At 50.0% G+C, this 121,896-nt stretch overlaps 7 protein-coding genes and 2 pseudogenes across 11 annotated transcripts; 5 read left to right on the forward strand and 4 right to left on the reverse strand.

Moving 5' to 3' along the window:
- The first annotated feature begins 15,189 nt into the window (after positions 1-15,189).
- TENT5B (terminal nucleotidyltransferase 5B) lies at positions 15,190-22,176 on the forward strand. The gene is made up of 2 exons (XM_033840185.2): positions 15,190-15,623; positions 20,283-22,176. The coding sequence occupies exons 1-2, from the start codon at positions 15,360-15,362 to the stop codon at positions 21,303-21,305; spliced, it is 1,287 nt and encodes a 428-aa protein (XP_033696076.1). The 5' UTR covers positions 15,190-15,359; the 3' UTR covers positions 21,306-22,176.
- A 3,085-nt stretch (positions 22,177-25,261) lies between these two features.
- Positions 25,262-31,551, reverse strand: TRNP1 (TMF1 regulated nuclear protein 1). The gene is made up of 2 exons (XM_019938379.2): positions 30,554-31,551; positions 25,262-26,003 (listed from the first exon to the last, which is right to left on the reverse strand). Exon 1 carries the CDS (start codon positions 31,427-31,429, stop codon positions 30,725-30,727), a length of 705 nt encoding a protein of 234 aa, XP_019793938.2. The 5' UTR covers positions 31,430-31,551; the 3' UTR covers positions 25,262-26,003; positions 30,554-30,724.
- Positions 31,552-43,839: 12,288 nt separating this feature from the next.
- On the reverse strand, positions 43,840-55,531 carry LOC109550432 (protein CEBPZOS-like; annotated as a pseudogene).
- A 44-nt stretch (positions 55,532-55,575) lies between these two features.
- Positions 55,576-63,482, forward strand: KDF1 (keratinocyte differentiation factor 1). Of its 3 annotated transcripts, none has more exons than XM_033840202.2 (4): positions 55,576-55,662; positions 60,563-61,633; positions 62,193-62,267; positions 62,824-63,482. In XM_033840202.2, the coding sequence occupies exons 2-4, from the start codon at positions 60,595-60,597 to the stop codon at positions 62,904-62,906; spliced, it is 1,197 nt and encodes a 398-aa protein (XP_033696093.1). In that variant the 5' UTR covers positions 55,576-55,662; positions 60,563-60,594; the 3' UTR covers positions 62,907-63,482. The 3 variants fall into 3 exon arrangements, with proteins under 3 accessions (XP_033696093.1, XP_033696108.1, XP_033696102.1); XM_033840217.2 differs by lacking the exon at positions 55,576-55,662 and adding an exon at positions 55,999-56,994; XM_033840211.2 differs by lacking the exon at positions 55,576-55,662 and having other exon boundaries at positions 57,037-61,633.
- A 2,354-nt stretch (positions 63,483-65,836) lies between these two features.
- Positions 65,837-79,738, reverse strand: NUDC (nuclear distribution C, dynein complex regulator). 2 transcript variants are annotated; one of them, XM_004318386.4, is made up of 9 exons: positions 79,538-79,737; positions 76,656-76,733; positions 69,396-69,599; positions 69,239-69,304; positions 68,316-68,435; positions 68,048-68,242; positions 66,746-66,829; positions 66,533-66,651; positions 65,837-66,099 (listed from the first exon to the last, which is right to left on the reverse strand). In XM_004318386.4, exons 1-9 carry the CDS (start codon positions 79,616-79,618, stop codon positions 66,048-66,050), a joined length of 999 nt encoding a protein of 332 aa, XP_004318434.2. In that variant the 5' UTR covers positions 79,619-79,737; the 3' UTR covers positions 65,837-66,047. The 2 variants fall into 2 exon arrangements, with proteins under 2 accessions (XP_004318434.2, XP_073649772.1); XM_073793671.1 differs by lacking the exon at positions 68,048-68,242 and having other exon boundaries at positions 79,538-79,738.
- Positions 76,746-78,298, reverse strand: LOC109550354 (cytochrome c oxidase subunit 5B, mitochondrial pseudogene; annotated as a pseudogene).
- Positions 79,739-90,129: 10,391 nt separating the features above from the next.
- Positions 90,130-92,290, forward strand: NR0B2 (nuclear receptor subfamily 0 group B member 2). Its single transcript, XM_019937731.2, has 2 exons — positions 90,130-90,736; positions 91,707-92,290. Exons 1-2 carry the CDS (start codon positions 90,196-90,198, stop codon positions 91,946-91,948), a joined length of 783 nt encoding a protein of 260 aa, XP_019793290.1. The 5' UTR covers positions 90,130-90,195; the 3' UTR covers positions 91,949-92,290.
- A 9,132-nt stretch (positions 92,291-101,422) lies between these two features.
- On the forward strand, positions 101,423-107,923 carry GPATCH3 (G-patch domain containing 3). The gene is made up of 7 exons (XM_004318385.4): positions 101,423-101,926; positions 103,199-103,617; positions 105,142-105,316; positions 105,656-105,715; positions 106,319-106,440; positions 106,549-106,676; positions 107,178-107,923. Exons 1-7 carry the CDS (start codon positions 101,491-101,493, stop codon positions 107,413-107,415), a joined length of 1,578 nt encoding a protein of 525 aa, XP_004318433.3. The 5' UTR covers positions 101,423-101,490; the 3' UTR covers positions 107,416-107,923.
- Positions 107,924-108,022: 99 nt separating this feature from the next.
- GPN2 (GPN-loop GTPase 2) lies at positions 108,023-120,804 on the forward strand. 2 transcript variants are annotated; one of them, XM_019938388.3, is made up of 5 exons: positions 108,023-108,742; positions 109,324-109,480; positions 112,213-112,373; positions 116,897-117,027; positions 118,507-120,804. In XM_019938388.3, exons 1-5 carry the CDS (start codon positions 108,332-108,334, stop codon positions 118,577-118,579), a joined length of 933 nt encoding a protein of 310 aa, XP_019793947.1. In that variant the 5' UTR covers positions 108,023-108,331; the 3' UTR covers positions 118,580-120,804. The 2 variants fall into 2 exon arrangements, with proteins under 2 accessions (XP_019793947.1, XP_073649805.1); XM_073793704.1 differs by having other exon boundaries at positions 108,023-108,673.
- Positions 120,805-121,896: the final 1,092 nt, after the last annotated feature.

Consider the following 121,896-nt stretch of genomic DNA (forward strand, 5'->3'; position numbering starts at 1 on the left):
AGGAGATGCTGCCTTCTTTATTAAAACCAAACCCAGGTCAGTGGCATCTGGACCTTTCAACACTGGTCAGACCCAAAGCCCCTTGCAATCACCTACCAACTTCTGATGCCATCACCACAAGTGCCCTGCACTCCGGCCAAGTACAGTTGGGACATTGCCCCTTCCATTTATAGCCCAGCACAGAGCAGAAACCAGGCCTGGACATTCAAACAAGATGCTAGCAATGACCCAGGGAGAACAAAGAGGGAAGAAACACAGACATCTATTCATTTATTCCATTTCCTTTTATTGGGCACAGACCAGGTACCAGATACAGCAGAGAATGAGGTCCCTGCACCGTGGAGCTTACAATCTAATGAGGAAGACAGTCGAATCCGTAACACATAAGTAGACAAGAACACTGCAGGGCAGGAAACACAAGGAGGATGAGATGGAGAGGAACTGGGGGAGCCCCTTAAGAGGGGGAGGTCAGGGAAGGACTCTGAGCTGAAGCTGAAGCTGTTGTGCAGAGATCTGGGGCGACTGTGGACTCCGAGACCCTGAGGCCGGAACAAACTTCCTGTGCTTGTGGAAGAGAAAGGTGGCCCGAGTAGCTGGAACACAGGAAGCCAGGGTGGGAAGAGGTGAGGTTAAAGTCAGCCGGGGAGGGACTTCCCTGGCGGTCCAGTGGTTGAGACTCCGCACTTCCACTGCAGGGGGCATGGGTTCGATCCCAGGTCGGGGAACTAAGATCCCGCATGCCATGTGGCAGGACCAAAACTATAAATAAATGAATAAGGTAAAATAAAATCAGCCAGGGAAAGAAGTGGGATTTTTATTCCCATCAATGGGAAGCCACTAAGCGCCATCCTTCGATAAGAGGAGGGCCTCATTCTCAGGAATGAGTAGGGAAGGAGAAGATGGGCCGAGTGCAGGGAGGGGTATAGGGTCAGTAGAGGTAAGGGCTGGGCTTCCCATACATTGGGCTCCTGTTTCCTCAGTGAGGTATGAGGCTAGGTCATCGACGCACAGGGGAAGTAGGAGATGGCAGGACATCTGTCCATAAGGCCACATCAGGCTTCCAGTGTCCTGGAAAGAGCCATGATACAGCCCTGGGAAGGACCTAGTCGGCCATCGCACTCCTGGGCACACACCTCCTGGCAGCTTCCCTCGGGGGACAGAGGCACGTCCTTGACTGAGGTCAGTGGTAGCAAAGTGAAGCCTCAACCATCACAATCACAACGTCAGTCACGATCATAATCACCGTGACCTTCACACCAACAGGCACAAGGACAGGACAGGAAACCCTCGAGGGCACCCTGCCCCTGTGAGCTAGTGGGACCCGAGCCCCTACCTGCCCTGTGGACGGCAGTGGGACTGTCCTGGGACAGAGCCAGCGGTGTGCTGGAGCTGGCTCCTACCTGCTTGCAAGAGCTGATTCTGTGAGTCTCTTCCCAACTCTACATGCAGTGACATCGCACGGGTGGCTTGAAATCAGCCACAGTGGAGGGATTTTGGTTCTTTTTCCCAGCTAGCCAATTCATCAGCTTGCCTCTGGACAGAGCCCTGAGGACAGTTAGGGACCATGATCCACACCACTCGCCTCTGTAAACTTCAGAGCCTGGAGCAGGACCAGCAGAGAGAGTCCAGAGTCCTGGTGGGCAGGTTGTCTGGTTGGAGGATGTTGGGTGGAGGTGGGAGGTCACCTCTCCTTAAGACACACCTGATGGTAGACCAGAGAGCCTGGGCATCACCTTCACCAGAGCCTCTGCTCCAGTCCAGGAGCCTAAAGGAAGGCCAGTGGCCTCCCAGCCGGACTGCCTGACCCACCCTCCTGGGCTGAGTCTGCCCTGGGAGGGACCAAGGGCTGCTTCTCCTTGCTCCCTGCTCCTTGCTCCCAGGATGAGCCCTGACCTTGGTCATAAACTGGACCTGAGCCCAGTGACGAAGATCTCCACCCAGGCCCAAACAGAACCTCACCCTTATTCTGGGTTGGGCTATGATCGGGCCACAGAAAACACACTCCCATTTCCATCTGTGCCTGACACAGGCTCACCACTGAAATCACGTCAAAGCCGGGGCCTTGAGCCCAAAGGGGGGGAGACCTGGCCAGGGGTTGTCTGAGCACCGGCCACCTCTGCAGTCACGGCTTGAGCGCCTGCCTGGGAAGCAAACAGTGAAATTAAAACCCACCACCATCTCCTCCTTGCTTTAGTGACACATCTTCATCTTAGGAAATAAAGCCTAAAGGCAAAGCATATTTTCTAAGGCCTAAGCCCTCCCCATTCCTGTCAGGCTCCCTCTTTGATTTGGAGGATTCTTGCACTAAACCCTCCCTCCCCACTGTGCCCAGACACAGGCCTCCAGATCACTAGGAGGAGAGGGAGCTGAAAAAGCCCCAGGAACTTCATCTGAGAACCTAGGGGTGGAGGCCAGGACCTTACCTAGCAAATGGGCAAGACCCTTCCTCTCTACAGCCTCAGTTTCCCCACCTGTACAGTGAGATTTAGCCTTCCAGCTCTAATATCCAAAGTTAATGATCCTGGTGGAAATTTAGGGCCCCATGTTCAAGGGTTGTACTTCACGGACAATTCAGACCCAGGAGATTCAGGAAACTTTCCCAAAACCATGTATGGGATACTGGGTTTAAGTCCTGGGATGTCTTCTTAGCTCTGAGACCTTGTGCTAGTGACTTGACTTCTCTGGGCCTCAGTTTTCTCATCTGTCAAATGGCACTAACGCCAAGTTTGTGAGGATCAAATGAGATGGTAGCAAGAAAACAGCTTTGTAAGCTGTGGAGCACAGTCCTCGTGGGAGGGAGGGGCATCTGTTATTCCTGTTGTCATTTGTTATTCCTGCTGTCATGGGTTAATGTTTTGCCTTCCAGCAGAGCCCAGAAAGTAGAACAGTCTGGCCTAGCTCTCGGGTGGGAGACCGCCTCAGAGTCTCCCCAGAACCCACTCCCCCTGCCCAGAGCCAGTTCCAGCCCTGCATAAGCCTGCTGCCTGGCCTCCCCACCTCAGAGGTGATAAATCCTCCTCATTGGTCACCAAGGGACCGCAGGCTTTAGAGCTAGACTGGCCTTGGGGATCCCCAGATCCCATCCCTTTATGGTGGCCCAGACAGGAAAAGGGCTTTCCCCAGAAGGCACACAGTATGTCAGCGGCACAGCTGGGCCTCAAACACAGTTTCTCTTTCCTCTACCCTAGCCCGTAAAATGGGGTCCTCTGGAATCTTCACAGCAGCAATGCCCCTGCTGGTGCCCCAAATCAGTAGGCCCTGTCCAGGCGGGGACTCTGGGAGAGGGGGCTGTCTAAGGCATCCCTCCACAGCCTTCACGCCCTGCTGGGCTCCTGCTGCCTCCAGGAAGCCTTCTCTGATTGGCACCCAAAAGGTTGGAAATGAGTTCCCTTCCACATACCTCCTTTGACAGAATACCTGCTTAAAGGTGAAAGGTGTCTGTTTGCCTGTCTGCTGGCCTCCAGCCTGAAAGTTTCTCGGGATAGGGAACGGCTAGATTAATCTGGGCTCCCCATTACAGGGGCCTAGGCCAGACTGAGGGCAAAGGGAATGAGGGAGAAGTGGGAGACAGGGGGATGGGAGGGCACTCAGGGCAAGAAAACAATGCACTGGGATTTAGTGGCCCAAGCAGCAGTGGGGCAGGGACACAAAGCCCTCACCCCTTCAGACGTTGATTCCCAGGGCTTCCCTCCCTCCCCAGTGGCCCATACCCCAGGGCAGGCTCCTCCTGTGGGAACTGCTGTCTCGGCAGCGGGCACCCAGCCACATGGGTGTTGGGAATGAGGCTTGGCAGCAGGGCGGGCGCTTTCCTGGGCAGTGTTTGTTCTGGGCCGTCCCGACAGGGCTGCCCCTTGCTTGGGCCTGGGGAGGGGATGGCCCTGGGCAGAGGTCCTGCTGGGAAGGCAGAGTGGTGCGTGGGCCCAGGGAACGGGAAGCATCCTTCTCCCGCCAGCGCCAGTGGAGCAGCTGCTGGGCAACACTGGGGAGCTGGTTAGAGATGCAGGTTGTCAGGTCCTTCCCCAGACCTACTGTTCAGAATCTCCACTTTAACAAGATCCCCAGGTAACTCCTATGCACATTTCAATTTGACAAGCCCTGTTTTGCAAGTGTCTGCCTGTGTATTTACACAGCAAATAAATAAATAAATAAATATCTACAAATTCCCAGTTAAGATAAATAAATCATGGGTGTCCTGCATGGTGACTGAAGTTAATAATACTGCATCATAATTCAGAAGTCGCTAAGAGAGTAAATCTTTAATATTTATTTTATTTATTTATTTGGCCGCACTGCGGGCTCTTCGTTGCCGCCTGTGGGATCTTTGGCTGTGGTGGGTGCGGAGTCCCAGCCACCGGACTGCCGCCAGGGAAGTCCCAAGAGAGTAGATCTTAAAAGTTCTCATCACAAGAAAAAAATTGTAACTACCTGTGGTGATAGATGTTAGCTAGACATTGTGGTGATCATTTCACAATGTATACAAATATCAAACCATGTCACACACCTGAAACTTAAGTAATGTTTTATAATTATATATCAATTAAAAATTAAATCATGAAAAAAACAGATTACCTTCCTTTCATTTCTTCTCTACATTTCAGTTAGGGCATTACCTTGATTTTTTAAAATTATTATTATTATTATTTTTTTTTTTTGCGGTACGCGGGCCTCTCACTGTTGTGGCCTCTCCCGTTGTGGAGCACAGGCTCCGGACGCGCAGGCTCAGCGGCCGTGGCTCACGGGCCCAGCCGCTTCGCGGCATGTGGGATCTTCCCGGACCGGGGCACGAACTTGTGTCCCCCGCATCAGCAGGCGGACTCTCAACCACTGTGCCACCAGGGAAGCCCTGATTTTTTTTTTTTCCAAAATTTTGAGTGTGTGAATAGGATATTTTATCTGTGAATCTCATTCCATTACAGGAAAGAGATATTGCAAGAAATTTATTATAAAAGAGGGTGTGCGGTCTGCTGGGGCTGGAAACCCACTGATGAATACCCACCCCTGTTTTCAGTTGGCAGCGTCAGCCCTGAGGAGACAGAAATGGAAGTGGGCAACCCTTGAACCTGAGGAGCTCACCTTTAGCAAGGGAGATGAGACAGAGATGCATATTGCCACCTCCTGAGCCTCAGTTTCCTCACCCACGAAATGGGTGTAATCAGTCATCAGTCATGTCCGCCTGCCTCCCCAAGGGGCTGGACGGGCGCAAATGAGTTTGGTCGGGTGGGGCTTTATGAGCATAGGTGAGTGAAGTGAGATCTGAGAGTGCCCTGCTCACAGCTCTGTCTTCTGGTGTCTCTCCCTGTCCTTTAGGGTCTAGCCCTCAGCCTCCTCTTTCTCTCCCAGAGCCTCATCTGCCGCTATGGTCTCACTCTCTCTTCCTCCTTCCTCCCCCGCCCCCCGCAAAAACCCCACACCTATCTGAACCTTGCTGCAAATTAGCAAATTAGCTCTGCTTCTGGGGAGAGCAAGCATGCACTGAGTGTTGACTACATGCCAGGACCCCTCATGCACTGGGTCTTTTATGCCAGCCCTGAGACTAGGTCATAATACCCCAATGAGCAGATGAGAAAACCCAGGCTCAGTGAAAGGGAGTGATTGCACCCAGTTGCACACAGCCAACAAGAGGCCAAGCTGGAACAGGAACTCAAGCTTTTGGCTCCTACTTCACCAGGCTTCCTTGGCTGGAAACAGGAACCAAATTTCCATGACCTTGAGGAGGACTCCGTTCAAGTCCCTCCTCAGAGATCTGTCTCTAGCTGTACTGCACCACTCCCTGCAAGATCAGGTTCTGGAAGAGTGCTCCTTCCTCCTTCCCTCAAGCGTCCCTTCACTCGTCCCATGAATATTTATAGACTCCAGGAGCTGGGATACACAGAAAACAAAAACAGACAAAATCTCTGCCCTCCTGGAGCTTCTGTTCCAACAGACAAACAGGCAATAAATAGGTATGATGTGTAGCATGATGTGTAGATGGTGCTGGGTGCTATGGAAACAATAAAGCAGAGGAGAGGGTGGGGAGGGGAGACTGCCATTCTAATTGGGTAGTTAGGGCTCACTGAGAAAAGGACACACTGAGAAAAAGACCTGGAGGAACTGGGCAGAAGCCATGTGGCCAAGAGGGGATGAGTGTATCAGGCAGATGAAAGCAATTTGCAAAGGCTCTGAGGTGGGAGAGGAGCATCAAGAAGGCCAGTGTACCCGCAGCAGATGAGCGAGGGGAGAGTGGGAGGAGATGGGGGTGGGGTGTCCCATGGAGCCTTGTGGTGAGTGGAGGACTTTGGCTTTTACTCCAAGTGAGATGGAGGCATTAAAATGACATGATCTGACTTGTGTTTTAAAAGGATCGCTCTGGCTGCCGGGTTGAAACCACACTGTGGGAGACAAGTGCAATAGCAACGGGGCCAGCAGGGAGGCTCCAATAATCCAGGGGAGGGGGTGATGCCCACGGAGGTGGCAGCAAGCTGGGTGGAGGGCAAGATGGGGTCAGAGTCTGCCTGTATTCTGAAGGTAGAGCCAACAAGACTTGCGGACAAATTGGATGTGGGATGTGAGAGGAAAAAGGAATAAAAAATGGCTTCATGTGTTCAGCCCAAGAACTGGAAGTTGCCATTTGCTGTGGGAGGAGCAATTCAGTTCAAGAATTCAGTTTTGGGGGCTTCCCTGGTGGCGCAGTAGTTAAGAATCCGCCTGCCAATGCAGGGGACACAGGTTCGAGCCCTGGTCCGGGAAGATCCCACATGCCGCAGAACAACTAAACCCGTGCGCCACAACTACTGAGCCTGTGCTCTAGAGCCCACAAGCCACAACTACTGAGTCCACGTGCTGCATCTACTGAAGCCCGCGCGCTCTAGAGCCTGTGCTCTGCAACAAGAGAAGCCACTGCAATGAGAAGCCAGCGCAGTGCCACGAAGAGTAGCCCCTGCTCACTGCAACTAGAGAAAGCTCGCACGCAGCAACAAAGACCCAACACAGCCAAAAATAATAAATAAATATTTTTCAAAATTAAAAAAAAAAGAATTCAGCTTTTGAAGTGCAAAGTTTGAGGAGACCATAAAGATACATGTAGAGGTGTTGTGTAAAATTAAATAAACGATCCTGGAGTTCAGGAGAGAGCTCTGGGCTGGAATATATAAATCTGGGATTTGCAAGCACAGAGATGGCATTTAAAGCTTGAAACTGGATGAGATCACCAAGGGAGTGAGTGTAGACAGAAAAGAGAAGAGGGGCTTCCCTGGTGGCGCAGTGGTTGAGAGTCCGCCTGCCGATGCAGGGGACACGGGTTCGTGCCCTGGTCCGGGAAGATCCCACATGCCGCGGAGCGGCTGGGCCCGTGAGCCATGGCCGCTGAGCATGCGCGTCTGGAGCCTGTGCTCCACAACGGGAGAGGCCACAACAGTGAGAGGCCCGCGTACCGCAAAAAGAAAAAAAAGAAAGAAAAAGCAAAGAGAAGAGGACCAGGGAGTGAGGCCTGGGCACTTCACTGTTCGGCAGTTGAGGGGATGAGGAGGAAACCACAAAACAGTAGTCAGTGAAATAGGAGAAAAATCAGGATAGTAAGATATCTTAAAAGCGAAGTGAAGAAAGTATTTCAAAGAGGAGGGAATGATCAGCTGTGTCACATGCAATTTATAGATCTAGGAAAATATGAGGATTAAGAATGGACAATTAGAATGGAAGAAAATTTTGCAAATCGTATATCTGATAAGGGACTTGTATCTAGAATATATAAAGAACCCTCAGAACTCAACAATTTTTTTAAAGATAATTTTTTAAAGTATTTATTTATTTATTTGGTTGCACCGGGTCTTAGTTGTGGCAGGTGGCTCCTTAGTTTCGGCATGCGAACTCAAGTTACGGCATGCATGTGGAATCTAGTTCCCTGACCAGGGATGGAATCTGGGCCCCCTGCACTGGGAGCACAGGGTCTTAACCACTGCACCACCAGGGAAGTCCCAACAATAACTTTTTAAAATAATGCAATTTAGGGGACTTCCCTGGCGGTCCAGTGTTTGGGACTCTGTGCTTCCACTGCAGGGGGCCCGGGTTCCATCCCTGGTAGGGGAACTAAGATCCCACATGTTGCATGGCACAGTCAAAAAAAAGCAACTTAAAATGGGTACAGGATTTGAATAGACATTCCTCCAAAGATACAGATGGCCAATAAGCACATGAAAAGAAATTCAACATCATTAGCGATGAGAGACATCCAAATCAAAACCACAATGAGATACTACTTCTAAGATGGCTATAAACAAAAAGACATTGGGGCTTCCCTGGTGGCGCAGTGGTTGAGAGTTCGCCTGCCAATGCAGGGAACACGGGTTCGTGCCCCGGTCCGGGAGGATCCCACATGCCGCGGAGCGGCTGGGCCCGTGAGCCACGGCCGCTGAGCCTGCGCGTCCGGAGCCTGTGCTCCGCAACAGGAGAGGCCACAACAGTGAGAGGCCCACATACCACAAAAGAAAACAAACAAAAAAGACATATAATAACAAGTGTTGACAAGGATATGGAGAAATTGTAACCCTTATACACCACTGGTGAGAAATGTAAAATTGTGCAGCTGCTCTGGAAACCAGTCTGGCAGTTCCTCAAATGGGTAAACATAAAGTTACCTTATTACCTATGACCAGTAATTCCACTTCTAGATATTTACCCAAGAGAAATGAAAACACATGTCCACATAAAAACTTGTATGTGTACAACACCAAGAGTGGACCCTCATGTAAACTTTGAGTGATGATGATGTGTGAATGTAAGTTCATCAGTTGTAACAAATGTACCACTCTGGTGGGATTTTGTTGATAATGGAGGAGACTATGCATATGTGGGGGCAGAGTCTATACAGGAAATCTCTGTACCTTCCTCTCAATTTTGCTGTGAATTTAAAACTACTCTTTAAAAAGAAAAAAAAAGTAAAAAAAAAACTTGTACATGAATATTCATAGCAGTATTCATAATAGCCAAAAGTAGAAACAACTCAAATGTTTATGAGTGGATAAATAAAATGTGGTATATCCATATATCCATGGTATATTATTTGTCAATAAAGAAAAAGTGAAATACTAATACATGCTATAACATAAGTGAACCTTGAAAACATTATGCTAAGTAAAAGAAACCAGTCACAAGAGACCACATATTGTATGATACCATTTATATGAAACGCCCAGAATAGGGCAATCTATACAGAGGCAGAAAGTAGATTAGTGGTTGTCTGTGAGTTGAAGGGGTTGGGGGAAAATGTGGAGTGACTGCTAAAGGGCACAGGGTTTCTTTGGGGGGTGACGAAAATGTTCTAAAATTGATTATGGTGCTGGCTGAACAGCTCTGTCAGTATACCAAGCACCACTGAACTGTACACTTTATATGGGTGAAGTATACGTTAGCCATCATATACTTCACCCACATAATTCATTAGCTAAATTTTATCTCAATAAACCTATTTCCAAAAAAAAATGTGATGGGGAGTTCGCTGGCGGTTCAGTGGTTAAGACTGGGCACTTTCACTGCTGTGGCCCAGGTCCAATCCCTGGGGGAGGAACTAAGATCCTGCAAGCTGCACGGTGGGGCCAAAACCCCTTGAGGATTGGATTAAGCAACGTGAAGGTCACAGGTGACCTCGACAAAAAGCAGTCTTGGTCTAGTGGTGGGGACAAAAGCCTTATTAAAGTGTGTTCAAGTGAGAAGAGAACAAGCGAAGGCAGCAAACATTTTCAAAGAGTTCTGCTATACAGATGGTGCCCAACTTGCTGTGGTTCAACTTACAATGGTTCTACTTACAATTTTTCGACTTTACAATGGTGCACAGGCAATACTCATTCAGTAGAAAATGTACTTTTTTGAATTTTAATCTTCTCCTGGGCTAGCGATATTGGGTCTGATACTCGTGATGCTGTGCAGTGGCCGCGAGCTGCAGCTCCCATTGAACCATATGACCACATCACATCAAGGGGAAACAACCGACACATTTACACCCATTCTGCCTTTCCCTTTCAATACAGTATTCAATAAATTAGATGAGATAATCAACATTTAATTATAAAATAGGCTTTGTATTAAGTGATTTTGCCCAACATCAGGCTAACGTTAGTGTACTGAGCACGTTTAAGGTAGGCTAGGCTAAACCTAGTTAACAGTAGGTTACATGTATTAAATGCATTTTCAATTTAGGATATTTTCAGCTTACCATGGGTTTATCAGGATGTAACCCCACCCTAAGTCAAGGAAGATCTATATAGAGAAACGGGGTAGAGGGGATGCAGATGTGAGGTCAAGAGAGGTTTCTTGGTTTTGTTGTGGTTTTTTCTGAGATGCAAAAAAATTATGTCTCAACACTGATTGGAATGAACCAGTAGAGAAGGGGAAATGGCCCAAGTGAAGTCCTTGAGCAGGTGAGAGGCAGGAGATCTGGTGTATGAGTGGAAGGGAAGCACAGAGAGGAGCAAATGGGGTTCATCCAAGGTAGCAGGAGGGAGGGTAAAAATGAGGCACAGACCCAGGGATTGGGTAGAGGAGGTGTTGAGAGTCTGCAGAAATTCTCTTTTGATCACTTCTATCTTCTCAGTGAGGTAGGAAGGGAGGTCAACAGCTGAGGGAGCGTTGGGGGAGGAGCTTTCAGGGATCGAGGAGAGAGGAGAAGGTAAGAAGTTGTCTATAGGACTATGGGAGAGTGACAGGACTGGCTCATATGGTAGGATCCTGAGACAGTGCAAAGGGTCCCCTGGAGGAGGGTGGGTGTGACATTAAAGTGAGACCAGTCAGCAGGGCTGTGTGTCTTCCTCCAGCTTCTGCCAACTGTGTGGGTGCAAGTGCAGAGTTGGATTAACCAGGGTGTGGTTCTGCCAGGTGAGTGCAATTTAACAAGAAAGGCGCAAGGGGGTTGAGGGCGTATGCAAGGAAGTAATTATAATTATGGTCCACAGAATCTAAGCTGGTTAAGGAGGAAAGTCAGGACATGAGGGAGGCGAGAAACAGTAGGGGAAAAGGTGGGAAGATCAGTGGATTGAAGTCCTGGTAGATCCGGAACTGATGGAGTCAGGGTTCTAGAGGGAGTGGGCAGAAGAGACAGGAGGTGGTGTCAGGAGGATGGAGTACTTGATATTGAAATTACTCAGGGTAGGGGCATAATTGTTGGTAATGACAAGGTCTAGGAAATCACCTTGGCCATGAGGGACTGAGGCAGGGTGGAGGACAAGAACCATGGGAGGAGGGAATGGGTGTTCTCCATAGGGGAGGATTATCTGTGTGTAATTGAACAAACCAAGTCATCCTCAGGGGCAGGACCCTGGGTAGGGCATGGGCCTGGGATTCAGCCAGACCTGGATATGAAGCGCCACTCACCAACTCATGCTCAAATTAATTAGTTTCTCTGAGCCTCAGTTTTCTCTCGTGCAAAGTGAAAGATGACTCCTATGTCAAAAGATTATGTTCTGAAAATTGAATGAGAAACTGTGTGGAAACTGCCTGGTGTGGGTCTAGGAACAATGCACTCAGTAATGTGGGCTGATCCCAGGATGCTCCTGCCTTGGGTCCCAGAGCTGAGGGGCCAATGTAGGGACCAAGGCTCTCCTGGGACCTCTTCTCCCTTCCCACCACCTTAAATCATAGAAGGTGTGAATGGAAGAGCCTGACTCCTATTTCTCTCCCATTTTACAGAATAGGAAACTGAGGCCCAGATAGGGAAAGTGTGTCACTATGAGTCAATTATTATACAGAGTAAGTTCCCTTTTAAAATCAGTTGGAGTCAGAATTAAGACGGGAAATTTGTACAGGGGGGAAAAGGCTCATATATAAAATTTGAAAGCCAGTTGGACTCTTCAGGATGTACTTCAGCTGTCACTATCCCCTCCATTCACTGGAACAATTAAAAGTTGGTCTTGGTGAAAATGAAAAACCCTATGAGTTTACCCCTGCTCTTGTCTTCTCTCTCCTCTTCCTACACCCCCAAGTCACACACACTCCCCAACACTAAAGTTCAGGTCCTGTGATTGGTCAAACATTGGACCAATTAGCTTTGGAAATAGAAGTGTCAACAGAAGGGTGATTCACAGTGCATGAATTTACTAATTGCTCTTCCTAGCCCAGGCAGAAGGAAGGGGAGAGGAAAAGAGATCTCTAAGCTTCCTTCCTTAGAGAACTTAATTCAAGTGTATGGGGTGGGCACAGCACCAGCCCACACCACAAGGCGCTGCCCCTGTGTAGTTCCAGCCCTAGCCAGTCTCCTTGGGGTAAATCCCTTCTGCTTTCTGGACCCCAGTTTCCCCATCTACAAAGTGGGAAGAGAGTAAACAAAATGATTGCCAAAGGGCCTCTCAGCTAAAGCCTTCAGAGTTCTAGGAATATGTAGCTTGGCACCTTCTCTGCTGCTCTGGCTGTCCAGGGACAAGCATGGGGAGATAGGGCAGAAGTGGATCCAGCAGACACAATGGAAATGTCACCTCCTTAGGGAGGACTTCCATGATTACACCATCTAATGATGTACATTGATCTCTCTAGTTCTCTTCCCCTCTCTTGCTATATATTTTTCACACTCACCTACACCTGTGGCTGCTCTCTCTTCCATTTCCCTGTTTTTTAAAATTATTTACTTATTATTTATTTATTTAGGCTGTGCCAGGTCTTAGTTGCGGCATGCAGGATCTTTAGTTGTGGCATGCGAACTCTTAGTTGTGGCATGAATGCAGGATCTAGCTCCCCAACCAGGGATCAAACCCAGGCCCCCTGCATTGGGAGGGCACAGTCTTACCCACTGGACCACCAGGGAAGTCCCTGTTTTATTTTCTTTTTAGCACTATTCAAAATGTCTTATTTATTTACTTACTTGACTATTGTCTTACTACACTTGAATGTCAGTTCGAGAAGGGCAGGGACCTTGCCTATCATATCCCAGGGCCTAGCCCAGCCCCTGGTACACAGTAGGTACTTAGTATATCTGTGTTGGTTGATGAATGAATACATGAATGGATGAATGGATCTTGTGGGTCCATTCATCCAGGGTTATGCCAAGCATGACTCTGTGATCTGTGCCAAGTCTTTTAAGAAGAGGAGGGAATTAGGGCTCTGGAGTCAGGAGACCTGGGTTCAAGTCTCCCACTGCCAATTAGTAGTTGTATGACCTTAGGCATGTCACTTGACCTCTCTAAACCTTAGGTTCTTCATCTGTAAGTTGAGTATAATGATGCCACTTCTTGAGATGTATTTTTAGGAATTAGAGATCACGTATATAAAGTATCTGGTGCATAGTAGGTTAGCCAGTAAATGTTAGTTTCCTTTCTTTTCCTTCCTCTGCTGGGGCATGGAAGTGATAGGTCACGGGTTTGGAGACTCTGGGTTTGGTTGAAGTATATTTCTTATCTATTTCTTATCTTTCAAGAGATAGTAAAACAAAATAGCAAGCAACTGCGCTGAGGACAGTGCAAGAGACTTGCCCGAAGTCACAAAGCCAAGCAGTGGAGCAAATAGCAGGTCCCCACCCTGGAGGCCAGAGGAAGTCCCTGACCCCAGATAAGATGGAGGGAGGGAGGAAGGGGACGAGGGCAGGATCTTGCTTGGGCTGGCCTCCAGACAGAGGAAGCAGCTGCTCTAGTCTGAGAGTCAGGCTCCTGGGATCTAGTCCTAGGTCTGTCTGAGACAACCTGGTGACCATGGAATGTAGTTTACCATTTCTAGGTTTTGGTTTCTCTGTCTGTACATTGGACACATTGCTCCTTGCCCAGCCTACCTTATGGAATGGGGGTGTTAGGAGAATGATATTTAATTAATTGTTAGAAGAATGATGTTTAATTTAAAAGTGAATATTGCAGAGATGAATCAGGCTCAATTTCTAAAATTTTGCCACAAGCACATATATTTAAAATAAGAAAAAAAGATTAAAAGTAACAACAATAATAAGCCTCATCCCACTAGGCTCTGTAAAGTGCGAGAGAAAAACACGGAAACGTATTATTTCAATAGAACATATGAAAATGTTTTGCCAACTATAAATAATCAAGTCAAATTTTTAAAAAAAATTATTGAGCCCCTTCTCTGGAGCAGATGAGGAAACTGGCTTAGAGAGGTTAAGTGACTTGCCCAAGGTCACACAGGACCTGAGAAAGGTAAGAGGCTGGCAGGAAAGACTTCCACCAGCTACCCAGGAAGCTCCTGCCAGAAGACCAACACCCCAGTTCCAGCTTCCCTCCAACCTCCAGCCCCGTGAAGGCCCTAGGTCTCTCAAGTGTAGTGGAAAGAGCATGCGCCCACTGATTCTATAGCGCAGATTCAGCACCAGGGCCCCGTCTCACCTGCTGTGTGACCTTGAGAGAGTCAGGCCCCGTCTCTGAGCAGGTTTCCTCACCCCTAAACCAAAACATTAACGCTGGCCAGGCAGTGATGTACTCAAAAGAGAGTACAGTTTAAAACTATTATGCTTCCCTGGTGGCGCAGTGGTTAAGAATCCGCCTGCCAGTGCAGGGGACATCCCACATGTCGTGGGGCAACTAAGCCCGTGCGCCACAACTACTGAGCCTGCGCTCTAGACCCCGCGAGCCACAACTACTGAAGCCACTGCAATGAGAAGCCCGCGCACCGCAACGAAGACCTACACAGCCAAAAATAAATAAAAAATTTTTTAAAGACCCTATTTCCAAATAAGTCACATTAAAAAAAAACTATCTTCCACGGTATACAAGCTTGTTACCTTTTCTCAACTCTGGAAGATTGACGGAGAGCAGGAGGAGCACTGTGTGGAGTTGAACAAGTGGCACAATCTCTCTGGCCTTCTGAAAATAGCGTATGACCAGCACCAGGCCGGGTGATTTCGAAATTCCTTCCAGCGGGGGTGGGGGTGGGGTGGGGGGGGATCTTGGTGGTCCGACTCCGCTACAAACTCCACAGGTCACTTCCCTAACGTCTGCCCCTGGAGGGCGCAGTCCCTTTAAATCCAGGCGCTGCCTTCCGCCCGGGCCAATCACGGAGAAGAGAAGTTCTTTAAGGACCAAAGGAGGGAATTCTGCCGGAGAAGGAGGGGCGGGGCAGGGGCGTGCCTTCCAGCCAATCGGAATCTTCCTGGCGACCAGTGGCTCACGTGCAAAGCTCTGCTGACCAATGGTAGGAGCGTCGAGAGGCGGGGCGGTTCCCGCTGTGTGACAGCAGCCGGGACCAATGGGCGTGTCGCCCGCGGCCTATAAGAGTCGGCTGGGCCCCAGGCCACAAGCTTTAGAGTCTGTTGGTCCTTGCCGTTGGAGGTGTGCCCTGGGTTTGCCTCACTGTCGCTGCCGTCCGGCCCCGCGCCCTCCGCGTTGGCCCCGGCCCAGCCGCTCTCCCTGCCCTCTTCCCTTTAATCGCCCTCCGGTTTCTGCCGTCGGGGCCCCGGGGCCGGGCCAATGATGCCTTCGGAAAGCGGAGCGGAGAGCCCAGACCGAGCGGTTGCACAGGTGGAGACCGCTGCGGCCTCGGCGGTGGCTACGGCCGCCCCTGCAGGCGGCGGCCCCGACCCGGAGGCTGCATCGGCCTCCCTCGGACGGCACCTGAGTGGGCTGACTTGGCCGCAGGTGAAGCGGCTGGATGCGCTCCTGAGCGAACCGATTCCCATTCATGGGCGCGGCAACTTCCCCACGCTGAGCGTGCAGCCCCGGCAGATCGTGCAGGTGAGAGGCGCTGGGCGGGGATATGGGGCTGAGGCTCTCGTGGCTGGGAGGCTCCCGGAGTCTGTTCGATTTGCTGGAAAGCTAAGAAAACAAGGCTCAGAGAAGGACAGGGGCTGTAACAAAATCGCACGACATTGATGGTAGTCCATACCCTCCTCCCCCTGCACCTCATACTCTCTCCCCACTTGACTTTCCCGTCCCCCGCCCCTTAAGGAGCCCCAATTCCGCTCGGACCATTCACCTAGGCCCTGGCTGGGAGAGGGGTGGGAAATAGGGAGGGACCTGGCCGTGAAGGAAGAACAACCCTGCCTGCAGGGACAACAGATGCCAGGCAGCCCTGGGTGGGTAGATGTACATGCTTGAGTCCAAAATAGTTCTTTTCATCTCTAAATCGTCATCCCCGGGTCTCACTCTCTACCTCTTCCCTCTCTCAAGGTTCTAGGAGCAGACTCTGTCCTGTGTTCCCACAGCGCATGGCTCCAGAGCCCCCTCGCTAGGTGGGAAAGCTGAGAAATTCCAGCAAGCACTCCCTCTCAAGTAGGGTTGTGGCAGGAGGAGATTAAGCACCAGTCCAGACCTGATGCCTGCATGCTGGAGGGCAACATCAGGTGTCCAATTTAGGTGTTTCTCTCCCTCCCCAAGATTGGAAATGAGGGCCGAGTCTCTGGCCCCAAGCCCCACCTCTCTCCTGAGGAGCAGAAGAGAATTCTCTCCTCTTCCACAGACTCCCTCTTCCCTTTACCTGACTCTCAACAACCCTAAAATTGCTCTTTCACCTGTTAGCCCAGGCACCGTCATGCCCTGAAATACCAGAAGATGGTCATTATTGTATGCACTTTATAGCTGGGGAAGCTGAGGCCCCAAGAGGGGCAGCGAGCTGCCTAAGATTACCTAGAGGGGAAAATCAAACCCAGAGAATCTTGGGTCTTCCCAGGAGCCGGTTACTGCAGGTTCAAGGTTTTCCCACCTCTTCCGCAGTTCCCAAGACTCAACTTCTAGGTGTTAGCAGATAGAAGGAACCAGAAAATCTAGCCACAATTCCTGCATATTCCTGCCAGCAGATGAACTTTCTGGGGAAGTGAACCATGCAAGCCAGGTGAAGCAGGCCACCACCCTGCTCCTTCTGCCTTAGCTTCCACGGAGGGGGAGTGGTGCTTGCTGGGGGATTACCTCGCCCTCCCTCCCAAGGAATGGGAGGGGGTGGGGACAGATTCCCCAGGGCTGACTCATCAGTGGTGCTCACTGAGGCATTTCTTGGCTGCCCCACTGTCATGGGGTAATTAGGAAACCAGTTGAGGCTTTTCTCCCCTTGACAGTCAGGTCAACCTTGGGGCCCCAAATGCTGTATCTCTAGGACTATTGTCTCAGGCATGAGCCCAGTGCGGCAATTCACCTCTGCACCATGCACTGCCCTGGAGGGGAAGTCCCTGCCCCTATCAGTATGGTCCAAACTGCCTTTACTGGTGTCTGCTCTGTGCCAGGCCCTGTTCAGGACACTAGGGGCATAGATGTGACTGGGACCCAGCCTCCCTGCCTTCCAGCCAGGTGGGGGAGACTGCCGGTCAATAGGAGCTGACTCTACAATGTGGTAATAGTACAATGTACTACTGTCCTAGACTAGGGTCAGAAATATCACAAAACAGGGAGCAGCCGGATGTGGTGGGGAGGGGGAAGTGGCGACTTCAGAGTTGGACTGGGAGGTTGGACATCTGGCTTCAGGGCCTGGACAGTTGTCAATTCCCTTTGCTGGGCCCAGTGTCCCTATTTGTTCAATGGGGATGGGTTGAACTGCTCTCCAACGCCCCTTCTGCTTCCAGAATCCAAAGGAAACAGGTGCCTTCACCTGGTGTGAAGAAAGTCCATCTCCTGGCAGGAACCTGCAGCTGGCAGCTTCACAAACTATTGGGATGTGTGTGTGTGTGTGTGTGTGTGTGTGTGTGTGTGTGTGGCGGGGGGTGGAGGTACTGGTTGTGTGTGTGTGTGTGTGGCGGGGGGTGGAGGTACTGGTTGTGTGTGTATGTGTGTGTGTATGTGGCGGGGGGTGGAGGTACTGGTTGTGTGTGTGTGTGTGTGTGTGTGTGGCGGGGGGTGGAGGTACTGGTTGTGTGTGTGTGTGTGTGTGGCGGGGGGTGGAGGTACTGGTTTTGTGTGTGTGTGTGGTGGGAGGTGCTGGTTGTTGATTTTGGGCTTCTCACTAGTGCTGAGTTGTCCGATGGTTCAAGAATTGGAACCTTTCTACCTCTCTACCCCCACGAGATTTTCCTACAGCAGTGATCTGGGCGGTTAGAGATGCTATTCTTGCTTGTCCCTGGGCTAGAGGGACCCACTCTCCTGTAGGAGGCCCCCTGCTCCTGGACTGGTTTTAATTAAGTTTAGCCACTTATTGGCTGTGTGACCCTAAACAAGTCCTTTGCCCTGTCTGGGTCCAGAGGATTGAATTAGACTCTGATGTCTCCAGCTGCAGCTAGAGAGTGGCTCTGGATTCAAGTTTCGTAAGCCTGCTGGCTGACAGCACCTATGGTCTCCCTGCAGGTCTCAGCAGCAGCCTGGGAGCAGAGTGGTTTGGGGGAGGGCCTTGGTACAGAAGAAAGGAAGGTGCAGCCACTGCCCCCTCCATGGCTGGAAAGTCTGATTCAGGAGGCTCCAAGCTGCCCTGCAGCCCTTGGGTGTGGTGGTATCTATCTGGGGACTGCCTGCCAAGCTGGCTGTAGTCGCACCTGGGAAAGAGACAACAGCCGCTGGCTGGCTGGCTGACATGGCCGGCCCCACGGCCTGACACAGGCGATTTAACAAGGGTACTCCTACCTACTCACCAGGCCAGATGCCATGCCCTAGGGTGGGCATCAGCCTGGGGGCAGGAGCTGGCACTGAGTAAGGCCCAGTCAGCTCTAATGGGACTTGGAGAGGGGGCTGGTCTACTTTGCAGGTCTGCCAGGGTCCTTAGGACAAAGTCTTTGGCCCAGTTCTCCCCTTGGCATACATGGGCACAGCTGCCAGCTGCCAGAGTGTGGGTTAGAAGTCCCACAGGCTGGACTGCAACAACTGGCCCCTTATTTCCAGCCTCCCCCGTCTGCCTGGCCAGGCTTCCCCAACCCCTGCCCTCCTGCTCCGTAGCTACTCTGGCCCTGGGCTTCCGTGATTGGAGGGTTGCCCTCATTTTGAAACTTTGAAAGGGAGAGAGGATTAGAACCCTGCTTTCTGGCCTCTGCTCCTTCCAAACCCTGGGTTGGTAATGTGGTAGAAAGAAGATAGACTTTGGAGTCAGCCATACCTGGATCACCTCTGGGTGATCTTGGGCAGGTAACTTCCCTCCTCAGTTTCCCCATCTATAACTGGGAGATTTTAAAGCTCTATTCCCCATAGATTCTGGTAAGAAGGTCCAATGCCTGGCACCCAGTAGGTGCCGAGCCAATATTCCTCTTCCCCTGCCCCAGCTGCCTGGCCCTGCAGGTCCCTGAGGGCCAGATGCTTCCACCCCCATAGCCATGATAATACCTTCGCCTAGTCAGGGTCCTCCTCCTGGAAGCTTTCTGGAGGGAGCCGCCCGCCTCAGATTGCCCCACTGCAGCTTGCCTTCTCAGCACTGACGTGCATTCTTTGTAGTAACTCCCTGGGAGGCCTGAAGAGCAGCCGGGTCTGGAGCTGACTTGGCAGCAAGGCGGGGTTGCAGAATCGCTCAGGGTAAGAATGCTGCCTGGTCACTTTCGGTGTGTGAAGTACTCTGGGCTGCTGAGAACACTGAATGTCCGGGTCCAGGGATTTTGACCCATCCCCTCACCCAAGAGCAGAAAGAGTTTGGGTTTCAGCTTCCAGCCCTGCCATTTCTGAATGGCTTCCTCTCTGAGCCTTAAGTGTTTTACCACTATAAGCCTCGGTTTCCTCATCTGTAAAATTAGTCTAATATTTGCTTCACTGTGTCCTTGTAAAGATAGATGAATGAGTCATAGTCAAAAGAGCACGCATGGACTTGAGAATCCAACTGTCCTGGGTTCTAGTCTCAGCCCGACTACTCTCTGACTTTGGACATGACCTCTCTGTGCCTCAGGTCCCCCATCTGTAAATTGGAGTAATAATACTCAAACAGGATTATTGTGAGCATTAATGTAGTAATGCACGTGAACGGCCAGTTACATTCCCAACACATTTGAGCAGTTTGCATCATGTCTGGCACAAAACGAAGTGTTTTACTTGAAGTTTTAGAGAGGTGGAATTGCATACTGGTTAAGACATGAACTCTGAGTTTAATTCCCAGCTCTGCATTCACCAGCTGTGTGACTTTGGGCAAGTTACTTGGCCCCTCTGTGCTTCCATTTCTCCATCTGTAGAGTGGGAGTAATAATACCCACCTCATAGAGTCACTGTAAGATTTACGTGAGTTTATATCCTAATGTATAAAGTGCTTAGATCAGGACCTGGCATTTAGTAAATTCTACGCACGTCTGTGTTATCATTATTGCTGAGTCATTCCTCCAAAGGGGCCACTCTCTAGATTAGGAAATAGAGGCTTAGGCTAAGAGAATTAAATGATTTTCCAAAGGCACAACAGCTGATAAGTGGTCAACAGCGGTTGATGTCACTGTGATTATTACGTGGAAGTCCACAGCGGACCCCAGGGGCCCAGGTCGCTGATACCTCTCCCTCCTGCCATCCCCTCTGCAGGTTGTCCGCAGCAGCCTGGAGGAGCAGGGACTGCGCGTGCACGGTGTGCGGCTGCACGGCTCGGCCGCCAGCCACGTGCTGCACCCCGAGAGTGGCCTGGGCTACAAGGACCTGGACCTGGTGTTCCGCGTGGACCTGCGCAGCGAGGCGTCTTTCCAGCTGACCAAAGAGGTGGTGCTGGCCTGCCTGCTGGACTTCCTGCCGGCCGGCGTGAGCCGGGCCAAGATCACACCCCTGACACTCAAGGAGGCTTATGTGCAGAAGCTGGTGAAAGTGTGCACAGACACGGACCGCTGGAGCCTCATCTCGTTGTCCAACAAGAGCGGTAAGAACGTGGAGCTCAAGTTCGTGGATTCGGTCAGGCGCCAATTCGAGTTTAGCATAGACTCCTTCCAGATCCTCCTGGACTCCCTGCTGCTCTTCAGCCAGTGCTCCTCCACACCCATGTCCGAGGCCTTCCACCCCACGGTGACAGGCGAGAGCCTGTACGGGGACTTCGCAGAGGCCCTGGACCACCTGCGGCACCGCATCATCGCCACACGCAGTCCCGAAGAGATCCGAGGGGGCGGCCTCCTCAAGTACTGCCACCTGCTGGTGCGGGGCTTACGGCCGCGGCCCAGCACCGACGTGAGCGCCCTGCAGCGCTACATGTGCTCCCGCTTCTTCATCGACTTCCCGGACCTGGCTGAACAGCAGCGCATGCTGGAGCGCTACCTCGAGGCCCACTTCAGCGGGGCCGACTCGGCGCGCCGCTACGCCTGCCTGGTGACGCTGCACCGGGTGGTCAACGAGAGCACAGTGTGCCTCATGAGCCACGAGCGCCGCCAGACACTGGCCCTCATCGCCACGCTGGCGCTCCAGGCGCTGGCCGAGCAGGGCCCGGCGGCCATGGCCTCCCTGGCCTGGCGCTCCCCAGTCCCTGATGGGGTCGTGCCCACCACTGTCAATTACTATGTGACCCCCGTGCAGCCTCTGCTGTCCCGGGCCCACGCCTCCTATCCCACCTGGCTGCCTTGTAACTGACTCAGACCCTGGCCAGAAAGGACTAGACCTCTGCAGATGGAGTGGGGCCTCCAGAAGTGCATGGAGAACATGACCAGAGACAGGCAGCCTGTACCAGGTAGCCCAGCACTGCTGCAGGGTTGGGCCTTAAACTGAACAGACCAGACTCCTCCCCCGAGTGAAGCCCCTGTGGGCTGAAGGCCAAGCTTAGATTCTTGGTAAATGGACCTTTTGGTTATTTGCACTACACTTTTGGACCAGCATGATTGTGGGGTGCAGGGGAAATTCGTCTTGGGGGTCAACTGCCTTCAGGAGACAAAGAATGTTTGGGATGGTAGCTTCAATGCCTGTCATCTCAGGTTGATTTCTGTGGCCTAGAAGGGGCCTTTTTTGGGTAGGGCCAGCCCACAGTGGAACCAGCAGCCTCCGAGGGCCTGCAGCCCACACAGTGGCTAAAATATGGTATGTTATGGGAACTACTCACTTTGGGTTGGGCTGGGCCACTAACTAGGAGGAGGGAAACTGAGGCGTGAGGCAGATAGGTTTGGAAAGGGATAGGTTTAGCTCAGTCCCCTAACACCTCTACCCCAAGCTGTCGGTTGAGGTGTGCGGTGGACAGGAACTAAGCAGCCTGGGGTGGGACACAGCCCATGCCCCTGCCGGGGTACAGCTCCCTTCCCCCATGTCCTGAGGAGCCCTCCTGCCTGGGAGCTTGTTCTCCAGAGGGTGCTGGGTCCAAAGTAGCCACAGTCAAGTGCTCCCACCCCCCTGGCCTGGTTACAGGGTCCTTACGAGGGGGAGGAGAGCCACGTCCCACTTCCCTTCCCATCCCTCTGTACTTGCTACTATTTAGCACTCTTAACACCTGCCAATAAAGATTGTCTACACTGAACCTAGTACCATGCTTTCTCCTGGGAGAAGGACCTTCCACAGTCTGTGGGGTCTGTGGCTGCTTCCCCCAGCCTGAGTCTGGCTTGTATTATAGGAGGGGACATGTGGCGAGAGGAGACATTTGGAGGGCAGGGTCTGAGTCCTGGGCTGTAGCTGGGGAATGCTCCTCCTTCCCCCAGCACCAGCCCAGCTTGGCAACTGTCCTAGGAGCCCCTGTCCACACAGGTGTGACTTGCCCCTGGACATCACCTCAGCAAGTCTCTTGCTAAAGAGCAAATATTTCAAAGTTTCCTACCTGGAGTCCTAATGACCCTGGACCTGGCCTCACACTCCAGTGCTCAGGGCTGCTTGACCCCAGCCCTGCTCACCACCCTTCCCTAACCCTTCCCAGGAAGCAGGTGGAGAACAAGCAGGGTGAGTCTGGACTGGAGACCCACCCCCTAGTGGTGGCAGCTGGGACTGGGAGGCTTCTAGGACCCTCAGAGCCAGAGCCGAGGCTTGGCCTCCTTGCTGGGAAAGGTTCCCTCAATCCTCCAGCTTCCTCTCTCACCCCCTACTGCTGATGGACATACTCTGGCTTGCCCTAAGCAGGTCCCCTGGAGGGGTAGGGACTCTCCTTTCCAAACGCATCTGGGGCCTGTCTGGGAGTGAGTGCCAGCTACCAGCCATAAGCTCTCAAGCAGGCTGATGCCTCAGGGCATCAGCCGCATGCTGCCCACTGTTTACCCAGCCTCTTTGATCCAAGGGTTGCAAAGTCCTTAACATATTCAGCCTCATTAGTGGCCTCTGAAGTGCTGGCTTTGATGGTTCCAGCCAGGGTGGAAAAAACAAGGCCGCAGAGGAGGCCCCTGGTCAGCTGGGTGAGTCCAGCCATCTCACCTGCTCACTGGGTCCCTGCTGGGCTCAGAATGGCTGGAAGGATGAGTGGAAAGGCTTGCTTTGCTTGGTGACCGAAAGCAGCCTCCCACCCCACGCTGGCCGTGCCTACCCAACTAGGGTCCTGGGATGGGGGGACTAAATTGGTCCCAGCTCCTGCTTTGGGCGTGAGGGGAATGCTCCCAATGTAAGCACACAGGCTTAGCTTGTTGGGGTGGGGAGTGGGGTTCGCCTGGACGTGCTCGTTTCAGAGGGGAGAGAGCCAGAAAGCCACGGCACACGCATGTGTGCACTGGATTCAGCCCACGTGTGCCAGCCACCCCTCCAGGGGTGGGAACACATCAGCAAACAAAGGACCAAGATCCCTACCCTTGTGAGGATTACATTCTAATGGGGTAGAAAGAAAATAAACTAAATTATATAGTCTTAGAAGGTCAGCAATGGCTAAAAATATACATAGCAAGGTAAGGGATTGGAAGTGCTGGGTTTGCAATTTTAAAAAGGGTGAACCTCCTTTAAAGGGTGACATTTGATTGGACAAAGCCTTAAAGACAGTGTGAAGCAAGCCATGCGGGTGTCTGGGGAAAGAGCATTCTGGGCGGAGGGGACTTGCCAATGTACAGAGGCTCCCGGCAGGTGTGTCTGGGGAAGGGCGCGCGCGCCTGATGGTGTCCTGCTGGCCTTGTGCAGGCGCGGGCGTTCCCCGTGAGGCTTGGGAGACAGGAGTTTGCCACTAACAACTATCACTTTGCTAAGTTCTCCCCAACCACACCCTCTCGGTGCACCCTCCCAACAGCTCCACGAGAGAAGAGCAAGAATTTCCATTTTACAGACAAGGAAACTGATGCCAGAGAGGTCAGAGGTTTGTCTGCCCCCAGAGCCGTTGCTGTTAACCCCTGCCCCATCCTACACTCTGATTTCACGTGGATGAGCGTGACAGTATGTCTCCTGTAGATACATGTGACAGAAAAAGAGTTTGCATTACTGTTTGCCAAGTTTGTACATTTTCTTAATGCAACTGTGACACCAGCCATGGCTTGTGGTGGCTATGTCAGAGGCCCATGTGGCAGCAGGTGTGCCCGGGGGTGTGTTTGGGAGAGGTGTAGTGTTTCCGGGTGTGAAAAAAAACACTGACTCAGTGGTTGGCATTGTTCTCTCATGGACAGTTCCTGCAGCCATCTAAGATGCCGGGACAGGAAGGAATCAAGAACTGGGAATCAGAGCCAGAGAGGGGAAGGCTGAGGGAGTAAATACCCATCCCCCATCCCCAACCCCACAGTGCTCTCCAAGCAACAGTCCACTCTCCCGCTGTGACCCATGGTGGGTGGGGGGAGCTCCAGAGGGAGAAAAAGCCTTGCAGTGAACGTTAGGGAATGGAAGATAATGCCCTCAGGCAGTTGCATATGTCGGCCCTTCCAGTCCCACTCTCCGCCCTTCTTCAGGCTCTGTGCCCTTGGGAGGCTGACCTCTACGGACTGTGCATCAATGGCCCCCTTGTTCCCTACCTCTCTGTTGGGTTCAGCCAATGAGAGTCCCCAGCAGGAGATACTGGAGGGAGGAGAAGAATAAGGTGTTTATTCCCCCTGCTCCCTTCCCATCAGGTCACCGTGGTTGCCTACATCTCTCAACCAGAGACCACTGCTCCCTTCAGGGGCCCTCTCCACACAGCTGCACTCTCCGGGTCCGTGTGCCCTCCCCTCCCCTCCCCTCTCCTCTCTTACCCCTTCAGGCCCAGGAGTTGTAATGGCTTCTCCCTGTTGCTAGCCCTGGAGAGCTGCATAAACCTTGTTAGTTTCTTAAGCCCAGCCCCCATCTTTGGAAATAGTCCCTTTTTAAGTCTCTGCCCAGTTTGAGGGTGCTGTGTCTCCTGCTGGGAGCCTGAGTGACAGACAGGTCCATCCATTCACCAGCACGGTCACACACAATCCTCCACGGATCACCATGCTGCCGTGTTATGGCAAACGCGCTCGCACCCCTTTGTGTGTAGTTTCCTCAACACATCCTTATTTGGGGAAGACTCCATAAAGAGGGTCAACTTTGAGCCAGGTCAAGGGAGAAGTCAGCCTACAAATCAGTAAGCAGGCCCAGATTGCCAAACGAAACTAAACAGAAGCTGCTCACGGAACTGCCAGCTTAAAGAGCCGTGACAGACACACAAAAAGGAAAGGCGGCAACGCCACTCACAGAGTAAACCTCAAAACCACGCGTGCTTGTCTCACATCGCTGAGATTTATTCTTCCTGAATGTATACATCAAGGAACTGACCCTATATGCGTTCATTTTGCGGAACTCTACAAGTTCTGGGTTCTGTGTGAGTCAGCGTGGCCCCCTTCCCTCTACCATCAGGATATTTGAATAAATGTGCTCCCTTTTTTCATTTAAAACTTAGAATTATGTTGCCAACGCCTCTTCCTGAGAAACAGGTGTGTCCCCCGGGAGCCAGCAGCCCATTACCTTTCTGAGGGGCCGCAGGCACGTGCCCACCTGGAGAGGGCAAGGACGGTGAATGAGGGGGACTGAGGGATTGCTCACAGCAATGTTTCCCCTCAAACAGGCCTCCTGGTGCTGTTAGACTGAGAAGCAACAGCATCTACCAAAATGGGGACCCCAGCTGCACTGTGACTTGTTAAAGAATGATGACATTTCTAAAAGAGATCCTTTTCCCTTTCACATTGGAAAGCTTTGCTGCACTCTTAAACGATCTGACTGCGTCTCAAGGACTTGTCGTAACATCTTCAGTTGTACAGTGTAAGCCAAAGTCAAATGCAGCATATATAGAGAAGTTCATAGTATCGGCAACTTCCCCAGAATCCAGCCCCTTGCCACTGTGAAGCGAGGAGAGTGCCATGCTTGTGTAGGGTCAATGAGAGGAGTCTTCCTGAAGGAGGTGCCCAGGGAAGGCGCAGAATCCAGGAGTCAGATCGAGTCGAGGCTCTGAGGAGCTGGGAGGAGCTGGAAAGAATAATTTCAAGAGCTTTAACTGTCTCTCCCATAGCCACCCAGCCCCACCCAAACCCTTCGACATCTACTTCCTTTAGAGGGGCCATTGTGGAGAGAAGGTGCAGGGGCAATATTTTGGAATCAGGCTCCACCCGCTCCTACCCTGGAAGGGGTGGGGGCTCCTGGGGTGAGCTCCCTCGGGCCTCTGTCCTTGGCTGGGATCCCCACTGGTCTGAGCAGCTGGAATGGAATGTTCCTGGGATAAAAAGCCTGCCCCCTCCTCCACCTCTTCCCTTATGGAGCTCCTCAGGGACTGTCATGGGGGGGAGAAGGGGGACTGTTCCAGGGATGCCTGATATGGCGATGCTCTGGAGAAGCAAAGGCCCACACTGCCTGGGGGCTCTGTCCTGGCAGCTCCTCCTGGGCTAGGTAGGTTGGCTCCACCGAACATTTACAGACCTCCTCTATGTGCTAGGCACTTAGTGTGACCTCTCATTTAATACTCAGAAATAATCTCTTCCCTAACTCCCCATAAAACACACACACACAGACACAGACACACACAGACACACACACACACACACAGACACAGACACACACACACACACACACACACACACACACACGAAACTGGCTCAGGGAAGGGAAGTCATTTGCCCAAGGTCTCCCAGCTGAGAAGCTCCAGGTCAGGACTAAATCCCAGGTCTGTCTAGTTCTAAGACGGGACACTTTCTGCCCCACCATGGAGACTGTCACCCTCTTCCTCTGCCATCCCAGGCTCTTTGCTCTCCTTGGCACCAAACATGCCAGCCCACGTATGCAGGGAGAGGAGGCAGCCTCCAAGGCAAGCCCAGGCCCTGAGCATCCTTGGCCTGCCCTTGCCTGAAGCCCCGTGTGCTGACTCAGCCTGACTTACCCCCAAAGCCCAGACAACCAAGCAGGGGAGCCAGCCTCTGGGGGTGTGCCCAGACCTTGGAGGGGTGGCATAAGCCACCCCTCCAATGTCTGATCACATCCCTCCCCAGAACCAAGGACCAGGGTTCACTGTACCCAGACTCAAAGGGTGAGAGTTCAGAAACCCTCATTAGCCTGATAAATGAAAAGCCACATAGCCTAATGTTTAAGGTGTCCCCCACTCAGAGGTTCTATGTCCTTGGGCAAGCCACCTGCCCCCCCGACCCTCAGTTTCCTCATCTGTGGAAACGGGGCTAACTCCTACTTTGCAGAGTAGCTGGGAGGACTGAAAGAGATAATGGGTGTAAAGTGCTTAGCACAGTGCCTGGCATAGAGGCGGTGGTTAATATATTATGCCACAAGCAAGGAGTCCCTTCCCCCATCACTCCTAGCCAGCGTGCGGTCAAGGTCTAATGTGGGAAGAAATAGGCTGGGGATCTCCCAGCTTTCCCAAATACCTCCTCCCATGCTGGCTGTAAAGCATGGGAGGAGGTAAAGGCTCTGCTTCTCCTTCAGCTCGGAGAAGACTGGGACCCTGGGTTTTTCTCCAGGGACCTGGCTGTTAGGCGAAGGGAACCTCCTAGAGACTGCCCACTGCAGGCCTGGAGCACTTTAGCTGTGAACTGTTGCTTCAGCCTAATCTCTAGGAAGCCACCTTGATTCCCAGGTGGCGGCGGGGGCGGCGGCAGGATGGGGTGTTCTGATCAATTATCAGGGTAACAAATCTGGGAGGAGTGAAACTACTCTGGGCTTTTACTCAGACGGTGACAGCCAACAGGGGCAACCTCTCTCTCCAAGAAAGTCTTTCCTGATGGTCCTTCCCTCTGAGGTCAGAGGCCCGCCCCTTCTCTAAGTGACCACCAGTACCCACACATTCTGCCAGACCTTTAAAGCTCAAAGCCTGAGAAGCCTGGGCAACAAGGGAAGAGGCTGGCTGGAGGCGGGGACACTGTGGGTTCCCACCCTGCTCCAGGCCTTGCCCGCACGCCCGGAGAAGCAGCCCACACTGCCCTCTGGTGGCGCCGCCCAGAGGTGCCTCACTTGTCAGGGACCAGCCAAGAGAGCGAAAGGGCTCATCCACGGGAGGGGCAGGGCCTGACTAAAACCCTGAATTGGTCTTCCAGCCCCTCACTTCCCTCAGCTGACATTCCAGATGCACTGGTGGCAATCAATGTCCTCAGGGCACAGATCCCCCAGGATCCCCTGTACTCAGCCCAGTCCCCAGGGCTAGAATGCTGGGCCATCTAGAAAGTGTTCAGGAAGCCATGCAGGGTGGGGATGCAGTATATAACCAGGGGCTATAGTTACTTGTGAAGGCCTAAAAACAGCCCTCCAACATGGCCAGGGCAGGCTGCCTAGAAGAGGGCTGAGAGACACGAGTCCTCGGAAACAGAGACCCTCTGATTCAGGGCTACTTCTTGAGCCCCGGGACTGAGCAGAGATCAATGTTTGTTGATTGAGGAGAATATGAAGCCTTCTAGAGGGGCCCTGGGTGGGCCAGACAGTGGTGGGAGGGTGACTTTTATTAACTGGCTGAGGAGTAGTGGAGAGAGCACTGAACCAAGAGCTGGGGTTCAAGTCACTGAACACTGTGTGCCCTGGCCGAGGCCCTTAGTGAGAAGCGTGGGACATCTGGAAGTGGAGGGAGGGGACAGAGCTGCCTGTGACACTAGGACCAATCTCCATTTCCTACATATACCACTATCTCCAGCAAGAGCCATCTCTAATTCCCTACCCACCCCGCCCCCCCACACCAAAATCAGGACAAAGCTGATTACCAATAAATCCCGGAGAAAGGCAAAATTGTGGTGACACAGAGCACTTTACACCATTAGCTAAAAGCTTCTCTGGACCAAGTGTCCCTCTCCCATGCAACCCAGAAAACAATCAGTCCTGGCTGCAGCCCAGCACTGAAGCCTGAGCTCCTCACTGTGTCACCTCCAGGGAGTCCTTGTCCTTTCTGGGCCTCTAGATCCCAAATGACCCAAGTAGCTTTGGAAGGTCCTCTCTCTCTGGGGAGGCCAGAGGATGCCAGGGCCCCTCACTGCTCTCCCAGTCCACAAGCTCTCAGAGTCTGTGAGACCTCCTCCTGGACTTCCCTTCCCCAGCTAAGAATGGGTTCAGGAAGTCCTGGCTGTTAGCTGAGAAACCAGGCAAAAACTTTGGTCTGGGGAGAGGAAGAGTTAGCTGGGAGAAGGACAGGTGAGGGCCCCTGGGTCTCTGCCTTTCAGAGCAGTACACCTGACCCTGAGGACTCTGGGATTACACCAGAATCCTGTGACTCTTAATTATCTCATTCTACACTCTTCTCGCCATTCCTAAGCCCTGACATGAGGAGGGACAGCTACATTCAGAGAAGGACTGAGGAAACTGGCCCAAAGACAGGGCAGAGTTGTTCTAGGTCACACGGCAGACAAGCTGACACCAGTTCTATCTAGCCCCTGCCCCTGGACAGCAGACAGAAACTGCGAGAAGGACACACACAGGCCTAGGACCTAGTTCTGTCCCTAGCTGACCTTGCCACTCCGTAAAATGAGGACTTTAAATCAGCTCCTAGGCTCCGTCAGCAAAAGCAGTGCCTGTTTCTAGGTGTGATATAAGAGAATAAAACATTCTTCCATGATTTATGGAAAAAGATAGACCTCTGCCCTGTGTTAACCTCACTACAACCCTTCCAAGAGGTGAAGATACCCACATCACAGACTGATAAGTGAGGCTGCAGTCAACTCAGCCAGTGAGCAGCAAAGCAGCAGCCAGGCCATTCACAGCTGAGTGGGGCAGGGGAACGGGGGGCCTGAAGGGCGTGTGGAAAGGAAGAGAAGCAGATCTCATTTCGGGTCTGGCCCTTTAAGGCCCCACTTTCTAGAATCTAGAAGCCAATGACATACCTGCCCCCCTGGGGCCTGTTAGAGGATGTCACCTGGCTCCATCCCTGGCAGAGCCATCTTAGTGACAGGTTGGGAGGGAGCCCCTAGGAGAGCCGGCAAAGCTTCAGGCAGTCACCAAACACCCCACCCTGGTCATCTGAGTCAGACTGTACTCTTAGCGAAGCTGCATGAGGGCCTGAGAAAAGACCTGTCTCCTAGAAGTGGAAGGTCCTAAGTATAAGTATGATGGGAGCAAATCCATAGCCTCTCTGGGATTCCATCTCCCCGAATGGGAAACAGGGGCTTAGGAGAAGAGAACTCAGAGGTACATCGCTGTGCCAGCCCCCACCCGATCCCGGGGCCTCATTATTCTGGGCTCCCGGAGGGTAGTGCCAGAAAGCAGCAGCCTCAAGGGCAAGACTCTTCTTACAGCCCCAAGGGACCCAGGAAATGCAGCGCTGGTGGAAGGTGAGGGTGGGGTGCTGCGTCAGTGCAGGAGGCTCCAACAGGTAAAAGTTTGCTGGCAAACCCCTTCTGGGATCTGAGCAGCCTCCATTTGTCCAACTCTATAATGGGGACTTGGTGCTACTACCTCATTCCGCCGGAGGTCTGGGAGTGGCGGCAACAGAAAGCGGACAGCTTTATTAAGGACCCAGCGGACTCCAGAAGCCCTAAGGTCTGGAGCCTTGCACCGCCCCGCCCCGCCCCGCCCCACGGATACACCAGCCGCTAAGACCGCACCTCAGTTTAGCCTTCTTTACTGGGCCCTCGGCCCCCCGACTGTCTCCTCCTGGGGTCGGGCAATCTGTCCATCCGCGTCGGTGACGCCGTCCATCCAGCCGGCGTCCACAATCCGTCGGTCGGCACCTCGGCGATGGCCTGTCGGGGTGGCCAGAGGTCCCGGCGCGGAGGTCAGCGCTGGGGGGAGGCGGGGCCGCGGGGCGGGCTCCGGCGGAAGGGCGAATCGGGCTCGGGGCAGTGGCCCCGCCGCAGGCGCCCGGCGCCCCAGGGCACGCAGCCGCCCAGACCGAGCGCAGAGGCAAGCAGCGCGGGCGGGCGGCCGCGACGGCCGCGGCGCGAGCCCTTCTTGAGGCGTGACCCGTGCGCCGCCAGATAGAGCTCGGCCTGCGCCACGCCGCCGCCCAGGCGGCCCAGGCTCTCGGCGCGGTGCGCCAGGCGCAGCTCGGCCGCCAGGAAGACGCAGTGCAGCTGCAGCACGCGGCTCTCCAGCTCCGACACCAGGCGCCGGCGGCCCTCCACCTCCAGCAGTCGCCGCCGCGCTTCGGCCAGCTCAAGCGCACGGCCCCCTGCCGCCGCCGCCGCCGCCGCCGCCGCGACCGGGCCGCCGCCCGCGCCCCCTGCCGGCCCGGTGCGCCCCGCGCCCCCGCTAGCGCCCTGGCGCCAGCGCTGCAGCTCCTGCCCCTCGGCCGAGCCCGCCGACTCCTGGGCCACTTCGGGCTGCGGTGAGGCCTGAGCCGGGGTCGGGGTCAAGGTCGGAGTTGGGGACGGGGGCTGAGGGGAGAATAGGCGCTCCCCGGGCGGCGGCGATGGGGACCCCGGTTCCGCCGACCCTTCCTGGGCCCCCGGGCCGCAGGCGCTGATGCGGCAGCCCGGCATCCCCCGCCCCCCGGCGGTCCGCAGCAGTAGGTCCGCGGGTCTGGCCGGCTGTCCCCCACGCTGGGAAGGATGGAGGCCTCAAAACAGAGAGAGACGCGGCCGTAGCCCCCACACTAGCGCCAAGGCAGCCGCGGGTGCGTCTTATAGACCATGGGGCGGAGCGAAGGGCAGCACAGCCAATCAAAGACTAGCATGCCCTGAACCCTCCTCCCCTGCCCCGCCCCGTCAGGACACTGCCCAAACCCTTTAGCTCCCTGGTCCTTCGACCCAGGCTGCTCTGCTAGGGCATCCAGTCCCTATCCACCTCCTCCAAATTTTGGGTGGAAAGGGGACCGCATCTTCTCTAGCCTGGCCCCTGAGTCATAAGCTCTAGTAGCTAGTGCTTATAAATCATGGACTCCAGTCCCCACCTGTGGTAGGCTTTTGCCTGAAGCCACACTATGTGACAGTGAAAGCCTGAGACACAACTCAGGAGGCTTGTCTCCTTGCACATACCAAACGCTGCCCCTTGGCTGAATCGGCTCTACCTGGTCTCCTGGGCCGCAAACTTCACCAGGACCACCTTCTCCAATCTCCCTGCGGCCATGGAGAGGTTAACACAGAGGGGCGACTGGCCTCCTGGTGGGGATCTGGCAGTGTTGGTTCCTCACCAGGCAAGCCCTTCACTTGCAGAACAAACCTCAGCACTGCTGCTGAGCTTGGCACGGCTTTCGCAAATCTCGGTGGCCCCCCAGGGGAGCCCCACCCCGCAGTGGGCACAATTCTTTCCAAGCCCCTGCTCCTGTCTGCTCCTCCCAGTAGGTGTCCCCACACCTAACACACAGCGGGAAACAGACCCAGAAGGTGTAGTGGAGCCTTGCCCAAGGTCCGTGGCTCAATCTGGACCGCCGAAAGGGACAAGCTCATCCATGCATGCCCTCCGGGAACTCAGATACCTGGGTCTCCTCACTGTCATTGAGGGGACGCTGCTTAACTGGGACTTTAGTCATACTGGCAAAACGATAGAACTCAGCTCTAGCCATTTTTCCCACAGCGGAAGTGATCTTGCCATACCCCCTCCAAACATTGACCCAGACAACATGACACTGCCATCCACTTGAAAGTGCCATCAGAAATGAAAGGGCTCTGTGTTGGGCGGTGGCAGGGGCTGGAGGGCCAGCAACCAGCTGAGACCAATTGGGAAGAACTGCAGCAGACCGTGGGCTCAGGGGACCTGCCGAAAGTGTGGCCAGTGTGATTACCGCCCCAGGCTGAAGAGGAGGCTGATGGGGGCGCTGCACTGGCTTGATGTGGAGGAGAAGGAGGACGTTGGAGCACACCCCACCCCCACACCACCCCGCCCCACCCCCGCATCATGTTCTCTAAGTGCTTTTAAGTGCCTTAGATTGAGTGATTGGGATTCGTGGGCGAGACAGCTCGGCTCCTGAGAGGCAGCTCAGAAGGGGCTCAGAGAGGACGGTGAGGTCCATGAGGGGGCGTCAAGCTCAGTGAAGGGTAAGGGAGGAGGACTTTGAAGGAGGGAGTGAGGGGGAGGGTGTTCAGTGACGGGAGTAGCGGAGGCTCAGGGCAGGGCGAGGGGAGGGGCTCAGTGAGGGAGGGGCTCAGTGAATGTGATGGGCTCAGTGAGGGGAGAGGGGTTTAGTGGGTGCATTGGTGCTAGAGGCTCACAGAGGGAGAAGAAGGGAAATTCAGTGAGGAGGATGAGGTTCAGGGAGTCAGAGGGGCTCAATGGGGACGACGGAATGCCCTGCTGAATGGTTCATCCCTTTGAATGATCTCCTTTGTGTCATCAAACTTTGTGTCTTTCTCTGTGCAGAAGATCCCTCCCCCATCACCGTGGGGAGATCTACAGGTGTTTTGCCTGCATCAGGCAGATCACCGCTCCCAACTTCTGGGGATGAACCAAGAGGAACAAGACTAGGACTTACCCCCACCTCCCACCATCAGCCAGATCCAGAGAACCAGTCAGATCTGAGTTCAAATCCCACACACACTGCCCATCTGGGTTACCTTGGGCAAGTTGTTTCTCTGAATAGAAGGAGATACTCAACCTATATTTGTTGAATAGATGAACATTCTCTCTCCACAGTACCCCTAAAGGAGGGGCATCAGCAGCCTTTGTTCCTGATGAGAAACCAAAGCCCAGAGAAGTGAAGAGACTCGCTCAAGGTCACACAGCAGATAAGTGGCCAAAGATTCAAACACAGATGTGACCCACCCCAAAGTCATAGCTCACCTCCCTGCTGTTCTCTGATATGTCCCCTGTTCCTATCCTCTATGGCATTTCCCACTAGTCATATATAAGTATGTATTTATTTATAGTTTAGTTACTTAACAGTCTCTCCTTAGACTGGTTTTGCTTAGCATGAGATTCCCTGAAGTTAGGTAGAGTGCCTGGCCCCATAAGGCCACTCAAATGATATTTGTTTGAATTGAAAAATAATACAAGTGTAGACAGAGCTAGTTGAGAATAGAGACGTCCCCTTGTTCATTCATTCATTTATCCATTCAGTCTTTATTTCACTCATTCAACAAACTTGATCATTACCTTCTCTGTTGAGCTGGCTGCTGAAGGTACAGCAGTGGTCAGATGGGGCCCTGCCCTCAGAGAGCACACAGCCTAGGGAGGACACAGGTGACTGCAGTTCAGTGAGGTATCTCCTGGGATAGGAGAAACACAGTGGCTGTGCGAACGCAGAGCAGACACTGAGCTGGGTGGGGAGGGGATCAGAGAGAGTTCCCTGCAGAAGATGATATTTAAACTGAGACCTGAAGGATGAATCAAAGTGTGAGATGGATGCACAGATGGCGGAGGGACAGGAAGGGAGAAGGATTCAGGGTAGGAACAGCACGTGTACAGGATCAGAGGTTAGAGAGCTTTGGCATCTGCCAGCTTCCTTCCCAGCTTCCTTAATTGCCCTGAGCTCCACGCTCCCAAGAATGGGCAGGGGACACAGCCAACCACCTCTTAGGGCACAACCAGCCTGGCAAACACAACATTAGGAATTAGAAAATACACTTTTATTTATTATTTTTTTTTAATTTATTTATTTTTGGTTGCATTGGGTCTTCATTGCTGCACGCGGGCTTTCTCTAGTTGCGGCGAGCAGGGGCTACTCTTCGTTGCAGTGCGCAGGCTTCTCATTGCAGTGGCTTCTCTTGTTGCAGAGCACGGGCTCTAGGTGTGCGGGCTTCAGTAGTTGTGGCACGCGGGCTCAGTAATTGTGGCTCGCAGGCTCTAGAGCGCAGGCTCAGTAGTTGTGGCACACGGGCTTAGTTGCTCCATGGCACGTGGGATCTTCGCGGACCAGGGCTCGAACTCGTGTCCCCTGCATTGGCAGGTGGATTCTTAACCACTGTGCCACCAGGGAAGCCCTAGAAAATACACTTTTAAATTATAATGATTATTCTTTTTTTCTGATCTTCATCAAAGTTATGCATTCCTTTTGTAGGAAAGATAGGAAATAGAGAAAATACTAAAATATAAAAAAAAGAATAGAGAGGAAAGGCATCTGGAATTGGAGAGACTTGAATTTGAATTGAAGCTCAGTTCTTTCCTAGCTGCACAACCCTGAGAAATGCACTTTTTCTCTGTGAACTTCAGGGCCTGAGGCATGGAACCACTAATACTTATGGCACAAAGACATACAAAGATCAAGGATTTGTCCAAGGTCTCACAGCGAGTCATGTCTCTCTGTGGTCTGAGTCAGAGACCTTGAAAGAGAAGAGGCAGCCCAGGGGGGACCTGGTTTCAGAGTCCTGTCCATTATACACACTCTCCTTCCAGGACAGCAGCCAGCGGAGACAGAACCTTACGGAGGGCATGGCAAGTGCAGCTGTGGCCCAAAGCAGGATCCACTCCATCAGCTGAGAGTGGGGTGGGGCAGGAGGTTAAGGCTTGAAAAGTCGACTTCTATCCCAGCCTAGAAGATTCAAGGCCTCTGCTCAGAGATCCAACCCCTCCCTTTCAGTCTCTTCCTGGCAACCTGGGCTGGCACCCTCTAGGATGTGATATCAGTTTAATAATTTAGCAGATGCAGACAAAGATAGCAGCTCTGAAAATAACCCAGCTAGGCCCCAGCCTCCATCTCCTCTTTCCTCAGCAGACTCCCCTGCCCTCCCCCCAAGGACTCTGGTTGCCCCACATACCTGTCAGTGCCCCTGCCCGCCAGTGGGCACCTGATCCAACACCTCTTCCTTCTTCCAAACTTCTCCTCCCCCTCACCTCCCCTTTCTCTCCATTCTCATATTAAGAGCTTTTATATTAATTAGAGCTTAAAGGAATCTTGGGCTAGAAGTCAGAAAACTTGAGTTTAATTCATCATGTGGACTACAGCAAGTCCCTTCTCCTTGCTAAGCCTCTGTTCCCACATTTGTCAAATGAAGCCGCTGGATTCCTAAATGTGGCATGAACAGCATGTTTGGGTGGGGGGAGGACAGCAGCTCAGACAGGGCACTGGATATCTTTCCCAGGAAGTCACAGCTGCAGTGTCAGCCATCTCAGTCAACAGCACTGCAACCCATCCTGCTACTCCAACCAGAGAGCTCACAGGTTTTCTTTTTCTTTCTTTTCTTTTACAATTTCTCTTGTGATGAAAAATTTGCCCTGGTTCTTATTCCTAGAATAAAAGGCTGTGACTTGTGTTCACAGCGGATGTAGGGCTCTGTTCGTTCCATGTGCTTTTGGTGCTTCATCACGTTTCTGACAAGTAGGGGTTTTACTTCCCTCTGGAAAGTTGGAGAGAGCAATACCCCTTCCCCCTTGAAGCTTTACTCGAATCACCCCACCTTTATGGGTCTCAGTTTTCACAGCTCTAAAATGGCCAGGTGTTGAAGAGTAAGAAGGACAAGGTTAGATTCCATGCTCTCTAGACTGTAAGCTCCAAAAGGGGTGAGTTCGAGTCTGCCTTTGTGCATTCATTCAGCAATGTAATTAGGCACATACCGTGTACCAGCCACTGTGCAAGGTGCTAGGGGCACAGCAGTAAATAAGAAAAGCACAAACCCTGTTCCCACAAAGCTTACATTTCAGAAACAAAACTAATTAAATCCCAAGAAATGTGCCACGAAGGAGCAATAAAATACCTGCCAATATTTACCTAACACTTACTCTGGGCCATGTACAGAGTACCTATCCTTTGAGGCATATTATTAACACACTGCATTTTACAGATAAGGAATCTGAAGGACAGAGTGGTTAAGTAAATGCGGCCAAGGCCACATGGTCAAGGAGTGGCCAAGCTAGGATTCAACACCCAGGCAGTCTGCCTCCAGAGCCTGTTTTCAACCACTAGGCCGTAGTGCTTCCCTAGAAATCATGAACAAGGTCTAATCTGGTGACATGAGGGACTTCCCCGGGACTTCCCCGGTGGTCCACTGGCTAAGACTCCATACTCTCAATGCAGGGGGCCTGAGTTCGATCCCTGGTCAGGGAACTAGATCTCACATGCTGCAACTAAGAGTTTGCATGCCACAACTAAAGATCCCACGTGCCAAAACAAAGATCCCGTGCGCCACAACAAAGATCCCGCGTGCCACAACTAAGACCTGGCACAGTAAAATAAATAAATGTTTTTTAAAAATCTGGCTACATGATAGAAAGGGGAGTCAAGGAGGGCTTCTCCTTAAGAGGTGACATTTAAGCTGAAACCTGAAAGATGAGCAGGAGTCAGTTATGTGGAATTGAGGAGAGAGATTTCCCAGCAGAAAAAATAGTATGGGCAAAGGTCCTGAGACAGAAAGATCAGTGTGTTCAGTGCCTTGTAAGCCAGAAAATGGGGAGAGCTGAGATCAGAGGAGCTGGGTCTGGAGGCCAGGTGAGGATTTGGGGTTTTACTGTAAGTGCAGGGGAAGCCTTTGAAAGGTTTAAGTGGGGATCAACAGGATCTGATTTGTTTCTAAAAGGTCATGCTGTTAGCCACGTAGAGAATGAACTGAAAGGCAACAAGAGGAGGAGGAGGGAGACCAGTTAGGAGATTACTGCAGTAATCCAGCTGAGAGAGGATGGAGGCCAGGGCAGGAGTAATGGCAAGAGGTGGGAGGAGAGACGATCTGGATTTTATTTGGAGATGAACTGAGAGGGCTTGTGGATGATTAGTGAGGGGGTGAGTGAGGTACCATTAGGTGTGGTACTCTTGACTGAGATGGGAAAGACCAGGGGAGGAACAGGTTTCGTAGAGAAATCAAGGTCAAGAGGTTTTCTTTTCTTTTCCCCCTGCATGATAATTGCTTCATTACAAAAATAAGAACAAAAGAAGTCGGGACTTCCTTGGTGGCGCAGTGGTTAAGAATCCGCCTGCCAATGCAGGGAACACAGGTTCAAGCCCTGGTCTGGGAAGATCCCACATGCTGCGGAGCAACTAAGCCCATATGCCACAACTACTGAGCCTGCTCTCTAGAGCCTGCGAGCCACAACTACTGAAGCCCACGTGCCACAACTACTGAAGCCCACGCACCTAGAGCCCGTGCTCCACAGCAAGAGAAGCCACCGCAATGAGAAGCCCATGCACCACAATGAAGAGTAGCCCCAGCTCACCGCAATGAGAGAAAGCCCAGCAAAGAAGACCCAACACAGCCAAAATAATAAACAAATAAAATTAAATTAAAAAAAAAATTTAAAAAAATAAAAGAAGTCTATAGTAATAGCCCATTGTATCTTCCCATTTTTTAGTCTAACTAAGAAAGAGTATACCTTGCAAGGGGTATACATTCAGTTTCAAAGGTGGAAAGAGGACTTCCCTGGCAGTCCAGTGGTTAAGACTCCACACTTCCATTGCAGAGGGCACGGGTTCGATCCCTAGTCAGGGAACTAAGATCCCGCATGCCACACGCACAGAGTGGCCCCCCCCAAAAAAACATGGAAAGATTATTTAAAATAATTGACATTAGCACAGCAGCATTCAGATGTTATGGTTTGAGTTACTGTGCACTGGAAAATGAAAGTCTGACTTGTAAAGTCGTGCTCTCTGTATCAGTCTGATGCAGAAAAGCAAAACTCAATTAAAAAATAAAAGTAACACAGAAAGGGAAAAAAATATATTTTACTAGTTAGTAAAGGTCTACACACATAGAGGACAGGTAAACCTTTGGAAAGAATTTTGTTTTGGATGCCTATTTTGGAAAATCTTTTCTGTTTTTCTTCTCTATTCTCAATCCTCTATTCACAGAATCCTTCACTTCTGACACTTCTGGTCATTAAATGTGTGTGTGTGTGTGTGTGTGTGTGTGTGTGTGTGTGTGTGTCAACCAATTCTTCAACCCTAGCTGGTTGTCCTGCAATTCAATGTGATTCGATTCTGACACTAACCGGAGTTAACGCAGACCCCGCAGGTTAAGGACCTATTCCCACAAGACTGCCCTTCACTTGAGACACCAATCACAAGTAGTAGATTCCCCCCAAGTTATCCACAACTTCTGTCTGACTTACCTACAAATCAGAGGTTCCCACGACCCCCTCCTTGGATTCAATAATTTGCCAGAACAGCTGGAAAATTCAGGGAAACACATTTACCAGTTTATTATAAAGGATACAGATGAACAGCCAAATGAAGAGATACGTAGGGTGAGATCTGGGAGGGATCTCTGAGCACAGGAGCTTCTGTCCCATGGAGTTGGGGTGCACCACCCTCCCAGCATGTGGGTATATTCACCAACCCAGAAGCTCTCCACACCCTGTACTTTGGGGATTTTTATGAAGGCGTCATCACATGAGCATGATGGATCATTAACTGAACCTCCAGCCCCTCTGCCCTTCCCAGAGGTTGGGGTGGGGGTGGGGCTGAAAGTTCCAAGCTTCTAATCATGCGTTCGTCTCTCTGGTGACCAGCTCCCTTCCTGAAGCTATTCAGGCACCCACCAACAGTCACCTCGTTAGAACAGAATATGCTCCCATGACCCAGGAAATTTCAAGGGGTTTAGGAGCTCTGTGTCAGGAACTGGGGGCAGACACCAATATGCATATTTTTTCTATTATTTCACAAGACCAAGTTGGATATCCATGATAAGTAGGCAGGTGTATAGAAGCTTCTGGAAGTCAGCACTGGAGAGTCAGAGCTGGAGACTTGAATTTGGGGAGTCATCCATAGATGGTACTTGAAGCCGTGGGATAAGATGAGTGGCCTTGGGAAAAAGTATTGATGGAGAAGTGAACAGAAGTCTGAGACACCACATTTAGAAGGCAGGATGATGGGAACGAACCAGCAAAGCAGCCTGAGCAGGGATGGTTGTCAATAAAGGGGGGAAACAGAAAAGTGGGCTGAGCAATAAATTGAGATTAAGGAAGCAATTATGGCAAACACAGACCATCCTTCTGTGTAAGTTTTGTTTTGAAAAGCAGAGAAATAGGGTGGTAGCTGGCAAGAAAGGGGGTTGAACAGGGGTTCTGTAAGATGGGAGCTGCTAGGAGCACCTTTGTATGCGATGGGATTGATCTAGTAGAAGGGGAAATATGGCTGCCTTGCACGAATAAACTCACGTGGGAGATTCTTTTTTTTTTTGGCTACGCTGCCCGGCTTGCAGGATCTTAGATCCCCAACCAGGGATTGAACCCATGCCCCCTGCAGTGGAAGCATGGAGTCTTAACCACTGGACCGCCAGGGAAGTCCCTGCATGGGAGATTCTTAAGACAGCAAGAGAGGATGGGCTATCCAGCAAACTCATTCCTACCACAAGCCTTCATTAAGCACTTACTATGTACCAGACACTTCTAAGTGCTAGAAATATAGCAGTGATCAAGACAGGTAAGGTCCCTGCCCTCTGAGCACGCTCAATCCAGAGGAAGAGAGAAGGCCATAAAGAATCAAAACAAATATCATTTCAGATTGCATTACATGTATACTTTGAAGGAAGAAAACAGGGTGATACGGTAGGGCATAACCCCAGCAATATACTTTAGATAGAGAAGTCTAGGATGTTGGAGTGGGCAGCTGTGGGCTTTGCCTTCCCACCATTTATGTCCTACTTTTGATAACAATGCCTTTATATTTTGGGGGGAACCACTTCTCCTATATGCTCAGTGCATGTTTCTTGTGGGGCTGACCCCAGCCTATCTCCAGGAATGGGGTTATGATCCTGACCTGGCCAGTGAAACTCAGTACTAGGAAGTTTACTAGAACTATTGAAAAAGAGAAACTTTCTTTGCCCACGAATTGTTGACCAAGTAGACTATAAACCTGAAGCTGCAGGCAGTCATCTTGCCACCACAAAGGAAGTGTGGGGCTGGTGCCTGGCAGGAGAGCCCAGAAACAGAGACCTGATGAGCATGGAAATCACTTGAGCACCTGATTCCAGCTGTACCTGAAGGTACCCTTGGACTTTTCACTTAAGTGAGACGATAGACTCTCCTGTTTTTCTTAAACTATTTTGAGCTATTTGAACTTATAATTGAACAAATCCTGATTGATGAAGAAAGCAAAGGAGTGCTTTAGAAGTGCTAGGGAGAAGCGATCCAGGTGGAGCGAACAGGCAGTGCAAAGGTTCTTTGCAGGATAGTTTGGCGCATTTGGGGAACACAAAGGAGGCAAGTGAAGCTGGAATATAATGAGCTGTGGTAATGGAATGAGATGGGATAGACCCTCAGGAAGAGAGCTGCATTTCCAGCAAAATGGCAGAAGAGGGGAGCAGAGAAATGCTTCCTCACATATGGCACTTAAAAGTGATGGATAATTTTTTAAAATTTTTCTTGTAAAGCATCAGTGAGCTGACTACAAAGTAAGGGAATTAACAGAGGTCAGAAGTGACAAGAAAGGGCAATTCCTCAAGAGTAAATGAGTCTTGTAGCTGGTGTTTGCCCTGAAAGCACCTGTTGAACCCTGAGACCTAGACCAGTCAAAATTTTTAAATTTAACCCACAATAAGACATTTCACAACATAATCATTTCATGACGTATATAAGACAAATCAGGACTTCCCTGGTGGTGCAGTGGTTAAGAATCTGCCTGCCAGGCTTCCCTGGTGGCGCAGTGGTTAAGAATCTGCCTGCCAATACAGGGAACACGGGTTCAAGCCCTGGTCCGGGAGGATCCCACATGCCGCAGAGCAACTAAGCCCGTGTGCCACAACTACTGAGCCCACGCTCTAGAGCCCGCAAGCCACAACTATTGAGCCCGCGTGCCACAACTACTGAAGCCCGCGCTCCTAGAGCCCGTGCTCTTCAAAAAGAGAAGCCACCGCAATGAGAAGCCCGTGCACCGCATCGAAAAGTATCCCCCGCTCAACGCAACTAGAGAAAGCCCACGCGCAGCAAGGAAGACCCAACACAGCCAAAAAAAAAAAAAACCATTCTGCTGTACACCTTAAACTTATACACTGTACGTCAATTATATCTCCATAGAACTGGAAGAAAAAAAGACATTTTTACACCAGAACCCGGCATGCAGACAAAAATTTCACAAGCAATATTCACCCTAATTACATGTGAGGCAGGCTGATATTCCTTGGTCTAGTCTATTCCATACTACTCAATTGCCTTTTTTTTTTTTTAATACTGCTTTAGTTCCATTAAACAGTGGAGTGCTAGGAGCTGAAGATTATTCTATTTGGGGAGGGGAAGCCAAGTTGCAATCAGGAAGCATTCAGAAGAAAGGGACCCTTTGGGTTCCCAGCTCCAGCATTTTGTTGGATTTTTCTTTTCTAGGGAGTTAAAGTTTGACCATGTTGAGTTTGAAATGTCAATTAGATATCTGAGCAGAAATTTCGAGTCGGCAGTTGACTTTACCTGTCTGGGGCTCAGGAGAGAGGGCTGGGTTGCAGGTGTGAATTCGGAGTCAGATAGGCAGTATTTAACTGGATGAGATAACCATGGGAGGAGAGAAGGCAGAGGAGAGGCGAGGACAAAAGACTGAGCCTGGGGCACTCAGAAGTTAAGCAGCCAGTGGGAAGAAGTGACCCACAGCCTCTACCTTTTTCTTTCTTTTCTCCACCTTGCTGTCAGAAACACAGATGTGGTGGATGCCATCAAGGACCTTAAGACCAGGGCCTCACTCCAGGGATGGTAGAACAGTGAGCTGCTGTGCTGTGGCGGGGGGATGGGGTGGGGGGGGTCTGATACTTCCAGCTGAATCTAATTCCTAACTGACACAGAAACAATACTGAGAAACTCCCGGCAAGATTGACCAAGGGATAAAAAAAAAAGGAAGGTGGCACAAATAAACAATGTTAAATTTGAAGAGCAGGACTACAGAACTACAGCTATAGCAGAGATTTAAAAGATAACTGGAGAATATTAGAAACAATTTTATGACAACAAATTTAGAACAAAGGTAAAATAGACAAATTCGTGGAGAAATAAAAATTTATATCAAAAATGATCAAGTAGAGTATGAGAAAGAAAAATTACAGAACAATATTACTTAAGAACATAGATGTCAATGCCCTAAACAAAAGATTAACAAGCTAAATCTAGCAATGTATTTACAATATAATAAACACAGGAATTCCCTGGCAGTCCAGTGGTTAGGACTCAGCACTTTCACTGCTGAGGTCCGGGTTCAATCCCTGGTCGGGGAACTAATATCCTGCAAGCCACGCGGTACAACCAAAAAAAATAATAATAACATGAAAAAATGATAATAAACACATCATGACCAAGATGAGTTTATTCTAGGAAGTTTGATTCAACATTAGAAAATCTACTAGTGTAATTAATCATATTAATGTTAGAGGAGGAAAACTAAGTGAATATTTCAATCTATACAGAAAATGCACCTGATAATTCAATTTTTTATGTTAAAAATTCTTAGCAAACTAAAAAAAAGAAAGAAAAAATTCTCGGCAAACTAGGTATAAAGCACCATTAAGCTGATAAAGTGCCCCCTCCTGGAGGGGAGGTTATCTACATATATTTGGAATTCCATAAGGAAAATGTCTCTTCTCCCCATTTATTCAATCATCTCTGATTTTTTTTTTAGTTTTATTGAGATATAATTAACATACAGTTATGTACAAGTTTAAAGTGTACAGCATAAATCAGTTCTCATTACAAAAGAAATTAAAACGTTTTTGTGGACCCCTAAAAGTATTGAGACTCCTAGGTACGATGCTTATTGTGTCCAGTGGATAAATCAGCCCAAATGATTAACACCATTAAGGGAATGATTAACATTATTTTCAGGATGTTTTTCTCTGGAAGGATGAGGAAAGGGGAGGCCACAGAGGAGGATCATACAGAGAGCTTCAAAAGTACTGAAATGTCCCATTAAACTAGTGGTGGGTGTCTTCCTTTTTACTGTTTAAATAATACATATACTTTATATTTTTATATGTATGTATATATACATGGATATACACACATATATTCTTCTATATGTATATTTCACAGTAAAATTTTTACAATAAAATATGTAAGGACCAGGTCATGGGTGGGTGGGGGGGTCTTAAAGACCAGGGTAGGTCCTGGCCGACCACAGGCACAGGTAAATTTGCTCTGAATACTTTAATGACCATCTGGCTCTGGATCAAGTCCCTCCCGCTCACTCACAACGAGGGTCCTGCTCTGCCTGTCTGCCATCCCCACCACCACAGGGGTGGCTGGTGGAGGTTCTGGGGATCATCCTCCAGGCTCCAGAAGGACGACTGCATTGGCCTCAGCTGCTCAGCTGTAGGATGCTAAGGAACAAGGACTCTGCTAAGGGACAGATTCCCAGACCCAGGGTCCACGGGGATGCAAGGGTATGGCTCTGGGACAGAAAACTGCCCAGAGCTTCCAGGGACCACAGTGGGAGGCTCTTTCTCCCACTGTGGGAGTGGCAGTTCAGGCTTCCTGATCCAGGAAATGGATGGATCTAGGCCCTGGATTCAAGGGGACCAGTGGCATTCAGAAGACTGGACCCCATATTGAATGTCCCTTAGATCACCAAAGATTCCATGTGCCAAGTATGGCTGGCACTGAATGGCACAGTCCCTGACCTGATAGGGTCATGCTGGTCAGGTGACCAGGGAGGCCTGGTGACCAGACTGAAGGACCTTGTTCATGTCTGGTTCTGTAACACCTCTGGGCCTTGGCCCAACCCTACGGGCTGTCATGGGTTGAGAGAGTCCAACAATAATGGAAACTGGATTTCCCACCAGCCAGATGGAATGAGGGCTTTCAGTGGGTTTTTAAAAATAGCCTGTATCTTCCCTACCTGATTGTGTGCACCCATATTCATACCCACTACACCTGCTTCAGCCTTTTTGCTCGCTTCTGTCTCTTTCTGACTCTCTCTAGGTGTGTCTCTATCTTCCTTTCCAGGTCTTTCTCTGATTCTGCCTTCCCCTCCCCCGAGCCTCCCTCCCCGGCCCCACCTGCTGCAGAGCACCCTGGCTCCAAGGAAAGGACGCTTTTGCTGTGAGCGCATCAGATGCCAGGACCTCCCCTCCCACTACCTCCATCTCCTCCATGTGCCCCCTCCTCCTGTATCTAGGCCTGGGCTCAGCAGCCACTCCCCCCACTGCCACCCCCAGACAAGCTGGGAGGAAGGAGCAGCTTGGATGTGGTGCTTGGATGGGGGTCGGCTTGGATGCAGGGCTGCCTTTCCCTTCTGCAGGGAGGCCAGAGCCCAGCTGGCTCGTGAATTATTGAGCTCCTGTGCTAGTGGCTCTACTTGGCGGAGCGCTGGGACCCACAGCACCAGCCTAGAAGAGTGGGACAAACTCAAGGTCATAGAAGAGTTGGACAAACTCAAGGTCATTCGGGTTGAAGCAAGACTCTAAGCTCCCAGCCTCCCTCCTATCCCCTCACTTGAGCCCCCAGGGCTAAACCTGGCAACTCCGCACCTTTCCTCACTTTATAGGGAACCCATCCCAGCCCTAGTCAGAGGTACCCCATGCTCTCCCCTGGCCCAGGCCTCTGACCTCCACACAGTTGCCCTCCATCCTTCATCCCTCAGACAGAGGGCCCCTGAGGGTGGGACCCCACAGGAGGGGCCTGAGGGCAAGCCTGCTCAGACTGGGGGCTCCAAGTCTGGGTCTGCCCATCCCCAGTCTGTGTCACCACCTCCCTTAATGTCTCCTCACAGGGTTCTACCTTACTTAGGGGAGGTGGCACAAAGCCAGGACCCAGGGAGGGGCACTCCACAGCAGCTCCCACGCCAGCCTCTGGGCACATCCCTGCAAGCTCAAGAGAGAATCCTGCCCTTCCCAACCGTCCCTATGATTTCAGCAAGAATTGAACAGTGTGGAAAGAAGCCCAGGATGTGAGGAGCTGGATCTCGGTTGAATGACTTACCCGCTCTGAGTTTCAGTTTGCTCATCCATAGAATGGGAAGAATAATATCTGCAGGTGGTCTCCCCAGAGCCTACTTGTGGGCCTGCTTTCACCTCTTCACTGCCACGGCTAGAAGGCAGCTATAGGGCCCAGGCTGGGGCCCAGTCTGGCCTCTATCTACTCCAGCTCCACTGTCTTGTCTATTTATTTTTCTAGTACTCCTCCATTGGGAACCACTCCTGGAATCCCTCCCCTGAGACCCCAAAATGCCCTGGACAACCTTCCACTGCAGCACTAAGCTGCCACCTCTTACACTGTGTTGGCACCTGTGGGTATGATCTGTCTTCCAAGGTCACATGCCAAGTCTTACTCCTCTCTGTGTCTGCAGCAGTCAGACCAGGGCAAGGCGCAGAGCAGGGGCTCAGTGATGCCTGTTGAGTGAGGGAATGGCCTAGAGGCTTTTCAGGTTCTCTACCTTGATTACCACCCCCTCCCCTGCCTCACCATACTTGCCGGGGACTTTGACTGTCCACTGCTGCTGGCTCTCCCAAGCCTACTCTCCTCCTCAGTGGCTCACTTGGGAGATCTGGGGGCGGGACACTGTACCACCACCCTACCACTTCCGACAAACCCTGTTCTTTCCCCTCTACCCTTGAATTTCACCCATTTCCTTAAACCACAAACCCAGGGGTTTGTGCTAAACTGTTACTTTGGTGGCCTCCAATGAAGCAGGCCTCCATGTATCCATGCCCTTGTGTGTCTCCTCCCATGCTGACTCTGGGCTTGGCCATGTGACTTGCTTTGGCCAATGGGATGCCAAGAAGCGTGAAGCAAGCAAAGAGCCAATAAGCACTTGCACAGTGGGGCTTGTCCTCTTGGAAGCCAGGTGCCTCGCTGTGAAGGTCAGCTAGACTTCTTTTCTGTTTGCTTGTTCTTTGAATTTTATGACGAATTTTATTCCAAAGTGGCTCTAGTAGTAAATACCAGAGACATTTATGTAGCGTTTGAATACGGTTTCAGGTAAAGTGAAAATGGATAAAAGCAATATTTCTAGTTAATATGTTTTTAGATAATATGATTTTAAATGTGTGACTTAAAATGTAATAAATATTAATGAACTTATTTACAAACCAGAAACAGACTCATAGACATAGAAAACAAACCTACGGTTACCAAAGGGGAAAGGAGAGGGGAATAAATTAGATAAACAACAAGGTCCCACTGTATAGCACAGGGTACTATATTCAATATCTTGTAATATACTATAATGAAAAAGAAAAGATGTGATAAATATTTAAAATAGAAGTTTTACTATTTTATCTATTTTGAAAGGTTTATGTATCCAGAATCATAGGGGAGTTTTTTTTTTTTAAGGAGAACCACTTTATTTTGAGTAGTGAACAAAACTCCATTTATAATAAACAAACCTTCCATCAATTTCTTCACAGTTAGTCCAAAGAACAAAACCTCTGGCTTAGTTAGAATTTACATTTAACCTTAAATATTCTAAAATCCATCCATGTCAATTTTGGAATTTTAATCTTGCCTGATACTATGAAATAGGGCAAACCTTGATCGATGGTCAAATTTCTAATTTTTGCTGCTAAGCCACTTTTCTTGACCTTGCTCTTGATTGTGTAACATTCCAGAATGTTCAATGGATTTGTAATAAACTTCCAAGATGAAGGGGAATTTCTTGTTCATTGTTTGCCTGAAATCTTGGCTTGTGCTCTTCTTCTCAAACAAAAAATATGTTCCAAAAAATGCTCACAGTTCAGCTACTAAAACTCCTTTAAAGATCTCCTTTGCCAGTGGATCCGTAGTACGGGCCATCCTGAGGCACGTACTCGTGGAGCTGTGCAGCAGACTTCTGAATGGTAAGAGACCAGGTGACGAGAGGTCCTGAGAGAGGTGATGCCCTCGTGGTAATTAAGCCCCCGCTACTCCCAGCTGAATGCAGACCCATAAGCGACACCAGGCAAAACCAGCAGAATTAGCCAGCTGACCCCCACTGAACCACAGAATTTTTAGAAATAATATATCATTTTAAGCCACTAGGTTTTGGGGTGGTTTATTTCTCAGCAATAGATAACTGAACCAAGGGCCATCCTGAGCCCTCTCTGCCAATGTCTGGCACATCCAGTCCTGTGGGGTCCACATCCAGAATATATCATGTATCCGACCGCTTCTCACCTCCTTCCCAGGCACACCCTGGTCCAGGCCACTGTCACTCTCACCTGGATTATTCCCAAAGCCTCCTCACTGGACTCCCTGCCTCCACTCTTACTCTCCAGCAATCATCATACAGGGACCAGAGTGAAGCTTCTGGGGTATTAGTCAGATCAAGTCACCACCCCCCCACTTGAGACCCTCCAGTTACTTCCTATATCACTTAGATTAAAAGACAGACTCTTCAGTGGCCTTTGAGCCCTGTGCAGTCCAGTGCCCGCCACGTCTCCACCCCACCACCAGTCACGCTCCCCTTGCTCAGTGCGCTCCAGCAATGCTAGCTTCCTTTCTGTTTCTCGAACATGCCAATCTCATCTCCATCTTGCGCCATTCGCACCAGCTCCTTACTCTGCCCAGAAGATTCTTCCTCTAGGTCTTTCTGTCTAAGTCTTCCAGTTCTCAGCTTACACATCCGCATCCCAGAAAGGCTACTTATAGAAGAGGGAACTGAGGCTTGGAGAAGTGAGGTCATGTCCCACGTACCCACAGTTAGGAAGAGTCTGGGCTGAGTTTTCATCCTAGGTCTATGTAAGCCCCCACTCCAGGGTTCTTTCTGCCACATCAGTGGTTTGGGAGGGCTCCCGAGAAAGGGGAGGAGTTTGAGGGGCTTCTTCACTTACTCCTCCCACAAACACTCCCAGCCATAGCCCTTGGACCCTGTCCTGAGCTGGGTGCTGGGAACTCAGAGATGAATCAGACTAGACTTTACTCTCCGGGAGCTCCTGTCTTGGGAGAGGGAAAGCATCAGAGGAGGGCTCAGACAGCCTCCTGCGGTAACTCAGGGAGACAGCCTTCTAGCTGGGGCCTCTCTGGGAAGGCTTAATAGGGGATGTGAGACTGGCTGGGGGCGGGGGGAGAGAGCCAGAAATTGGGGGTGGTGTTCAGTGGCCAGAGCTGCCTATTGTTCCCTGTGAGGGACCGGGAGACTCAGCATCGGCTATGTGTGTCCAAGCCACTGTGTGTGTGTGTTGTGTTGTGTGTGTATGTGTGTAAGAGAGTGAGGGAGCAGTACCGGGGGTGAGGTAGAGGCTAGGCAAGAGAAGGGCTGAATGAATAGATTTTACTGTTGTGGAAACTAAAGCCCAGAGAGGCTGAGTTACTGCCCCAGCTCACAAAGCACTAGGTGGTAAAGGCAGGATTTGAACCGAGCCTGTCTTGACACCACCTCCTCCAGGGCCCACTGCTTATTCACTATGTGACCTCAGCTAAAGCCATTCTCTTCAGGAGGCTTATTTCCTCATCAGTAAACTGAAGGAGTTGGATGAAGTTTCTTCCAGCATGAGGACGCTGCAGAAAATACCTCTACTAGAGCTTAGAACCAAATTCAGAACCAAAGAAGCAGCCACCGGCTCAACCTGGTACAGGATGGCTTCTTAACCTGCAGCTCCCTCCAGGCCTAGCAACTGGGTGCCATGCAAACTAAAGCCAGGGAGCCCCATAATTCCCCCAGTGTCAGGTGGACCTGGGGTCTCCCTCTCAACAGCCCAACCTAGAGTTCCAAGAGCACTTATAGCCCACCTCCAACTACACCTCTAACCACGTTATCAGCCCAGCCCAGAGCCCAACTTACTTGTCCAACATTCCCCAGCATAACTCCAGGACTCCCCTGGTTCTCTCCAGCCTCCAGGAACACCATCCTTTAGCCAAAGAAGGAAAGGGGAGAGGCAACTCTGAATGGTCATTGGCCCACTGTTTGACAAATATAGACAGACTGACCAATCAGAAGAGCCAAGACAGCCTCAACTTCCATGTTCCAATTCTGTTCATCCTCCACCATTCTATTCCCATGGGGTTCCCTTTCAGGTGGTTCCATTCCATTTATGCCATTCAGAATTCCAGGAAATTATATCTGGGAAAGAGAGGTATGGTAAGTAGAATTAGAGCTGATTACAGAAGGGAATTCTTGAGGGGAGAATTCCCCCATTCTGCTGGGGCCTGGGGCATTCTCCAGAGCCCAGTTTCAGTGGTATCCGGAGGAGCCACTGCAAAGAGCTCAGGCTCTGAACAGAAAGAACTTGGGCTCAGTTCTGGGCTCTGCCCCTTAACGAGTTGTGTGAACTTGGGCAAGAGGCTTAAATCTCTGAACCTCTGTTTTCTTAGCTATAAAATAAGGAGTTGGGATCTATATTCACTGAGTTATTGTGAGGATTAAATGGGAATAAGGCTCCTAATATACCTAACACATAGTAGATGATTATGGTAAGTCATAGTAATGTGTTCTCCTGCTTAATCTCAGAGGCGGTGGTCTGGCCTCTGAGAGTCCTGGCCCCAGAATAGCTGGGGAGGCAGAGAGGGGGCAGGAAGAAGGGGTTAAAATAAAATAGCTGTCATTTAATTACCATGTGCTGGCCTCTGTAGTAATCACCACATGAAACTATTACTACTTTAACATTGTGGACAAGGCGTCTGAGGCACAGAGAAGTTCAGTAATGTGGTCAAAGTCACACAGCTAGCAAGTGGCAGAATTGGGACATAAATTCAGGCTCCCTGGCTCCAGAGTTCAAACTCTGAACCACCGTTCTGGCCTACCTCACATGAATCCCATTTTAGGATGAGAAACGCTGAGGTTCAAAGAGATAAGTTCACACTGCTGCTGAACAGGGGTATATCTAGGACTCCAACTTAGATCCTGTGACTCCGAAGTTCTGGCAATTTCTGCCATTGAGTGCTGCCCCCTAGTGCCCCCTATGGGAAAAGCACACCAGAGGCAAGGAGCACATACCCATGGATCCACACTCCACTGCCCACACTCCCCTGACCCACTGCTTCTCCTCACACCCAAAGCTGCAGGTCTTATATCTTCTGAGTATCACTGTGAATGTCATCCATATATACAATCATGATATTTCTTGGCCATCTCACAAATCCTTAAATTCAACAGGTCTAACTCCATGTTTATACTTTTATACCCCAAACCTGCCCTCCCCAGTCATCTCCATCCATCCACTAGCACAAGCCAGAACCCCAGACATCCTTGACACCTCCCTCTCCCCCTCATTCTTTCACCAGTCCAGGAGCCTGAATGGTGGCTGAGGAAGGAGACCAGAAAAGTAAACATCGATCAGAACAGAGCAACAGCGGTGGAAGCAGAGGATCAGGACAATGGCCCCCAATTGTGGCCAAGAGGAAAAACTGAACTCAGGTGGTTAGAAAGGCAGGACTTTCTGCTTAGAAAGAAGCCCAAAGACAGCTTTAAGGGCCAGGAGGAGGACACAGTGTTTCTTACTGGGAGCCAGAAGGACTGGGTTCCCACCCAGCTCCACTACTAACTCACAGTATGGCCTTGGGACCTTGATGTGCCTCAGTTTCCCCATCTGTAAAATGAATATGACCATGGCTACCTCTAGGGCTTGATCCTTTGTTGTAAGTTTCAAATTTAAAGGTGTTTGCTTTGTAAACTGTAAAGAGAAGTGCACAGGAGAGGTGGACTATTATCTGGAAACTTCACTCCAATAGACTTCTCTCCTTTGTTATGCTAAATGCTGGACCCATAAGGTACCTTGTTTTGTTTTCAAAGAATGTCATCAGTTTGGGGGCTTTTTTTTTTTTTTTTTTGGCCAAGCCAGGATCTTAGTTCCCCGACCAGGGATTCAACCCAGGCCTTCAGCAGTGAAAACACCAAGTCCTAACCAGTGGACCTCCAGGGAATTCCATTGGGGGCTTTTTTTTTAATCTTCTCTTTTTTTTTAATTGATTTATTTTTGGCGGCATTGGGTCTTCGCTGCTGCGCGCGGGCTTCAGTAGCTTTGGCACGCGGGCTCAATAGTCGTGGCTCGCGGGCTCCAGAGCACAGGCTCAGTAGTTGTGGCACACGGGCTAAGTTGTTCCACGGCATGTGGGATCTTCCCGGACCAGGGCTCAAACCTGTGTGCCCTGCAGTGGCAGGCAGATTCTTAACCACTGCGCCACCAGGGAAGCCCATTGGGGTTTTTTGTTTTGTTTTTTTTTTTTTTTGCGGTACGCGGGCCTCTCACTGCTGTGGCCTCTCCCGTTGCGGAGCACAGGCTCCGGACGCACAGGCTCAGTGGCCATGGCTCACGGGCCCAGCCGCTCCGCAGCATGTGGGATCTTCCCAGACCCGGGCACGAACCCGCGTCCCCTGCATCGGCAGGCAGACTGTCAACCACTGCGCCACCAGGGAATCCCGGGTCAGAAACAGAAACAACAACATATATATATATTATATATATATATATAATATATATATATATATATACAGAAAATTTGCCATTTTGCCCATTTTTAAGTTACAATTCAGTGGCATTAATTACATTCACACTGTTGTGCAACCATCACCATTTTCTATTTCCAAAATTTTTCATCATCCCAAATAGAAACTCTGTACCCATTAAGCAATAACTCCCAATTCCTCCCTCCCTCCAGCCCCTGGAAACCTCTAATCCCTGTCTCTATGAATTTGTTTATTCTGAATATTTAATATAAGTGGAATCACAATATTTGTCCTTCTGTGTCTGGCTTATTTTACTTAGCATGATGTCTTCAAGGTTCATCTATGGTGTAGCATGTATCAGAACTTCATTCGTTTCACGGCTAAATAATACTCCATTGTGCGTATATACTATATTTAGTTTATCCACTCATCTGTTGACAGACACTTGAGTTTTCCACCGTTTGGCTATGGTGAATAGTGCTGCAATGAACACTGGCATATAAGTACCTGTCTGAGTCCCTGTTTCCAGTTCTTTTGGGTATATACCTACACTGTCATCAGTTTTTGACAGAGTTTTTCAGTATACACTGTGGCAGGGGTATGGGCCCTTGGGAACAAGGCCCAGTGTATTTGAGTGTGGGAGGGAGAAGGGCAGATGAGGAGAGAGGTTTCAGTGTGGCTATGATTAAAATACCAGCTAACTTGTGCCTTTTGCAAAGTACTCCACAAAACACTCTGGAGGAGGAACTATTATCATCTCCATTTTACAGATGAGGAGAAGGGAAGTGGCTTCTCCAGGGCCCCACAGCTGGTGAGAGGCAGGGGCTCCAGAGAAAGGTTCCCTCACACATCAGCAAGTGCAGGCGGAGGTTCAGAGATCATATTTCCCTTCCTTCCCCTTTTTTCTTTTTTTTCCTTTCTAGACAAAGAAAGTAGTTCTGAGCTGCTTCAATCATCATGTTCCTACTTATTAATCTACAGCATTTTAGGTACTACAGAATCAGAATTTTATAATGTACTTTTACTAAACATGGTCTGGAAAAAGCAAAACTATGAAGACAGAAGAAAGATCAGTGGTTGCCAAGGGCTGAGATAGTGGGGAGGAACTGACTGCAGAAGGGTTTAGGGAAATTCAGGGGGGTGATGAAATTGACCTATATTTTGATTTGTGGTGGTGGTTATACAACTGTATGTATTTTTCAAAACTCACAGAACTGTACCCTAAAAAAGGTAAGTTTTACTGTATGTAAATTATACTTTAATCTTAAAAAAAAAGAATGAATAAATGAATGGGGGAAAACTAAATAAGATTCCAGATGCTTGGATTTTTGCTACCTTGAAAACCTGGCAAGTAACCGTGCCCTTAATTATTTAGTTACAGCATAAGTTGCTATCTTTTTCATGCATTCATTCATTCATGATAAAATGGAAGTCCTTGAATCCAACATAAGAATCAGAACATCACTAAAACTTAAATCTGCTTATGGTTCCCCACCATTCCTGACCCCTCCACTACCCCACCCCCAGGCAATCACCATTCTGAATTCTGTGTTCCTCATTCTCTTGCCTTTTTTTTTGTTTTTTTTTCACACATAAATTATGTTTAACCTTCTGAATTTGCCCTCTCCCCCTTTTTTTACGTCAAAACAGGTCAAAAACAGCAACTTCATATGGTTCAACCCAATATTATGCCTAAATATAGTACTTCTAGTTGTATTTGAACTTTATGAAAAGGATACCATTCCACATGCACTCTTCTGGGACTTGCATTTTTTTCACTCAGTATTATGTCACCGTGATCCAGCCATACTGCTATTTTTCACTCATTTTCTACTGCTATGTAATTATTCCACATCTCTTTACCTCCTGTCAATGGCATTTGGATGTTTTCAGTTTGGGGCTACTGTGAACAATGTTTCTACTACCATTCTTGTACATGTCTCTTGGCATATGTGTGAAATTCTTGTGTCTGTAACACAGGAATGCACTTACTGGGTCTTAGGGCACACAGATGTTCAATTGTACACTATGTGACTCACTTTCTGAGCTCCAAATGAAGGTACAACGGCCACTTGCCCCAGGTGAGAATGTGAACAAGATCTGGTGGGAGGGACTGCCAAGGAGGGTCTCTGGTGGAAATTGAGCATCTACTCTGTGCACATGGCAGGGCACCTGTGGAATGAGACAATGGTGTCCTGAGAGGTGAGATAGGGAAGGAAACCCCCCAGTTGCCATGGGAATTAGCTTCCAAGGAGTGTCCCACCCTGGCTGGGCAAGGAGAGGACTAGGCAACTCAAACAGAGCAGACAAAGATACTGTCCTAATTGGCAGTATCTCCATCTAGGCTTAGGAGGTTGTGTATCTTTGGTACACCTGGAGGGAAAAGGGCTAGGCAGTACTGAACTCCTCCCACTTACCAATCCTTACCCCAGTGATCTCTTCCTGTATCCTTTAACTCATTTTGCATCCATTATCTTTTTTAATTCTCCCAGTTGGAGAGAGGTACTATTATCTCCACAGATGAGACTTAGAGAAGGAAGTGTCTTGCCCAAAGTCACACCATTTGGGCCAACTGCCTGAGCAAATAATTTCCCCGTCCTAAGTCTCAGTTTCCTCACCTGTAAAATGGGAATGATAACACCTGAGGTGTTATCCTCAGGTGTAAGGACTAAATAATACTATGCAAGTAAGGGGGTTAGCATGGATCGTGGAGATGTTCCCTAAAAGTCACTTGTTTATTGGTGCTATTGTTGTTATTAAGTTGGTATTAAGGGGAGCAGGAACCCAGAATAATCCAACCCCTGACTCTTGCCACCCAATGATGTTGCCTCTTGCAGAAACCCCATGGGATGCGGTGATCATGGCCCATTGTGACCAATTCTGCTGATCTGGGATGTTTCAGGACTGCACAGCCCAGTCTCCTCTTCCACCCGCCCCAGAGCAGAAGCCTCTGTCTTCCTCTGCAGACTTCCTGGAAAAAAGAAGGTGAACTGATCAGAGCAGAGGAACCAGGACCCCAGTTCTGCCTCAGGACAAACGGAGAAATCAGGTCCCAACAATTCAATCAGTAGAGAATATCTGCTGAGTGCCTAGGATGTGCCAGGTCCTGCTCTGGGCACCCGGGGCATTTGGGAACAAGAGCATACCCTAGTCAGAGGCTAAAGGAGGGGACGGAAGACAAGAAAACAGTGTGCTGAGTATTATGATAAAGAGTACAGAGAAAACCAGACAGGCGTAGGGGTCAGGGAAGGAGTTTCAGGAGACACGCCCTTTGAGCTTAGCCTTTAAGGCCCGGCAAGTCCTCCGCAGCAGCTCAGAGATTGCTGGGCCCATCTGTCCATTTAACAGAAAAGCAAACTGAGCCCCGGCGTCTGTCCACCGTGCCCGCCACACCTCACTTACCCGGACTAGGCCGAGCGCTGCTCTCGCAGTCCGCGGACGGAGGGCCAGAGGCCGGCCGCAGTGCCCGCCCAGCTCCCAGGGCGGGGCCTCGGCCCAGGTGCGCGGCGGAGGCGCTTCGCGGAGGCAGGAAGTGTGTCCCCAGCGACGACCCGTGCAGCGCTCCCGCGAGACGCTCACCTGCGCCCCAGGTGAGCGGCGAGGGGGGCGGGGGGAGGGGCCGAGCTGGAGGCGGCTCACCTGGCGGGACAGGTAAGCCCCGCGCGGGCCCGAGGGGGCGCGAACCAAGGCGGCACCGGTGTGGAGAGACCCCCGAGGCTACGCCCGAGCGTGCGAGGGTCCCGGGGCCCGTTCCATCGGTGCCACCCTCCCACTTCCGGGGTGCGCGGGCCGGGCCCGGCCAGGGAGCGGCCTGAGCGGGCGCCTGGGCTGGGCGGGCAAACTGGGGTGAGGGGGCCGTGTTCGCCCTTAGGGCTGCGCTGGCTTGGGGTGGGAGCCGTGCTTGCCGAGGAGGCGGGGGCGGGAGGAGAGAGGGGGCCGTGCACACCCTGAGGAACAGTGTCGAGAGGCTGGGTCCGCCCGCGGGAAGAGGGCCCCTGCATCTGGAGAAGCTGGTGCTTGCCCCGAGGGCATAGCTGCATAGGGGCTATGCTAGTCCGAGCGGCAGTGCCTGGGTCTGCTTCTCCCTTGCCCCCGGGACTAGGTGCCCGCGGATGCGGGAGTCCCGGGCTGAGCCTTTGGGGCAGGAGATCAAGGGTGCACGGATGCCAGGCACGAGAGCCGACGGCTGTTTCGTGAGCAGGGCTGGGGTGCCCCTCTCGGCCGGGTGTGCAAGACTCGAGTGGGTGGGACACAGGCTGGTGCGACCGGTCCTGACCTGAGCACCTTCGGAAGAAGGGGATGGGACGGAGACAGACCTCGGAGTGTGTGTGTTCTCAGGGACTAAGGGGGAGTGGGAGAGCATCAGTTAGAAGTTTGGGGAGGGTGTGCCTGGGGCCTGGGAGCTTCTGACCCTGAGGATGATCCCTGCAGTGCCTTGGGGCGCCCAGTGACCCAGCCCCTCCCAGATGCCAGGCACAGCTCTAAGGCCCCTAAGCAGTAATATCTCATTTAAACCTCAAGGTGGCCCCTGAAGATACTCCTCACTCCCCTTGTTAAAGACAAGAAAACTGAGGCCAGGAGTCTTACCCCAGGCCACAACAGGAGCCCCTGCTAAACCAAGAGACTGGTGTTCCTAGGATTTTGGAGGTGGGGGCAGCAGCAGTGAGGGGGAGATAGAGCCAGGACAAAATGGGTTGAGATTGACTTTAGGAGGGTTTAGGGCCTAGAAAGGAGGGGAAAACTGAAGTCAAGCACTGTCCTTACCCCAGGTCTTCTCCCCCTTTCCTCCATCCCACCCCGCCCCACCCCCTCCTCGAGATGTGTGGCACAGAGCAAAGTACAGGGGCTCCAGAGTCTGGCGGACTACAGTACAAATCCAGCTCCATTCCTTTCCAGCTAGGTGTCTCTGGGCAAGTCACTTCACCTCTCTGAGCTTCAGATTCCTGACCTGTAAAGTGGAGATATAATACTTACCGAGCAATTGTGAGTGTTAAATAAAGCAAAAGTCCTCTTGGGCTGGAGCCTATTTCTGGCCCATTTGCTGCTGCTTCCTCAGCATTTAGTACAGTGTTGAGCACACGGTAGGTGCTCAGAAAATATTTGTTGGATGAATTTAATGAATGGTAGCGACTGCTAAAACCTTGGAGGTAGAGGAGGAGACAGTAACCAAGACCATGAACAATAACCTCTTGTTGTTCTTACAAACCCCAGGTACCCCAGAGCTCAGTGTGGTTCAAACAGTGTAGATGTGCCCACCCTCCTGATCCAAGGGCTGAGCCTGGAAGACTCAGGGCTCTCCCTATGCAGGCCCTCCTTGGGCACAGGCTCACCCATGGAGCTGGCAGCTGACCACTTTACCCCCTTCCTCCCAAATAATAGATGGGATGGGGTAGTGGATAAGAGTCTGGGCCAGGCCACTTGCATTCAAACAGCTGTGTGACTTTGGACAACTTAGTTAACCTCTCTGTGCCTCTGTATAACAACAATAACAATAATACCTACAAATAGTTTTGTGAGAATTAATTAGTTGAATACATTTAAAGCACTGAGAATAATGTAAGCTTTCAATAATTAACTCTTTCACTAGAAGGCAAACTCCTGAGGTTAGGGAATTTTGTCTGTTTTACCACTTTATCCACGGAATTTAGAAGTGTCTGGCATACAGCAGGCTCTCAGTAAATATTCATTAAATGAGTGAATGAATAAATCCATACCCACCCCAACATTGCTCAAACCCAGGCAAAGGTTTTTAACCGCTTGCCTCTCTGGATTGTGAGGGACTTTCAAGTCACCTATTACAATTTCAGTTTGCACACCTTTGGAGGGGGACTTCACCTTACTCTCGCCAGACTGCTGCTCCCCCCACTCTGGTCAGCCTGGAGCCTACGTCCTTTCTCTTTCTACCTAATGGTCCTCGTTCTACCCAGAGGTCACACAGAATGTATCAGTCTCCTGAAGTACTTACTGTACCAACCCTGTTCCAGACACTGATGCAGAAAGGAATCAGACACAGTCCCTGCCCCTCGGGGTCATATAGGCTTATCTTCAAACAATTGGTTCAAAGCCAACTCAGCTGACCAAGAGCCCAGCAGAATGCTGTGGGGAGAGGGGCTCCCATCTGACTTGAGGTTCTGGAGTGTCCTTGGAGAAGAACCAAGCGGGGCTGGGGGAATGGGTTGAAGAGTTGCAGGAATAGTTAAAGAATTCCTGTATCCTCCTCATCCGCATTCACCATGGCTAACATTCCCTCCTTTTCTCTGTCTACACACATACACCTTCTGTTTTGGGGGGAACCCTTTGAGGTTAAGTTGCAGGCATCATGCTTCTTTACCCCAAAATGCTTCAGTATATGTTGCCTAAGAATAAGAACATTGTCTTATTTAACATTGAATTTAACATTGGAAATTTAACATTGACGTAATACTATTAAATAATATACAGTCTATTTTTAAATTTTACCAATTATCCAATTTCTCCTTGTGATCCAGGATTCAATTCAGGATCACACAGTCCATTTAGAGTCATGTCCCTTAACTTGGGCTTGTCTGATATTTCTTCATGATTACATTCAGGTTATACATTTTTGGCAGGACTACTCCATAAGCGATGCTGTGTCCATTTTAGTGCATAGTATCAGGAGACACATCATGTCAGTTTGTCCCATTATTAATAATGTTAACTTTGATCATTTGATAAGTAGTGTCTGCCAAGTTTCTCCAGATTTGTGTTTTGTTGTTGTTGTTGTTGTTTTAAATTGTCCCTGGCTGCCATAAGTAGAAGGGAGTAGAGGTGGCCAGAATGGGGGCCTTGACAGTATGTGGGTGAGAGATGGTGGTAGGCCAGTTTAGGGAGGTAGCATCGGTTTGCCCAAAGCACATTGCCTATTAGAGCCGGAAATGGGACTAGGATACAGATATCCTGATGCCCAGTCCCAGGTTCCTTTCACATCACCAGCTCTAGGACACTAGTGCCATTAAATCAGGGATAAATAAAAAGTTAAGAGATTAATGTCTCAGAAAATCCAGGCTAAGGATAGTAACTCCCCAGCACACCCCTACATGTGATCAAGGACCCTCCCAAGTACATCACTACGTAATGTTCCCGCAGGCAGAGTTGTTTGCTCCCATGATGCCCCATATATCCTACGCGTTCCAGCTCATGAGCTTTTAAGCATCTGTTTTCCCTACAAAACCATGTGTGAATCACAGGAATAGCGCCTATAGTTCATTCATTTTTGGTTCTTCTGTACCTAACACAGGGCCAGGTTCAGTGAAATCTTAGCTCTGAGCTTGCTAGCAACCAAGTCGGAAAAGGAAAGAAGATGTATTTTGAGGCTTGGCTTTCTCGTCTAGTCAAAGGAAGCAAAACAGTGCTTGATGTTAAATGTTGATAGGAGAGCAAATCTGAGCCATACTGAAACATTGACCGGGGACCTGTTGATTCCCATGTCTGATTTGAAAGAGGAGGGGAAGAAAGGGAAGGTGGTAATGATCAGGTTCTGTAGCAAGTCAATGGAAAGGCATTTGTTGAGCAGGCTCAGAGGCTCTGTGCTGCTGGGCTTACCAACAGTGGGAAGAAACTCAGGGAGACCATTGCCCAGAAAGTGAGATCCCAGGAGATTTTTCTTTTTATATGGTAAAATATGCATAAAATTTACCATTTTAATTTTTTTAAGTAATTTTAACGTTATAGTCCTGTGACGTTAAACACATTCACACTGTTGTGTAACCATCACCGCCATGCATCTCTAGAACTTTTTCATCTTCCCAAACTGGAACTCTACCCGTTATATACTAACTTTCCGTTCTCCCCCATCTCCAGCAACTACCAGTCTACTTTCTGTCTCTGTGAATTTGACTGTTCTAGATATTTCATATAAGTGGGACCATACAATATTTGTCCTTTGGTGTCAGGCTTATTTCATGTAGCGTAACGTCTCAAGGCTTATCAATGTTATAGCGTGTATCAGAATTTCATTCCTTTTTAGGGCTGAATAATATTCCATTGTGTGTATAGACCACATTTTGTTTATTCATTCATCCATCAATGAACATTTGGGTTGTTTCCACCTCTGCCTATTGTGAATAATGCTGCTGTGAACATTGGTGCACCAATATGTTGAGTGCCTGTTTTCAATCATTTTGAGTATATACGCAGAAGTGATATTGCTGGATCAGATGGTAATTTTATGTTTAACTTTTCGAGGAAACTCCACACTGTCTTCCACAGCAGCCATACCACTCTATATTCCCACCAGCAATGCACAAGGGTTCCAACTTCTCCATATCTTCTCCAATGTCTGTCATTTCTGTTTTTAATAGTAACCATCCCAACGGTGTGACGTCCCAGGAGATTCTGATACATAGTTAGACCACAGAGAGAGCTTCCTCTCTGGGGAGCAAGGGGATACTAGACAGGGCTCGTGGGCATACTTGGGCCCATCCACATCACAGAGCTCTCAGAAACCAGAAGTCTGAAGCTCCTCAGGTCATAGCGCAAGAGCTCGCCGCTGACCTCTGATCCTGACTCCTTCCTGGCCTCTCCCCCACAGGTGCCTGGCTACGGCAAACCATGCGGTGAGCCATGCCCCGCCCTGGACACCCCCGCCCATCATCTGGGCCCCCACGCTTGGGACCCTGGGAGCGGCCAACGGAGCTATGCCTGGAGACATATGACGAGCCATCCTGGGCCCCACCGAGCCGCCGCACCCGTAGGCCAGACCCCAAGGACCCCGGCCATCATGGACCCGAGAGCCTTACCTTCATCTCTGGCTCTGCTGAGCAGGCTGCTGAGCCCCCAGCCTGCTGCCTGCTCTGGCGACCCTGGGTGTGGGACTGGTGCCGGGCTGCCTTCTGCTTCCGCCGCTGCCGGGATTGCCTCCAGCGCTGTGGAGCCTGTGTGCGGGGCTGCAGCCCCTGCTTGCCCGCTGGGGACTCCCCTGAAGGGGCTGCTGAAGCCAGCTGGGTCAAGGAGCACAACGGAGTGCCCCCCAGCCCTGACCGTGCCCCCCCCAGCCGGCGGGACGGCCATCGGCTCAAGTCGGCCATGGGGAGCAGCTTCAGCTACCCTGACGTCAAGCTCAAAGGCATTCCTGTGTATCCCTACCGCAGCACCACCTCCCCAGCCCTGGACGCGGACTCCTGCTGCAAGGAGCCACTGGCCGACCCCCCACCCACGCGGCACAGCCTGCCCAGCACCCTTGCCAGCAGTCCCCGAGGCTCTGAGGAGTACTACTCCTTCCACGAGTCGGACCTGGACCTGCCCGAGATAGGCAGTGGCTCCATGTCCAGCCGAGAGATCGATGTGCTCATCTTCAAGAAGCTGACAGAGCTGTTCAGCGTACACCAGATCGACGAGCTGGCCAAGTGCACCTCAGACACTGTGTTCCTGGAGAAGACCAGTAAGATATCGGACCTTATCAGCAGCATCACCCAGGACTACCACCTGGATGAGCAGGACGCTGAGGGCCGCCTGGTACGCGGCATCATTCGCATCAGTACCCGAAAGAGCCGTGCCCGCCCGCAGACCACAGAGGGGCGCTCAACCAGGGTGGCTGCCTCTGCTGCCCCTGCCCCTGACAGTGGCCATGAGACCATGGTGGGCTCAGGGCTCAGCCAGGATGGTAGGTGGGGCCCCACAGGGCTGAGGGGCAGAGTAGAGGAGGCTCTGGACAGGGAGGGTTGCACTGGGGTCTTTGGCCACTGTGGGTCCCCCCTCAGCCGGTCCCAGCTCTTCCTCCTCCTTTTTCTCCACTCTTCTACATCCCCTAACAGGTTCTTTGTCCCCTGCTGCCACCTGCCAGAGTAGCTTTCAGGCCCAACCAGCTAGCCTAGTTAAAAGGACCCAGGAACCCATGCGAATTTGGACCTCTGACCTGGCCTGGCCTAACCAAAACCCCTATCCACCCACTCATCCCTGCACAGACAGACCAACAGACACACACACACACACACACACACTCTCACTCACTCACTCACTCACTCTTTCTCTCTCTCTCTCTCTCTCTCTCTCTCCCTCTCTCTCTCTCTCTCTCTCTCTCTCTCCGTCTTTGTTTTAAACATCGTTTCCCTAGCCCAGCCCAAGGGTGAATGGCCCCTCTCTCAATGGGCTGGGGGCAGAAGTGGGGAATAGGGTTGAAAGGATGTGATAATGACCACTGCCCCTTCATGTTCCCTCCCTAGAACTCACAGTGCAGATCTCCCAGGAGACGACCGCAGATGCCATCGCCAGGAAGCTGAGGCCTTATGGAGCCCCAGGTTTGGTCCTGACATGAAAGTGTGGAGAGGAGAGGGGACTGCCCTAGCAGCCCCCCACCTGTCCCTCCCCCAGCTTCCTCCTGGGGTGGGTGAGGATGGGATCAGAAAGGGACGAGAAGCCTGAGCAGCCTTATACCCCATCCCAGTCCTGCAAACTGGCTTAAAGGTTCAGCTGGGAGAGATTCAGGGGGATGCCCCTGAACCAGAGGGGAGGGGGGCAGGTGCCCAGAACCTGCATCTAAACCCAGGTCACTGGAGAGGAAAGTGGAGGGCAGGTGAGGGGGGCCATCCATTGGTGCTGAGAAGGCACCATGTGTGGTTTCTACTGCTATCCTCTTGGCTTTTACAAGCCCTGGGAGCAGGGTCATTACCCTTCAGAGAGCGAGACTGGGGTTCAGAGAGGTCAAGAAACTGAGTGGATCACCCAGCCAGGATCAGACCGACCCAGGCTCGAGTCCCCCTCTGCTCCTTCTCAACAGGTTTCTCCCTGCCTGAGGGACTTGCATGAGCCCCTCCCCATCTCTGAGCCTCTGTTTCCTGCTCCCTTTCCCCTCAGGATACCAAGCCAGCCACGACTCATCCTTCCAGGGCACCGACACAGACTCTTCAGGGGCACCCCTGCTCCAGGTCTACTGCTAACCCGCACTGGGCCCAGGAGCTGCAACCCCTTCTGAGAGAAGCACATCTATTGCATGAAGAGAGAGACCAGAACCCTCTTTGTGGGAGGGAGGCCATAAGCCCAGAAGCAGTGCCCACTCTGGCTCCTCCTGCCTTGGCTGACTGGTTCCTGGACCACATGCATTTCACTGGGCCACGGTGCCCACATCCCCCGGGTCCTCCGCTGGCCTGACCCCCGCCTGGGTCTGTTCCTTCCTGCCCACAGTCTTCAGGAAGCCTAGGTCATGGAAAGCGAAGACTGAGGGGTTAATTTCTGGAACTGGATCCTGACTCTGCCCCCATAACATGCTCCCCCTGTAACATACACCCCATAACCAATCATGCAAACCTCCCCCTCCCCAGGACAGCTGGGAGGGAAGGTAACAGGTAAAAGAAGCTTGTCTTAAATGGATGGGGTCTGGGGGCAGGCAGGGCCTCGGGAATTCTGTGGGCAGTGCCCAATCCACGTTACATCCTGTTGAGCAGTTAGGTTCCCGGCTGATGTTCTACATGCTAACGTGACTATAGTACAAAACTTAATAGACATCTGTCTGCTCATCTTGACTGTGATACTGTCCTTTCCGTCCCATTTGCCTGACTGCTGCCCGGAGCAGGAGACAGCATAGAGTATCCAGCCTGGCTTAGTGTCGTGGGGTTGAGGTCAGAAGGCTAAACTGAGAGCAGTGATGCCCATCTCTCAGGCTCACGGTGAGTTCTAGGAGATAGAGCCAGTCACAGTGTCTGTGCCTGAGAAGGGTTGACCAAGTGGTTTCTGTCATTGTTGAGAGGTCCTTCTAGGCAGGCCTGCCTGGACTCCCTCTGTTGCCCCAATTCACTGCCTGTAGGCTGGCCTGCTTCTGGCCATCCCTGCAGTTTCCGCAAATCCCGGAGCACGTGTCAGCCCACCCCACCTCAGACCTGCTGCTCCCTCCACCTCCCCCTGGTGCGGACAGCACTCAGGGTCACGGGTGTCTGCTCAGCACTCCCAGGAGTGCGGGTCATTCTTTCACAGGTGCTGGCGCTCAGAGGTGTCAAGGAATTGAGTGGGTCATGCAGCTAGTAACTGTGGCTCTGTATCCGGAAGCTGGCCTCTTGGCAGTTGTGCCCCCAAGCTGGCAAGCTGACCTGCTTGGGGTAGAAGCAGGCTCCCCCCGTTTGGACATCAGAGCCCAGCTGGGTTCAGAAGGACCTTACTTGGCTACTCCTCACACACAGGGATGTGTTTGTTCTCTCAGTGAGACCGGAGCAGGCCCAGCAGCCCAGTCTTGACTGATGATAAGCTAGGTGTCCAGGATCCCTCACTGCCCCACTTCACCTGCAGCGCCCCCACCTCCGACCTTCTATTGCCCTCATGGGCACCCTTTGGAAAGTGACTGGACAAACTGTACTTGTCTGTTCAGTTTCCTATTGGACACACAGGATGGTCCCTTGTGGCCATGACCACAGGGCCCAGTACCAGTGATAAAACTGGCCCCTTTCCTTAGGCTCTGCTGTCTCTTCCAGGTCAAGGCCTCTGCGATTGAAAATGACCACAGGCCGGGAATTCCCTGGTGGTCAGTGGTTAGGATTCTGCATTTCTACTGCAGGGGGCATGAGTTCGATCCCTAGTCGGGGAACTAAGATTTCATATGCCATGCCACATGGCATGGCCAAAAAAAAAAAGGTAAAGAAAATGACCGTGGGACTTCCCTGGTGGCGCAGTGGTTAAGAGTCCGCCTGCCAATGCAGGGGACATGGGTTCGAGCCCTGGTCGGGGAAGATCCCACATGCCACAGAGCAACTAAGCCCGCACGCCACAACTACTGAAGCCTACACGCCTAGAGCCTGTGCTCCGCAGTAAGAGAAGCCACCGCAATGAGAAGCCCGCGCACCGCAACTAGAGAAAGCCCACGCGCAGCAACGAAGACCCAATGCATCCAATAAAGAAAGAAAAGAAAAAATGACCACAGGGTACTGAAGCCCAGGGATATTGCTGGACACAGTAGGAGAATGATGCCATAGTCCTTCCATCTTAGCCTTGGCCCGAGAGCACAATTTTCCAAGCTTAGCCTTGGGAACTACTACTGGCATTCCTGGAAAAGAGGGTTTATAAGTTTGGTAAACAGACAAAGCCAAACACTGCATACCTTCTTTAAATCTTTAACAAGCTATTCTGAAATGCCAAAAGGACAGACATGCTGTGTTCCAGAAATTCAGGGGTCACCCACGGCCCACAGAGCGTAGCACCCTGGCCAAGCCAACCTAGACATTCTTGCTGTAACCATGACCTCTGTGGCACCCTGCGCTGTGACCTGTACTCTCCCACCAAAGGGTCAGCTCTGGTGGCTGGATGTGGACCGAAGGGAACACCTCTCCAGCCCTGGCACTCCCTTGGTGGCTCACTGTGAAGCCCTAAAATCTGCAGAGGTCCAGGTCAGAGACACACAATAGGCTCCACTGGGCTTCACCCTGCCTTCCCGGCCAGATCCCCACCACACACACAGCCAATCTGAGGCCTGGGCGGCTCCCCAGCCTTTGCTGCTTCTCTGCCCCTGGGAAATAAGAGTGTAGTTTCAGAAACACTCGCTCCAGGGCTAGAGGACAGACGCATTGCTGTGGGAAATTGTCTTAGGGATGAAAATGGAATCAAGCCGGGCTGGTCTTAAACTTTGCTGAGTCATGGGCCCCTGTGAGAATCTGACATATGTTCTGGTCCCTTTGGCCACTTTTGCTCAGAATCATACACAGACTAAAAGCCTTGTTTAAATCCTCCATTTAAGTAATGAGAAACTGAGCCCCAGGGAGGGGCAAGGACTTGCCCTTGATCACATGGCAGAACCTGGGCTAGAAGATAAGCCCCCAGATCCCAGCAGCAGCCATAAGAGGCCTGTCCCCCAGGGAAAGGCCAGAGGGAAGAGAGGACACAGGTGGAATTGGGTAAATAGTTTTAATGTGTAACAGCAGGCCAAATGAAACAAGACACCCCCAAGGCCCCAGCCCTTTTCCCATGATGCCCTCAGACCTGTGTGTGGGTCAGCCCCACGCCTGCCCCAGCCCTGAGGCCCACAAGTCCCAGGGAAGGGTGGGAAAGGAAGGTGGGTAGCTGGGAGTTCAGCCCCAAGAGTTCAGGGAGGCAAACACGGGCTAGTTGAATTTGGCCTTGGAAAAGTCCATCTCTGGATGTTGATCCATGAACCTGGGGAGGGAAAGTAGGAAGAAGGTGAAACAGGCCATCCCTCTCCCCCACATTAGTCCCTTTCTCTTAGCTCCCCACATGAGGTCTAAACCCTTTAGAACGCTGAGCAACTTGGAGCCAGGCCCCAAGGACTCTCTCTAAGGCCCATTTGAGGACCTGAGGCTGAAAGCTGAGGTGCCAACACTGGCACTGTTTTTCTGCCGGTGACAATGACCGCCTGTTACCCCTTCCTACCCTGAGGTGGCCTTGCCCTCAAGATGACCTCACCAAGTGATTACGGGAGGCAAGCCAAGGCTACAAAGCCATAAACTTGGCTGGCTCATCCTGGAAGGGGCAGGGCAGCTCCTGTGTTCCGCTCAGTACACGCTCGTTGCTGTCACCCAGGTACAAGCCCCAGACACCTTCCCCAAACCCCCATCTCTCAGTTGCTCACTTCTTCAGAATCTCCTGTTTCTTCTGCTCATCTGAGGTGGGCAGCCCCATGGACTTCTGTCTCTGGTCGTACATCATCTTCTCCACCATGCTGCGGGTCTCACTGTCCAGGTCTGACAGCTGGGGGGCAGGCATTGACAGGGATGGGTGAAGCTCTGGGGCCACCTAGGCCCCTCACCTCCCAACCGAAGCTCCCCAACCGGCCAGGGCTCACCTTGGAGTTCTCAGGATTGATCTTCTTGGTATTGATCTCGGGGTCACTGGACACCAAACGGCTCCACCACTCCATCTTGTTGATCTGAGAGGAAGAGGAGGACCACCGGGGGATGGGTGGTGGCTTGCTCTGTGCCCTGGGAACCACCACCCAACCCTTCCAGAACCAAACTCTCTCCCAACCACATCCTGCACTGGGGACCTGCGAAGGCCTGTACTGGGACCTAGGGTGCAAATGAACAAGACCTCTGCCCTCCCCAGTGGCTGGGGGAGACAGAAACGGAGACAGTCACAAATCAGCATGGTAACGGAAAGAATAAAGTACAGAGGGAGGACTTCCCTGGTGGCACAGTGGTTAAGAATCCGCCTGCCAATGCAGCGGACACGGGTTCGATCCCTGGTCCGGGAAGATCCACATGCCCCGGAGCAACTAAGCCCATGCACCACAACTACTGAAGCCCGGGCGCCTAGGGCCCGTGCTCCGCAACGAGAGAAGCCACCGCAATGAGAAGCCCATGCACCGCAATGAAGAGTAGCCCCCACTGGCCGCAACTAGAGAAGGCCCGTGTGCAGTAATGAAGACCCAGCGCAGCCAAAAAATAATAAATAAATAAATAAAATAAATTTATACCCAAAAAAAAGTACAGAGGGAGATATTCATCCAGCATGGAGGGAGAGGTCAGAGCAATACATGGATGGGCTAGGCCTTTAAGAACATGCAGTAAACCACATTAAAAAGCAGGGAAGGACATTCCAGGTGGGAGGAAGTGCAAGTGCAAGGGCACAGAGGCAGCCAAGGCCAGTCAGGTAGGCTGGGTCAGGTGGTATGTGCCATGGATGCCTTCCTTGGACCCCTGGCACTTTACAGAGACCACATTCATTTACTGGTGTCTGTAATCCCAGCTCTCTGAGGGTGTAAGGGAGGGAACATAGGCTTCCTCAGGGCACAGTTTTCTACGTGTTGTTCACTGTTCTCTCTCCAGTGCTTAGAACAGTCTCTGGCACGTAGTAGATGTTCAAGTATTTGTTGAATTGAATGCATGTACAAACCTAATGGAAAGGAAAAGGCTTTGGTACTAAGGACAGTCCTGATCCCAACTCCACCTCCTCCTAGAAGCAAAAGCCTGGGCAAATCTCTGAGCTACCCTTTTCCTGACTCTAAAACTAGACAGACCTACTTTAAAAGTCTCGTTGTGGGGATTAAAAAAGGTATGTCCATCAGGCCCCCAGCACGGTCTCCGAGTTCATGAGCAGCCCCCCTCCCTAAGTCACAACACAGGCCAGGAGACGGGGCTTCTCGCACCTTCTCCAGATGCACCGTCACCACCTTGCCGTCCTCGATGAGCCACGAGCTCTCCTCCACCTTCACCTCATTGTAAAGCTCCCCGTCCACGATCGCCGGCTGCCCCTTGAGCCCCACCCGGAGGCGCCTCCGCTGGATGTCCACCACCACGTCCTTCCCCTTCAGCCGGAAGTTCACGGGGAAGGGCACTGCCAGCTGCACGGGGCAGGAGCTGTCAGGAGGGGCCCCGGGCTGGCTCCCTCACCTCAGCCCCAGCCCCTGCACTCACGTCCAGCTCCGACAGGGTCTGGGTCCAGCGGTAACTGGGCAGGTCCGCCCCATTGCCGAAATTGGGCTTCAGCTTCCCTTTGTCCTTCTCGTCCTCCTCCTCCTCAGCCTCCTCAGCCTCCTGCTCACAGTTGGGGTGCTCAGCTACTTACTTGACAGACCTAGACTGAACCCCACTGGGCCAGGCCCAGGGCTGGCACTGGGCATACAGCCACAGAACAGTACAGACCTGGCCCCTGCCCAGTCCACGGCCCACTAGGAGCCAGAGGTAAAACCTGTTCTGATCTCTGCCTGAGCTCAGACTGCTAGACCGTGTGACAGCTGGGGGACGGTGACAGTCAGAGATGGACCCACGGGACCCACCCAGCTGGCAGTTCAAGCCAAAGGACTTAGGAAGAAAGCCCAGCACAGAACAGGTCATGAGGTGGCCATCAGTAGGGCTGTTCTAAAATAAAACCAGGCTGACAAATGATCAACTTCTTTTTTCTGTGTCTCTAGGGTTGAGACCCTAGTCTCAGACCAGAACTTCTGCAAAGCCAAATGAGTGCCCCAAGGATTATGTGGGAAGCTGGACTCAAGTCAATGGGAGGAGCCCTGAGGGGAACATGCCCCAGGTGTGTCAGAGTAATCCACCATGAAGGGCCAGGCTGGGCCCACGGACCCAAGCCCACCCAAATGGTGCCTGTACAGGCACTGCCCTCCCTGGCTCTTGGGCTTTCCTGCCAAGGCTTAAAGCCAGTGGGTTTTTTTTTTTTTTAACCCACTTTGGTCCAGTGTGGAATCTTGAAGTATGGGGAGGATTCCCAAAGCTAAGGAGGGGTGGGGTGGGGAAGGGGAAGGCTTTCCAGAGAAACGGAAAGGCTGAAGAGTCCCCGGAAGTTCCCAAGCCCCCTGCTAGTCCTGAGCAGCCCTAGTCCATCTCACCTGCTTCCCTGGTGAGCCGAGACTGCCGTTCTTGAGCTGGGCTTCATGACTCTCTGCATCCTTTTTCTGTGGCAAAGGGCAAAACATTTGGCAAGAGGGCACCCACTTCTAGTGCCAATGGGGATCAGGGGGGCAGGGGAGAGAAGCCCACTCCTACTTGGTCAATTTCCAGCTGCAGCCTCTCGGCCTCCTCATCAGTCAGTTCCTTGATCTGGGGCCCAGAGGTCTCTGACTTGGCCTCCTTGGCCAGCCTGGCTGCCCGCTCCGCTTTCTCCCGCCGCTCAGTCTCCTGCTGAGCTCTCTTCTCCCGCCTGGCCTTCTGTGCCAGCTGGTTGTGGTGGTTGAAGGTCTGTGTGATAAGCTGAGGAAGGAAGAGAAGGCAATGAGGCATCAGGGGACGGGACATGTCCCAAGACATGAGGCCAGTCCTATCTCTATTTGCTAAGTGCCTGGGCAAGGCACTGCACTCAGAACCTCAGTTTCCACATCTACAAAATGGGATTTAATACACACCTATACCATTGAGTTGTAGTAAGAATACCTGCAAAGAATCTGCTTCAACAAACAGCGACCACTTTAAAAAAAACAAGGCAGTCCAGGGACTAAGACCCAACACTGAAGCTGGACAGCCTGCATTCTGATCCAGGCTTTGTCACGCACTAGCTGTTGTATTTTTGGCAAATTACTTAACCTGTTAAGAGCTTCAGATTCCTTATCAGCAAGGATGAGTCCCTACCTCACAGGGATGTTGTGCAGACCAAACGATAAGTGCTCTGAAAAGTCCTTCATTGTGGAGTGAAGCTGTTAGAAGCAGAGCTCCAGCCTCAGCCCCTCTGAGAAGCTTTTCCCCAGCTCTCAGGCCAGAGACCTTTCTTAATGGAAAAGGTAGTCTCCTCCTCTCCTCAGCCTGCAAGCTATCCATTTCAAATCCTACCTCTCCCATGAAACCTTCCCAGGATGCTTCCAACGCACATCCTGCTAGCGGCTCCTCCTGTTGCCCAACAGCAACCCCAATACTGTTGCCACCTGTCTGGCTCTGTGGCCTTGAACAAGTAAACAACTTTGACACTTTCTAAGCCCCAGTTTCATCAGCTCTCATTACATGTGTCACCTGGCTGAGGCTAACTCAGTGTCAGCTGGTGGAAGGTGGGGAGAAGCACCTTCTCTGCTATGAAAATACAATGGGAGAAATGGTTCTACCTCATGTTTTACACCAGCTGCTCTCAGAGTGTGCTCCCCTGACCCACAGCAACAGCGTCACCCAGAATTTGTTAGAAATGCTAAGTCTCAGGCCCCACTCTAGACCTACTGCATCAGAAATTCTGGGGATATGACCCAGCAATCTGTATTTTTAACAAGCCCTCCTGGCCAATTCTCGTGCATACGTGAGAGTCACACCTACATTTGAGATCCTGGTCTACTCCTACCTGTGTGACCCTGAGGTCATCTCTCTGTGCTTCTATCTTATTATTTCTAAAAGCAGTCTTACATAGCTATTCTTTGCCTATAGTATCCTTGCCCCAATTCCCAGGTTGCCTGGCAAACTCCTACTCATCCTCCAGGACCAGCTCAAGTGTCTCTTGAATTTCACCTCTTCACCTCTGGCAGGCTCAGGAATTTACCCAACTTAGGAAACCCAACTCTGTGTCAACCCACACACCTGGAGGAGGCCTCATAGGGCACCCCCCACACGATCAGCGGTCAACAAACCATCTTTCAAGAATCTCTGAGCCATAGCTGGAGGGAGAAAGGGATCTGCAAGAGCTGAGGGGAATCACGTGGGGCTCAGGGTCACTGGAGTCAGCCATGGGCTCCCAGATCTGGGTTCTGCCAAATGCCCTGTGGCCTCTCATTCATTTGAGGCCAGTTCCTCCTCTTACCCTCAAACCTCCAACCTCACACCACACTGCAGGGATGGGTGTTCTCAGCTACTGCAGTAGCTCCACACTCTTCAAGGTTAAACGGTACCAAAAGAACGCCCAAACCAAATGGCTTAACAAAATGAGGTGTAAGAAAGAAATGAGCCACCTGAAGGCCACTCTGCTTCAACAGAAGGGATCAGTCATGGCACAATTACGCCAGCAGAGGCTGTTCCACCACAGGGCCTTGGTCCCAAGTCCCTAATCAGGACCTTGAACTCCAGCCATCTGCCAATGAGTGGCCAAGGGGAGGCAGGAGTGGAGCCATCCCCTCTTCCAGCTCCAGTGAATCATGTTACGTCCCATTCCGTCCTGTTCTTTCCTAGCTCCTGGAGGTTAGATGAGGGCAGAGCTGAACCACCAGGCACAGTCAAGGCCAATCACAGCAGCCTCTGACCCCCTCCTCCCAGTCTCCTCCCACCAGCTTTACCCAGGCCCAGCCCCAGGTAGAGATCGCTGGGAGCACGTAGCCTACGCAGGAGTACCAACTGGCAGGCTGTCAGAGCCAAGCTTCTGTCACTGGACACATCTTTGGGAACCACAGACCAGCAGAGTGGGGAAGCGGTAAGGAGGGTTGGGCCAGTTCTAAAAGACAGCCCCAGACTGCTAAGTGGGCATACCTGAACACAGCACTCCCTGACCTTGGCTGGGCGATAGGGGAGCAAAGGGTGGTTCCCACCAGCCTGGCCGGGAGACCCCAGAGGGAAATTTAAGCTAAACCCAAAGGCATGAGGTCCTGAACCTGACCATAGGGCGGGGGGACACATCTGAGGGAGAAGACACACTCCTGTTCTAGAACTTCATATAAATGGAATCATTCAATATGTGCTCTTATCTGTCTTCCTTTAAAAGGCTGAATAATATTATGTGTATATATGACATTTTGTTTATTCATCCATCAATGAACGCTTGGGTTGCTTCCACTTCTTGGCTATCATGAACAGTGTTGCTATGGGTGTACAAATCTCTCTTCAAGACCCTGCTCTCAATCTGGGGGGGTATACACCCAGAAGTGGGATTGCTGGATCATATGATAGTTCTATTTTTAATTTTTTTTTTTTTTTTTGGCTGTACGCGGGCCTCTCACTGCTGTGGCCTCTCCCGCCGCGGAGCACAGGCTCCGGATGCACAGGCCCAGCAGCCACGGTCCACGGGCCCAGCTGCTCCGCGGCATGTGGGATCCTCCCGGACTGGGGCACGAACCCGCGTCCCCTGCATCGGCAGGCGGACTCTCAACCACTGCGCCACCAAGGAAGCCCTATTTTTAATTTTTTGAGGAACCGCCATACAGTTTTCCACAGCAGCTGCACCATTTTACATTCCCACCAACAGTGCACCAGAGTTCCAATTTCTCCACATCCTTGCCAACACTTGGTGTTTTCTGGGGTTTTGATAGAAGCCATCCTAATGGGTGTGAGGTGACGACATCTCGTTTGTGATTTTCATTTGACTTTCTCTAATGATTAGTGATGTTGAGCATCTTTTATAATAAAAAGTTTTTAAACAGCTATGATAATTCACTTTTACCAGCAATGTCTGAAGAGTACCCTTTTTTCCACATCCCTGTAAGCAATTTTTAAAAAAATATTTTTGTCAGTTTGACCAGAAAAAAAAGGGCATCTCACTGTTCCTTTCTCCTACATTTCCTTGATTACTACTGAATTTAAGCATCTTTTCACATGTTCTTCATGGAACTGCCCGTTTTTCTGTTTATCCTTTTCTTGTCAATTTACAAGAGTACCTGCATATTAAGTTGGCTATTAAATTTTATGTCCTCTGCAATGCATCTTTTCCAGATCTATTGTTTTTCAACTGACTTCGTATGTCATTACGTCTCTTTTGCCACACATGTGTTCTATGTTTGAAGAAGCAAACAGCTACCTTTTATTCTGTAGTTTCCAGGTTTCTATCCTTGCAAGGTCTCCTCCACACAAGGTTATACATAGTTTCCCAGCTTTCCTTACTAAGCTCTTCTTGATCTGCAATTTATTTTTAGATATGAGTAAAACAGATGGTACAGTATGGTACACGTTTTGCTTTTTTACCAGTAGCCAGTTGTAGCAGCATGAATTATTAAATCGTCCTTTGCCTACTGAACTGAATTACCTACCTTATGGGACACATCTTAAATCCTCATACGTGCTAGACTTTTTCTGGATTCTCTATTCTGCTTCACTAGTCCATTCGTCTCTTCCTATGTCAATAACATACTGATTAGATCATTATGGCTTTATCCGAATCCATAATGCCTAGCCCCAAAGCTATAAAAACTAAAAGTATTTTTGTATTTCTCTAAGTTTGTAGCATGAAGGTATTTACAGTCATTTACAGTGGGAGTCATATCTCCCACTTGGTACAAATATTGATACACATTTCTCTGTAGAAATATTAATGTTTCATTACATGATGCTGCTCCAACCCCTGGACTGGGGTACTGTACCTAATGTACAATATATGCACTGTATTGCCTCCTAAAATCCAATGAATTCTAAATGCCAAAACACATCTGGTCCCAAGAGGTCCAAAAAAAGGGTCTGTGAACTTGTATCCTCATGTGCCAGCCACACTATATGACCTCTTTTTATCCTTAAAACAGCCCTGTGAGGGGAAGATTATCCCCTCTTCCAGGGAAGAAAACTGAGGCTCAGAAAGTGATTCACCCAACACCACACAGCTGTCAAGCAGGAAGAGGGGGAGGCCAGGATCCATTCACATCTGCCTATAGCTCCAGAGAACATGTTCTTAACCAACGCACTTGGAAACTATGCATCTGGTGGCCTGGTGCACAGTAGGTCCCCAATACAAAGAAGTTACTGGTGTTACAAATGGAGACCAGGCAGGAAGGCTAGACAGATTTCTGCCTGCCTGAGAGTCGGACTAATCTCCTGGGAAAGAGCTGACTCTAAGGGAACAAAGAGCCAAGGAGCATAACGAGGTCTAAGAGGGACCAGCAGACATCCAGTACACAGCAGTGACACCATCATCCCGTGACACCTGAGACACCACTTCTCAATATTATTCATCTCTCTCCCTTCTGCCTGCTATCTTACTCATCCTTCACACCTCAGGCACCTCTTTCTCATCAAGTCTTCCTTGAGCCCCCAACCTAGGTTAGTCCCCATTTTATGCTCCCAGGACTTCCGCCCTAACACCCATCACTTCTTCATTGTCTTTTTTTTGGGGGGGTGCGGTTTGTAAGGGGGCTACACTGTGAGATCCGTGAAAACAAAGACCATTGTCTGTATTCACCTCTATAATCCTGAAGGCTCTGTCATAGTGGCTAACACAGGCAAAGTGCTTAGTGCTCAATAAACATTAGTCTACAAATGAATGAATGCACATATTACAAGGTCGTGGCCCACAGAAAAATGGGAGGTGCTAGTGCTAATACAGAAAGAGTATTTGAGCCACAAAGGGCCCTACAGGCCAGTGAGTCCTCCTTCTTCCATTTTACACATGTGAAGATTAAAAGGACCAGAGAATTGGTGGCAAATCAACCAGGCCACACAGCTAGACCAAGAACCCAGGACTCCTACTCCAGGCCAAAGTGTCTATAACGGAGTAGCCTCAGACCATCAAGACACATTATCAAGCATTTCAGCTTGTTAGAAACCTGAAGCCACAGAAAGCAGTTTGCAAAATATCTCCTTCTTGTTATTATGTCTCTTAAATTTAAGTGAAAACAAATATCAAGGTTATAAAAATCACGGTTCAGTGAGGTGACATCATTTACCAATCTTCAAAAACATAATCACAACCTAAGGAATTAGAAGATGTTCAAGGTATCAGAACCCATACCACAAAACACAATTCTCAGGAATCACCTCACATCAGTCAGGATGGCCATCATCAAAAAGTCTACAAATAATAAATGCTGGAGAGGGTGTGGAGAAAAGGGAACCCTCCTACACTGCTGGTAGAAATGCAAATTGATACAGCCACTATGGAGAACAGTATGGAGGTTCCTTAAAAAACTAAAAATAGAGCTACCATATGATCCTACAATCCCACTCCTGGGCATATATCCAGAGAAAAACATGGTCTTCAAGGATACATGCACCCCAATGTTCACTGCAGAACTGTTTACAATAGCCAAGACATGGAAGCAAGCTAAATGTCCATCAACAGAGGAATGGATAAAGAAGATGTGGTGTACACACACACACACACACACACACACACACACACACACACACACACACACACACACACACACACACACACACACACACACACAGAGGAAGATTACTCAGCCATAAAAAGGAATGAAATAATGCCATTTGCAACACCATGGATGGACCTAGAGATTATCACACTAACTGAAGTTAGTCAGAGAAAGATAAATATCATATGATATCACTCATATGTGGAATCTTAAAAAGTGATACAAATGAATTTATTTACAAAACAGAAATAGACTCACGGACACAGAAAATAAACTTATGGTTACCAAAGGGTAAAGGGGAAGAGGGATAATCCAGGAGTTTGGGATTAACACACTGCTGTATATAAAACAGATAAAAAACAAGGACCTGGGGCTTCCCTGGTGGCGCAGTGGTTGAGAGTCCGCCTGCCGATGCAGGGGACGCAGGTTCGTGCCCCGGTCCGGGAAGATCCCACATGCCGCGGAGCAGCTGGGCCCGTGAGCCGTGGCCGCTGAGCCTGCGCATCCGGAGCCTGTGCTCCGCAACGGGAGAGGCCACAACAGTGAGAGGCCCGCGTACCGCAAAAAAAAAAAAAAAACAAAAAACGAACCTACTGTATAGCACAGGGAACTATATTCAGTATCTTGTAATAACCTATAATGGAAAAGAATCTGAAAAAGTATATATATATATATATACCTGTATGTGTGTGTGTGTGTGTGTATATATATATATCTGACTCACTTTTCTGTACACCTGAAAACTAACACAAGATTGTAAATCAACTATTTCAATTAAAAAAAAATTTTTTTTAAACCCTGCAATTCTCAAATCCTTGAACTTTTGCTTACAGCATCTGGGAAGACTGGGATAGCCGGCTTTGAGTTTTCCTATATCTCTGTCTTCTAAGCTCAATTTCTAACATTTGCCTACTCTCATCTCCCAGCTAGGTAATTAGATAAAACCTCAATGGAAAAGGAACCAAAAAGCATGGTGTCAGGGGCAGAAGGCAGTTTTACAACAGACTCTGGCTCCAATCCTGGGTCTCCCATAACTCAGCTCAAATATTTGGACCACCCTGGCTCTCCCATAACTCAGACCAATTTCCTCACTTGTAAATGGGGATAGTAACATCTGCTCCTCTCAAACTTCTAGAGGACCATGGGGATAGGGCAGATAAGCACTTGGCGAGGAGAGGGGCTTCAATAAATGACAGCTTGCTTCCCTTCCCCAACTCTTTGCCCTTGGCATTTTACTTCTGCTATAGGTTATTATTATGCCAAAGGAAGGCCAAGTAAGCTCTTCTTCTGGAGAAACAGAGCTGCCCAAGGGACAGTGGTCACCAACACTCACCTTCTCTGCCATCCCCTCTTCTCCTCCAATGAAAAAGTCTGTTTTGCGTCGAAGGAAGCTGAAGAAAGTGTTCACGAGCTGAAAGAAGACAAAGACCAAAGCTGTAGAGACGCCATATTGGGAGCCCCTCACCTACACAGAAGCCAACTTCCTTAGTCTAGAAGGGAACTTGGGACTGGACTGTTTCGCCCCGAGCCTCCCCACTGAGAAAACAGGCCCTGACTTAGTCACTTCTGCCAGGAAGCCTAGCCTAACCTTACCTAGATCACCTGAAAGGCAGATTTCTCATTTCTTGTGTGCATGTGTATATGTGTTCCACATTTTTTGTGGTGCTAGAAGCAGCCTGAGGACAGGCTGGACACTGTTGGACACTCCTCTGCATCCAGGGCTTGAAACACCTGGGATCCAGCTTTCCTCTCCACAAAATAAAAAGCCCATCCAGAGTGGCACTGGCTGAGTTACTGGGGCAGAGCTAGGAGGAGGGGAACAAATGAAGCCACTTCAAAGAAGGTTAAAGGGGCTTCCCTGGTGGCGCAGTGGTTGAGAGTCCGCCTGCCGATGCAGGGGACATGGGTTCGTGCCCTGGTCCGGGAGGATCCCACATGCCGCGGAGCGGCTGGGCCCGTGAGCCATGGCCGCTGGGCCTGTGCGTCCGGAGCCTGTGCTCCACAACAGGAGAGGCCACAGCAGTGAGAGGACCGCGTACCGCAAAACAAAACAAAACAAAAAAAACAAAGAAGGTTAAGACCAACTAACTCTGGCTGGGTTATCAGTGCAGCCAAGTCATTTAAGAGCATTGGTCTGGGTATCAGACTGATACACATTAGCTCTGTGGCCTTGGGAAAGTTTCTTAACTCCACAAAACAGAACCAGCAGCAGGACCTATTTCTAGGGATATAAGTGAGGATCCTCTGTGAGGACCAAAGGAGGTAATGGAGGTGAGGTGCTTAGCAGTGTCTCGCCCAGAGCAAGAGACCCTCTGCGGGAGAGTGAACTCCTCACAAGCAGGCACTGTGAACCATGACTTTGTCTACATCCCCAATGCCTAGCACCAGATCTGACCCAGAGTACATGCTCAATAAAATTTTTGCTGAATGAAAAGACCTAGTAGTGACCTAAGATTAGCACATATAACTAAGCCCCTTTTTTTTTTTGGAGGAGAAGCCAATGTAATGGCTAGTCTTTATTGGAAAGAAGAAACTTTACATTACATTTTGAGTGAGTTAGTGCAGGGGCTCAGTGGGCCAGCTGGTGGGGCACCAGCGTGTAATGGGTTCCACAGCTAGGGCATCGCTGGGCCTCGCCTTTATGCAGCCAGAACCAGATGACAGCACTGTTGTCTTCTTCACAGATGCAGCCCACTATCCGCATATTGGTGATGGAGGGGACTAAATTAGGGTCTTCCTTGGTACCTGAGGCTGCCTTTGGGGCGAGCATATTGTATGGGTCTAGCCCCTGCGTGCAGCCAGCATGACCTCCCTCTCCAGCCCAGCGGCCTGCTCATCATCAGTAGGAACACCACCTCCAGACGCCATAGAGTGCACCACGGAGACTCTGCTGGGACCGCGGGCCCTCAGGGCCTGCGTGGCCAGCGCTTCAGCTCCGCGCAGTAACCTTGAAGCCTTCACGCCAACTAAGCCCTTTTATTTACCCAAGTGAGTGGTTCTAAATCTGATGCTAGAATTTATCTCAATGGTTTCAATTCCTGCTTCTAGACACTTTCTCAATTCACTCAAAAACGAACTCACTCCCAAATCCAACTGTGTCAACAATTTAGGGGGGTGGGGGATGGGAGCCTTTCACATCTCCAAATTAATAGCACTCTTCCCACCTCAAAGGGCTTAGGAGTCCTTGGTCACCACAGGCACCTAAATGAGAGAATGGGAATGGAAAGCTCCATGAAAACTTGTCCCCAGAGAGACACAGAATCAGAAATGGTCTGTGGAAAGCACACACTGGCCTAAGGATTCTGGTCCCCTCTAGGTCAGGACCCTTTTGGATGATCTTGGGCAAGTTCCTTCAGTTTCTTTATAGAAAGACTGATTTTGATAGGCTTTTCTACCTTTTGAACTTTCCATGGTTCAAAACAACCAACTCTAGAATCTCGACTAGTTGGTTTTTATCCTTCATACACTACGTGTTATTGGGTCTGGTCACTACGCATGAATTATGTTCTTGTACACATCAATCACTCAACAGATACTTGTTGAATGTTCAAGCCTGATTACTGAGAATTCCTCACTGTCCTTCACTTCAAGACTGCTCTCCTACAAGTTCAGGAAATAAGGATTCGTAGCTCTGTCTCAAAGAAAGAAACTGAGGCCTGGAGACGTGGAACGGTCTCAAGCTGATAGGTGGTGTAGAACAATTGTGAACACAGGTCTCCTATTCCCTCATTCAAGCCCTAAAAAGACCACGTGTTAACATCACCACCCCACCCCCACACACCGCACACATTCTTCCGCTCGTTCCAAGTCCTGGTACATGCAAATCTCAATGTCTAGAACAGTTCATCCTGAAGGATGCTCTTCGGGAGCGGCCAGCAGAAAAGAAACAGGGCCAGAAGTATGTGGGAGAAAAAGCGTGGGGGGCGGGGAGAGATCCCAAGACTCTGGGTCTTTTCAGGGGCGGGTGCAGGGACGCCGGAGCTGCTAAGACAGGAACTACTGAGGGGCCCCGGGGTCCCACGACTGATACGAGTGCAAGACTTGAGGCAAGGAGGCCAGGCCGGAAGCTGGAGTGCAGTAAGAATGCGGGGGGAATCCCAAAGCTCGCGAGGCCCAGCGGTGTATCTCGGCCCTTGAAGGCAGAGAAGGGCGGAGAGAGCGTGGCTGGGGCATCCCGGGTGGGCCAGGCCGAGCCAACGCCGCACGGGCCGTTACCTCCTGCACGCCGCCCTCGTGCTGCTGCGCCATGGCCAGCAACATGCCGTCGAACCGATCCTCCTCCTGCTCTCCACCCATCGTGCCGGCCGCTAGCCACGCTCCGAAATCTGAGCTCCGCACACGCGTCCCTCGCTCTCCGGTCCTTAGGGTCGCGTCCGGTCCAGCCGCTCTAGTCCTCGGCCTTCCGCAGCGGAGCCGGAAACACGCACACGCCCCGCCGCCCAGGCCCGCCTGCTAGTTCTCTCTTCCCGCCTCTCTTCCGGCCTGCAGCCATTGACCGCGCGGCAAACAGCCCGCTTCGCCGGCCATTGGTCAACTTGCTAAGCCAATCAAAGAGCTCGTCAGTGAAGCTGTGGGCGGAGACGAGGGCCCCTGAGTTTGGTGTGAGTTGCTATGGTCACCAGACGCTTTTTATGGAGCCTTCCAGAAAGCCCTGGGCCCAACTCCCGCGGGATTGGAAGCTAAAAAGGCACGAACTTTGTTCCTATGGGAATGACCTCCCAGCTTGTAGAACAGTGAAGTGGAAAGTGTTCTTAGTCATCTCTTCTAACCCTTCAATGAGTCAATTGAGGCCCAGAAAGGAGAAGGGACTTGCCCGAATGACAGCCCACCTCCGGCATCATCACATACTCCATACAAATTTGAAGGGTCCCCGAGCTTATAAGGGCTCTGTGCTTGGGTTAATGCTCTTCTGCTGAACTCCTGAAAATTTTTTTTTTTGGCCCCGAGGCATGCGGGATCTAGTTTCCCGGCCAGGGATCCAACCCCTGCCCCCCAGCAGTGGAAGCGTGGAGTCGTAACCGCTGGACTGCCAGGGAAGTCCTCTTAAATTCTCAATAATTTTTGAACAAGAGACTCCACATTGTCATTTTAAACTGGTCCCTGCAAATTATGTGATGAGTGCTTTATTCAACGTTCACTTCAATTAATGTGCGGGACGGGTCCCAGCCATCTAAGGCCAACCACTTTACTTTTGTATTGAATTTCATCATCTTAGTCTTTTCAGGGATTCTACTCTTATTATCCTTTTCTAAATCTCCTGCATCACAATCTTCTTTCTTCTGGATCATCCCTTTCAACTTATAAACGCAATTCAATGTCACTTTTTTTTAAAATAAATTTATTTATGTATTTACTTTTGGCTGCGTTGGGTCTTCGTTGCTGCGCATGGGCTTTCTCTAGTTGTGGCGAGTGGGGGCTACTCTTCGTTGAGGTGTGTGTGCTTCTCATTGCAGTGGCTTCTATTGTTACAGAGCATGGGCTCTAGATGCGCGGGCTTCAGTAGTTGTGGCGCACAGGCTCAGTAGTTGTGGTGCACGGGCTTAATTGCTCCGCGGCATGTGGAATCTTCCTGGACCAGGGCTCAAACCCGTGTCCCCTGCATTGGCAGGCGGATTCTTAACCACTGCGCCACCAGGGAAGCCCGTCACTTCTTTTTTTACTATTCTATGACCCCACCTTCTCCTCCTACCACCCCAATTTTCAGTTCTCTTTCGCAGCAAAATTTGAAAAGATTGCTTGTTTCTCCACTTCCTCACCTTCCATCTCTTTTTTATTTACTCTAATTAGTCTTTTTTTAATTCTCTGACCAAGGTTACAATGACCTACTTATTGCCAAAGCCAGTGGACCACTATTGCTTTACTTGACTTACCTGCATTTGACACAGTTGACCCCTTCTTCCTTCTGGAAATAATTTTCTTTTTCCTTAGGCTTCTGTTATGGACGGAACTGTATTTCCCCCAAATTCCTATGGTGAAACCTTAACTCCCAGTGTGACTGCTTTTGGAGATAGGGCTACTTAAAGAGGTAATGAAGGTTAAGGGAGTTCGTAAGGGTGGGGCCCTAATCCAATATAACTAGTGTCCTTACGAGAAGAGGAAGAGACCCCAGGGACTCATAAGCAAGCAGAGGAAAGGCCATATGAGGCAGCTATCAGCAAGCCAAAGAGAAAAGCCTCAGGAGAAAGCAAACCTGCCAACACCTTGATCTTGGACTTCCAGCCCTGAGAACTGTAAGAAAATAAATGTCTGTTGTTTATCACTCAGTCTATAATAGTCTGTTACGGCAGCCCTAGCACACTCATAGAGCTTCCATGTCACCACACTTACCTGGTTTTCTTCCCACCTCACTAACACTCTTTCTCAGTGTCCTGACTTACTCAGATTTATAACTGTTGGGGGCTCTGTCCTTTATCCCCTCCTCTTTTCCTCTATCTATACTTTCTCTGTAGGTGATCTCTCTTTTTTTTTTTTTTTTTAATTTGGCTGGCTGCATTGGGTCTTAGTGCTAAGATCCCTTAGTACACGGGATCTTTGTTGAGGCATGCAGGATCTTTTGTTGTGGCGCGCAGGCTCTTCTTTGTGGTGCACAGACTTCTCTCTAGTTGTGGCATGTGTGCTCAGTAGTTGCGGCACGCAGGCTTAGTTGCCCGCGGCATTGTAGGTGACTGCATGATGCCTCTGGCCCAGGCCTCTCCTGAGCTCCTGGAGAGCCCCACTTGGGTCGATTAACAGATATCTCAGAACTCACATGGCTGGTGATGGATGGTGGTGACGGTTGCACAACAATGTAAATGTACTTAATGCCACTGAACTATAGACCTAAAAATGGTTAAAGTGGTAAGTGTAATGTTACGTATATTTTAACACAATAAAAAATTTATAACTTTATGAGACAATCTGAAATTTGAATTCTTAATAGATATTCTATTATATTCAAGAATTATTTTTATTTTAAAAAACCAACATGGCCAACACTGATGCTCACACACACACACACAAATTCCTCCCAAAGTCTTCCCCATTGAGCTAAATGGCCCCTTCAAGCACCAATTTGCAAAAGCCCAAACCTCCACTTATCTATGCATTTGGACGAGCCAAAATCTGACCTCATCTAATCCATTAGTAAGTCCTGTTAGCTCTCCCTCCAAAATATACCTTGATTCTGTCTCCTCACCTTGCTGTGTGAAGCAAGATGCTGTTACTACTCCAGTCTAAACCAGCATCATCTCTTGCTTGACATCTACTCCGACAGCTTCCTCTCTGGTCTCCTTACCTCCTTTCTTGTCACTTTGTAATCCATCCTCCACCCAGCAGCCAGAGCAATTGCTCTTAAGGATAAGCCAGGTTTTGTTATTCCCTTGGTTAAAATTAGCCCTATTAGGGCTTCCCTGGTGGCGCAGTGGTTGAGAGTCCGCCTGCCGATGCGGGGGACATGGGTTCGTTCCCCGGTCCGGGAAGATCCCACATGCCGTGGAGCGGCTGGGCCCATGAGCCATGGCCACTGAGCCTGCGTGTCCGGAGCCTGTGCTCCGCAACGGGAGAGGCCACAACAGTGAGAGGCCCGCATACCGCAAAAAAAAAAAAAAAAAAATTAGCCCTATTGCCATTGCATTCAGGATAGATTCCAAGCTCCCAACCATGGCCTCCGAGGAGCAGCAACATCAGGGCCCTGCCCACCTGTCCAGTCTCATCTTGTCCCACACACTCCCCTTCACACACCAGGCTCCCTCCTCACTGGCCACTTTTACTTCCTCAAATGCCCTGTCCTAGTTCCTAGGCCTCTACCAGCAACTCCTTTTCACCCATCAAGTCTCAACCCAAATGCCACTTCCTCTGTGAGGTCTTTACTGACCTTGATATACAGATTAAGTCTCCATCTCCATGATTTTTGCTTTCAAAGTAACTTGTGCTCATCCTGTATAATTACTTACCACAATTGAAATATACAGTTAAGAAATTTTGGTTCTAGGGACTTCCCTGGTGGTCCAACGGCTAAGACTCCGTGTTCCCAATGCAGGGGGCACGGGTTCGATCCCTGGTTAGGGAACTAGATCCTACATGCATGCCACAACTAAGAGTTCACATGCCGCAACTAAGACCCAGCACAGCCAAATAAATAAATATTTTTAAAAAGAAAGAAAGAAATTTTGGTTCTATATCCATCCCCTTTCCCTGGAATATAAACTTCAAGAAAGATAGAAACTGTCTGATTCATCCGAGCATTCAGCTCAGAGCCTCAAATGTAGAACCTCAATAAATATTTGGGGAATGAATAAATGGTCTGTGCCTGTTACTGTTGACTCTCATTATAGAACTTTTCAATAAATATTGGTAAAATTTATTTTACAAATTGGTAAAATTTATTGGTAAAATTTAAGTGCCCAGTACCGTACCAAACACTTTATAAACATTATTTGACTTAACATAATGCTCCTATGTTGTTATCTCCATTTAGGGGAGGAGAAAACAGGGCCAGAGAAATGAAGTCATGTGCCCAAGCCCACACAGCTGAAAGGGTAGAGCCAGGATTCAAACCCACGCAGCCTGACTCCAGCGCCCACACACTTACCCACTTCTTATCTCAGAGTTCCGCCTCCCTGAACTGGCATTCTGATTTTATAAATCAGACCCAGGTGCTTGTTTGATGTGACTCCCCGCTGAGAGACCTAGGCCTGATCTTGAGCCCTGGTAAATTCACTGAAATAATAAACATTGCCCAGGAAGGCCTCTTGGTGATAAGTCAGCCTCCCCTAGTCTGACCCCATCTATATTTGAACACCATCAACAGCAGGTAAGTGCGTGATTACACCACCGTGTGCTAAGTTCTCTATTTGGGGGGTGAACCCGATGACCTGGGAACTCAGGGAGCGAGCAAATTGTTCTGCCAAAGAGGTGGAGAGGGAAAAACTGTGAAGCCTGTGCTAGACCATAAAGGGTGACCAGGAACTTACCAAACAGAAAGGGTAACAGAAAGACATCCCAGGCACAGGGAACAGCTTGGAGGCACAAAGTTGCATGACGTGTTCAGAGTATGAAAAGGCATCTAGTCCTGACCCTGCCTCCCAGTTCCAGTCCTTAACCCAGGCCCTCTGCTGCCCAGGGTTTCCCAGCTGCATCCTCAAGTAGTCAGGCCTCTGTACAGAGCAAGAGCATACGTGTGCACCGTGGTCATAGGATTGCAAAGCACTTTCACCCACATTGCCTTGCGGGGGGCCCTTTAATTTACAGATGATGCCCAGCCCAATGCCTGACGCTGGGCAGTAGGTGCTCAGTAAGTGTCACTGTTTAGAATGATGATGGTTGTTGTCCCTGTTTGAATAGTAACACCTTCGTCCCATTGTCACATGACGATTAAATGAGATAATTATTGGGAAAGCACTTTGTAAACCATAGAGTGCTGTACAGATGAGAGAGTGTTGTCATGACCTTTTCCTCCAGAAAGCCTTCCAAATTCAAGCTACTCAGCCCCGTGGCTCCACTGTAGGGTTCCCGCCCCCCACCGACGCTCCCCTGTTAGAGCTACTGGGAGCAGGGCTGTCTCTCCCTCCTCAGAATGGGGCCTCCTCAGGGCTGGCCTGTGTCTCCCCATCACACTGAAGACCCCCAAGAGCCAGGCTTATCTCCTCTATCAGACTAGGGTCTCTGGGGCCTGGCCTGTGCCACCCCAATTAGGTCTGGGGTTCCTAGAGCTGTGTCTTCCTCTTGAGACTGGGGACTCCTAAGGGTTGACCTGTGTCTCTCCCTTCAGATAGAGGGCAGCTGATGGACCATCTTCCCCCAAGAGGCCTCCTACCCCTCTGAGTGAATGGCCCCAGTCAGGCTCCAGGCTGTGGAGATCCCAGCTGAGGCCTTTCCTCACCCTCCAGGGCCTCCAGGGCTGACCCTGGCCTTCAGGCCACACACAGGGCTCAGAAAACACAGTTCCTCACAGTGCAAAAAAAAGCAAGACTTAAAACCCGGGATCCTAACTTCCAGCCCAGCTTTTCCATGACCCCCAGTGAGGGTTCTCCTCCCTCCTCTGGGTCTCCTCTTCCTCAGCTTCTTCCTCAACCTCTTCCTCTAGGAAACAAGGGTGAAAGCATCAACAATAACAATAACAATTGTCCTCTTTTACAGAGCACTTGCTGTGCCAGGCATTTTATGTTCTCACAGCACCTAAGAAACGCATTATTAGAAGCAGGTTTGCTGTGAAACTAATGAAGCTCTAATTCCAGGACCTTGCGTTTGCATGGGCCCTTCCAAGGCAGCAATGTCTTCTTAGGTCCCAGCAATGTCTTCTTAGGGTCAAATACATGTATATTTTTTTCTTTTTAATTTGCAAAAAATAAAAATTTAAACTACAACTGGTCAAGATCACTGTTTTTTCCCACTCTATCCTTCTTCCCAATACAAATTATTCCCAAGGCACCTGGAAGTATGCGGGTGGTGGAGGAGAAACAAGGATTTGTATGGAGCAAGAAGCAAATCTGTGCAAAATTCTTTCGATCATTCATCACTAAGTTGTCATTTCATATTGACACCAACTCTAAAAGGAAGTTCCCTCCTATAAGGAATAGGCAGCATATGCAATTATAAATGTTCCATGCATGTTTTTCTTTTCCAATAGGCATTACACAATGTAGAATTTATAAAAATTCTGATTACAAACCTACAAGCAGTACTACAGGTAGCAAATACTGGGTTGGCCAAAAAGTTCCTTTGGGTTTTTCTGTAAGATGTTATGGAAAAACCCAGATGAACTTTTTGGCCAACCCAATACATCTATGTGTGAAAGGGCATGTTTTACATCTCCTTACTATCAAGAATAAAACTTAAAAAAAATTAACATTGCAAGAGGAAAGACAGAATCATCTCTCTATTCTCACTGTAGAAATTTATTTTTAAAAATCATTGACAGCTCTACCTCCTTCTCTTCCTTTGTCTTCCTGAAAATGTCCATCCTAAAACTATTGGGTAGAAAGGAACAAGGGAAAAGCACACACCAGTGAAAGAGGGCACCACGGTGGCCTCAGCAGGGGCAGGAGGGTGTCCTCAAAGAGCAGCGACCTGGCGTAGAGGGACAGGCCCAGCAGGCTGAAGAAGTCCATGAGTGGGAGGGGGCAACCTGACCCGAGGTATCAGAGCCCAAGTGGGGAGAGGAAGGCATCTTAGAGCAAAGAGGGTTGTGGCGGAGACGGCAGATTGGTTACAAATGGAGGCTTGATCCAATGAGTAAATAAGTTAAAAATAATGAAAACCAGATTTCTCAATGTCAGAGAAGAGAGGTATAATATAGAAAGGGCGAAAACTAGAATGAATCCCATTATAGTGGATTAATATTACAGGTAATAGTATGAACTCATGTTTTTCAGTATGTGTAAATAAACATAGGTATAAAGGTGTGTGTGTGTGCGTGTACATTCCCTAACTCTGGAAGGGCTGGGAAGCAGTGGCACCCTAATAACGATTAATAGATCTTCGTTTCTAAATATGATTCTGGTACCCAGATCATGGTGGGGTTTTTTGTTTTGTTTTTTTTGGATTTTTTTGCGGTACGCGGGCCTCTCACTGTTGTGGCCTCTCCCGTTGCGGAGTACAGGCTCCGGACTCGCAGGCTCAGTGGCCATGGCTCACGGGCCCAGCCGCTCCGCAGCATGTGGGATCTTCCCGGACCGGGGAACGAACCCATGTCCCCTGCGTCGGCAGGCGGACTCTCAACCACTGCGCCACCAGGGAAGCCCCCAGATCATGGTTTTTAAATACTATTCTCTACTAAAAGATTAAATCAGAGCTACGCGTAGTACTAGTTGATTCCAGGGGCTGGAAAAGTGATATCTTCATATACTAGGAAACAAAGGATGTTCAAAGAGTAATGGGGGCATGTCAAAAGGACATAGACTCCAGCTTAAAGGGGATCCCATCGGCCAAGTCTGTGACAATCTGAGCATCAAAATAAATAACGATAGTAACGACTACAAGGCACTGAATAAAATAGGAGACCACGAATTCATAGTTAAATACAAACACACACAAGTACATTCAATGTATGAGGAGGAATGTTTACATAGTTTCAAAGTACCTCCTCAAGAAATACTGATTCAGGGACTTCCCTGGTGGTCCAGTGGCTAAGATTCCTCGCTCCCAATGCAGGGGGCCCAGGTTCGATCCGTGGTCAGGGAACTAGATCCCACATGCTGCAACTAAAGATCCTGCATGCCGCAAGGAAGATCCCGCATGAGCGGCAACAGAGATCCCGCGTACCACAACTAAGACCCAGTGCAGCCAAATAAGTAAATAAATATATATATATATATTAAAAAAAGAAAGAAATACTGATTCATTAAAAAGGGGGAAAGAGTAACTGGTATACAGAAGAGTCTGACAGAAATTCCCTTCATCAAGTGACCAAGTGAACCCTGGGACAAATGGAAATGTGTCCTCCCTGATATATCAGGGTGTATCAAGAACACAACATCACTTCCAGGGACAGTCTAATCACAAGAAAGCCACAGACAAACTCCAATTGAAAGCCATGAGACAAAATAACAACTCTTCAAAAGTTTCAAGGTTGTGAAAGGCAAGGACAGACTAAGGATAGTTTTCCTGACCAGTAGTGGCTAGAGTGACATGGCGAAGAAATGCAATGTGTGATTCTGGACTGAGCCCTTTTACTATAATGATTTCACTGGAGCATTAAAGGCGAAAACTAGAGATTAGATATTAATTTCCTGATGTTCAATGAGATTAGATGTTAACTTCCTGGTTTTATTCAATGTTAATTTCCTGATGTTGATGATTATGTTGTGGTTATGTAGGAAAATGTCCTTTGTTTGTAGGATTTACACATTAAAGTATTTGGGGGTGACGGGGCTCAGGTTGGCAATTTACTTCCAAAGCGTTAAAGGTAAAAAAAAAGTTCCCTGTACTGTACCTGCAACCTTTCGGTGTTTGCGTCAGTTTCAAAATAAATATCATTAACATGTGAAGAGGCGAGTAAAGAGTGTGCAGCTAAAATATGTAGGCAAATATTGTCAGGCAATTGATCAGTAAAAGTACTTTGTTATTCTCCTGGGTTTGTGATGTTTGTACTTTGTACTGATTTGTTTTATCATTTATTAAATGTTCACTTTCACACCTGATTTTCTATTCTTAATGAAGGCCCTACAAAATTGTATCGGCTTCATGCCCCATAAAACCAATACTCATGCGTGGGCTTTCTTACTACCCTTTTAAAGATGAGAAAACTGAAGCGCAGAAATATAAAGAGACTTGCCCAAGGTCTCTCAGTTAAGTGATGAAGAAGAATTTGGACCCAGACAGTCTGACTGTAGACTCTCCTTCCACGGGATGTTGTGAAGACCCAGTAAGATAAAAGGGCATTAAAGGAACTTTATAAACGTAAGAATGAAGATTATTATGCAATTGTAATTGCATGAAAGATGCGTGCCTGTCTGCTGGGGCCTGTTTGCCTTAGTTCCTTAGTCAGAGGGAAGGGGGAGCAAAGTCCTCCTACTGTATGCCAGAAACTGCTTGGAATTCAACACGTAGGATCTCACTTTGTCCTCACAGCATCGCTGCAAGCAGGCGTTGTCCCGGATGAAGCTTCTGAGGCCCACAGAGATTTGGGGTTCAGCCCACAGTCACATAACTGAAAAGTGATAGAGCCAGGAACAGATGCCAGGGATGGTGATGGCTGCCCAATAGTGTGTTAGCAGAAGGGTTGCCAGGCTGGGCTTGCCAAGGTCTACAGACATAACGCAGCCAAGGAACTTCCCACGAGCTCTCACAACCCATGCCCCAGCATCTGAGACAGATGCCTGGGACAGGGGAGCCATATGGTTGGTGGCAGAGCAACGTTTCTGCCCAGATCATAAATGGGCAACATCTGCAGACCAGGAAGCAGCAGCAAGGCAGGGGCCCAGGTAGTCACCAGCTCTGGCTGCACAACTGGGGCAGTGGGTCCAGGGGAAAAAGCAAGGACTTTGGAGTCAGACTGGTGTGGGCTCTGTCTCTTCTTAGTGGTGTGAACTTGGGCAAGTCACTTTACCTCTTTGAGTCTCAAAAAGTAAGAATCGTGCCTCATAAGGAAGCTCTGAATATTAGAGTGGGAAGTGCCTGGCACATAGTAGGTGCTCAGTAAACAGCAGTATTTCATTGTCATTCTGCAAGGGCTTCTCAGCAGATTTGGCCCCTCAGGAGCTCCAGGAATCCAGGCTGGGGAGAAAGAGCTCTTAAGGACCTTATTCATGCAGGGCCCCCCAGAACTGGAGGAAGAGGAAGGCAGCCTCCTAGACTGCACAGTGGGCAAAGTCCTCCCAGCCCCCCAGGATCCTGGCTCCCTTCCCCGAAGCCTATTCCTCACCAACAACAGGAGTAGGGCCCCAAGGTTAGGCAAACAAGTGAGCGATAAGGCGCTTCCAGGCTGGGCCTTGTATTCAAGGCTTGTCCAGCTCTGGGGCTGGCTTCCTAGCTGAGCGAGAGTCCTGCAGGCACAAATAGGGCCACCTGCCATGGCCACCTGCTGATTGTGCACCTGAGGCCTTGGTGCCCTGGTACAGCCTGGGTTAATGACCCTGTTTATCCACTTGAATCATCTGATAAGGGGCAGCAGGGCCAGCAGGCAGGTGACCCTGTGCCCTGCACCCGCTGCTTCATTGACTGAAGTGATATCAGGGCCACGTGGAGCTTCCAGGCCTCCCTCCCCCGCCACTTCCCCACCGGTCCTGCCAGGGTCAGTGTGAGTTTCTTTTTTTTTTTTTCAATGAACATGACTTCTGGAGTCAAGGTTGTTGGGCGGTTCCCCCCTCCCTCCCCCATTTGTGGATATAAATAGCACCCACAGCACAAAGCAGGGGGCGGGAAAGCCTGGAGGAAGGAGGAACAGATCCGCAACCATGAGCTCCAGCCAGCCAGGGACCTGCCCATGCCAGGGTGCTGCAGGCCGCCCAACCATTCTGTATGCACTTCTGAGCCCCAGCGTCAGGGACTGGCCCTCTGTGCCCCCAGCCCGTGGCCGCTGCCTGTGCAGGCAGCATCGGCCCGTCCGGCTGTGTACTCCCCATCGCACCTGCCGGGAGGCCTTGGATGTTCTGGCCAAGACGTTGGCCTTCCTCAGGAACCTGCCGTCCTTCTGCCAGCTGCCCCCCCAGGATCGGCGACAGCTGCTGCGGTGCTGCTGGGGCCCCCTCTTCCTGCTTGGGTTGGCCCAAGACACTGTGACCTTCGAAGTGGCTGAGCTCCCAGTTCCCAGCATACTCAAGAAGATCCTGCTGGAGGAGCCCACCAGCGGTGCAGGCCATGGCCAGGTGTTGGATCGGCCCCAGCCCTCACTGGCTGCAGTGCAGTGGCTTCAGTGCTGCCTGGAGTCCTTCTGGAGTCTGGAGCTGGGCCCCAAAGAATATGCCTACCTGAAAGGGACCATCCTCTTCAACCCTGGTGAGCTCCCAGACATTCCTGGATGGGCCAAGGCTGGAGGGGGGGCAGGGCCCAGCCAGGGACAGCGCCTTCTAAGGGCTTGACATCTGTGATCACTTTGGGTCCTGATTATCACCAAATAGTCATCTCACAAAAGAGGCTCAGAGAGGCTAATTGACTTGGTGAAAGCCACACAGCCAGGTAGGGGCAGAGCAAGAATGGGGACTCAGGTCTATTCATATCAGTATCTAGTCCTTGCCACTCTGCCTAAGAAATTGCCCTGACCCTCAGGGAAGGTGGGAGTGGGGAAAGGGAGGGTGGGCAGACACAGCTGTGCCCCAGTCACGCCTTCACGAGCGGACTGCATGGGGAAGTTCTGAAGGTGAAACTCTGTGGGTTCAGAAAGACCACATAGAGAAGAGGAATAAAGATGAAGGGGTGTGGGGGAGGAGAGGGAGGAGTCCCCATAAACTTCAGCTGGGAGAGCAACGGATAGAGGAAGTGTTCTTTGTAATCTGGAGAGCATCTAGATGAGAATTCCTCACCAAAGGCCCTCGTAGAATGCATTATTATAATTCATTATAATCATAGTGAATACTCATATTAACTTACCATATGTTAGGTCCAGTTCTAAGACTTTTACATATACTAGCTCATTTAAACCTCATAACAAGCCTAGGAGATAGGTATTATTACTTATCCCAATTTTACCAATAAGGAAACCGAGGCACAGAGGTTGAGTAACTTTGTCCAAGGTCACACAGTTAGTAAGTGGCAGTGTGGGATTCAAACCCAGGCAGCCTGGGTCTTAACCATTGCTCTATACTGCCTCTCCATAAAGGATGGAAAAATGAAGTGATAAATAAATAAATGAAGGAGGTAGTAATGGGGCCTCAAAGGCCAAGCCGGTGGCCTCCAGTCTTGGGCCAGTCTTGCCCCGTGGTGTCAGAGTAGGCTACTCACCAGCCATCTGTGCCTTCTCTGCCCGCAGACGTGCCAGGCCTCCACGCCTCCTCCCACATCGGGCACCTGCAGCAGGAGGCGCACCAGGCCCTGTGGGAGGTCCTGGAGCCCTGGTGCCCAGCAGGCCAAAGCCGCCTGGCTCGTGTCCTCCTCACGGCCTCCACCCTCAAGTCCGTTCCACCCAGCCTGCTTGGAGACCTGTTCTTTCACCCTGTCATTGGAGACGTTGACATCGCTGGCCTCCTCGAAGACATGCTTTTGCTGAGGTGACCTGCTCCAGCTCAAGCAGAGACTGGGTGGAGGCTGGCAGCACTGATTCGGCCTGGTTGTTCCCTGGGTGACCCGGTGCTCCCAGAGGCTTCCCATGAGCAGCTGGTCCCGGCCCAGCCAGGTGGGCTATGGGGCCCTCACTCAGCCCAACCCCATCTTGGCCTTCCTTGGTTTGGACACAGTGCTCCAGCTGTCTGGCCAGCCCTTGGTGGTCCCAGAGCCTCTGGGCCAAGACTCCTATCCCTTCCTGGGACGGGGTTGGAAGTTTCAACTGCTCATTGGGCCAGGAGTCCTATTGACTTTGTACAGAACTGACTTAAGTTATTGGGTTTTGTAATAAAAGGTGTGATACACTTGGAGCCTGTCACTGTAATTTGTACATGTGGAAGGGACCCGTTCACCTCCCGAGCCACCCTGCCCCTGTCAGTGGGAGCCCAAGAGGAAGGAACTATAAGCGGCACAGAAGCCAGACCTCAGGAAACTAGAATTTTAATTTTTCAGAGTGGGATGATGATTTCATTTCTGGGGGTGAGATTTATTTCACGTGGGTCTGAGTTCAGGGGGCAGTGTCAGTTCAGGACCCTCTCATGTCCTTGCCTTTATCTTAGGGGGTAGGGAGTGTCTCTCCCTGTCTTCAAATCCCCTGCTGACCCCTCCTTCAGCTCCTGCCCCGGCCTCCCTCTCACCTCAGTGAGAACTGCCAATTATAGCCAATAAGGAAAATGAAGCAGCCCATTTCCAAATTGAAACAGACAGGCTACAGGAATTTCTTCAGTTTGGGATCATTCACTTCCCCCATTCCTTCAGCGGACAGAGGAGTCTAGTCCACAGTTCTCCCAATGGAAGGGGGCAAGGGCAATTAGGGCTGGCCTGGAGGCTGCTTGGAAACCGGAGCAGACGGAGGCTTAGTTGCCACACCAGCTGTTAAAGTCTGAAACACACTTCCATGACAGTTGGCTCATAGCCACTGCCTGGAGCTCCCCTGCCCCTCTGTGCCGGCCCTTCTCCTGGAATCCATCCCCATGTCCAGCAGCTAGAGGGCAACGCTTGACATAGCCACGGCTTCCGGGGCTGCTCCATTCAGTGCATGGCTTGTGTCTATTCTGATTAGTCAATGTCTGTGCCTCACTGTTTGTTAAATATTTTGAATATCACTCAGGTCAAGGTCACTGACCTGCAGGGTGGGCAGGAGGGAATGATAACAACACACATGCCTATAGGACCCCCTTTCAGGTCTCCTCCTTTCTCCAGCAATGAGGCCTGTCCCAACCAGGCCCCACCCCCCTCACCACCACAGTTTGGATTCTTCTCACGGCAGGGCCAAGTTAATTATTACTCAATGAGAGGTCATTCACTCAGGGACAGCAGTCTAGGAGTCATCATCACTCAGACCTTTCCCTAAAGCCACAAAGAAAGGCACCACAACTGAACCGGCCATGTACCCATTATGGGCACCCAGTACCAGCAGCAAGGGCACCCCTGTCCCTTACCCAATCACCCACTCACCACTCAGACACCCAGACCCCACAACGAAGACACTCACACAGCTCAGACCTACAACTCTCTCTCACAGACACACTAAGTTGAACAACTCAGACACGCTTACATAGACCCACAAAACAGACCCTCCATCGGCCCACACGCAGCACAGAAATGCACAGTCCAGATACACTCACTCAGCGACATACGGCAAACACATTCACAGAGAGGAGACGTGCCCCCAAGCCAGACGTTCACACCTACATCCCTCCACCCATGGGTGGGACACACCAGAGCATGCTCTCCACCTTCTGTATTTCACAGTAAAAGAAAAAGTGGCCCCAACGTAGGGAGACCTGAGTCCGTACACTTCAGGTTCTACCCAGAAGCTGCACGTACAGGCCAAACTGCTCTGTCCAGCATTTAGGGCCTCAATCGCTCCCTTTTCCCACGGCGACCCCAATATCCACCCTCCTCTCAGAAAGGCCATGTCCTGCTCAGCAACACCCCCCCCAGCCAGGACCTAATCATATCCCCAAGTAGAGATGTCCTCTAGAGCCCAGGAACAAGCCCTGCACCCCTCTACCCCTTCACCCTCCACCAGAACCCCAGACCCAGACCTCAGTCCCTGACACCTGTCCCTGCCCTGCCCCTCCCAACCCTCGGGCCCATCTCACCTTGCAGACGCATGAGTCAACGCAATGCTTTCAAGAGCAGATGACTCATCTCCCCATAGGAGTCAAATCCTGCAGATTCAGGGATTTGGGGTCATTCTATCTTTCATGTCCCTTGACCAACTGCCCCCATTAGTTTACTGTTGCTCTTCTCTGAACCTCAGACTGAGTCTTCCTTCCTCTCACCCGCCCTCCCTAACCCTGAGCAGGCATTAGAAAGTGCTCCTCTCCACTCTCCACCCCAGCCTTTTCCCTCAATTTACCTAATGTTTCCATCATCCAAATAGCTTCCCTATTAGCCTACCTTGTTCCTTTGCAAATTTCTTCCCTACCCCTACCCATGATTGGGGAGCTACACTTCTATTCTTGTCTGTATCTTTTGAGTCACTCCCTGTGCCCTACCCAAGCCTTCTAGAGGAACATAAAGACAAAGTTAGCAAAACTAAAGAGAAAATTATAATACAGTTTTAAAAAAGATTTTTATTTATTTATTTGGCTGCACTGGTCTTAGTTGCGGCACGCACGATCTTCGTTGCCGCATGCGGGCCCTTCATTGCAGCATGTGGGATCTAGTTTCCTGACCAGGGATCGAAACCAGGCCCCCCCTGCATTGGGAGAGTGGAGTCTTAACCACTGGACCACCAGGGAAGTCCCTATAATACAATTTTTTTTAATAAATTTATTTTATTTATTTGGCTGTGTTGGGTCTTCGTTTCTGTGCGAAGGCTTTCTCTAGTTTCAGTGAGCGGGGGCCACTCTTCATCGCGGTGCGCGGGCCTCTCACTGTTGCGGCCTCTCTTGTTGCGGAGCACAGGCTCCAGATGGGCAGGCTCAGTAGTTGTGGATCACGGGCCCAGTTGCTCCGCGGCGTATGGGATCTTCCCAGACCAGGGCTCGAACCCGTGTCCCCTGCATTGGCAGGCAGATTCTCAACCACTGCGCCACCAGGGAAGCCCCTCCTATAATACAATTTAATAAGGGCAATAATGCTTTCTCCATGAGACTGCAGGGTTTCCAAAGGTGGGAGGTTGTCTTCACCATCAGTATCTTAACAGTGGGAACTGTGTCACATCAACCAGAGAGGGTAGAGGAAGAAACAGGCTTAGACAGGGTATGCAAATTATTCAAGGTTTGGACTGATCACCATCTGTGCTGGGATTTGAACTCAGGCCTGTGTGACTGTGGAGGCCGGGCTCTGGCCAGCACAGGCTGGAGTGAGTCATGGCCAAGATCAGGTTGTCTGGAGCCAGCTCAGCCACTGTTTACTGACTGTCTCTCAGCCTGATCCCTGTCCTCAGGCCCAGCCAGGGCTGACACACTAGGAAGCAGGAGAGTGGCTGTGGCTCTGGGTCAGCCTCAGGTACCATTTTATTATCATCATTATTTCTACCTTCGTTAGCCATATCATTGACTGCTTATTAAGCAGTCAGGCTGTTGACGGGTGCTGTGCCCTGCGCTGACACACCCTGCCCTTGGTACAGTCACGTAACCTAGAATTTATGATGCCAGCAAAAAGCCAACACCCAGGTATCTATCCATCCATTCATGCCATTTTCAACGTCTTTCTTGATGTCCACTGTACCAGATCCTGTGCTAGATGCTGAGGAGCACAGAATAAATAAGATACAGTCCCTGCCTTCATTGAACATCCTGCCTATATGGCAGAGAGACACACAAGTAACTGTAACACGGAGTGATCTGAACTGTGATAGAGGGACATCCAACAGGCAGCAGGGGCTCAGAAGAGGTAGTAATTAAATCTGCCTGGAGATGGGAAAAATGCTTCAGCCAAGTGGTAGCTGCTATGAGCTAAAGAGATTGAATAGGGAGTTGCCAGGCAAGAGGGAACGATAGGTGCAAAGGCACAGAGGTGTCAGAGTTCAAGGATGTTTTGCTAACTGCCAGTGGTCTGGGGCAACTGGGTCCCAGGAGACCTAAGAGCAAGAGAGGATCCTGGAGAGTTGAACAGGGGCCATGTCACAGAACAAGGCAGCAGAGAGAGGCAATCCCAGTGAAACTGGTGGAGGCAACAAGGCTAAGGTCTTGGGGAATCAGGGTAAACAAAGGGGACCATCCATTTCTGGCAGGTCGTTCTGGATAGCTACTAAACAATAACCAGCTAACAGTTATGGAGAGCTATGCTCTAAACATGTTATATGGATTATGTTATTTAAGTCTTACAACTCGATGCTGGAAGTACTATCATTATCTCCATTTCACAGATGGAGAGACCGAGGCACCGAGTTAGGTAACTTGCTCAAGGTTACACAGTTAATAGTAGTGGAGTCAGGATGTGAACTCAGCTGGTCTGGATTTAGGGCCTGTGCTCTTCAATGCTATGCTATCTTGAGTCGTTAACGGTCAGAGATGATCAAGTGGAGAATAAATAACAGCACCTAGACTCCTTCTCCCCACCTCACTGTAAGGTAGAATGAGAGTGAAAATGTAGTCTTGGGACTTCCCTGACGGGGAAGTTAAGAATCCGCCTGCCGAATAAAGACACAGACCTACTAGAGAATGGACTTGAGGATATGGGGAGGGGGAAGGGTGAGCTGGGACAAAGCGAGAGAGAGGCATGGACATACATACACTACCAAATATAAGGTAGATAGCTAGTGGGAAGCAGCCACATAGCACAGGGAGATCAGCTCGGTGCTTTGTGACCACCTAGAGGGTGGGATGGGGAGGGTGGGAGGGAGGGAGACGCAAGAGGGAAGAGGTATGGGAACATATGTATATGTATAACTGATTCACTTTGTTATAAAGCAGAAACGAACACACCATTGTAAAGCAATTATACTCCAATAAAGATGTAAAAAAAAAAAAAAAGAATCCACCTGCCAATGCAGGGGACAGGTGTTCAATCCCTGGTCCGGGAAGATCCCACATGCTGCGGAGCAACTAAGCCCGTGTGCCACAACTACAGAGCCTCCGTGCTGCAATTACTGAAGCCCATGTGCCTAGAGCCCATGCTCTGCAACAAGAGAAGCCACCACACTCAAAAGCTGGTGCACCACAACACAGAGGAGCCCCCACTCACCACAACTAGAGAAAGTCCCCGTGCAGCAACCAAGACCCAACACAGCCAGAAATAATAATGATAAATAAAATACACAACACACACACAAAAATTTTTTTAAATGTAGTCTTGGTTACCTTTGAGTTTAAGTTTTTGATGAGAAATCTGGCCTGTTTGTTCCCCCAAGGAAGTGGCCCACTTTCCCTGGAGAAAGTACCCAGCCACACTCAGCAGCACATCCCCATGTTAGTGCCAGGAATATTCATTCCATCAATGATGATTTATTGATAATCTACTACACACTGAGCATCCTGTGAGTCTCGGAAATTCCATCCCACAAATGGCAACTGTGTGTAGTCATAAGTGCGTAACTTCTTGGGTCATCTAACAGCTTTTCCAGAGCACACCATTTTTATTTCAGTTCACATCCTTTTTTTTTTTTTTTTTCGCGGTACACGGGCCTCTCACTGTTGTGGCCTCTCCCGTTGTGGAGCACAGGCTCCGGACGCGCAGGCTCAGCGGCCATGGCTCATGGACCCAGCCGCTCCGCGGCATGTGGGATCTTCCCGGACCGGGGCACGAACCCGTGTCCCCTGCATTGGCTGGCGGACTCTCCACCACTGCGCCACCAGGGAAACCCAGTTCACATCATTTGCTACGTAACACTTATTTTTCAATTTTCAGATTTTTAAAAAGATAGCTTTAACTAAACCTTTTCTGTATAATATACATAAAAGTATGCAAATCAGACCTGCATAGCTTGGTGAATTATCACGACATGAATACAACCCTGTAACCACCACCCAGCTCAAGAAATAGAGCATTGGCAACACTCCAGAAACCCTCCCCATCATTACCACTCCCTCCTGCCCAAAGGGTATCACTAACCCCTGATTTCCAACGTGATGAGATTGCTTGTCTCAAACTTTATATAAATGGAATTGTATAGCATGTACTTTTTTGTGTTTGTCTTCTTTTACTTGATATTATATCTGAGATCCAGATATAATCTATGCTCTGTGTAGCAGTAACCCATTCACTTTCATTGTTGTAAAGTATCCCATTACACTACAATTTATCCACCCATTATACTGCTGAGGAACATTTGGTTCATCAAATAATAATGCTAGCATTATTCTTGCACACCTTTTTTTGGTGCACGGATGTTTGCAGAACTGGTGCTATATAACAAGAATCGGAATTACCGAGTCATAGAACACGTGCTCAACTTGAGTAGATCTTGCTAGTTTTCTAAAATAGTGTACCAATCTAAACATCCCTCGGCAGATTTTAAAGTCCAGACATAACGTTGTCCCTTTTCACAATTACCCAGATGCTCGTTAGAACTGTTTTTATTTTTTATTTCTTGAATAGGTGGATATTTGCGATCACCACAATGTAATTACTTGCTTTATTGCTTTTTGAAATATTATTTTCCCTTTTAAGATTTTAAAAATATTGAGTAAAATATGGGACTTCCCTGGTGGTTCAGTGGTTAAGAATCTGCCTTCCAATGCAGGAGACGTGGGTTTGATCCCTGGGCAGGGAACTAAGATCCCACATGCCATGAGGCAACTAAGGCCACGTGCCGTAACTACTGAGCCCATGCACTCTGGAGCCCTCGTGCCACAACTAGAGAGAAGCCTGCGCACCACAGCGAAAGATCCCGCGTGCTGCAACTAAGACCCAACACAGCCAAAAATAAATTAATGTTTTAAAAAAACTTTAAAAATATTGAGTAAAATAAGATATTTATAAAATATATGTAATATATAAAGAGTAACAGTACTGAGAATTCCCCGGCATTCAGTGGTTAGGACCCAGTGCTTTCACTGCCACGGGCCCAGGTTTAAAAAAAAAAAAAAAAAAAGAGTAGCAGTACAAGAACCCTCATCATTGTTCCACAGATCATTATTGCCATCAACTTTTGACATCTTTCTAAATCTATCACCCAAAGGTAACGACTACACTGAATTGGGGGTTAATCATTTCTTGATCCCTCCCAAAGGCAGCAAGGCCTCCAACAACCAACCAGCTTTCCCTAAACACCTACTATGTGAAAGGCGTACAAAGATGAAAAATTAAAATAAGTAGGGAGGGACTTCCCCAGTGGCTAAGACTCCACGCTTCCACTGCAGGTTCGATCCCTGGTTGGGGAATTAAGATTCCCACATGCCACAACTAAGAGTTCACATGCTGCAACTGAAGATCCCGCGTGCCGCAACTAAGACCTGGAGCAGCCAAATAAATATTTATAAATAAATAAAATAAAATAAGTAGGGAAAGCCCTCTCATATTTGTGGCTCCCCATTCTCATGAAAATAACAGGTAACGTCTAAGGAGGGTTTACTGTATGCTAGGCATTTACCGGACGCGCAGGCTCAGCGGCCACGGCTCACGGGCCCAGCTGCTCCGCAGCATGTGGGATCTTCCCGGACCAGGGCACGAACCCGTGTCCCCTGCATCTGCAGGCGGACTCTCAACCACTGCGCCACCAGGGAAGCCCTACTGAGGACTTTTATATGCGTGATGACATTAAATTCTCACCACAGTCCTCTAAGGGTAGGGACTATTATTCCTATCCAACAGATGAGGAAATTTAGGTTCAGAGAAGTTAAGCAACTTGCCCCAAGTCACACTGCTAGCTAAGGATCAAATTTCTAAGCCTTGACTTTTTTTTTTTTTTTTTTTTTTTTTTTGGCAGTGCCACGTGGCTTGCGGGATCGCAGATTGAACCGGGCTGGCAGTGAAAGCCCGGAATCCTAACCACTAGGCCACCATGGAACTCCCTTTATGATCTTAAAGCATACTTATATGTGTATCCTTAAAAAATGTTGATTTGTATTTTTTGAACTTTATACAAGTGGAATATTCTGTTTTCTGACTTATTTTCACTCAGTATCATATACTGAAATTATTGGTACTGAATGCCAGTTTTTGCTCCTACAAACACTGCAGCTATGAATATTCATACATACTGTCAAATAACAAACAAATCTGGACTTAGGAAGGAGGGACTTTATTTGAAGTGATTATTGCAAGGAAGGAAAGGAACTACTGAAATAGGGAGAAGGAAGCTATTGCAAAGAGAGAAGCTCTAACCATAGACCTACACGTGTCTCAAGGGTTAGGCAAAGAGGTTTTCTTTCACAGGGAGGAGTAAATAAGGCTAGAAAGAACTGGGTGTGAGGAAGTGGGATGACCAGGAATGGCTTATGGCACAATAGATCAGAGAATGTTTTACCCTGAACCCAGCCTATTCTCAGGAGGGGCTGTTAAGGAGGGGTGTGTACAGCTCAAGCTGGGGGAGGGGGACACAGTGCAAAGTTCATGGACCTGGAGGAAGGAGAGAAGCTTAACCAAAGTTTAGTTAACAAGCATTTTGTTTTCGTTGTTTTGTGGGGAAAAGCAGTTCATCTAAGCGTTTATGAGGCAAAGAATTGAAATTTGGAGTCTGTGTCTAGCCTTGCCATAGGTAAACAAGGGGGCACCCATGAGTTTTATCTAAGTAATATAAGGAAGGGTGTCTCTTTGCAGTAAGTCATGTTCCAGAACACAAAAGGGTGGGAGGGGTTTCTTAACTTTTCCAGGATCACAGGGCTTGAGCGAGGTTCAACATTGTCGGTACATCTCCTGATAAACATACGCAAGAATTTCTTTAAAATATATAACTATAAGTGGAATGGCTGGGTCAAAAGGTATGTGTAGTTTCACTTTTACAGGGTAATGCCAAATTGTTTTCCAAAGTGGTGGTACCAGTTCACACTTCCAACAGCGTGTGGGAGCTCCAGTTGCTCTATATCGTCAGGGTTTAAAAGAGGATTTGAGGATTTAAAATTTTTTGCCAACCCGGTGGCTATGAAGTGGGTCTCATTACATTTCCTTGATGATTGAGCATCTTTCATTGTTAATTGCATGTGTTTCTCTTCTGTGAAGGGTCTTCGGCCCACTTTTCAATTGGATTATCTTACTGATTTTGTGAGAGTTCACCAATATGTTTTGGTAGCATAAATGGATTTACGACTGAAAAGGCCCTAAACTGATAAAGAACTGCGATTAGGTTTGGGAGATATCCAACAGCTAAAAATCTTAAACACAGCCTCTCCCTCAGGCTTCTGATTTGATCCTCACTAGCGTCTTATGAAACAGAGCCGTAACCCCACTTCTCAGGTCAGTTTTACCCATCACCACCGGCTTCTGTCTGTGGGAAAGGGACCTAGCGACTTCCTCCCGTGCTTTCCCATCTCTTGGTTCCACGTTCTCAATCCCGGCGAACTAATCACCGGTTACGCAGTATTTATTGCAGCACCTCAACGCCCCTCGCAATATTCTCGCAAGTGTTGGTTCCAGCCGATCATGTGACACCCAAGATGGCGGCGTCCAGTGCGGCGGCGGAGGAGGCGGCGGTTTACTTAATAGTGAGCGGTATCCCGTCGGAGTTGCGCTCAGCCCAGCTACGGAGCTACTTTAGCCAGTTCCGGGAACAGTGCGGCTGTGGCTTCCTCTGTTTCCACTACCGGCATCGGCCTGAGCGGGCCCCTCCCCAGGCTGCTCCCGACTCTACCCTAACTCCTATCCGCCAGGGTCTCGCCCAGACTTCACTCAACGATGCCCGCACTCTCTCCACTCAGGACTCTGCTCCTGCCCAGACCCGCACCTGCTGCTGCGTCATCTCGGTACGGGGGCCAACTCAAGCCCAGAGGTTTCTCCGTATGTACTCGGGCCGCCGGTGGCTGGATTCTCAGGGGACTTGCTTACCTGGTCGTTGTTTCATCCGCAGACTTCGGCTACCTACTGAGGCATCAGGTACGAGTAGGAGAGAGAATAGACTGGGACTACTAGAGGCACTGGAACAGAGGCACCGTCCCTGAGGATTGTTGAGGATAAGTCAGGTCTCTCGTTAGGGCTCTTTAGGAGTTTATATCATTTCTGGACAAAGTTTCAGGCTCAACTCTCACGTTAGAAAAACTCGGGGGGGAAAAAAAAGAGGCCTATTCAGATGATCTTTCCCATTTATTAAGTCTATTTATTAAGTCTATCCTCTTTTGCACTGACATAGAAGGGGAAAAAGGAAATCAGATATTGTCTTTGTTGCTCTCCACCCAGTCCTCTGTTGGCAAGATGCAAATGAAGAGACAAACTCTTTTCTCTGGACAGCTCCCATTTTCATGGGAAATCACTTTGATAGGGAAACAGGAAGCACAGTGCAGGGCCCTCTAATTTATTCATTCAACAAATCTAGCCTGTATTGCTAGACGTAGTGTGACTCTAGCTGGTATGCAGAGCACAGTTGGACACAGTCTGTGCTCAGAATCCAGAGAGGAAGACAGATTTGTAAAAAGGTAAGTGTCACAGAGATGCCATTCTAATTGTTAACGTTTACTGAGCACTTCCTGTGCACTTACTGGGCACGGTTCGAAGTCTTTTCGTTTTCTTATTGACTCTTCACAACAATCCTATAAGGTAGGAGCTATTGTTACCCATTTTATAAGTGAGGAAACTGAAGAATACGGAAATTATGTTATATTACAAGGTGACAGAGTCACAGTACTAACTAGGCGTTTTGCTCCAGAGCCTGTGCTCTTTAACACCAACTGCTGTGAGATGACATGGGAGGGAGAAACCCATTTCCTAGAAGGATTAGGAAATGTGGCTTTGCATCTGGATCTTGAAAGATAAACAGGAGTTGGTGGGAAAGAATGGTGTTCAAAGTAAATGGCATTTGCAAAGACACAGATATGTGAAAGCCCATGAAACTCTCAGGGCATGTTAAATTGTTTGATGTGATTGGAACACATGGTATGACGGTGTGCAGGGGGTGAGGGTTGGTGGCAGTTGAAAATCAAAAGGTCATCAGGAATCAGATCTGGAAGAAACTTATGAGCTTAGCCTAGGTGATGAGAAATGGCATGAGATTACTAGGTGGTTCTGGTCAGGGAACAGAGGAAGGGACTCTGGAAAAGTTTGAAAGGGAGAAACAGCATTAGGCTAAAGGATTTAAACCTTGAACAGTTTCTGACTCAAGTGTTGCTGGAGACTTCTAGGTTTCAAGAGCTATTCTTCTCCCTGCTTTCCAAGGTTTGGACTCCTTTCCCTTCAAGACCCGGAAGGAACTGCAGAGTCGGAAGGCTGAGAGTGAAGCCTTCACGCTGGCCGACCTGAGGCAACTGCCAGAGCTGAACCCACCGGTGCTGATGCCCAACGGGAATGTGGGGACTCCCCTGCGGGTCTTTTTGGAGTTGATCCGGGCCTGCCGTCTACCCCCTCGGATCATCACCCAGCTGCATCTCCAGTTCCCCAAGACAGGTTCCTCCCGGCGCTACGGCAATGTGCCCTTCAAGTATGAGGACTCAGAGACTGTGGAGCAGGCAGAGCTTGTGTACACAGCCGAGGGTGAGGAGATACCCCAGGGAACCTGCTTGGCAGACGTACCAGCCAACCCCTGTGAAGAGCCAGAGGAGGAAGAGGAAGAGGAAGAAGAGTCACACTCAGATGACGTGAGTACAGGGAGCCACCTTGTCCTTGCTGGCAGCTTAGGGAGGCCAAGGCGTTAACAGCACCGCTCTTCAATTGTGTATTACCAGAGTTCTAAACCTGGGGTCCTCAGGAGGCTTCCAAAGACTTTGAACTCCCTGACCTTGAACGTAAAACTGCATTTGCACGTGCAGGTATATGTTTCTTTGGGAGAGGGGCCAGAGCTTTTATCAAAAGATTCTCAAAGGGGTCTTCTTTTCATTCCTTCAGAAGAAATGTAAGGAGGGTCCCTTTCATTGATGAAATCCACTGGCCAAGAGATAAGATCACCTAAGGAAGCAGAGGCACAGCTGGGATGTGAACCCAGTCCCCTTCGCTGCTTGTCTAACTTCTGTGTGCTTTCATTATGTGGTTGAGAAGTCGCCTCTCTTTTCTGACCTTGAGTCTGTGGATTGAACACTAGCCTCCACTCTAACTTTATCAATGAAATAGACGTTTCTTCTACGTCTTTCTCCAAACTTGTTTGTTCATCCATACAATCGGGAGAGGTGTGATTTGTTGGGAAACTTTTTAAATGCATACTCTGGGTAAGAAGTAATTGACCTGTGTCTTCAAAATTCCCAGCTCAGAGTTGCTAACACATCTGGACCACATCCTTAGTGTGTGGTAGTGTCCTGCCTTTTCTCCAGCCCCTGCTCTGTAGCAGTGATTCCTGAGACCTCCTGGAGTTTAACTGGGGCAGGAGTCCCCAAGATTTCAAGCCAGGAGTCATTCTGTCATTCCACAAGTCCAGTCAAGCAGTTGTAAACACAGGGGCTAGCACAGGATTCCAAAGACATTTTAAGACTCATTTCCTTCCCACAAAGAGCCTTCAAGCTCCCTGAAGAGAGAGAACCAGCATCTGGAAAGGGGATGTGGTATGGTATGGGTTTGAACGCTGGCTCTGCCCCTCTCTTAGGCAAATCACTTTACTCCTCTAAATCGAGCTTTCATCACCTGTAGAATGGGAATAATGGTACTAACCTCACAGCGTTGTTGGGGTGACTAAAGGAGCTAAGGTATGTGAAGGGCCTGACACAGTAGACGATAAGTTTAGTTCCTGTCCCTTCTTTCTTTGTGACATAATGTAGAAAGGCATAAACAGGGTGTATTGATTAGCAGTGAGAAATTCAGAGACCAGTGAGAGTGGTGGGGGACCTCATGTGAGCTACAGAACTTGAGGAATGAGGAGGATTTAACCAAGTGAAGAGGAGGTGGTGGTGGAAGAGGAGGGCAGATATTTGGGCAGGGAGAACAACATGGCCAAAAGCACAGGGATAAGAGTGAGTCAGGCTTGTGGCGGAAGGGGCCAAGTATGTTGAGAAACAGGGCATGGAGAGATGTTTTGGTCACGGCTTAGGGGCCAGAAAGTGCTGCTTCTCAGAGAAATTTGGAGGAAAGGAGCCGAGGTCCCATCTATGGGACCTCCTGTGCACTGAGCTGCCCTCCTCGTGGGCCTGAGGTCAGGAAGCTGGACAGGCAGATCACCTCTCCCCACCTTCTCCCAGGACGATGAGCGGGGTGAGGAGTGGGAGCGGCACGAAGCGCTGCATGAGGACGTGACCGGGCAGGAGCGGACCACTGAGCAGCTCTTTGAGGAGGAGATCGAGCTCAAGTGGGAGAAGGGCGGCTCAGGCCTGGTGTTCTACACTGATGCCCAATTCTGGCAGGAAGAGGAAGGAGGTAACACTGGCACCCGGGCAAGGGCAGGGGTGACCCCTGCTGCGTTCGCTCAGGGCGCTGTGCTCCACACGGTGGGTTCCCTGGCAGTGAGCCCAACTAAAGGGCTAGGGAAGAGGCTTACGCTGGTCGTATATGAGAGACCAGCCATCCTTTCTAGGGGTGAGGGATCAGTGGAGTGGAGAGAAAATGCCCTCCTACAAATTTTGAATGACCCCCCTTCAGAGGAGAGATTTGAAGATAAAATCAAAAGCCCCAAGTTCTAGGAAGTCTAATTTAATTTAACTCTTGACAGAACTGAGAGTCCTTGGCTCACTCTGCTTGATGCTTTTCTATCTGCAGACTTTGATGAACAGACAGCCGATGACTGGGATGTGGATATGAGTGTGTACTACGATGCAGGTACTGGGCCAGAGGTTGCAGTACTGGGAGGTGGAATGGTGCCCTGGCCTTGCAGTGACACTTTACCAGACCTGCTTAGCAGAGGCTGAGACAGGGCACCAGTTCCCTTGGGGTAGCCCGCTAAGAGGTTCCTCTCTTAAAACATCTTTAGTTGAGTGCATTAAGTGCTGGTTGTGGGCAGAGCCTTTTTCCTTTCTTTGTGCAGGAAGGACATGTGGTGACAGCCCTCAGGGAGCTCTGGTTCTGATGGGCAGACCCTAGTAGAGTGGGAGGGTCAGGAGTTTGGGCTCTGGTTAAGAATTTAGATCCTGGAGTCAGAAATGACCTAGGGTGGTTGGGGGGTGGGAAGGGAAGACCTGGGTCCTAATTCTCTCTCTCATTTTTTGGCTTTATGACTTTTCTGTACTTCAGTTTCCTCATCTGTAAGATGAGACAGCTGTGGTTCTTATTCTTGGTGAGCTCCCAGTCTAATGGGAGAAATAATAATACAGTAATAACACACCATAAAAATGAATATTTAAATCTTGTGAGGGCCTAGAAACCTGATTTTACCCCCCTTCTGCTGAGAGAGACCCTTCCACAAATTGGGCTCTACTTCCTCAGATGGTGGAGACAAGGATGCCCGAGACTCTGTCCAAATTCGTCTGGAACAGAGACTCCGTGATGGCCAGGAGGCCGGCTCCGTGATTGGACACCAGGTGGGCACCTTCGAGCGCCACACCAAGGTGAGCACTGTGCCAGCCCGCCGACCCCTCTCTTTTCCTTCTTTACCCTCATTCCCTTCCCCGCCCCCACAGGAGCCCCATCTCAAGTCTTCTCCCTTCCCTCTGCAGGGCATTGGGCGGAAGGTGATGGAGCGGCAGGGCTGGGCCGAGGGCCAGGGCCTGGGCAGCGGGTGCTCAGGGGTGCCCGAGGCCCTGGATAGTGACGGCCAGCACCCTAGATGCAAGCGTGGATTGGGGTGAGTATGGGTGAGGGACTTCCCTGGGAGCCCAAGTGAGCCTTTCAGCTGTACCCTCTTCCCTCTGGTTTTGGATTGGGTGCTAGAGACGCCTAGGGAATGAACTTCAAAACAGAATTAGAAGGAAAAAGTATGTTTGGCGCTAACGTTTTCAAGACTGAGTCCTCAGGCTTGACACGATCATTAATCTCCTGGGGGAGTCATTCCCCCAAGTCTGAGGAGTTTGGACTTGATGATTGCTATTAGAAAGTGACTGTAAGTCACAGAGTGGTGACAGTTGTTCTAAATTTCGTGTACCATTTAAAATGAAAGCAGTATGTGAGGCCTCTGGTTGCTGGCACTATCAATGGATGGATAAGGGGGCTGGAGAGCAAAGATCCAGATTTAAATGCTCAGTCTTTGGGACAAACCACATATGAAGTAGCTTCTACCCTGTTCTTTCTCAAACCCTTTACTGCTGTGAGATAGCAGCCCTCTCACTGAGAGCTCTTTTTGATCCAGGTACCATGGAGAGAAGCTCCAGCCATTTGTGCAACCAAAGAGGCCCCGTGGAACTGGCTTAGGGCTCATCTCCACCATCTACGATGAGCCCCTACCCCAGGACCAGGGGGATTCGCTGCTCCGCCGCCAGCCACCCACCAGCATGAAGTTTCGCACAGATATGGCTTTTGTGAGGGGTTCCAGCTGTGCCTCGGACAGCCCCTCAGAGCGTGAGTGGCAAGTTCAAGGGCTTCCTTAATCAGGATCACTCATAATTGCACAGTGGCAGCCCTCTGCCTGGCCCTGTCTCCCACGGAAGCAGAAAGAACTATGGGAGCAGCAGTCTGCGCGGCTTGTTCAGAACTTGCCTTCTGCCTGTCTACCTCAGGGGCATTTTTATAAAAAGCCCCCTATCCTCCCTTTTGATGATAGCGCTTAATGACTTGTCCTCGGTGGTCTCCTAACTCTAGTCCCTGTTTGGGCTTGCTCCTGTTGCCTCCCCCAGCACCGTGAAAACTGGATTGACTGAGGTTATCGTCACAACCTTCCTGGGGGCAAGGGGAGGGTGGGAGTGGGTTCAGCATGAAGCCCAGAAAGAGGGGAAAAGGGACATGGAAGAGGAGAGGATTTGTGGTTGGAAGAGACGCTCTTGGGGCGGGCCCTCCATCGCCTCTACCCTTAACTGGCTGGGACCGGGCAGCGGAGAGTCCGCTGCAGGTGTCCCGGGTCTGCGACCTGACGAGAGAATAAAAAACTTTACTACCGAATTTCTCTTTCTCTTCTAATTCGGCCGGGAGGAAGGTGGAGAAATCCCCAGAAAGGTAACCGCCCTCTCCCCCAGGCCCCCACGTCCGCCCCACGCACCGACGTCACCGCGCCCTTCGGCGCCAAGCTGTGTCGTCGCCGTATGGGCGGGACTTCCTCTCCCGGCCCTGCTGTTTCCGACGTCGTCCGGAAGTCGGGTGCTGGTCCCGTCAGTACCGGGCCATTTGGTCGTCTCACATCGCGCGGGTCCCTGCTCTTCCTCCTTAGGCGACCCCCGGGCATCACCGCCGGCCCCCGACGAAGTGCACGTCGGGGATCCCGTTGCCCTCGGCTCTCGTCTTCGGCTTGGCTCCCGCCCTGCTTTCCTGCCGAGCTTACCTGCTCCGCACGGGGCCGTGTGCCGGCTGCCCATGGCGGGGGCCGCTCCGACCACGGCCTTTGGGCAGGCGGTTATTGGCCCTCCGGGCTCGGGGAAGACCACGTACTGCCTGGGCATGAGTGAGTTCCTGCGCGCGCTGGGCCGGCGTGTGGCGGTGGTGAACCTGGACCCGGCCAATGAGGGGCTGCCGTACGAGTGCGCCGTGGACGTGGGCGAGCTGGTGGGGCTGGGCGACGTGATGGACGCGCTGCAGCTGGGGCCCAACGGCGGCCTGCTGTACTGCATGGAGTACCTGGAGGCCAACCTGGACTGGTTGCGTGCCAAGCTCGACCCCCTCCGCGGCCACTACTTCCTCTTCGACTGCCCTGGCCAGGTGGAGCTCTGCACGCACCACGGAGCCCTGCGCAGCATCTTCTCCCAGATGGCGCAGTGGGACCTCAGGGTGCGTCTGGGGACGGGCAGGCCCATTTTGCAGATGGAGGAACTGAGACAGGGAGGAGAACAGATGCCACGCCCCCATGTCCCACAGCGAGGTAGGGGCCGAGACGCTTTGGAGTAAAACAGATGTGAGTTTGAATCCTGGCTCTGCCACTGACTCGCTGTGTGGTCCTGGGCAAGTCAGTTTATCTCTCAACCTCAGTTTTCTCATCTGTAAAATGGATGTGTCAGTACCCAATTTGGGATTATTGGGAGTATGGAAGTAGTTATGTGGAAAGTGGTATGGTAATTGTTGTTGTGACTTGTGGGCAAAAGAAAGTGAAAGAATAGAGTCAGGTGCAGTGTGAATTGAACCAGTTGCCCACTGGGAGGCTCAGTGCAAGGCATCTTGTAGGAAAAGATGCCCCACATCTCCTGGAATAAGGAAATGACTATGACTATTAGAATGAAACAGAATCAGGAAAAAACTAATGGGAAGACTTTCCCTTTGCCCTCAGAAGTCCCCAGTCTGATGGGGGAGACATAGGCCCTAATGTTCCCTGCCTCCCCAGGCCAGTCTCACCCTGTCTCTTCCTTCCCTCCCAGCTGACTGCTGTCCACCTGGTGGATTCTCACTATTGCACAGACCCTGCCAAGTTCATTTCGGTACTGTGTACCTCCCTGGCCACCATGCTGCATGTGGAGCTGCCCCATGTCAATCTCCTCTCCAAGATGGACCTCATTGAACACTATGGGAAGCTGGGTAAGAGATCCTGTTCTGACAGGCAAAAAGTAGGGCAGCGGCTGGGCTGGAGTGAAGCAGAGATCTCAGCTGGAGGAAGCTGCTTCCAGGGACCATGCATGGCCTGATGATAGTAGCCACAGTCAGGTCTGATCCCTGCGTATTTATTTTGTGGCACTGTGTGCCAGATACTGTTCTGGGTTTTGGGGACAAGAGAGCTACAGATGATGATATGTATTATGAAGGAATTAGAAGAAAGTGATGGGATAGTGAGTGGTTGGGAGTGAGGGGAGTGAACAGTACCATCTGAGCTGAGACCAGAATAGTGAGAAGGAGCCAGCCAAGGCAGAACTGTTCCTAGGCAGAGGGACCAATAGGGGTCCCTATTTCCCTAATCCTTAAGGAAAGAGTTTTGTTTGTTGTTTGTTGGTGGGTTGTTGTTGTTGTTCTTTGCCATTTCACCTGAACCACAATATTTTTTTTTTAATTATTTTTTTGGCTGCGTTGGGTCTTCTTTGCTGCGTACGGGCTTTCTCTAGTTGCGGCGAGCAGAGGCTATTCTTTGTTGCGGTGCGCGGGCTCCTCATTGCGGTGGCTTCTGTTGTTGCAGAGCACAAGCTCTAGGCACGCGGGTTTCAGTAGCTGCAGCATGCGGGCTCAGTAGTTGTGGCTCGCGGCTCTAGAGCACAGGCTCAGTAGTTGTGGCGCACGGGCTTAGTTGCTCTGCGGCATGTGGGATCTTCCCGGACCAGGGATCGAACCCACGCCCCCTGCATTGGCAGGCGGATTCTTAGCCACTGCGCCACCAGGGAAGTCCCGGGAAAGAGCTTTTTGTGTTCAAGGAAAAGGGGGTGGGGAGTGAAGAGAGCCCAGGGTAGCTGAGATAGTGCCCAGGGGAAGGGTGGTAGGAAACGAGGTCAGAGAGGTGGGCAGAGGCTAGAACCTGTACTGTTGAAACACAGAGGAAAGCCATTGATGAATATGAAGCAAGGGAACACCATGAACTAAAAAGGCCCTTCTGGCTACTTTGTGAATTGAAAGGGGCAAGAATGAAAACAGAGGTCCTGTAGGAGGTGTTTGCAGCAGCCCAGGCAGTGGTAGTGGGAATGGAGAGAAGTAGATAGATTCAAAACTTACTCAAGAAATAGGATTTGCTGGTGGATTGGATGTGGAGACAGAGGAATTAAGGATGACTCTCAGGTTTCTGACTGAACCAGTGGACAGATAAAGGTGCCATTTGTCAAGGTGGGAAAGACTGAGAGAGAAGTAGGCTGGCATGAGGGGGGGACGTTGCCTAGGGGTCTATGGCCAACATTTTTTTCCTGCAAAATTAGTGCCCTGCTGACTGGGGCATTAGTTCCCTAAATAGCATCTTCAGCCACAAAGGAACCTAGAGAAGAATAGCTGAAATGACCAGCAGTGAGCAGGAGGGAGGTTGTAGGGAGAGTGAAGTGTCAGGGCCTTGTCCAGGGAGGGTGACTGGCTGCCAGTTGGGACATGGAAGGATGGGGATAAAAAAGCCCCATTTTATCTATGTCCAGATTTGTGTCTTCCCAAGCCTGTCTCCCCCTTCACAGCCTGCAGCCCAGATGGCTACATGCTGGTCCTCTACATTTCTAGCTCTGACTCTTGCCAGTCATCCTCACAAGAGACTGAAGTACAAACCAGATCAGGCAATTGAGGCCCAGAGACATTACATGAATAGCCCAAGGTCAGTCACTCAGCTAGCCTTTTAACTGAGATAAAATTTAAACCAAGTGTACCTGGCTGCAGTTTCTGCATTCTCAGTGAGAAACGTACCTGTCAGGCAATCCAAGAAGTTTGTTGGAATGCCCAGCACTTCCTTCCTTGCAGGCACAGGGGTGTCGGTTTCTAATTAGAGCTGATAAGAACACAGGAAGCAGAGATCAGGGAGTGAGTCAGTCAATCCCAATAGCCTGATTCCCTCGGCTCACTTTGGAACAGACCTACTGAGTAGCCCAGCTGCTTGAGTCTTCCAGGCAGAAGTGGACAGTGCAGAGGCCCACTTTCCTTCTCTTAGTGCAAAGTTTGTATTCATAGAACTGAGTCAGGGACCTCTGAGTCATCTAGTCTAATCTTCTCATTTTACACTAAGAAGGAACTGACCTGGAAAGGGAAAGTGATTTTCCTAAGAGGCCATCCTGCTAGATAGAGCACTAGATAGTGTGCCAGGTCCTGGGAGCTCTGCCTGGCTATGAGCTTTTTGAGGCAGGGACCAAGCACTATTATTGGTACATGTTCTACCTTACTACCACTGATCAAGCACTTCTCTGAACCAGACACTGGGGTTTATAGCCCTTAATCCTCACAGTAGCCCCATGAGGTGGGTAACTGCCCATAGAGCTAGTAAATGGCAGAGCCAACAAGTGAAATCAAGTATTTTCTTCTCAGTAAGTTCATTTCACTGCCTCAGCAAATGTTTGTTGAATGAATGAATGAATGAGTGAGTGAGTGAGTGAGTGAATGAAGGCAAAGGAAGAAGGAAAAAAATAATGGTCCCTGTCCTCAAGTCTTTAGCCTGATGCCAGTTGCTCCTGAACACCAGTTTCTCTTCTTTTTATTTTCTTTCTAATTAAAGTATAGTTGATATACAATGTTGTATTAAGTTCTGCTGTACAGCAGAGTGACTCAGTTATACATACATATACATTCTTTTTTTATATTCTTTTCCATTATGGTTTATCATAGGATATTGACTGTCGTTCCCTGTGCTAACCAGTTTCTCTTCTTAGCCTTCAACCTGGACTACTACACAGAGGTCCTGGACCTCTCCTACCTGCTTGACCACCTGGCTTCTGATCCTTTCTTCCGCCACTACCGTCAGCTCAATGAGAAACTGGTGCAGCTCATCGAAGACTACAGCCTGGTCTCCTTCATCCCTCTCAACATCCAGGTACAAACACACCTCATTTTATTGTACTTTGCTTTATCATGCTTCACAGATACTGCTTTTTTTTTTTTTTTTACCAGTTATAGGCTTGTGGCAACCCTGCATTGAACCAAGTACATGTTCCAACAGCATTTGCTCACTTTATGTCTCTGTGTTACATTTTGATAATTTTCACAATATTTCAAACTTCTTCATTATTATTATATTTGTTATGATGATCTATGATCAGTGATCTTTGATGTTACTATTATAATTGTCTGGGGCACCATCGACTGCACCCATATAAGACGGCGAACTTGGGAATTCCCTGACGGTCCAGTGGGTAGGACTCTGTGCTTTCACTGCTGAGGGCACAGGTTTTTTTTCTTTGTTTTGAGGACACAGGTTTGATTCCCGGTTAGGGAACTAAGATCCCGCAAGCCACATGGCGTGGCCGAAAAAAAAAAGAAGGTGAACTTAATCCACAAATGCGTGTGTTTTGACTGCTCCACTGACTGGCTGTTCCCCCATCTCTCCCTCTCCACCAGCCTCCTTATTCCCTAACACTCCCTAAAACACAACAATGTGGAAATTAGACCAATTAAACCTACAACGGACTCTAAGTGTTCATGTGAAAGGAAGAGCTTCACATCTCTCACTGTTTTTTTTTTGTTTTTTTTTTTGGCCATGCAGCATGCTGGATTTTAGTTCCCCAACCAGGGGTCGAACCCATGCCCCATGCAGTGGAAGCAGAGTCTTAACCACTGGACCGCCAGGGAAGTCCCATGCCTCTCACTTTAAAAGCTAGAAATGATTAAGCTTAGTGAGGAAGGCATGTTGAAAAGCCAAGATAGGCCAAAAGCTAGGCCTCTTGTGCCAAACAGTTAACCAAGGTGTGAATGCAAAGGAAGAGTTCTTGAAGGAAATGAAAAGTGCTACTCCAGTGAACACAGGAATGATAAGAAAGCAAAACAGCCTTATTGCTGATATGGAGAAAGTTTTAGTGGTCTGGATACATCAAACCAGCCACAGCATTTCTTTAAGCCAAAGCCTAATTCAGAGCAAGGCCATAACTCTCGTCACTTCTATGAAGGCTGAAAGACATGAGGAAGCTGCAGAAGAAAAGTTTGAAGCTAGCAGAGGTTGGTTCATGAGGTTTAAGAAAAGAAGCCATCCCCATAGCATAAAAGTGCAAGGTGAAGCAGCAAGTGCTGGTGTAGAAGCTGCAGCAAATTATCCAGAAGATCTAGCTAAGATCATTAATGAAGGTGGCTACACTGGGAATTCCCTGGCGGTCCAGTGGTTAGGACTCTGCGCTCACTGCTGAGGGCCTGGGGTTCAATCCCTGGTTGGGGCACTAAGATCCCACAAGTGGCCGGTGTGGCCAAAAAAAAAGGTGGCTGTAGTAAACAACAGATTCTCAATGTAGACAAAACAGCCTTATACTGGAAAAAGATGCCATCTAGGACTTTCATAGCTAGAGAGAAGTCAGTGCCTGGCTTCAAGGCTTCAAAGGATAGGCTGACTCTCTTTTTAGGGGCTAATGCATCTGGTGACTTTAAGTTGAAGCCAGTGCTCATTTACGATTCCGAAAATCCTAGGGCCCTTAAGAATTCTGTGAAATTTACTCTGCCTGTGCTCTATAAATGGAACAACAAAGCCTGGATGGCAGTACATCTGTTTACAACATAGTTTACTAAATATTTTAAGCCCACTATTGAGACCTGCTGCTCAGAAAAAAAGATTCTTTTCAAAATATTACTGCTCATTGACAATGCGCCTGGTCATCTAAGAGCTGTGATAGAGATGTTGTTTTCATGCCTGCCAACACAACACCCATTCTGCAGCCCGTGGATCAAGGAGTCATTTTGACTTTCAAGTCTTAGTATTTAAGAAATACATTTCTTAAGGCTGTAGCTGCCCTAGATAGTGATTCCTCTCATGGATCTGGGTGAAGTAAATTGAAAACCTTCTGGAAAGGATTCACCATTCTAGATGCCATTAAGAACATTCGTGATTCTTGGGAAGGGGTCAAAATATCAGTCTTAACAGGAGTTTGGAAGAAGTTGCGTCCAATCCTCGTGGATGACTTTGAGGACTTCAAGACTTCAGTGGAGGAAGTAACTGCAGATGTGGTGGAAATAGCAAGAGAACTAGAATTAGAAGTGAAGCCTAAAGACACTGAATTGCTGCAGTCTCATAATACAACTTTTTGGATAAGGAGTTGCTTCTTATGAATGAGCAAAGAAAGTGGTTTCTTGAGATGGAATCTACTCCTGGTGAAGATGCTGTGAAGGATGTTGAAATGGCAGCAAAGGATTTAGAATATTATGTAAACTTAGTTGAAATAGTAGCAGCAGGATTTGAGAGGATTGACTCCAATTTTGAAAGAAGTTCTACTGTGGGTAAACTGCTATCAAACAGCATCGCATGCTACAGAGACGTCGTTCGTGAAAGGAAGAGTCAGTTGATGCAGCAAACTTCATTGTTGTCTTATTTTAAGACATTACCACAGCAACACCACCCTGATCAGTCAGCAGCTATCACCACGGAGGCAAGACCCTCAACCAGCGAAAAGATTACGACTCACCGAAGGCTCAGATGATGGTCAGCATTTTTTAGCAATAAAGTCCTTTTTTTTGCACGCGGGCTTTCTCTGGCTGTGGCAAGCGGGAGGTACTCTTCGTTGCGGTGCGCGGGATTCTCACTGCAGTGGCTTCTCTTGTTGCGGAGCATGGGCTCTAGGCGCCCCGGCTCAGTAGTTGTGGCTCACAAGCTCAGTAATTGTGGCTCGCAGGCTCTAGAGTGCAGGCTCAGTAGTTGTGGCACACGGGCTTAGTTGCTCCACAGCATGTGGGATCTTGCTGGACCAGGGCTCGAACCCATGTCCCCTGCATTGGCAGGCGGATTCTTAACCACTGCGCCACCAGGGAAGTCCCAGCAATAAAGTACTTTTAAATTAAGGTACATACATTGTTTTTTGGGGCATAATGCTATTGACTATATGCTTAATAGACTACAGTATAGTGTAAACATGACTTTTATATGCACTGGGAGACCAAAAAATCCGTGTGACTCACTTTATCATGAAATGTGCTTTACCTTGGTGCTCTGGAATCCAACCCACAGTATCTCCGAGGTGTGCCTGTACTGGGCACTAAGAGGCCTCGTCCCTTGGCTATTGGCTCTGCAGTGCCTGGGAGCACACCAGGCTACGTGTCCAGGAGGCTTTGAGGCCTCAAACAATGGTCTTTGTCCTGGGTCCAACAATCATTCAGTCTCCTTGGTTTCGAGACCAGTGGTGGGCAGGATTCCAGTAAAGAGGGTAGACCAAATTTTGGCCCTATCTGTTCTGTTTTTTTGTTTTTTAATTTATTTGTTTTTGGCTGTGTTGGCTCTTCGCTGCTGCACACGGGCATTCTTTAGTTGCGGGCTACTCTTCGTTGTGGAGCACGAGCTCTAGGCATGTGGGATTCAGTAGTTGTGGCACACGGCCTTCAGTAGTTGTGGCTCACGGGCTCTAGAGCGCAGGCTCAGTAGTTGTGGCGCACGGGCTTAGTTGCTCCACGGCATGTGGGAATCTTCCCGGACCAGGGATTGAACCCGTGTCCCCTGCATTGGCAGGCAGATTCTTAACCACTGTGCCACCAGGGAAGCCCCCCTGTTGTTTTGCTGGGTTCTCTCTACACATGTTCCCTCCTCAGTGTGAAAAAGGATGAGTTCAGAAAGTCATTAGCAAGGGACTTGACCAAGGCCAGGGACAAGTCTTTCAGCCTCCTTCAAGATGGGCAACTGCCTGTTGACTTTGCAAAGTAGTACCCAACCCTTGTGCCTCTCACCTTGCACCCTGCAAAGGTAACCTGGGAGACAAAGGTGCGTGTTAGATTCCTTTCTGCTGGGGGTGAACTTAAGGGAGCTTGTCTCTTCTCTGTTTAATGCCACACTTTTCTCCACTAAAACGAGGAGGTGAAACCTATAATATGAATCATACAGTTACACTTATTGAAGACTTTCTGTGCTAGGCATTGTGCTGAGGACTGTACATGCATTATTTTGATCTCTCTTTCCCATGATGTGATGTAGGGACCATTCTTACCACTTTCATGTGGACGAACAAATAAGTTACATGCATATTTATCGGGTGCCTACTGTTAGATAGGTTCTGCGCCAGCCACTGGGGATGCCTGGACAAACAAGTTCCCGACCTCAAGGGGTGCACAGTCAAGTAGGAGAGGCAGATGAGTTAATAACTTGCTAATAGTAAGATGGTAAGGATCATAGCTACAGTGGGGATAAACCCAGGGGACTGCGGGTGTGCGTTGAGGGGCTTATCTGTTCTAATTTGGGTGGGTTGGTAGTCAGGAAAGATGAGGTGTAGCCGGGCCTCTGGGCACATGTAGAAGTACTCCAGGCCAAGGGAGCTGCATGGACAGAGGCTTCATGAGGCAAGATCAAGGGGGGTGTTTGGAGACTGCAGTCGGTTTGGTACAACCTCAATTCCACATACCCCTATTTCACTCAGAGCTGTTTCTCTCCTCCCTGCCCAGGACAAGGAGAGTATCCAGCGGGTCCTGCAGGCTGTGGATAAAGCCAATGGCTACTGCTTTGGGGTCCAGGAGCAGCGGAGCCTGGAGGCTGTGATGTCTGCCGCGGTGGGAGCTGACTTCCACTTCTCCTCGTATCCTTGCTCGCTAGCCTCCGCCACAGCCAAGAGCGGGAGGCCAGGGGCTCAGGAATGGCCATGGCTGCCCTTGCAGATGACTGATTTCATGTTGACCAGTGGGCTCCCTGGTAACTGGTCCCTTGGAAGGCTTCAGGGTTGTTTGTACCTGAGGACAAGGGAGGCTGTTGATCAGAAGGAGCAACAAATACAGAGGCCCAGATATGAGAGAGCACTGGTCACTTCGGAGAGATGCAAGGGATTCGGTTTGCCTGGTGTCTTGAGTGTGAAGGGGAAAGGGAGATGCAGTGGGAAGGGGAGGTAGGCGATGGAGGAGTGTGGACTTAGGCCGTGGGTGGCCAGTGGGAACCAGCATACTATTGTTGAGCGGAGCGTGACGCAATCAGATGTACATTCTTGAAAAGTACCTCCAAGTGTGGAAAATGCATTTAAGGGATGTGATTGGGAGCAGGAGAGTCTTTACAGTCTCCAGGTGAGATGGGATGCAACATTAGTAGTGACAATAGCAGAAAGGGTGTGGACTGGAAAAATGTGAAGGAGATAGCTAGAGCTCGTGACCAGGTGGTTATGGGATAGAAGGAGGTGGAGCAGAAGTTAGACTCCCAGGTTTCTGGTTTAGTCAGTGGTAGGGGGTGGTTGTAGTCACTGAGGCAAGAAAAGGAAGAGGAGAGGGCAGGTTTGTCACGTGGGTGGCAGGGATGGGAACTGGCAGCTGTGCTGTGTTTGAGGGGGCCATGGGATGTATTGGAACCTCAGTCTCCCTGGTTGTAGAATCTCAAGTTCTGACGCCGGAGTCCTCTAGTATAAGAGCCATGGTGGCCAACCTAGCCATAGTCAGACCCCAGACCCAGGCCTCAGGTCGGCCAGCCTCACACAGCTCCATGGGCAGTGTCGTGGTCTTTTCCTGTGTGACTCTGATTGATGTCCTTCCTGCCCCACTTTCCTGCTATTCCAGAGAGAGCTAGAAGGCACCCTATAGCCCAAGCAGAAAGTTGTTGCTTTCTTTGAGCTCCCTGAGTTCCCTCCTCTAGCTGAAGCAGAGAAGTCATTTGCTGAGCACCTGCCGTGTGCCGGTTGCCATGCTGGCGCTTTATATTCGTTGTCTCATTTGACAGAGTTCCTCACAGCTCTGTATTACAGATGAGAAAAACAAGTGGCAAAATCAGGGTTTAACCCCACAGCCTGGCTCCAGAGCACGTGCCACAACACAGAGCTGGAGGGTTAGTGCTCTCTGCTTCTCTGCTTCTCTGCAGTGTGGGCAAGAGGCAAATAGAGGAGCATTTGGGTCTGGTTACTTGGAGGGACTTCTCAGACCCAGTTGTTCCCTGTTGCCTGAAGCTCTAATTATGAGGAAGGGAGTGGGATGGGAGGAACCTCCAGACGCAGCTAGAGGGCACACATCACAGAGGTCAGATCCTACCCAGACCAGTTCTCCATCCTTGCCTATGCTATCAGCCTTGACGAGCCCTCCATCAGCACCCTGGGCCTGCAGGAGAAGTACCTGGCGCCCTCAGAGCAGTCAGTGGAGCAGGAGGCCATGCAGCTATAGCAACAAGCTGAGCTCTGGAGAACAAGACACACGACCCAGCGCTGGGGAGAGTGGCAGCTCCCAGTGAGCAGCGGACAGCTCAGTGGCCTGCAGATCCAAGGGCAGCCCTCCCAGCCAGAGCTGGGAGACTGGCGAGGGCATACTCAGCCTTGCAGAGGACTTCTGGCCAAAAGCCACACATGTAGCCAAGCAGAGCACCAGTCACAGCCTCATGAACTCTGGCGCTGCCACCAGGGATTCAGCACTGGTCCCACTCGGGCTGTGACGGAATGTGCTACAATGCAAGAGTTTATCTTCTACTTTTTGTGGCTTCCAAACTTTCTTCAATCATCCAGGCCGAGTGAGTTGGGAATATGGGAATGTCCCCTCTCCTCAGAAGAGTCCTATTTCTTCCTACTACAGGGCAGTGTTTCCCCCAAAGCACGGGATCATACTAGAGGGTTGACTCTCAGTCCTCAGTTATGCTCTTTGGTTAATCTTCAGTTTTAACAGTGAACCTCAAACTTGAGGTCTCACAGACAACACTCCTAGCAGATCTTGTAACGTTTTATTTTCATTGTCTTTATGTCATGGTTTTATTGTTTTTTGAGGTTAAGTGTTAACTAGTTTTCCATTTATATTAGTGATTAAAAGTTGACTTTAAAATGAAATTATTTATACAAAATGAGTTGCTTAAAGGAAAATACCAGTATATAATCGTATCATGAGGGCTGTGGGGAAAGTCAAGCCGGCTTGAAGTTGGAAATACTGGTGTTTGCTTCCTTTGCTCTTCTTGCAACTGGTTGGATGCAATTCACATTTTCAACCAGTAGGTAGCATCCCAGGCTTATTTTTTAATTTTAATTTTTTTTTTTTTTTCCGGCTGTAGCCTGGAGGCAGAAGGGGACAGATGGCTGTCGTGCCAGTAGTCTTATTTGCAGACACTCAGTGCTGTTAATACATGGGAAGGGCTTAGCATTTCACAAAGAGCTTCCACACACACAGTCCTCATGTGGCTTTCACAGCAGCTCCTAGGGACATAGACAAGATGGGGAATAGTACTAAGCCCCACTTTACTGTGAGGAAACAGAAAGATGAGGAGTTTGAACTTCAGTCAGCCTGTCTCTCTCATAGCTCACTTTGCTGAATACTTAATGGTGAAAAGTCAGGGCCCTCCTCCCACAGGGTTTATAACCAATCAGGAGAAAGAATTTAGACACCTGTAGGGTATTAACTGAATCATAAATCAGGGGGAAGATAGATGACTGGTGGTTCGGACAGTTGGAGAATTCAATTTAGGAAAACTGTTCTGAAGCAGCATTGAGATGGGGGTGACCGGGCTTTGCTTCTCACATTTGGTCACCAGAGCAGAAGGCAGAAGAGTTAGGGGCTGTGAGGAGGCCCCTCGGGCTGGAACAGTGTGAAAGCAGCCGACCCCCGCTCCCACGCCTGGCGGGACAGGGGATGATAACTGGGTGCTCCTTCCCCCGACTCTCTTCTAAGGAGTTCAAAGCACCTCATCCCTATTGACACTGTACACGGTGGGGAGTGTCAACAGTGCAAGCCAGGGAAACTGAGGCCAGGAGGCACTGCCTGGGGCTGGCCGTGAGTCACCTATGGGGCCTGGAGCCCAGGAATAATGACACCCAGGCTGCTGGACAGATCCCTCATCAGTTAGGGCATAAGGGTGGGTGCTGTGTTTTTGAAAGTAATACGAGTAGCTGTGGTCATGGGTTTTGATGCTTACCCCATCCTGGAGGCCCCAGCTATCACCAAAGCACACCAGCTGGAAGGAAGCATCATTTAGAACTTTGTGGCCTCATATGCAAGCACCCTGAGCATTTATTCTCTGCAGTCATCAAGTGAAGAAGGATGGACAAATTCCAAACTTTATTTTCAGGCCTTGGTGTGACAACAAGGGTGTTTTCTCCTCTAGTAAATGGAGCTCTGTCCACTTCCCACTGATAGCAACGTGATTTTCTATCCCCCCTGTCATGATTGGGAGGGGATAGCACAGTGCAGAAAAGCAGAGGTGTCTGGGTTCCAGGTGAGGTCTGTTCAGCATGAAGTGTGTAGGGTAAGAGAAAGACCATCCTCGATTTGTCAGCATATGACGACTGTCCTTAAGATTTCTTTTTTTCCTGATAGAAAAGTGAAAAGCTTGGAAAATGAAAATAAGTCACCCATGATCCCACCACAGATAAATAATTTTTAAATATTTATAATAAATTTTCTATTCAAATGTATATTTTGTGTTTTTTATTTCAAGTCTTATTTTTCTATGCGTTCAGAGGGATAGCTATAGCATTTATATACGTGGGATATATTGTTAATGCTTTGTAACCTGCTTTTTTCAGTTAACATTATTTCATGTAACTAAAACTCTAAGGACCTTTTTAATGTCTCCATGATAATATTCTGGAGTATGGCTATAACATTGTTTATCCAGACTCCCATGCTTAGCCTTTAAATTGTTAGCAATTTTTTTGCTATTGTAAATAGTGCTGTGATTAACATCTTTGTCTGACTCTCTGACTTTTTTTTTTTAACATCTTTATTGGAGTATAATTGCTTTACAATGGTGCGTTAGTTTCTGCTTTATAACAAAGTGAATCAGTTATACATATACATATGTTCCCATATCTCCTCCCTCTTGTGTCTCCCTCCCACCCTCCCTATCCCACCCCTCTAGGTGGTCACAAAGCACCGAGCTCACCTCCCTGTGCTATGCGGCTGCTTCCCCCTAGCTATCTATTTTACGTTTGGTCGTGTATATATGTCCATGCCACTCTGACTCTCTGACTTTTAACTTATGATAAAGTCCTAGAAATAAAATAGCTGATGTTTTCTAGGTTCTGGATTCATATTGCCAAAATGCCTCCCAGAAAAGTGCCACTTTACAACTCACAGGCACTGTCTGGAAGTGCTCTTCTCACCCCCGACCTCACTTGGCAATCGTGAACTTCCGGAGGGAGGAAACCATCCCTGAATGCTTTCCAAGGGACCTTCTTGGTCTTCTCTGCTAACCACTGACACTGGGCTATACTATGCATATCTTGGCTCTGAATTGGGGACTTCCAACAACTGGAAGATAGTGTTTGGAACCTATCAGTGACCACAGCTAATTGGAAAGGCTTCCAGCCCAGACAAAGAGGCTTAGGAGTGAGGGTGACACCCTAAAGCCCACAGAGCTGAAGCACAGACAGTCTGCCCTCAGCTGTTTCTGAAGTAGCAAAACGCTCACCCACAGCTGGCTGAGAATAGGAAGCCTGATCCCATTAGGGTCTGTGGGAAGATGAGGATCCCGTTAGGATCTGAGAGATTCTCTGTCCTTTCTC

Source organism: Tursiops truncatus, chromosome 1 (assembly GCF_011762595.2).
Source record: "Tursiops truncatus isolate mTurTru1 chromosome 1, mTurTru1.mat.Y, whole genome shotgun sequence".
Classification (NCBI taxonomy): domain Eukaryota; kingdom Metazoa; phylum Chordata; class Mammalia; order Artiodactyla; family Delphinidae; genus Tursiops; species Tursiops truncatus.

Bases quoted from the DNA above. Each gene is read 5' to 3' on its own strand.
- GPATCH3 (XM_004318385.4), top strand. From the start codon at position 101,491: ATGGCGGCGTCCAGTGCGGCGGCGGAGGAGGCGGCGGTTTACTTAATA. The intron at 106,441-106,548 runs GTGAGCACTGTG...TTCCCTCTGCAG, and splicing joins CCTTCGAGCGCCACACCAAG to GGCATTGGGCGGAAGGTGAT. The intron at 106,677-107,177 runs GTGAGTATGGGT...TTTTTGATCCAG, and splicing joins AGATGCAAGCGTGGATTGGG to GTACCATGGAGAGAAGCTCC.
- TENT5B (XM_033840185.2), top strand. From the start codon at position 15,360: ATGATGCCTTCGGAAAGCGGAGCGGAGAGCCCAGACCGAGCGGTTGCA. The intron at 15,624-20,282 runs GTGAGAGGCGCT...TCCCCTCTGCAG, and splicing joins AGCCCCGGCAGATCGTGCAG to GTTGTCCGCAGCAGCCTGGA.
- TRNP1 (XM_019938379.2), bottom strand. From the start codon at position 31,429: ATGCCGGGCTGCCGCATCAGCGCCTGCGGCCCGGGGGCCCAGGAAGGG.
- NUDC (XM_004318386.4), bottom strand. From the start codon at position 79,618: ATGGGTGGAGAGCAGGAGGAGGATCGGTTCGACGGCATGTTGCTGGCC. The intron at 68,243-68,315 runs GTGAGTGCAGGG...TGCCCCGTGCAG, and splicing joins AGACCCTGTCGGAGCTGGAC to CTGGCAGTGCCCTTCCCCGT. The intron at 66,652-66,745 runs GTGAGCCCTGGC...CCTGCCCCCCAG, and splicing joins TCAATCCTGAGAACTCCAAG to CTGTCAGACCTGGACAGTGA.
- GPN2 (XM_019938388.3), top strand. From the start codon at position 108,332: ATGGCGGGGGCCGCTCCGACCACGGCCTTTGGGCAGGCGGTTATTGGC. The intron at 109,481-112,212 runs GTAAGAGATCCT...TTCTCTTCTTAG, and splicing joins TGAACACTATGGGAAGCTGG to CCTTCAACCTGGACTACTAC. The intron at 112,374-116,896 runs GTACAAACACAC...CTCCCTGCCCAG, and splicing joins TCATCCCTCTCAACATCCAG to GACAAGGAGAGTATCCAGCG.
- NR0B2 (XM_019937731.2), top strand. From the start codon at position 90,196: ATGAGCTCCAGCCAGCCAGGGACCTGCCCATGCCAGGGTGCTGCAGGC. The intron at 90,737-91,706 runs GTGAGCTCCCAG...CTCTGCCCGCAG, and splicing joins GACCATCCTCTTCAACCCTG to ACGTGCCAGGCCTCCACGCC.
- KDF1 (XM_033840202.2), top strand. From the start codon at position 60,595: ATGCCCCGCCCTGGACACCCCCGCCCATCATCTGGGCCCCCACGCTTG. The intron at 61,634-62,192 runs GTAGGTGGGGCC...TTCCCTCCCTAG, and splicing joins CTCAGGGCTCAGCCAGGATG to AACTCACAGTGCAGATCTCC. The intron at 62,268-62,823 runs GTTTGGTCCTGA...CTTTCCCCTCAG, and splicing joins GAGGCCTTATGGAGCCCCAG to GATACCAAGCCAGCCACGAC.